Source organism: Podarcis cretensis (genome assembly GCF_951804945.1).
Source record: "Podarcis cretensis genome assembly, chromosome: 9".
Taxonomy (NCBI): Eukaryota; Metazoa; Chordata; class Lepidosauria; order Squamata; family Lacertidae; genus Podarcis; species Podarcis cretensis.
The window spans coordinates 68253058-68397236 of NC_137178.1; the positions used below are offsets into that span (position 1 = coordinate 68253058).

General features: G+C 43.0%; 1 protein-coding gene across 7 annotated transcripts; it reads right to left on the minus strand.

Moving 5' to 3' along the window:
• Positions 1 to 20554: 20554 nt before the first annotated feature.
• RBPJ (recombination signal binding protein for immunoglobulin kappa J region) lies at positions 20555 to 109495 on the minus strand. Of its 7 annotated transcripts, none has more exons than XM_079989785.1 (12): positions 109207 to 109318; positions 107600 to 107827; positions 40748 to 40786; positions 37560 to 37655; positions 35006 to 35171; positions 33710 to 33884; positions 31011 to 31148; positions 30792 to 30904; positions 29896 to 30036; positions 28234 to 28389; positions 27678 to 27781; positions 20555 to 26020 (listed from the first exon to the last, which is right to left on the minus strand). In XM_079989785.1, the coding sequence occupies exons 4-12, from the start codon at positions 37646 to 37648 to the stop codon at positions 25705 to 25707; spliced, it is 1398 nt and encodes a 465-aa protein (XP_079845911.1). In that variant the 5' UTR covers positions 37649 to 37655; positions 40748 to 40786; positions 107600 to 107827; positions 109207 to 109318; the 3' UTR covers positions 20555 to 25704. The 7 variants fall into 7 exon arrangements, with proteins under 7 accessions (XP_079845911.1, XP_079845908.1, XP_079845907.1 ...); XM_079989782.1 differs by lacking the exons at positions 107600 to 107827; positions 109207 to 109318 and adding exons at positions 55544 to 55586; positions 60031 to 60048; XM_079989781.1 differs by lacking the exons at positions 107600 to 107827; positions 109207 to 109318 and adding exons at positions 55544 to 55586; positions 56268 to 56543.
• Positions 109496 to 144179: the final 34684 nt, after the last annotated feature.

Consider the following 144179-nt stretch of genomic DNA (forward strand, 5'->3'; position numbering starts at 1 on the left):
GCCCTCTGCCTGGTTCCCTGTAACTTGGCTTCTCGCAGTGAGGGAACCGCCAGAAGGCCGTTGGCGCTGGACCTCAGCATCCGGGCAGAATGATGTGGGTGGGGATGCTCCTTCAGATATACTGGATTAAATTTGCAGGCAAAGTAGCAACTCCTGAGTGAATCAACCCTGTCAAATTACTAGGTCCAGGTTTTTTTTGTACTAGGCCCCTTCAATCTGAATTGGGGAGAGGACCAAAGGAGAGTTAAGGTTTTGTGGGGAATTGTTTCAATATGAAAATGGCATACACTGTAAAGTTACTCTGACCTGCATCATTTCAGAGTGTTGTAGCTAGGCTAATCCAACAATGAGCACTTTGATCCAGCCAAGTCTCTACTTGCCTCACACCTGATGTCAGGTGTGGCATCAGATGTGAGGCAGGTGCATGGATTGGGGTGAGTAATGGCCTGGTGGACCAAATAGATGGGCCAGAAGTTCACTACCCCAGGAGAGAAAGAGTTATGATGAATGGGGGGGGGGCTTCAGATTTCTGCCCAATTAGCACCAAAGGTCGCAAATTACATAAGCTAAGTGCAAAGCTCATTGGCACAGAGGGAGAAGGACTTAAATGTCCAGCATTTTTTTCCAAGCAATTACCACTAGCAGATCTAGCAAGGAGCAGAGGACAGCTAAGAACAAGGCATTATGTTCCTGCAACATTGCTTTCCGAAATATTGTGATTGGAGAACCCTGGTAAAAAAACCCCTGATTTTTAAGACCTTCCAAGGATACCCTGTTGGTCCTTCCACAACCAGAGGATTGTCACCAGAGGTGGGTGGAGGCCTTTTCGGCGATTGCAGCCATGCCATTCCTCAGGTGATTTGTGAGGCAGAGAGAGAAATAACCTTCAAACACCTCTTTAAATCATGTATATGCTTACCTTTCCTGGACTCCAATTCTTCATGTTTTTTGCTTTGTGCATTGCTCAGTTTTACTTGTGATGATACAGTTGTGTTTTGTTTTTATCTAATTTTAATCTAGTTTTTAGGGCAAAATGATTGAACGTTGTGTTTTCACTGTTCTTATGTAGACTGCTTAGAGATTTTTGTTATATTAAATGGTATACAAATGTTATAAATAAATAAAGTAAAATATAAAAATGGTACTAAGAACTAACTCACTGTTTAGATAGGTCATTTCCTGGTCACACTGATAATCTTTTTCTTCTTTTTTCTTTTAATGTCCCTGAGATGCAACTGTGGGCTGCCCATAAAAATCAGTAGAGAAATCCAAGGTATGGGAGCTGGAATTAGCCATCGATGATAATCCAATCCTTGCTTGATTCAAAAAAAATAGCAGCAGAGAGGACAGTTCCATGCTGTTTCCTACTTTGTTCTTAAACATCCTGCTAATTAAAGTTCCAAAGCAAAATTCAGTTCATTGCTCCTGAAATGAGCTGTGGCTGGAACAGCAGAGCTCTATGTGGTGCCTTCTTCTTCAGCGATAACTCATAGCCGAGTAAGATTGTCTACCATGAACATGGTCTTATCAGTGAGTCCATAAGTGATTGTGGAGGCCAATTCTGGATCCGCATGTCCTTCCACAGTGGGGACATGGTTTTCTGGGCGGGAGTTGATCACGGTGAGGGTTTGCCAAGCATGCCTTCCTCTTAGCACGTTTCTCCCTTTTGTCCTGAGTTCGAGTGTCTTCAAAGGCCATTACACCTTTGGTAAAGGCTGTTCTCAGATTGGAGCACTTGCAGGCCAGTGTTTCCCAGTTGTCGGTGTTTATATTACATTTTTTTAGATTTGCCTTGAGACAGTCTTTAAACCTCTTTTGTTGACCACCAGCATTACACTTTCCATTTTTAAGTTCGGAATAGAGCAGTTGCTTTGGAAGACGATCATCAGCATCTGCACAACATGAACAGTCCAACAAAGTTGATGTTGAAGAATCATTGCTTCAACACAGGTGATCTTTGCTTCTTTCAGTACACTGGCATTAGTTCTTTCCAAGTGTTTTTCCAAGTGATGTGGAAAAATTTTCAGAGATACTGTTGATGGAATCTTTCCAGGAGTTGGAGATGGCATTTATAAGTGGTCCATGTTTCACAAGCATACAGTAAGGTTGGTAGTACAATAGCTTTGTAAAGAAGCATTTTGGTTTCCCTGCGAATGTCCCAGTACTCAAACACTCTGCACTTCAATCAGGAGAAAGCTGCACTCACAGAGCTCAGGCGATGCTGGATTTTGGCATCAATGTCAGCCCTTTTGGAAAGATAACTGTCCAGGTAGGAGTGTGGTTCATTCTGTATACTGCCAGTTAGGCTCTGAGTGATTTATTCTTCTTGCAGGTAAGGCATTGGGCTGAAAGCGACAGAGTAGTTTATACTCAGGGCTTTTTTTCAGTCAGAACTCACCGGGACTCAGGTATCTTTGATGCTGACATTCATTTCTTCAACCCCCGCAAGCCATAGGATCAGGTCACACACACCCCAAGTATACATACCAATGCTTTGTAGTCTGAGGAATAAGAACTGTGCAAGCAAATGTATGCAAGTGTAGAGGTGATGTACATAATAGAATCGGAGAGTTGGAAGGGATCCAAGAGGCATCTAGTCCAACCCCTTGCAATGCAGAAATCTTTCACCCGATGTAGGGTTTGAACTCACAACCCTGGGATTAAGAGTCTCATGCTCTGCCGACTGAGCTGTCTAGCTTTTGATTTATGCTCAACAAGGAATTTAACAGCCAGTGTGGTGTCGTGGTTAAGAGCAGTGGACTCGTTATCTGGTGAACCGGGTTCGATTCCCCACTCCTCCACATGCAGCTGCTGGGTGACCTTGGGCCAGTCACACTTCTCTGAAGTCTCTCTGCCCCACTCACCTCACAGAGTGTTTGTTGTGGGGGAGGAAGGGAAAGGAGAATGTTAGCCGCTTTGAGACTCCTTAAAGGGAGTGAAAGGCAGGGTATCAAGTCCAAACTCTTCTTCTTCTTCTTCTTTATTATGCCCTCCCCCGACCCAACCAAGGTTAAATGGATTTTATTTAAAATTATTTTTGGATTGTGATGGAGCAATGCAGAGCAAGAAGAATGAACGGCTGCCGAATAGATCCGGTAAGAAGCCGAACTTAAGAAAAGATTTTGTTTTTAACTGTGTGCCAAGGAAGAACTCCAGAGCGGAATTTTAATGGCAGAGACTGGACATGGACTCTGTGAGTTATTTCTGGCTGCAGCCCATACGCTCGTTGGTAAACAGCGGAAGGAATGGAATGTGACCTTGTTCCATCCAGATAAACACTGCAAAGAACTGAACAATGGAAGACAGTAATTAATTCTCCCAGCACACCAGGTCTGAAACAACAATGCTTATGAAGGACTACACATGTGAAATGGATTTTATACTTAATAAGATGTAACAGAGGCTCTGTTTGTAATGAGGCGCTGTTTGTAAGAATGATGTAACAAAGATTGACGGATGACAACTGAACACTAAATGAGAAATGATGCAGCTATAGGAGGAAATGATCAACACATGTTTGCAGCAAGAGCAGGAAACCTGATTGGTTGGATTTGTAATAAGTTGGAAAATTAATAAAAATAATTGGAGAGAGTCTCATGCTCTAGTGACTAAGCTATCCAGCCTTGTGTCATGTCCAAGGACCAATTCCCTATTAAGAGTGGCTAACAGGGTTCTTAACACCGAGGTTAGGAAGGGCAATCATGCAAACTTGGGACAACAGGAAGGTAATTCTGCCAATCCCTTCCATAAAGGAAGTATTCAGGATAGAATAATTCCATCCAGGCATGCCAATCCTGTGTGCCTCTACATCCCACCAATTTCATTTGTGTGGTACTTGATTTCCTATAGATTTGTCCATTACTTTCAGGGTGATTTCTGTGCAGCATAACTTCCTGGATAACACATGTAGCCCGGGCTTCATTTAGATGCAAAGGTACATTTGAAATTGTTTCATGGTATGATTGCCATACGTCCTCTTTTTCCAGGACATGTCCTCTTTTTCATGGGTCGTCACAGCGATCCATAGTTCAAAGGAGATGTCAGCAAATGTGTCCTCTTTTTTGTTCTTCAAAATATGGCAACCCTAATTTATGGGCAATGTCTGCTGAGATCTTAGCGGTGGGGTGGAAGGTAGTAAGAAACTGGATGAATAAGAACTTTAAAGTAACTGAAGGGTTCTGGTGCCCTGTTGAGTTCCTTGCCTGCAGCCCGGGAGAAATCCGAGGTACAGCACTCAGAATGGAAGATCATGCAAAAATGCAATATGCCAGTGTCCTCAATTTATATATATAACCCCCAAAATTCAGCATTTTGGTACAAAGTTGACTACATTTAGAATTTATTTTTTAAAAAATAGTTTGGAGTACACAGAACTTCAACTACATGAAAAGGCAAAATGCAATAGAAGTCATAAGCCATTTCTACGAGAGGTTTGGAATGCCCTGAATATACATACAGGCTATAAAAATGTTTCCTCTTCTATTTTACTGCATAGATGATTGATGTTTGTATATCTATGTAAGTAATTTTACAGCCGAATCATGTAACTTCTCTCTGTGTTTTCCTAAGTGCTTATTTTAATCTGTCTTGATTATACTGTTTGGATGTGCTGGTTAGCTACAGGCCAAATTCTTCACTCTCCAGAACAAGAGACAAAAATGGGCATTACACAATTTATACTCAGTGTACATATTTTCTTTTGTGAAAGCTCGTTCTGAACATCCACATAGTAATTTTAACACGCTGACTTTCACGCTATCATGACTACAAATGCATCTGTTTAAAAAAGAAGTGTTGGTAAGAAGCTTAAGAATATTTCAATATGTCTGCAAAGCGTTGCCTAAATGCAGTTTAGGAGGTGTTTGGAGGATGGATGGCGACTAACGGATTGAGGCTGAATCCTGACAAGACAGAAGTACTGTTTCTGGGGGACAGAGAGTGGGCAAGTGAGGGAGACTCTCTAGTCCTGAATGGGGTAACTGTGCCCCTGAAGGACCAGGTGCACAGCCTGGGAATCATTCTGGACTCACAGCTGTCCATGGAGGCACAGGTCAATTCTGTATCCAGGGCAGCTGTCTACCAGCTCCATCTGGTACGCAGGCTGAGACACTACCTGCCCACAGACTGTCTTGCCAGAGTGGTGCATGCTCTGGTTATCTCCCGCTTGGACTACTGCAATGCACTCTATGTGGGACTACCTTTGAAGGTGACCTGGAAACTGCAACTAATCCAGAAAGCGGCAGCCAGACTGGTGACTGGGAGTGGCCACCAGGACCATATAACACCAGTCCTTAAACACCTACAGTAGCTCCCAGTATGTTTCCGAGCACAATTCAAAGTGTTGGTGCTGACCTTTAAAGCCCTAAATGGCCTCGGTCCAGTATATGTGAAGGAGCATCTCCACCCCCATCGTTCAGCCCGGACACTGAGGTCCAGCGCCGAGGGCCTTCTGGCGGTTCCCGCACTGCGAGAAGTGAGGTTACAGGGAACCAGGCAGAGGGCCTTCTTGGTAGTGGCGTCCACCCTGTGGAACGCCCTCCCATCAGGTGTCAAGGAAATAAATAACTACCTGACTTTTAGAAGACATCTGAAGGCAGCCCTGTTTAGGGAAGTTTTTAATGTCTGATGTTTTATCGTGTTTTTAATATTCTGTTGGAAGCTGCCCAGAAGTGGCTTGGGAAACCCAGCCAGATGGGTGGCATATAATCTTCTATTATTATTATTATTATTATTATTATTATTATTATTATTATACATTTGTACCTAAGCACCCCAAATGACAGGGTTCTCAAATGCCTAGAGTACACCTCCGCAAAGTACGTGTGTATAGTTCTTCCTGCTTAGCGTAGCAACGGAGGGAAAATTTGGAAACCTTTCATATTCACATGCCATGATTTGTTGCTACCTGACACACACTGCTGTTGAAGTTATCAACATTGCTTCAATGCTGAGAGAGCATTTCATTCCTTAATGTGCAAACACAGCAACGAACTCAAAGGAGGAGAATGTTTTAAAATATCCAGCTTTGCACCGCATTGTAAAAGGGTTATTTTGACTATTCAGCTCAGCATAATGGAGGGTTCCTTTCTGTCTTTTGCCCTGCAATAATGCAGGTGATCTCATAGTGCAGAGGGTGGTGAATTTATGTTTTTAACATAAGCAGAAATTTAACTAATGATGATTTATACAGCATCATTAGTGTATGTACAGAACACTTTATATAATAATATAAGTTAAAGATACTTTCTTGCCTGGAAGAGCTTCCAGTGTAAAGTTATGTTGTTAGGTTTTCTTTACATTCTGTAACAAATGAAACCCAGTCAAGTTTGCATGGAGGAGAGAATTGCTACATACACTTTCTTATTGCATATTAGTGAACTATTGACTGGTTTGGCACAGGCAAACATCAGGAAATAAGTTATGTGTGTGGATGAAGCAATGAAAATCTACTGGGTGTGTGCGTGTTATTCTTTCATTTGTTATTATGCTGTGTATTTTTGTGGTTTGATATTGTAAACCACCCTGGGATCTTTGGAGGAAAGGTGGTATAGAAGTTTTTTAAAAAAAATGAAAAAGTAATATTACCGCAGGCGGAATATTGGTATCACCTTAAAAACTAGGCTTTTTGATGAAAGCAGTTTGTTCATCACACTTGCCCTCAAGTAAACAGATTTTCCAGGTTTCTGTATTGTTTTAAAACCTGCAAAACCTGTTTGACCAAAGGTGGCAAGCAACAACATAGATGTGTGCACACACCAGACAGCATCATGATGGGAGCCTTTCCCAAGCACTTTGTTTTCCTAAAATCTGTTAACGTTCATAGATATTTTGAGACCTGCATAATTTTAGCAGCAAAATATATGGTAATTTGTGAAGACCTATGGAACATAAAGAAGGCTGATCGCCGAAGAATTGATGTTTTTGAATTATGGTGCTGGAGGAGACTCTTGAGAGTCCCATGGACTGCAAGAAGAACAAACCTATCCATTCTTAAGGAAATCAGCCCTAAGTGCTCACTGGAAGGACAGATCGCGAAGCTGAGGCTCCAATACTTTGGACACCTCATGAGAAGAGAAGACTCCCTGGAAAAGACCCTGATGTTGGGAAAGATGGAGGGCACAAGGAGAAGGGGACGACAGAGGACAAGATGGTTGGACAGTGTTCTCGAAGCTACAAACATGAGTTTGACCAAACTGCGGGAGGCAGTGGAAGACAGGAGTGCCTGCCGTGCTCTGGTCCATGGGGTTACGAAGAGTCGGACACAACTAAACGACTAAACAACAACATGGAACATAATAATCAGTATAGTCGCCTGTGCACTCATGTGGTTGATGTGATACTGTGTATTTGCCATGATATTTGTTGTAGTAGGGGCACATATGAAAAACACCAGATTCAATGCTAGACATACTAGGAAAAATATTGTTCTGCTAGTACACCTGGGGTCTGCAGCAGCAGAATGGAGGGAAGGAAAACAAAACAAGCTTCCATTTCGTAGACAAAAGAGAACTTCGTGTTCACCTTAAGCTGTATCAGCAACAAACATGCTTTTTAAATATTAAAAAAGGAGAAGAGGAAGTTACTGTGCAGAAGGATGAGAAAGGGAAGCAGCGGAGGGTTGAGCTGACAAACACCACGTAATTATCCTGAAAACTGAATCCACCTGCTCCTGCCAAGGATGATAATAATGAGGATAGATTTATTAAATTTATACACTGCATCCATCTCTGTCTTGGGGATAATCTGTCCCTTTAATGTGAGGTGCAGGGTACATAGTTGCGGCTATTCGCAAAATGCTCAGAGACTTGGAAGATAAAAACCTTTTGCCTCCAATAGGAGACTTTTTCCAAGCTCTGTCCCAGCTCCTGCCAACCTGGCAGTTCGAAAACACGCCAGCGCAAGTAGATAAATAGGTACCCCAGCAGCAGGAAGATAAGCAGCGTTTCTGTGCACTCTGGTCAGGGCCGGATTTAGGCTCCTGAAGGTAATGGGACCCTTTATATGTCTAGCTGTCCTTTGTCAACAACAAATTGTTGCTGTTTTTCTGCGTTGACTGGGAAAATCAGGAACCAGGATGAGGAAATCTTCAAAAAGGACTGGGGAAAATTTGTAACTTACTTGGGAGAACACTGTAAATAGATAAATAAACACATTGGCAGGAATACAATAACACTCGCAATGTGAAATGAACTATGGAGATAATTAGAGTTCTATGGACAAATAGAGAACGTTATGATATGCAGTGAAAAAGGGCTGTCGATGGAGGGAAGGAAGGAAGCCTGAGAATTCGAAGAATTCTTTATGCTTTGATTATATTTTTTGTATGGATTTAAAAGGAAATGGTAAAAAACCAATACATTTTTCATAAAAAAGAAAAGAAAACTGCCTGCTCCAGGAGACAGATAATCCTACATCCCAAATAAAAGAAACTCATTTGCTGATTCTAACCAAGAAAAATTGCAGCTCAGTATCGTTCTTTTAAAAGCTGAATGAAAAATGGTGTGAGCATCAGGCATGCCTTAGCAGGAGGATAGAATCCATGCAAGAGTTTGTATTCCCAAGACAGTGATTTGCTAATTCCATTCTTAGTTTGTGCAATCCCGCAAATGGCTATTGGCGGTTTGGAAAAAGGACAAAAACGCCTCTGATATGACGCTTGTTATGTTTCACATTTGATTGTTTGCTGCTGCACACTGGGCTTCCAGCAGAAAAACAGAAGAGGGTTTTTTTTCTGGTCTAGCAAAGATAACCGCTGAATGAGGCTGACTTGTCGGTAAAGCAAATTCCTGCTGGGATGAGCTCTTTTTCTCGATCTTTTGTCTCCAGAGTTCATTTACTTTGTGAACAATTTCCTTCTGCTTCCAAAACACATTGGGGGCAGAAAGCACAATTCAAAGACACCATCTTGCTATATTTTAAAGGATGTGGGTTCCATAAATAAGGTTTACCTGAAATAAACAAGTCCCTAACTGTGTAATTGAATGTGTTCCTGAACAGGGGGTCACTTTCCTCAAAGACACCCCACCAGTTTTTTGGGAGCAGCTAGAGTTTTAAAAGAAGCCCTGGAACATTCACTGAGCTAGCAGTTCCCAGGATAAAGTTGGGGGAAGTTGCAATAGCTGAACTGATATATATAGGTGATAACTTTATAACACTGATATACCCTGCAAGTTCAACAAGATAATTGAACAATAATTGACATTTACTACAGAGTTTCATTTCACCTGGTACTAACACCCTCCAGATCCTATCGATAATCATTTCACATGCATGCAGCTGTCAGGACTGTCTTGCAATCTCACCATTTCTCCTAACAAATACAGTTTTAGCCTAATGGTAGTGGCAAATTACCGTATTTTTCGCTCTATATGATGCACCCGACCATAGGACGCAGCTTGTTTTAGAGGGGGAGAACAAGAAAAAAAAAATCTCCCCCTCTCTGTGCAGCGCCCCTTCAGCAAAGTGGCAGGAGAAACGGAGCCCCTTCCATTTCTCCTCCCACTTAGCTGAAGGGGCACTGCGCCTTAGCTGAAGGGGCACCTACCCTTCAGCGAAAGGAACCCGAACCCTCCCGTTGCGCTCCTATCTTTGAAGCCTGGGGAGTGAGAGGGGTCAGTGTGCGCCGACCCCCCTGGTTCTCCAGGCTTCAGCAGAAGGCATCCCGAAGCCTCTGGTGCACGGAGGGAGCTCCCGCCGTGCTCCGGAGGCTTCAGGCAGCTATCTGGAGAGCTCTCCAGATAGCCTCAGGTTCCTTTCACTTGTGGGACTGGCAGCCTTCCTGCTGCTCCCCGAACTGTTGCCTTTGGAGCGCAGCGCAAGTTCCCACTGCGCTCCACATGCTTCAGATTCCTTTCCCTGAAGCCAGGAGAGCAAGACTCTGCGCTTCGGAGGCTTTGAGTTGCTATCGCTGAAGCCACGGAGCCTACATTCGCTCCATAGGACGCACACACATTTCCCCTTAATTTTTGGAGGGGAAAAAGTGTGTCCTATAGAGCGAAAAATACGGTAACTCTGCTCTTGGAATAGCACTGGGAAGCTCACCCAGCCGGGACACAGAAAGGATTGACAGATTGACAGCGCTTTCTCGATTCTGTGGGTGGCCGTTCTTAGCTGGTGGAGCGTTTTGGCTGGTTAATTCCAATAACGATCGAGACTCTGGCACGCTAACTACTCATGCGACCCCTGAGCGTTCCTCTTTAACCAGACCTTTGGTTGATTTGATTGACATCCTATGCCCTTTTAATATGTGGTTCTTTTTTGGGGGGGAGTTATTGGGTTTTTGTTTTTATTTTGATCATACAGTGGAACCTTGGTTCTCAAACGTAATCCATTCTGGAAGTCCATTCGACTTCCAAAATGTTTGAAAACCAAGGCGTGGCTTCCAATTGGTGCAGGTGCCCTGGAAACAATAGTCAACTGTATTGGATGTTCAGCTTCTGAGAAGCACAATTCGAAAACTGGAACACTTACTTTTTCGGCAATTGGGAGCCGAAATGTTTGAGTACCAAGGCGTTCGAGAACCAAGGTTCCACTGTATATATTGTAGATTTATATTTTGATTTTTTTCTGTGAACCGCCTAAGACCTTCGGGTATAGGACAGTATATAAATTCAATTAATAATACAGTGGTACCTTGGGTTAAGAACTTAATTCGTTCTGGAGGTCTGTTCCTAACCTGAAACTGTTCTTAACCTGAAGCACCACTTTAGCTAATGGGGCCTCCCGCTGCCGCTGCGCCATTTAGCTAATGGGGCCTCCCACTGCCCGCTGCTTCTTATCCTGAAGCAAAGTTCTTAACCTGAGGTAATATTTCTGGGTTAGCGGAGTCTGTAACCTGAAGTATATGTAACCCAAGCATATGTAACCCAAGGTACCACTGCAATAATAATAATAATAATAATAATAATAATAATAATAATAACCAGAACCCATACTCTGCATGCTTGCATTAGTTTTGTCTAAGCTCTTGCCATAAAGGAAAAGCGGTATTAATACACACCATGGATAAAATGTTGCATTTCCACAGCTTCTTTGGCCAAAGCCTTCTGTCGGCTTCCTTCCAGCATCTGATTTCGAGCCAAAAATCTGCCCTGTTTGCTTTTGGTCGACCTTGGCATCTGGCACAACGGCATATGCATTTTGGTACTTTTTCAAAGCCCCTCCAGTAGCTGTGAGATTCTCCACACCTGTGTGCACCTTTTATCTTTGATAGCGGCGAATACTTTGAAGGAGGTAGCAGGTTGGCCGAGACGATGCCTTTCTTCATCTTCTCTGTGGTAACACTTGTTTTCAAGTCACATGGTGAAACCCATTTCTATTCTTTCTCTCCAGGCGCTTTACCATGCCTTGCAAAAAGATCAAAGTTTCCGGATGTTTCCAACTTTACCCTGGATCACCCCCCATTAAGCTGTTTTAAAGCTGTATTTCAATCAATTGTTTTTATATTTGGTGTTAGCCGCCTTGAGCCCGGTCTTGGCTAGGGAAGGCGGGGTATAAATAAAAATTATTATTATTATTATTATTATTATTATTATTATAGGCTCAAACCCGTACATTATTATTTATTACATTTATAGAGCATGTTTAACTCAGAGGAGCTATCATCCCATCATTCACACTAATTATCATCTCCATCCTGTTCTTTTTTAAGTCACTGGTTAGGAATATAACCATTTACTTCATTCTAACATACCTTCCGGGACGCAGGTGGGGCTGTGGGTTAAAGCCTCAGCGCCTAGGGCTTGCCGATCGAAAGGTCGGCGGTTCGAATCCCTGCGGCGGGGTGCGCTCCCGCTGCTCGGTCCCAGCGCCTGCCAACCTAGCAGTTCGAAAGCACCTCCGGGTGCAAGTAGATAAATAGGGACCGCTTACCAGCGGGAAGGTAAACGGCGTTTCCGTGTGTGGCTCTGGCTCGCCAGATGCAGCTTTGTCACGCTGGCCACGTGACCCGGAAGTGTCTCCGGACAGCGCTGGCCCCTGGCCTCTTAAGTGAGATGGGCGCACAACCCCAGAGTCTGTCAAGACTGGCCCGTACGGGCAGGGGTACCTTTACCTTTACCTTTACCTTTAACATACCTTCCAACAGTGATTCCCTGTCAGGAAAAATAATAATCCAGGGTATAAAGAAATATATCACAACAACAACCAGTGCTGTTTTTGTAGAAAAAGAGGTGCCAGAACTCACCATGAACACATCTCTTGTTCAGTTAGAATGGCAATGGCGCCCACCTGAGGTTCCGGCAAGTTCCGGCTGAAAAAAAGCTCTGACAGCATCAACAACAGCACTGGTCCTGGACCAACTTAAAAGAAAAAATGGTACTATTTTGATTATATGACAAACTATATTAAAATACACACACACACACGATTTCATATACATTATTAATATTTCAAATTATTCACACCAGCTGCTGTATGAAAAATGGCAGGCTGGGTGCTCCACTGTGACTTGTATGCATTTATTTATTCATTTATTTATTCATTCATTCCATTTATTTATTATACTTTTCAAGTTTATACATTTTACTAATTTTAAACATTTCACTAATTTTATAATCATTTTGACATTCCAAAACTTGATTTCCTTCTCCCTCTTTCTGTGGTTCCTTAAATTTCTTTTTAATATCTTCTGCATGTTCAAATTATTTTGCTCCTTTATTCATCTTCTTTAAATATATACTCTTATAAAATTACAGGTTATTATAATAACTCTGCCAATGTTCTTATCTGTTTATAATTTATCTGTAAATATTCAACAAACCATTTGCATTCTTTAATATATATATATATATATATATATATATATATATATATATATATATATGTTATCTTGATTTCTTATTCTTCCGGTTTCGCCATTTCTGCATATTCCATAAGTTTTTGTATCCATTCTTCCTTTGCTGGGACTTCTGCTTCTTTCCATTTTGGGGCAAGTAGCTTTCTTGCCGCTGTGGTAGCATACAAGAATAAGTTTCTAAACAGTTTAGGTAGTTCTGTCCCTGCAGTTTCCAAAAGAAATGCTTCTGGGTTTTCTTTTTTACAGACATACTTTTCATTTCATTATATATCATTTCCCAGTAAGCTTTTACCTTACTACAAGACCACCCCATTGTGACTCATTTGGACAGCTAAACAAACACTAGAGGTTTTGGCACAATGAAGATGGTCTTTTCCAGAAACTGACAAGGAATGGATAGGTCCCCTTGTTGAGTTCATTCCAGAGTCTCAGAACAACTAAGAACATCATTGCTCTTCCAACGATGAGACCATCTTGAAGGTAGTGCCCATGGGACAGAGCAGTATAAGCACCCATTTCACCAACTAAGAGTGCATGCTTCTCTGTTTTGGAGGGACAGGGGGCGGGCGGGTGTGGAGGACTCCCTGGTCCTGAATGGGGCAACTGTGCCCCTGAAGGACCAGGTGCGCAGCCTGGGAAACAATTTGGACTCACAGCTGTCCATGGAGACGCAGGTCAATTCTGTGTCCAGGTTGGTTGTCTACCAGCTCCATCTGGTACGCAGGCTGAGACCCTACCTGCCTGTGGACTGTCTCGCCAGAGTGGTGCATGCTCTGGTTATCTCCTGCTTGGACTACTACAATGCACTCCATGTGGGGCTACCTTTGAAGGTGACCCAGAAACTGCAACTAATCCAGAATGTGGCAGCCAAACTGGTGACTGAGAGCAGCTGCCAAGACCATATAACACTGGTCCTGAAAGACCTACATTTACTCCCAGTACGTTGCTGAGCACAATTCAAAGTGTTGGTACTGACCTTTAAAGTCCTAAACAGCCTTGGCCCAGTATACCTGAAGGAGCGTCTCCACCCCCATCATTCTACCCAGACACTGAGGTCCAGCGCTAAGGGCCTTCTGGTGGTTCCCTCACTGCAAGAAGTGAGGTTACAGGGAACCAGGCAGAGGGCCTTCTCGGTAGTGGCTCCCGCCCTGTGGAACGCCCTCCCATCAGATGTCAAGGAAATAAACAACTACCTGATTTTTAGAAGACATCTGAAGGCAGCCCTGCTTAGGGAAGTTTTTAATGTTTGATGATGATGATAATAATAATAATAATAATAATAATAATAATAATAATAATATTCTGTTGGGAGCCGCCCAGAGTGGCTGGGGAAACCCAGCCAGATAGGCGGGGTATAAATAATAAATGTTGTTGTTGTTGTTGTTGTTGTTGTTGTTGTTACTACAGCTGGCTTTTGGTGCTATCCCATCATTGCAGTTTGACTGTAAGCGGAAAACAGGATTGCAACCAACTTTCTACCCCCAAATGTGTGGGTGTGAGTCTGGGTAGATGGATGTGTTTCCCCATTTTTTCCATGTGAAGAGGTGCAACGTAGTTGTGAGCCGTGAAACAAAAAGCACCTAAATCAAAACAGAGCCGAGCAGTTCTATCCTGTTTCCACTTGCTGTTTTTATTTAATCCACTCCACTTGATTTATTTAAACCAAGGACTTGTACACCGACCACCAATAATGAATCAAATGTTGTAGATATTATTGCAAATTTATGATGCTATTTTTGCGATATACAAATGACTTTAGAAGACTTGATTTTTATTTATTTATAATGTTTATTATTCCTACGATCTTTGTTTATAAAATCCAATAAAAAGTTACTTTAAAAAAAGCACCTAAAACTGTCATCAACGCCGACAGCAGGTTGTGTCACCGTTCCATTTTCTTCCAAAACAACTCTGATTCTGTGAACTCTCAAAAGGAATGTAGCACAAAGACCAGAGGACGATGACGAACAGCGACGATTCCAGTGAATTGAAAAAAATGTTGAAATATACATTTATCAAGAAAGCAGAGGCCTTTCTTCTTGAATTAACAGGATTAGAAATGCCCAAGAAAGATGTTAGATTATTTTTGTATGCCGCAACGGCTGCTCGAATTTTAATAGCCAAGAATTGGAAAACACAAGAAATACCAACAGTGGAAGATTGGCAGATGAAGATGATGGACTTTTCAGAGCTAGCTGACCTGACTGGAAAAATCCGTGACTAGAAAGAAGAGGAATACCAAGAAGATTGGAAGAAATTTAAGGACCTTTGAATAAATATTGTAATATAAATAATTAGAAATTACTTGAAAGTACCAAATTGGCTTAGGATCAAATTAGGATTTAATTTAATAAATGGGATTTACAACAGTAAGAAAAGTGAATAAGTTAGAGGACAATTGGAAATATTTTTGCTTAATAATGATATTGGAAAGCTGTTACATCCAGATACAAGGAAACTCAGAAGGAAGGGACTAGGGGAAGTCAATAATATGTTTATAAGGTTGGATCGTAAAAGAACTAAGTTTGTTTTTATTGTTTATTTGTGTATTGTTTTCTTCTTTGTTGTCTTTTGTTTCTGTTTTTGTTTGTTAGTTTGTTAGGTGATATTTGTTATAATTGTGGAAAACTCAATAAAAAAATTATTAAAAAAGAAGAGTGGCGATTCCAGACTAAACCCCTTGTGTGGAAGCAACCCGGTTTAAAACACGAACTTGCAACCGCGAAGCAGACAGGGTAGTTGCAGAAATAAAACAGGGGAAGCATATTCAAGGGACTACCACCAAAACCAAGATAAAGGTTGCCCATTTGGAGGTCTGGGGGAGAAGCAGGCAGCGTGCTTGTACAGCATGGTCTTGGGATGGAAAATATCCTTGCCAGAAAGCTAGAAGGTCTGCTACAGGCAGAGGAGACAATACAGTGGCACCTCTGGTTAAGAACTTAATTCGTTCTGGAGGTGTGTTCTTAACCTGAAACTGTTCTTTACCTGAAGCACCACTTTAGCTAATGGGGCCTCCTGCTGCTGCCACGCCGCCAGAGCACGATTTCTGTTCTCATCCTGAAGCAAAGTTCTTAACCCGAGGTAATATTTCTGGGTTAGCGGAGTCTGTAACCTGAAGCGTCTGTAACCTGAAGCATCTGTAACCCAAGGTACCACTGTACTAAGCTAGGCAGAGTTAAGAGAAGATCACTTTTTCCCTCCAAAATGAGTAGCTCCCCTGCCCCACGGCACTTTAGTATTGTGTTCACCAACAGCACTTTTCTTATTTTGCTTTTTCAGACAGATGTGGTCTAGCTTAAAAAAAGGTAAAGGACCCCCGGACAGTTAAGTCAAAGGCAACTATGGGGTTGCGGCACTCAACTCGCTTTCAGGCCAAGGGAGCAGGCGTTTGTCCACAGACAGCTTTCCAGGTCATGTGACCAGCATGACTAAACCACTTCTGGTGCAACGGGACACTGTGGGGAAAGCCAGGGCACACGGAAACGCCGTTTACCTTCCCACCACAGTGGTACCTATTTATCTGCTTGCACTGGCGTGCTTTCAAACTGCTAGGTTGGCAGGAGCTGGGGCAGAGCAACGGAAGGTCACTCTGTTGTGAGGATTCGAACTGCCAATCTTCCGATCGGCAAGCCCAAGAGAATCAGTGGTTTAGACCACAGCGCCACCTACGTCTAGCTTACATTGTACAGTGGTACCTCGGGTTAAGTACTTAATTCTTTCCGGAGGTCCGTTCTTAACCTAAAACTGTTCTTAACCTGAAGCACCACTTTAGCTAATGGGGCCTCCTGCTGCCACCGCGCTGCCAGAGCCCGATTTCTGTTCTTATCCTGAAGCAAAGTTCTTGACCTGAAGCACTATTTCTAGGTTAGCGGAGTGTGTAACCTGAAGCGTATGCAACCCGAAGCATATGTAACCCGAGGTACCACTGTATATAGACTATATGGGTCAGTCACTGTCTCAGCCTCACCTACTACACAGAAATGTTGTGAGTATAAAGTGATTTGGGAGAACCACATGTATAGCTACGAAATTCTTGGAGGTATGGACAAAAATAATGCAGTGAAGGCTTAGGATTTCTTTTTAAATAGCCACGTTTCAGGTGACATACTCTTTGACAGGGGTGGCTGGGTGAATGGAGAGGAAAGGGTGTTAAAAGCAACGGCAAAGCCATTGCTTGCAACACAAGGCATGTAATCATCTAGCTCTTCTCAGCTAATAAAGCCAGTAATATCGTGTGCTTACCTCGCAATAAGCCCATTATCACCATTTTATTCATTAACAATAATGGAAGCCTGCCATTCACGACCAAAATCGAGTTTCTCCCGCATAGCAGGGAAGGGAATAAATTATGAAATGAAAATAAAAGCAGTAACAATGACCCCAGAGTACTTTTGTGCACTTTGCACAAAACCTCGATTTTTGTTAAGCGCAACGGGGAAATAGTATGTTAAGATAGCTAATATTTGAGAAAGGCTACACTTCAGTTTCACAGAATTTTAAAAGGATAAAAGCCAGGATGATTTATGCAGCCGGACAGGATAAATTACGCCTCCCCGCCTCCATAAAATGTCAGGTGCATTATTGTTTAGCATGAAAATGGCTTACCGTATTAGAGCTGGTGTAGTAAAGGGAGCATTTCGGGCTAGGAATTCTTCCAGAGTTTGCTCCAGGCACGTAAGCGGCAAACAGGATGAAACAAGCCACACTTGAAATAATACCGGCCTATATTTAAAGGTTATTAGTAGGATTAGTAAAGGTAAAGGGACCCCTGACCATTAAGTCCAGTCATGGCCGACTCTGGGGTTGCGGCGTTCATTTCGCTTTATTGGCCGAGGGAGCCAGCTTCTGGGTCATGTGGCCAGCATGACTAAGCCACTTCTGGCAAACCAGAGCAGCACACGGAAACGCCATTTACCTTCCCGCTGGAGTGGTACCTATTTATCTACTTGCACTTTGATGTACTTTCAAACTGCTAGGTTGGCAGGAGCTGGGACCGAACAATGGGAGCTCACCCTGTTGCGGGGATTCGAACCACGACCTTCTGATCGGCAAGTCCTAAGCTCTGTGGTTTAACCCACAGCACCACCCGGTTCCTGCATTAATAGGATTACTAGGTGAAAAATACGTACGAAGTGCTTTGATCACTTTAAAGTACTCTATAAATGTGTGTTATTCTAACATCACAATCACTGACTTCTCTGACCCTCCTTAGGAATATGAACATAGTGCCTTAAGATGCTGTTTATAACATGTACATAACCAAGAAAACTTAAGTGTAACCGTAGTGTATCAAGAATCCAATCACAGGCTGCTTATGTACTTAGTTGGCAAGACTATTACGAATGTGGCTTTGAACACATGGAATACCCACACACTTTGAAATGTTTAAATCAGAAGAGAAACCCCACTGCCTGACTATTGATGGTTCTAGCAAGAAAAGACCAAAGTACAGTGGTACCTCGGGTTACGTATGCTTCAGGTTACATATGCTTCAGGTTACGAACTCCGCTAACCCAGAAATATTACCTCAGGTTAAGAACTTTGCTTCAGGATGAGAACAGAAATTGTGCTGTGGCAGCGCGGCGGCAGCAGCAGGCCCCATTAGCTAAACAGGTGCTTCAGGTTAAGAACAGTTTCAGGTTAAGAACGGACCTCCGGAACGAATTAAGTACTTAACCCGAGGTACCACTGTATTAGCAATGGCCAATGTTCCTCTGAGCAGCAGTAGCTAAGGTGCAAGATAGTTGTCATTTGCAGATGGAATTTGAATCATAAACTCTATTTAAACATTTAAAAAATGCTTAAAATAACTGTTTCTTTAAAAAAGCGCCCCAAAGCCTTTCTTTTAGGAATTTTAGGTGCCAATATCACAATGGGGCAGAAAAGACTATTTATGTATGTGACAACAGCTGCGCAGGTGTTATTGGCCCAGAGATGTAAAGAAGACAAAGTCCCGACCGGAGAAGAATGGCTAATTAAATTGATTATGCCGAAATGGCAAAAATGACTTAAAGAATTTTAATTCTTCTTATTAAATTCTAATAAGGAGTGGGGGGGGTTTATAATTTACCTTGAAAACCATTGTAAACAGTTCAAATCGTTATTAGGATGGGAATAACACTTGCAGTTTAATGGTGAATTTCGGATAGAATGGAGTTGTAAAAGATTTGGATTAGTATAAAAGATGCAGGAGGAAATGACTAACAATAGGACCCATAAAGGCAAGGCGAGGAGATTCTATGGAAGCTTGTTTTCATGTTGTATGTGTGATTGTAAAATTCTAATTTGAAACACCAAATAAATAAATAAATACTCTTTAAAACACGGGTAGGCAAACTAAGGCCCGGGGCCCGGATCCAGCCCTATCACCTTCTAAATCCGGCCCATGGACAGTCTGGGAATCAGCGTGTTTTTACATGAGTAGAATGTGTCCTTTCATTTAAAATGCACCTCTGGGTTATTTGTGGGGTATAGGAAATTGTTCATTATTTTTCTTTTCAAAATATAGTCGTCGTCCCCCAAGCCTGAGGGACAGTGTACTGGCCCCCTGCTGAAAAAGTTTGCTGACCCCTGCTTTAAACTCTATGAGCTAAAAGTGTGCATTTTACTCCTACTATGCAAGCATGCCTAGAAAAAAATGTGTGTGTGTCAGGTGCTGATGGCTCAATTCCACCTTCAAGCAATCAGTGACTGACTGACAGGGAGCAAAGTGGAATGCAGTATTAATTGCATGTAAAAAGGTCAGGACCGACAGATTTCTGTATTATGTACCCAAGTGATTCTGTATAAAACACTAGAGGTCCCACAGTTCCTTTTCTAATTCCAGATCTTCATGCTGCCTTAGTTACAAATATGGACCCCCTTAAAAAAATAAAAAAAATAAAAAGCCAACCTTTTGAGAATAGGTTTCTGGGGTTTTAAAATGCCGCAAAGTATGCAGAGACACAGCTGCTTGCATCCCAGCCACATGTTCAGAAAAGATTAGTTCCTTCAAGTTAATCATTGTACAGTGGTACCTCTAGTTATGAACTTAATTCGTTCCGGAGGTCCGTTCTTAACCTGAAACTGTTCTTAACTAGAGGCGTGCTTTCGCTAATGGGGCCTCTTGCTGCCGCTGCACCACCAGCACACAATTTCCTTTCTCACCCTGGGGCAAAGTTCTCAACTCCAGGTAACTCTTCCAGGTTAGCGGAGTTTGTAACCTGAAGCGTTTGTAACTCGAGGTACCACTGTATTCATTTTATAAATTACATTCCAAGGAGTTGATCAATTTCCCTTTCTGCATTATATCCGAACCAGAATTTCAAATGCAGTTGTGGTTTTTTTTAAAGTTACCATCTAAACCCAAACCAGAATTAAACCCAAGTTTTCTATGTTTCAACTATCTAAAGCCAACTTAATTAGCTATGAATTTAAATGAAATTAAACAGTTCATTTTTTCCTTATTTAATAAATAATATCAAAAAGTGAACTAGTTCATATTTACAGTATTTGAATAAAAAAACAGTCTTGTCTAACTTCTGCAATTTTTTACAAGCTGTATGAAAAGAGATTCCATATCCAGTTTGAGTGGAGTCCAGAGTGCAGTTCCTCACAGAGTTGACTTCTTGCATGGGTATGTTCCGCTCTTCTGGTTACACAGATGACTTCACTGTCAACCAATCCCTTGTCTGCAGAAGCGCACCCAAATTTTAACAAGTTTGCAATCATCTCAGTGTCATACATTTTTTTTTTTTGATTAATTAGTCACAGGAAGAGTAACAGAACATTAAATTTAATCTTGACACAGTTGAGTGAAACGTTTTAAAATCAAATATCGAACGAGCTAATTACACACTCTGTACATGTGACAACACACTTGATGTGGCATACATTTCACTTTTATTTATTCCTGGAAACTGCTGATTATTTGCAGGCTTTAAGTTTAACTGATGAATTATAAAATCTGAGCAGATTTGTTTTCCTACAAAAGGTATAGCAAAGACTTGATCAGCCTTCTATCTTATTGCTACCAAGTTTTACAGGTGCACTGTTTGCAAAATAAAACCCTTTTGAGGACTGAATGGACACATACATACACACATACAGATAAACATCACCACAAGAGGCCTGCAACCAATGTTCCGTCTCGTGAATTCCCCATTCCCTCAATCATATGCAATTTTACTCAGAAGTCTTATCAACAGGGGCTTTACTACCGATGTGTGCTTGAAGCCCAAACTGTTTACTTTAAGATTGCATTCCCCGTCTAGGGAAAACTGTGCCGTTCCTGTCTACTGATATGTCTGGTCCTCAGCCGTACAAAAACTCTTAACAGCAGCCAACATCAAGAGATTGCTGCCAGAACAAATGGCTTCTTAGCAGAGAGCCACAAACAAGCACCAGAGAAGTTCTGACATTCCACGCATAACGTTGAAAGAACATGAAGGGCATTGTGGGGAATGCACCAATGCCTTCAGCCAGAGGATGGAGGAGTTTGACACATGGAGTGTTTGGCTGCAGTGCATGTCAGTAGGAAGCTGGGAGAGGGTTATCTAAGGGGCTTTAACTGAGGAAGGGTGCACAAAATGCCAATTTCATTCACAGGGAGAAGAAACTCCCAACTCACTTTTAAATGCACACGTGTATAAACAGATTTCCAAGTAGACATGAGCTGTGAACAAATCTCTCTCCTTCCAGGATGCTGAATGTCCTGTTTGTGGTGATGCTCTAATTCCAAAAGCACAATACAACGTAAGAAGAGTATCATATATAAAGCTCCACAAAACAGAACAGAATATTGGGGGGGGGGGGCAACCACATATTCACGATGTTGGAGCAGCTGCTCAGTACTGCAGTTTCCACGGAGAGAGAAATACTTCATTCCCAAAAGCGTTTAGGGAAACCCAAATTTTGCTTCTAACGCTAAGCTGCCACCCAATCCCACATTTACAGTGTTTGAAAACAAGTTAAAACACCTGGCACAGGAAAAGTACAGACGCTCTACACTCACATAAACTGGTTTTCTAAAGAAAAAATAAATGCCATGATTCATAAGCTAAGTGTTTTGTTTCAGAATGGAAGCCGCTATGAAGCTATTTGGTCTGAAACGGGTTGCGCCAGTGTCAGAGTTGCAATCAAACACATTCTACTTAAGAGATGCATTGGGAGATTTGCAGACGACTTGTACAACCCCTCGAGACTGACCTGTAGAAAATATGTTCTGGAAGGTTTAACGGTGACCTAACATGTAACAGCAGCGCTCAGCACTGAGCTGCTTTTTCCATACAAAACAGAGCATACTGCTTGCTCTCTCACATTGTTCGGAAAGCAATTTAAAGCAATTTAAAAAGTGATCTGTATCAACTCAAAAATGTTACTTATCCTCCCCAAAGATGCAAGAATAGGGACCAGGTTAGAAAACCAAGTTATATTTCTGCGATGTTCCACTACAAGAGGGAAGGACTGCATGTCTGAATGCTGCCACAGAGGGTGGAGAACTCCTTGAATGCAGAAATTTAGTATGAGCATGGGAAAAGGCTGAACCCTTTCCCCTCCATAAGCTGGTTTTATAGGGACTTAAGGTATTTAAAAGCCAAAACAGTCCCTTCCACCTACAGTAGTGCAGTCTCAGAAAAATTATATTCTGATTGTATAACATGGCCCTTAACAGGGTTCAAAGACTATAGCATAACACTCTTATGCCAGCTATGATCATTTTGACTGGTTATTCTGAGGTAGCCCTGTTTAGGCCAGTAACCTTATTCCGAAAGCATTTTGTAGACTGCAGTTTCATTCCACCCCCCCCCCCAAGTACTGCACATTAGCAGGCAAATTTACTCACTACGTTATGGAAGTTGAACAGCCAAACCCATTTATGAAAAAATAAGGATCCATCCATCAGCTAAAGAGATTCAGAAAATAAAACGTACTCAGAGCAATGAAAGATTATTTCTAATTTTAGTCTGGAAGACTATTTCCAATATACCAATTTTCCTACCTGAAGATAACAGGACAGCTGGTCCAGAAAAAGAAAAGGTTACAAAAGCCAAGTGTCTAAGGTTACAAGGTACTGCTTAAAAGTAAATTTATCTCTCCCCCCCAAAACACTCTCTCACTATCCTGTAGTGTAGAGAGAAAGGCAAAAAGTAGATATAATTCCTTCAGTTCAATTCCTTAAGAGATACAAATATTGGATATATGCCATTTGGGCAACGCAGGGCAAAGAGTTTAAAAAGGATGAGATGCAGCTATATGCAAAAATGACGACACCTGGGGTACTGTGAAAGCTGATAAGCTTGTAACAGTTATCAACTGTGTATGCAATTATTAGTTTTGATTTTTCTGAAAACCTCAAACACTAACATGTGTTGATCCCGAACACATTCAGCGAAAAGCCTGAAGTCCGTGAGCGAACAGCACTGCGTAAGTCAATACTTCTTCAGCACACACCATGAAGCAATTTGCACTACGTTACAACCGGGAGAAAATTAAGAACAGACAACGTATACAGGCTTGCAAGTAAATGCCAGTAAACAGCCAGAGATAAGGCCACAGTGAATCCTGCCCTTGGTCACTAAAAAGAGAGAGAGAGAGATATGAGGAGAGGCAGTAACTGGCTAAGTATTAAGAACCAACGGCTTGCGACAATGTTGTTGGGGGCAAGTTACACAGTATGAAAAGACAACACAGCGCACTTCAAGACAGTGGCACCGATTTAACTGGATGGGTTTAGAAGTTACAGCCTTGATGTGGAAAAAAATCTACTCAAAATATAAGTAACAGTGCTGATTAAACTTGAGGACTATGTGGAAGTCACTAACATTACTTACTTGTGTAGCCAAACACTTCCCTTATGTTTATGGAAGAATGCAGTATGAGGGAGGATGAGAAATGCACGCCAGGACTACAGCCTAGGAAGTGTAACGGTACTTCTGTGCGTGCAACAAATCAAGAGAGAAATCGCTTCAACACAACCCATCAAAGTGTGGGTGGGGTAGAGAGATAAGACACGACAACTTCCAAATTTAAGTACCACCAATATCCAACTAGTGCAACTCAGGATCAACCACTTCTCCGCTCCCACTTGTGGGGCTTGGAAATCCAAGCCGTGGGCAGAAAGGCTTGTGACTGGGTCTACTATGTATTGGGCCTTCTTCGCCACCACAGTCCAACAAACCTTCATCTAATATACCTCAATCACAAGGATTCCCAGGCATATGATGGCCATATAAGCCTGGGGCTTCTCGTGCCTTCCTTCCTAAGCAAATTTTGGTCTTCTCAAAAGATGCTCCTACAGGTTAGGACAGGCTCTGATGTGGCATGTTTGATGCAGACGGCAAGGGATACCCGCTGTCTCCCTATGAGGGTGCAGAAATACTGCGCATGCACACTTTCCAGAGTGGTAGCCACGTTAGCCTATCTCAAAGACAAGGATCCGTGTGGGACTCCATCTCCTGTTGCTTTCAACACATGAACAGGCATTTAAGATCCTGGCCCCGGTCCCAAAAGTCCCTATGGAGCGTTCCACAAGAAGCTTTGGAAAAGGACTTTGGAGAGAAGCAGTAGTGTCAATTGGCCCTCCATTAATGTGCAATCGGGGAAAGATATGAACCTTGCAGTAGATTATTGGCAACAGAGAAAAGGAAGGAAGAAGTGTAGTCCATATCAGTGCTTTTGCAATTAGCCATTTCTAAGTACTATCATTTAACTGTACAATGACGTCACACTCAAAGAAAGTAATATCATACAAAAGAAGAAGCTCATTAGGTTGGCCTGACGTCTGAGGATATAGCCATGCTGGTTTGTGATGGCTCCCAACTCACAGGGACCAATCCTGTTTGTGGCTTATGCTTCAAGGGAGGGGGGGGGATGTTGCCATATGCCAACGAGACAGAAAAAGAGGCTGCCAAATGAAGTTATTGGGAACAGTTCACTTAAAAAAAAAAGAATCACGCACACATTTAACTTACACTTAATAGCAAATTATGTACAAGATTAGCAAAAAATAAAAAAGCCAACCTGAATGCATGTATTGACCGTGAAAGGAAGAACCCTCCGAAACACCAACAGATGCCAGTAGCATGAGCAGTTAAGAAAAACTGCACGAGGCCACATTTGTAATGTAAAAAACCTCATGAATCAACACTATAAATACATAACAAAGGAACACATAGAAAGAGCTGTCCACAATGGCGGAAAGAGGAGCTCTAAAGTTAACATACATTGCATGTATTGCAGGCAAGGCAGAGGCATTTTTTAAAGCTTTTGCACAAACTTCATATCATCTTAAAAAAAATATGCTGGCCTTTACAAGGTTCTACTTGGTGAAAATAAAAAAAAAATCAGTTCATAAAAAGTCACAAGACTTCAGTTTAAAAAAATGCAAGTTCCAGCCACAGACCAAAAATATATATATTTTTTAAAAACTGGAAGAGTATGGTGATTATACAAGAATGGTCAGGCTTGGAACCTGAGTATACTTCAGAGCAAACGCTCAGAGGAAAAAAAATAATATATAAACTATTTGGTAACAAAAGCATACTATATGTTGTGATACAAAAAGGTATGGTGAAAATGTACCTTTTATACTAAAGCGTTTCCTTGGTCCATAAAAACTATGTTATGTCCATGTTTTCGAGTTCAACTTGTATCCCAGCCACTTTTATTTTATTTTATTTTTAGTTTCGAGCCCATTTTTAAAAGAGACAACTAAAAATAGATTTTGAGTATGAATAGAAATGGGCCTTTCCTCCCCGCGATTTTTTAGTTGTGGCTTCTACTGAGATCAGCACTTGTAGGTGAAAGAAGTTCAAAGAGCAGTGAAGAGGTTTTTCCACCCCACCGGGAAACCACAAAAGTTGTTCAGTTTCATTGTTCGAAGCACTTAAGTTTGTTTTTTTTAGAAGTTCCACATAAAAGAGCAGTGGTTAGGAAACTACTGTTGCCGTGGATGATGTGACGTTGGTTGGATTTGTGCTGACGTTTGTGTAGCTTCCCTCGCTGTTTGTGTTTGTTTCGTTGGATGCCAGGAGACTGGAGTTGGCTCTGAGGATTGCTCCAGCGGCACTACAGTGGGGTCGGGGTCCTGGCTCTGGCGTGTAGGTAAATGTAAGGCTGGTAGAGTAGATTATGCCATCATTGCGCACCAATGTGACTGGGACTTGGACTGGCTGGCGGACCCACCTCCAGCCTTCCCGGAATGCGGAAATGTCAGGAACGACACACAGCATGCTCTCTGCACACCTGGGGAAGAGGGAAGAGACGTTAGCTGTCGGAATATGCAGAACTGGCAAATTCAGCTATGGAAATTAGGGATCGAGGAGAGGCAGCCTTTAAGGAGGATTGGAAACCTTTTGTAGAATACAGTGGTACCTCAGGTTACATACGCTTCAGGTTACAGACTCTGCTAACCCTGAAATAGTACCTCGGGTTAAGAACTTTGCTTCAGGATGAGAACAGAAATCGTGCTCCAGTGGCACAGCGGCAGCAGCAGGCCCCATTAGCTAAAGTGGTGCTTCAGGTAAAGAACAGTTTCAGGTTAAGAACGGACCTTCGGAACAAATTAAGTACTTAACCCAAGGTACCACTGTATTTAAAGAGTGATTGTATACTTGTGGAAATTGCAAGTGGGATTTGAATGAAAAACAGCAGGAACTACGCACCTGAAAATAAGCAGAAAGGATAGTGCATAGAAAAATCAAAATATGCAGCAGCATCAGAAATTATGGGGAAACCATTGAGGGCAAGTCAAATGGTAACTGAATATTAATAGGGAAGTGCGTATTTTGTATTAAATTTGTAATAATTATTGTTATTTTATTATTTATACCCTGCACATTTGGCTGGGTTTCCTCAGCCACTTTTAAAATTTATAAATAAATATTAAGAGAGAGAGAGTGAGAGAGAGCGCATTAGCTGACCAACACTTTTATTGCCAAGAAAGAATGTGCAAAGTTGTGGATACTCCATAAGAAGTAAAAAAAAAAAAAAAAAATTCTGAACCCAGGTAATCTAAATTCTCCAACAGGAAAAATTTGATTCTGCAATCACCATACATGCATACATTATACATAGCTAACAGATCTTTTTTTATTTTATTCTCTGTAAGAGAAATTGCAGGAAAAAGTTTCCCCCTTAATTTGTTCTGGCTTTGCTTGTAACTGTGGAGCAAGGAACCGGAGTCAAACACCCCCCCCCCCAAAAAAAAAAACCCCTTAAAATAAAAATTCCAGCAGTTGTTTCCAACACAGTTGCCAGTTGCTTCTCCAAACAAAAGTTATTCACCACTAACAAAGCCCTATGAGTCCAGAAAGTATCAGTTTGTTTAATTAATTAATTAATTCGGTTTGGGGAAGGTGTATTTGCTGGGAAAACTTTGGTGGGTTGGCATGGCTGTACAGATTACCAGTATGCATGGAAAAGGATGATCACTGAGGACCAATGGATTGTACCGTAAATTATCGGGAACACCACCATTCTTGCTATGAATATATGAAGCTAACTTGTCTTTTTTAAGGGCCTTGAAAGGACTTTGTCAGAAAAGGCGGTATAAAAGTATTTCAAACAGATAAACGATGCTTTGGGCAAAACTTTAAGTGGCATGATGAAAGATAAAAGCATTTTTGGTTCCCTGTTTGCTCGTGTAATGGGAAATGGAAAAGAATGTTGGAAAGATGGCCTCCTAAATTGTAATTTACTTCAAAAGCAGGCACCTTTATTGAAGTTTTGGTAATATGCAAGTTAATTTAAAATTGATATATTATTCAAGGCTAAGTGGTTAATTAACTCTCACACTTACCTAAACAGATGACAGACTTATCTTTAGAGTCCACACACAAAAAAAACACCACATTCTGAACTTGATGTGTGAAAAGAAATATTGTTAAGTGTGATACCGCACCTGTACATTGTTTCCGCTTCCACATCTCCAAACCAGACGCGTAAATTTGGAGTGAAGTTCTGTCCAGTAAGTTCCAACATTGCTACATCCCCTCCTCCATTCAACTAGGGGTTGGGGTGGGGAAATGAGATATAAACTTATCAGATACTTGTGAGAAGTGCACAAATCACTCGAGAAATGCACAAAATGCAGCTATGTGCATTTTGAGGCAACGTTTTTGAGACCAAGTTAGCTGAAGTACCAATTAGACTTGTTAGATTAATGCAATAAAGAAGCAAGAAGCAAAATGGTTACGTGTGATAGCCAGTGGTGGCAGCCAAACTGTGCTAACCACCTTTCTATTCTGCTAGCCCTGCTTTTAGTGTAGCACCACAGCCCAAGCCAAGGGGAGTCTTGCACTTGCAAAAGACACTGTGCAGCCCCTAGCACAACTACTGTTGTTACAATTTGCAAGCTACTCCCGTTTTACCACTCGCAGAAGGTCAACTCTTGAACTTAGCAAGCTAATGTCAGGTGTGAACTAAATCCGAAGATGAGTGCAGGGACATCAACTCACCTGGAGACTTTCTACAACAGGCACAGGTGTTACTGGAGCGTGGACAGGTCCCATTCCCTCATAAAAGGTGTACTCTGCTTTATCTGTGCTAATGATTGTCCATGAAGCTCCATCATTAATCATCTCTTTATTTGGTTCTTTTGGACATGGAGTGGCCTTCAAAAAAAACAGAGAAGTAATCAGGTGGCCAAGAATGCTTCATGTTAAAACAAAACAAAACAAAAAAAAGCGGAGAATGAATCAACACACCAAGCCACCTTTGTCTGGGGAGAGGGGCTTCCCTGTTGCAAAAGCATCATTCACAAACCAGTTGTGTTCACTTGCATAATTTGTAAGCTAGGATCCTCAGGGAAGCCTGTAGTTCCCAATTGTTTAAATTAGGCTGCTTAGCACTGCACTATACTGAAGCCTAAGTTCAGTATAATGAATTTATTTATACCCCACCCATCTGGCTGGGTTTCCCCAGCCACTCTGGACAGCTCCCAACAGAATATTAAAAAAACAATAAAACATCAAACATAAAAAATTTCCCTAAACAGAGTTGCTTTCAGATGTCTTCTAAAAGTCCTGAAGATAGTTGTTTATTTCCTTGATGGGAGGGCATTCCACAGGGCGGGTGCCACTACCGAGAAGGCCCTCTGCCTGTAACCTCACTTCTCGCAGGGAGGGAACTGCCAGAAGGCCCTCGGAGCTGGAACTTATTAGGCCAGATACACAGATGCTGCAGATAGCAAGTCTCTGGCCATCTAGATATTATTGGACTCCATCCACTGTAACCAGTATGGCCCAGTGGTCAGGGGTGGTGGCTGTTGTCGTCCAGCAACATTTGGAGGGCCACAGTTACCCCACCACAGAAATCCACCTTCTCTTTGGTCCTTGCTTCTTACTGCAAAGTTTTCCCCAGCCCTTTGCCTCTGCCTGCCCCCTTCAAGTGCCCAGCGCGAAGCCTCTTCAGGACAGTATTTTTTGCTCTATAAGACGCACTTTTCCCCTCTAAAAAAGTAAGGGGGAATGTGTGTGCATCTTATGGAGCGAATGCAGGCTGCGCAGCTGTCCCAGAAGCCAGAACAGCAAGAGGGATCGCTGTGCAGCGCTCCCTCTTGCTGTTCTAGCTTCTGACTTTGCTGTTCTAGCCTTCATCCCACTGCCCTGAAGGGGCTTCGCGTGGCTATCCCAGAAGCCAGAACTGCAAGAGGGATTGCTTGCTGTTCTGGCTTCTGGGATTCAGAACATTTCCCTCCTCCAAAAACTAGGTGCGTCTTATGGTCTGGTGTGTCTTATAGAGCGAAAAATAGGGTAGTTGCATCCATTTCAAGGCAGCTCTTCACCACACTCTGAGCTCCTAACATCTGCCACGCTATGCATCAATCTGCAACTCCACAGCTAGTTCTAAAATACTTTGCAGGATGAGGCAAACTTCTGAAACCTCAGCTAAACCTCAAAGGAAAGGTCTGATCTGCAACAAAGCTGTGCAGTGCTACGTACAATCTTTCCCGCTAGCAGCGAATCTGATCCAGGAATTGCTGAGCCCTGCCACCCCGCTCCTTTCAACAGCTCCAGACCAGGAGCTGGAACTTTGTGTACTCTGTTCCCTTGGATTGGCACTGGTGCAGTGTGAGATTATGTCGACGTGTAATATTACCCGTTTGTCAACTAACTCACTTGAAATTGGATGATTCGCTCCTGGGAAAGGCACAAGTACATTCGTTCGGTATCTTTAAGGTAGAACGCACACTTATGGAGCTGTGACACTGGATCGTCTGCATCTAGCAATGCCGTCTGTTTGTCCACTTTTCGAATTATCTGTAGATAAAAAAGTGCACATAAGACACACTTGGACTCAAAATGCAACTTGTTTCTGGGCACTGAAAAGCAGCAGCAGTGAACTTGTATGTGAATATATTTGGTATCAAAAGAGTGCTTGAGGGATTCTAACTGTGGGAGGGATTCATCAAGTATCAGGAGCCAGTTAAACACTTCATCTGTGTTCATATGAAGCTTCTATAGTTCATCAAACCTAGCAAACTACAGGAGGCACTTTAATTGAAGCACTAAGCATATTGTAGTAGATTGACAATATGGATTTGGACTTTGAAACAGTGCCTTATACTGTTCTACATTGGTATACCTTGCACAGAACCGAATGTATATCAAAACATAGAATAGTTTACAACCATTAACAGCTATGTATAACCAGCCTGGTAGATTTAAAGACTGATTATCCGTTAAAAACTGTATTCTCAGTTGTCTATTCTTTAAGAAGTATATATATATATATATATATATATATATATATATATATATATATAAGTTATCAAAGGAGTAGAGATCCAGTGTGGTGTAGTGGTTAGTGTGTTGGCTCAGGATCCAAGACCAGGATCCATATCCCTACACAACCATGAAGCTCCCTGGGTGACCAGCCACTGTCTTAGCCTAAACTACCTCTTGGGGCTTTGTTGAGAGGGTAAAATGGAGAGAGGGAGAACCGTGTACCTTTCTTTGGAAGTAAGGTGGGATATAAATATAATACTAGATCTAAAATTTAAAAACAAATATACCAGTCTTGGGAGTGCCATGCCAGTGACGGAACAAACAAGTTTAACCGTCTGCCCATAGTGAATATAGCCATCTCGAACTGTGAATTCTTCACCTTCCGATTCATCATCATCCACTGCAGAGGAAAAGAAAAGGTTTTAGTATGCAAGGAGATCAATAGATTCCAAAAGCAATCACACAGCACAGACAAGTATGGGTTTTCAATCGCAAGCTTTACTTACAGAGGTGAATGTAAAATGCTCCCCACTGTTGCGAGCTGGCATGGAAGTTTCCTCCCTCCACGTGCAAGTATCTCGTGCTAACTGTTTGCGACCGAAGTCTATTGAATAGTGCCACTTTTGTCCCCGATGCAATGCACACTGCAAAAACAAACCAACAAGCCAGATATTTAAATATGTCAGTCTTTAGACTGTTAAGGATAAAGATTTGCATGAAAAGACCATGCATGCAAAATTAATCTAGGCAGCAACTCTAATAATCTATTGCTACATATTCCTTCCAAAAGTACTTTAATGATTTCAGTTGCAAAGCTAAAATCCAGAGAATGTGTATATATAAGAAAGCACAATCCACTCACCGCAACCTACTTCAGAAATCTGAAATGTATGCTTTATTTTAAAAATATATAAAATTAAAATTCCTTAAATGTGGCCATAGTAACAGATTCACAAGCCAATTGCAACCGACTGTTTTTCTCCAAAGCAGCAAAAGCAAAGCATTTCCTTCTAATTCCAGTGTTTGAAATTAATATGCCAGGTATCCTTTTCAACCATCCTTTGTAGGCCTTATTCCAAATCTTGGCACTGTTTCCCTTCCTCCTCCAAATACTAAAATTGTAAAATCAAGTGGCTTCTTTGTGTGCAGCTTTGCCTAGCCATTTTCTCAGAGTGTCTGGAACCAACCAAAATAGAGGTTAACATGGCCAATATTCTGCACCACACCACCATTCTAACACATCTGAGCACTAGTTTAGAATTTACTAGAATTTAGTGGGAAGCAGAAGGGAAGTGACTGACACTTCTGCACTTCCCACTTGGGCTGCAATTTATGATGTAGGATAACAGATCTGATCATTTGCAAACGTTACGAGCTCCAGGTTTGCATTTTATAGGAGTAGCAGGGAAGGCAGCAATATTAGCTATGAGACAGCAACACCCTATCCATCTCCCTGGCTGAAATGAAGTGTCACACTTGGTACTTACACCTCTTAAGAGGGTTTCCTACAGGGACTAGTTCACCCGGTAATTATGTAACACTACAGGTAAAATTACATGCTGCCTTACAGGACATCTTCAGGAGAAGAAAAGGCTAAGGAGTAGATGCTACACAAATCCTGAATGGTGTCCCTAAGATAGTTGGGTGGCATTTTGTATGCCTTCTTCTGGCAACTCCTGCAGGCAAGCTGGTGCCAAAGAGGGGGGTATTGTCATCTGGGCAGCCCAGAATCTCCATACACACTGCCCAGGCTTGTGCCCCAGAGGTCACTTTGGTGCTGCTATTGAAGCAAAAGCAATTACAATTAACTGGCTTCTGCAGCTACAGTAGTAGCTGTGATTCTCCAACAGTTTGGCTTCATTCCCAGATGTGCACTCCATTGTCTGTCGAGAAAGATGGATGCCAACAGATGGACCCAGGCATCCACCAGTAGAATGGACACCACTGGTCCATCGGATTTCCCCTACCCCGCCCCCCCCCCGCCAGTCTGCCTGAGGCAAGGTGATCTGCTCAAAGGCTGGGCGTGTGGAAGGCTACCGGGGGTATGGGAATGACAGAAAAAGAAAACCTGTTACGCAAGCAGTCATTCACTCACACAGTACTGGCTATCACCCTTTGAAAGTCCTGAGTCTCTTAATTTGTTTTTGTTTTGTTTTTAAAGTTCATTCCATTTTAAAATTTCAAAGACTGTAAACCTTTTTTTTGGGAAAAAGATAAAGTACTTGGAGTATTTGGGGGGTGGGGTGGAGGTGGAAACAATCTTACCAACTTATCAATGTAATTTTGTATACATAGGGTGTATATTATGTGGGCCAACATTCTCACATTTGACCCTCCCTATAGTCTGAATTAGGGACGCGGGTGGCGCTGTGGGTAAAACCTCAGCGCCTAGGACTTGCCGATCGCATGGTCGGCGGTTCGAATCCCCGCGGCGGGGTGCACTCCCGTCGTTCGGTCCCAGTTCCTGCCAACCTAGCAGTTCAAAAGCACCTCCGGGTGCAAGTAGATAAATAGGGACCGCTTAACAGCGGGAAGGTAAACGGCGTTCCATGTGCTGCGCTGGCTCGCCAGATGCAGCTTGTCACGCTGACCACATGACCCGGAAGTGTCTGCGGACAGCGCTGGCTCCTGGCCTATAGAGTGAGATGAGCGCACAACCCTAGAGTCTGGCAAGACTGGCCCGTACGGGCAGGGGTACCTTTACCTTTACCTTTTTATAGTCTGAATTGGGTTCTGCACAGCAAACAATGCACTGCATGTTCCAGAATACTGTAGTGGCAAGTTGAAGAAATCACCTTTTCAAAAGTTAAAGGGTGTCATTGATGTGTATAGCTCAGTTGGGACACGAGTGTCACTGTGGTCTAAACCACTTTTTTTTACCTTATTTATAGCTCAGTTGGTTAGAGCATGGTACTGATAATGCCAAGGTTTCAAGTTTGATTCTCATATGGGACAGCTCCATATCCCTGCATTGCAGGGGGTCCTCAGGGTCTTTTCCAACTCTACAATTCTATTATTCTATGATTATTTGTTATAAAGGTTCATGCCCTTCTAAATTGCTAGATCAAGTTATCATATGGCAGCGCTGCTGTTCCTACATACACACCCAATGCATGATTAAGGGCATTTTCTTGTTTGAAAATTATGACATACAAATAAAGGTGGCATTGTGCTGTTCAAAGCAGCTTGCAAAATCAATACTTACAATCTGCATTCTTCAGTGACTGTTTCTTTTTAGAGGGTTTGGAAATTACTTTGATTCGTTTACTGAGGAACACACCAATATCATCGCTATTGCCATAGAACATTTTTACCGATAACATGAAGTGCTTTCGCTTGTCGGAGTCAGATATGTACAAGGTTTTAGCTGTGCAATAGTTCTGTGGATAAGAACAGGAATCAATTCATTAGAAGTTTTAACTAGCAACAGAAGGACAAATTATGACTTCAAAGCATTATGTGCTAAGGCAATTTGTTAGCTGATCTGTTCAGAGTTCTGACTGGGCTTTGTGCTCTTCTGAGTGGCTTGTAGAAAACTGGGAGGGCTGACTCCAAATGTCACGAGGTTTGTGGAGTGGAGGAAATGGTCAATCATGTTCTATGGGATTGTCTGAAGCATATGGGACATATAGGTGGCAGTAACAGGGCAGTAACAGTAAGAGAACTGGGGTGTGGTACCCATAATTAAAGGAAAGCATGGACGAGACTCATACTGGACTGAGGCATCTCCCTATAATGCAATCAATTAACAAACCCTAAGAAACAGGCAACTAGCTACCTATAGGCACAGAACTCTGTTCAACCTTTTCTTCTCTCTGGTAAGTCAGGGAGTGAAATGCTCCTTCATAGAGAAAAGCTAGGACTACGATACTACAAGAGACTTCAATTAATCCCCCTTGACATCTAGGGATGTAAGCAATTTCCCCAACATCCCAGGTTGCTGTAAATATACCAACGTTATTATGAACTATCTTCGTAAGGTCTACACATGCTTGCTTCCAAAAGCATATGAGGCTTTTCAAACACTTCAGGGAGCTGTATACTTCCTTAGCAAGCATCACAGATGTGTGGCTACTGAATTATGAGACGTCCAGTTTTTATGGACCCAAGTACAGCATGCTCGGCTGCATTTTTGTTTGCACTAATAGCATTAGAAACGCTCATATGTGGAATCTTAATTTTAAACAGATCAGGTCTGTAAATGTTCAAATTGTGAAATCCGCCCCCGATCCAAACAGGCTAGTGCCCCCTACTCCAGGCAATCCTTACAACAAGTTTACACATAGGATGAATTCTTGTACACAGTCAGTATCTACTCATTTTCCTGAGAACGAAAAGAGTGACCCAATCAATGACTTACTCCCAAGAAGGAGCGCCACATTCTATGTTTTATCTTCTTAAGCTGGTTTATTGCCATAAAACACATACTGAAAAATGACTCAGAAGGCCTTCAATACATCCGTGAGCTAGCATATAAAATACAGATTTGTACTCATCCTACCTTTCCTTCCAGATTTAACTGCTGCATTTCTTGGTCACTATTACCTATCCCAATAAAGGCGCATGGTTGAGACTCTTGTTCAGAGCAGCCATCCCGTTCCATCTGTTCTTTTTTTTTCTTCCACCCACTACCCATAAGATAGACACAGGGAGGGGGGCAAAAGAACCTGAAGATGAAAAACAGAGTGTTGGGTTCAAGCTCAATGCATTTGGTTAAAGCTGTGTGTATTCTGTACAAAATAAATACAATTCTGAACAAAATCTGAAGCAAGAGAAACTGGGTTCTGTGGTGCACTTGTAAAAGTGCAAGAGTATTGGAAAACGATCCATAATGAACTGAAAAAAAATGATTAAAAGTACCTTCCAAAAAACAACAACAACAGAGTCCTTTCTGCTGGGGATAATTCAGACTGAAACTCCCAGGTGTCAAAAAAGGTTATTTATGTATGTCACTACCGTGGCCCGTGTTTTGTTAGCCCAAAAATGGAAAACGAGCGAGGTCCCAACCAAAGAATGGCAACTTAAGCTGACAGAATATGCACAACTCACAGACTTAACATATAGAATAAGAGAACAAGAAGAACATACTTCTAGAGAAGATCGGAAAACGTTTATTGAATAATTGTGGACAGCTGAAAACGCTGGCAGCATTAAGATAAATTCAACAGTACAAATAAGTTTTGATGGGTGCAATAATGGAATACTGAATGGTATAGTTTTTTGTAAAATATGCAGGGATTTATGACATGTAAAATGAACCATGGAAAGAGAAAAAGGGAAGTCACTGATCTTAAGGATGCAAAATGAGTATTTTAAATTGTAAAACAGAAAATTTAATAAAAATTAGAGAGAGAGAGAGAGAGAGAGAGAGAGAGAGAAACTGGGTTCTGTGACCTACATAAATGATATGGCTTGCAGAGATTTACTAACTGTGCATAGTTTTATTTTGCTCCTGCTTAGCCATAAGGAGCTAACTATGCAGGACACTAAAACTCATTTCCTACTTTGCAAGGATTTACCAGGCATTTCTCACATTTTCCAATATACTGTGCCAGCTGATCGTTATAAGAATAACTATTCAAGAATCAATGTTCTGAGTCTGATCCCCCCCCCCCCCCGCCACTTTCTCCCTGTCCGTTTTCCCTTGTGTGTCTTTTTATTATTATTGTAAGCCTGAGGGAAGGGTTTTGGGGTTTTTTATTGACTGTATATAGTCTTATGTTAATTGACTGGAAATAAGCCACTCTGGGGACACTTTTGGCTGAAGAGCTCTAAATGCTTTAAATAATGGTGATAATACTTTTTTCAAAGAGCAATCACTACAGTGGAATTACAGAGCAGCACAGCCTTGGCTCCATAACAATATAAAAGGTATCTACACTACTGCTTATTGCATGCTTCTAAGCCTGACTGATTTCTATTAGAGACATCAAACATGTACTTAAATTTCCCATTGAAGAAAGAGAAATGTAAGACAGGAGTGGGGAGTCTTTGCCATCCCCAAAACTGCATTTTCTTGGAGAAAATCGGTCAGGGGCAGGAGGTCCATAGGGGACGGGGCCAATTTCAAAAGTGGACCACTCCTCCCTAACGTTCCCACTCCCACCAAAACCATATTACCTTGGAAGGTGGCAGACTCTCTTTCACTGGAGGGTTTTAAGCAGAGTCTGGATGACCACCTATCAGGATGTTGTGGTAGTGCTTTTCTAGCACTGGCAGGAAAAATAGGAGCTTTGATGTCCTTTCCAATTCTTATGATTCTATGATTCATTCATTCCATTCCAGTCTCTCTCTTCCCCTTTTCACTTTATCACCTTCTCTCTCTTTCTCTCATCTCCTTGTCTCCCTGTGCAGCAAATTTATGCTTTAAAAAAAAACCCAGCTTCCATTGGGGATAATGCAAGCTGTTTAATTGATGCCAGGATGGAGGGTGGAGAGATTGGGATCACAGCATAGAGCTGTAATACCTCCAATAATGATTTTAAAAAATCAACCCCAAAATCACAAAAAACACCTGCTTTTATTCTGTTTTGTTAGGCTGTTTTTGAGCCTAACTGCTGACTTTTATAGCTATAGGAACAAGGGGAAAACTGGAAAAAAATTTCCAGAGAAGTTAAGATTCTATCTAAAATATCAACTGATACTAAAAGTATCCCCAGAATAATCTCCACTCCAATTTTTCACTCCAGTATACTGAAAACATTTTTATTAAAAAAACTAATATAGGTTTCATTAGCATTCCTCATTTGGCCAGTTGAAGAACGTCTAAACACCAGGCCAGCCTTTATGTGTACACTAGGTGGAGCTCCACCCAAAGCAAATTTCAGGATTTCAAAGAACCAAGGGCCCAAACTTACACTGTACAACAATTTTAAACACCTGGAACCAAGCTTACACTGTATAATAGAGCTTTTGAAATGGCACTACCGAAATCTGGAGAAAAGATACTGTGGATGCCTGAAGTTCTTCTAGATCAGCCCAAGATTCTTTTGTGTGTGACATTTCCCATAATGTTTCAAAATGGCACAATAGGGAGCACACAGCACAACACTAACCTCTTTTCATTTCCATACGATTTCTGTGCAACCTTTGCATGAAGGATTAGGACTGTTTGATCACCACGCTCCTTTAAATAGTTTCTCATTGCTTCCCTGAGAATTAAAAAGGCACAGTAAAATTAATAGAAATACTCTTCATAAAAAAACAAACTGTATGGCAAAGGTAGTCTCCAGGCGTTGCAGCTGCCATTGTCCCTGACCAGTGGCTATGCTGGCCGGGGCTGATGGGAGGTGATAGTCCAAAAACTTAAGGAGGGCACCATGTTGGCTTCATGTTTTGATATTTAAAAATATTCCGGCAAAATAAGCAACCCAAGTGCGTGGAGTACAAGATATTTGCAAGCAGGTGGCGCTGTGGGTTAAAGCCTCAGCGCCTAGGACTTGCCGATCGAAAGGTCGGCGGTTCGAATACCTGCGGCAGGGTGCGCTCCCGCTGCTCGGTCCCAGCGCCTGCCAACCTAGCAGTTCGAAAGCACCTCCGGGTGCAAGTAGATAAATAGAGACCGCTTACCAGCGGGAAGGTAAACGGCGTTTCCGTGTGCGGCTCTGGCTCTGGCTCTGGCCAGAGCAGCGATGTCACGCTGGCCACGTGACCCGGAAGTGTCTCCGGACAGCGCTGGCCCCTGGCCTCTTGAGTGAGATGGGCGCACAACCCCAGAGTCTGTCAAGACTGGCCCGTACGGGCAGGGGTACCTTTACCTTTACCTTTACAACCTCAAGTGGCTTACAGAGTTGCCAAGGGGCGTGTAGGTGGCTTAACCTAGTTTCTAAGTCCCTCCTCCTGCAGAAAGCACCTCCCTGTCCTCAGGCAACAGTAGTGAAGTGAAAGTCCAAGAGTTATCCACCACAAGGTTTATAATTAGTGGAATACGTGATTTAAAGGAGGACTTGGGATCTGGCCCTTACTTTCTAGCAGAGCTGGAAAAGACATCAACCTGCCTTCGGACAGTGGTGGCTTTTGGGAGTAAACACTACTAAGATAGATGGAAGTTGAGGCACTTCCATTTGTTTTGTCTTCACAAGCAGTAGCCTATCTACAAAATCTAGCTCTACTCAGAAAGGATAAACAGCCTTTTCAAGAGTGTAATACAGTGATACTTCCAGTTGCGGACAGGATCCGTTCCAGAGGTCCGGCTGGATCCCGACGTTTTCGCAACCGGAGAGATCGCTTCTGCGCACACACGCACAGTGGTAGAGTGCTTCTGCGCATGTGGCAAAATCCCAGAAATATACTTCCGGGTTTACCGCTTACGTATCCCAAAGTTTACGTAACCGGAGGGATACGTAACTGCAGGTACGACTGTATTTTTAAATCTTTTTTTTAAAAAATGAGAAAAATGTTAAACTGTTAAATTGTTCAGCCTCAAAGTATACTCTGGTTGGAATTACATGCCTGTTAATGGATTAACTACAGAGCAAGCAGGAACTCATTCCAAAATACATTCCTGGAGGTATCCCTAATTCTATATTTGCTAGAAATTTTTCTAAATGCACATGAACCAAAAGCAGCTAAGACAAACGTGTTAGGATGCTGATATCTGCCTATACTTAGGGGATTTGCCGCTTAAGATTACCAGCACTTTCCCATTTCATTTTGAACAATATGCAGTTATCATAGGGCAGAACCTATGGAAATGATTACTTTTCAAAGGCTTCCCTAGTAGGCTACCAAAAGAGGGGAAGAAGCAATAACATGCATGTTCCACTGTCTTTCTGAAAATTATGACTAGCATTCCACACTGGTGCTCCAGGGAGTGGGAACAGCTTCTGTTCACAGAACAAAAGGCTGCTTTCCATTCACAATATTGAATGCCACCCCATTGTCACGAACTGTAAACTTTAGCTTTGTCCTTGGCTACTAGGAGAGAACCCGCATTGCAAATAATGCTAACATACAGATAAAATAGAACATTTGTCTGCAGGAGGACTGTTTGGAGAATACAAACTAAAGCAACAGGAAAAAAGGATTCAAAATCTAGTGTTTTGCCAAGGAACAGGGTATGATTTAACACTGGAAAGACCAGACACGAAATGTACTAATAAAATTGTGAAAGTTACAACTTTAAAAAAGGGGTAGCTGAATATTTCAACAACAGTAAAAGGCATCAAGAAAGTATATATTGTCCAATGGTAAGAAATTCTCATCCAGTTCAAGCTCTTTAGCCCTTTATCAGTGAGTGGTCTAACCTAAGTATAATGAGGGGTACCTAGGCCACTCTGGAAGCTGTTTTAGATGAGGAGAAGGTCTACATAAATAACTAAATGCCTGGATTGTTGTGTGTTTAGAATTTCCATTATTTAAAAAGGTCAAAAAGGCAATCCACGGTGTGTAGGTGCATGCGTTTGTGTAATCCAGTTGTAGTCAGGTGATCCAGCCCAGATTAACATGCCGTCACTGAATTCAGAACTCCCCCCAAAAAGGAGTGCTTTTACTGTGCTGGCCTACTGACTTTGGAAAAACCTGCATTTAAACAGAAGGGCTGCAAGACATTTTTGTTGTTGTTGCAAACATTTCATAATTTTAGTACTTTATGGGCTGTGAACTGCCTCGGGATCTTATGATGAAGGGTGGCATATAAATCTAATAAATAAATAAATAAATAGATAAATAAATAAATATAAAAAATTATATGACTGCATCTTATTGTGCTGTTTAATAGCACTCTCACTTTGAAGGCTGAAAAGATGTCTATAAATATTGAAAATTAATAAATGTGGTACCTTTAGGTTGAAAACCTAATAAAAATGTAGAGGTGAAGAATTATTCCATAGTTGGATTGACTTGACTTCACCATTCTTTTTACAATACATTGTCATAAAATTTGTATTTTCAAGATGGGACAAGAAAGGAATCCAGTGTGTATTTAGGTCTAGTTCATTCCAATGACAGATGCAATAGTAAAACTGTTCTTAGAGTGTATCACTTCAAATTACAGCTAGGAATAGAGTTACATGGTCAAATGTAATTTCTCCAGGGGGGGAAACATACTTGCACAAACAAATTTAGCATATTGGGAAAAGGCTAAGCTACAATCTGTTTTTATGACAACTAGATCTTCATACATAGTTCAAAAAACCCATGAATTAACAACAGTGAACCATGCAATTGCCTGCCCAAAGTCTGAAGGAACTAAGACACTAATTGCATAAACTAGGATCTAGCAACACAAATAATTATGTCTTACCTGGTGAGCCGTTTAGGTTGAGGTCGCTCACCAAATTTCCTGTAAGCAGAAAAACACACAAAACAGTCATTTGTAACATTTCTTACTCATATCTTCCTCCAAAGTATACATGTGCAGATTGCAGTTTCAATCTGTCCACCTAACAGAGTATATGAACTTTTAACTCGACCTGCAAGCCTAACAGAGCAGCACAATCCTGCTAAAGAAGTGTTTAAAATATGCAGTTCTTTACGCTTTCCTGAGTCTCTCCAAACTTTAAAGCACTATTAAAAATGGCAGATCTAACTTTTTCCGGTTAAGCCATTCATTATAGCATGGATGTGCTATGCAGCATAAGTTGTTTTTTTTAAGACATATGAAAATTCACATTGTTAATCATTTTTTTAAAATTGTGCTTTCTCGATGAATAAAAGAAATCAAAATTTTATGCCTGTTAACATCAGTTAGCAGTTCAAAAAATAGTAACTGCAGTAGAAGAAAACCCAGGACTCAGCTACATTAGTAAAAAAAAGTGATTTGAATGCATTATAAACATGCAACACCAGATGACACCAGAGAGCACAAACCTTTCTATAGTGTTTTTACATAGGGTTTTTCTTTTCTTTTCTTTTCTTTTCTTTTGTTATAACGATTTACTTTCTGACTTATTTATAGCGGGGGTTTCCCCCCTGTGTGTAGAACCACCTCCAGATGCATGACTATTATCACACTATGGCAACAGAACAAACAAACCCCAAGACCAAATTTATACGAAAAATTATTGGGAAAACCTGTTTTCAATACATGGAATAAATAAAATTTACAGAAATTCCTTTGCATTAACAAATCCATATCAGAAAAGTAAAGAGCACGAGAAATAAAAAGGAGAATATTTGCTTCACTCCGTAAGCAAGCAAGCAAATGTATGGAACTGTCACTTTGTTCCTTCCTTCACATGAGCAGGCAAGTACCGTATTTTTCGCCCTATAGGACGCACCGTCCCATAAGGCGCACCTAGTTTTTTTGGGGGGAAATAAAGGGGAAAAATTTATTCCCCCCCCCAGGCGCGGGGCTGGGGCGGGGGAGGCCCGAGCTTCCCCCGACCCCAGTCCCCAAACAGGCAGCTCTCTGCAAGCCATGGGAGCCCAGGGCTGGCTCCTGCTGCTTGCGGAGAGGTCCGCGAAGCCTGGACGCGCTGAGCTCAGCGCGCGCAGGCTTCGGCATGCAAGCAACTCTCCGCAAGCGGCGGGAGCGCTCCGCCGCTTGCGGAGAGGTCCGCGAAGCCTGGAGAGTGAGAGGGGTCGATGCGCACTGACCCCTCTCGCTCTCCAGGCTTCAGCGAAAGCCTGCATTCGCCCCATAGGACACACACACATTTCCCCTTCATTTTTTGAGGGGAAAAAGTGCGTCCTATAGGGCGAAAAATACGGTAACTCAGAAAGCCATGACCCATAGCTTTCCACTACGTCCAAAGCAGGAAAATGTGGTTAATGGCTGCCAGACATGGAGGCCCTGGCTCTTTTTATTTATAACCAGTGCTAGAAACTAAAGACATATAAGCTAGGTATAAAATTGCTCCTTAAAATAGGGTTACAGTCACCAAAACGGATTGTATATTTGCCATTTTTGGATGAGATGGCTCAAATATCAAATTTCTCAATACAAGGTTTGGGTTTCTGAAATTCATTCTGATTGTACAGATAAAACATAACAGGATTCTACAGGATGTGTTGCTAGTGTGTGAAAACAGTTAAGATTCAAGGATCCCCAGGCATGCACCTTCAAATGGTGGAGACTTCAGGCACCATCCTGGCACCCAGGCATCTTCACTTGGTCACAAGTGTCTGAAAGCCAGGTGCAAAATGCACCTGTCACCTTTTGAACACTGTTTATAACTATTAACCAAGTTGACCATGCTTTGGCTAACAGAGGTTCCTGGCTATTAACCAACTTGACCATGCTTTGGCTAACAGAGGTTCCTGGCTTATTTGCTAGCTTGAGTGAAGGACGATGGTAAACAGGTGTGTGGTGTTGCAACCTGTTTATATCTTGGCTTCAAATATAAGATTTGATTGTCTGAATGCAGCCAATTATAGCCTCTGTTAAATCTTCAACTTTCCCTGTCATTAGGGTGTTTATTCATCCTTATTCAGTGACTGCTGCTGCACCCTGGGCTCTGTCAGTCTTAATATCTGTGAACTAATTCCTGTATGTCAGCTATAATCCAATCTTTCTTAAGAAAAGCCTGTAACTTAACAAAAAGAAGATTATGGGGAATATTAAACACTAGTCCTACTCAGAGCAGACCCACTGAAGTTAATGGACATGACTTAGGTTCATTAATTTCAATCTGTCTATTCTGCATAAGACTTAATACAACCCTATGCCTCGAACATTTAATTCTCAATCTCACTGAATTTTCAGAGAGCGAGTGTTCAGAAAGAGTTCTGGTGTAGATCTGGATAGATATTTCTTACTCATAAAGGTTCACAGTTAAGGAAGCTTATGACTTATTATAGCTTAAATAATATATAATATATTATACCTTAATATAATATATTATATATTATGACTTATTATTGCTTAAACTGAATCCCAACATTTAAATATTAAGTGCATTCTACAACTATAGTCTGATCCAAATTTTAAATATCCTTTAAAAGGTGGTGTTCGTCTTATGGGATTCTTGTTAATTTTAAGATATATCCTGGATCAAAATGTATTTTCTCTTCCTTTCATTAATGCTTCTATAGTAACATAGTTTTCATTCTTCAATCAGCTTTCTCTCTCCTTTCACTCAAGCAGTCTACCTTTGAGGCTGAAGATTGTGTTCAGCTTTTAATAGTTTGTTTCCTAGTCTTAAATTTGCTCAGATGAAGTTTTATTTTCTAATTCTCTCCCTTTCATCCAATTTCATTTGCTGCCTCCTTTCTCTCACACATAACTATTCTTCCACACCTTTTCTCTCTCTTCAACATCTCCTAAGGGGCTCTGGCCTTGGAAGCTTTTAATTTAATAATAAAAAAATTGTACTCTGTTGAAAGTTTTCCCTTGATGATCCTATTAGACAGTTATTTCTACCTTTTGGGTCATATTTCAATCACCTATTTGTCTCTGAGCTTTATATAGACATCGTTAATTCTAATAAATCAGTTCATAATTCAGATTTTTGACAACCAAGACAAATAATGCAGTTCTAATCAACTACATAAATTAAAACTAGAACTCTCTTAAATTAGCAATTTTAATGACTCCTCCATTTTCATGCATAATGAACTGATCAATTTCCTGACATTTTCTTAACCAAGTAAAAATTGGGAAAATAAAGTGTAAATTCAATTATCTTTATATAAATAATATGTATCCTACCAATTAATCTGTTACTCGTATCATAGGATTCCTATGTACTTAAATACCACGAAACTCCAAAAATTATCTGTGGTGAAATAATCTATATATGCATACAATATGCAGACATACACCAGCTCAACATATTGACAGAACTTACTTCTACAACTTGCAGTCCAGTGTGCTAGAGACCACCTGTGTTAAAACGTACTTCTATAACGTTTGTATTTTTGATAATTTCTTGCAAACAGTTCTGACTGACTGAGTTAAAAATCAGTCCAAATATTTTGGCTACCTCACCTACTCATTGTGACAAACAGATGACCTAAATAAATAAATAAATTTCCAGTTCACCAAAGCTTTCCAACTTGGTCGCCTGAAGGTAATACACAAGTAATCTGGAAAGTATCTTTGTCATCTCTAAACAGTGTACAAAAAAGAAGCAACAACAGACAATTTAAACAAAACATTATAAGAATACAGTTACATATTTTAAGTTACATTAATAAAAAGTTGCCAATATATAAAAATCAGTATCAGTTCATTTTCCTTCTGATACAACCATCCCCCCAGTTTTACCAAGGGTCTAAACAAACTTTCAGCTCACCCACAAAAGTCTCACAATGAGAAGAGTTCCTGCAAACAGCAGACATTACCCTAGTCTCTTACTCTAGACTTGCTTTTTACAGGAAGGCCCAAGGTGGATGGCAGTTCCTTAGGCTGCCCACAACTGTGTCCTATTCAGCTGCACCCAGTTCTAGGTGCATAAAGTTTGCTGAGATTCCCAGGGGGTCCAAAGGATGGAGAAAGGGGCCCTCTCCACTCACAGCTCTTTCTTCACCCTCTGCCTTTGCCTCCTCCTTTATCTGCTTTGTGAAAAATAAATGAATGAAGAGTTGTATTTTGATGAACACCAGTGCCTTTGTTTTTTGGATATTAAAAGCCAACACCAGGAAATTACACCCTCTGAATGGAAAGCTGCAAAACCTAGACGGCAAAATAATGACTGCATTGGAAAGATTCTTAGTAAAAAGATTCCAGAAATTATTGATTGATATTGTTTGCATATTCCACCGCAAGTCACTTCAAACAGGGCACTGCAAAGATGCATACGACTGATTCACACAACCATACTTAAATGGTAACTGTATTATGCTCATTAACATGCCACGTTTCATATAGAGAGCATATGAAGTGTGGTAATGAGTTCAGATATCATGTAAATGCCTCCTACACATTTAACATCACATGTGACACAAGCATTTGCAAATATATACCAATGACAAAATATATTATTACAGGCGAGGTGCATATAACCAAAGTCTTGCGTCATGCTTGACATGCAGTAGGCAAGCAAGAACAACCTGGACCCCATTTTTCACAGTATTTTAAAAACTTAAAACAGACATAGTTTCTGCATCTCAGGGAAATTTCAGGAATATTTTCATTCCCCTGTTCAGTTCCAATTGGGAACTATCCCTTCTTTCCCAGCTTGAAGCTTCCCCAAAAATTGTTGACCTCTTGAGAGGTTTCATATCCCACCCATACATATATTTTATATTTTATCTACATAAATCAGACTTGAACAATACGGATAAGCCAACCTGATCTTCCACCACTGCTATTTCAGCCCCAGAAAACAACAGATTGCATACATAGACAGTTATGTTCAGTTTTGTGGGTCAAACATGTATATCTGAGACAAAATTTACAAGAATAATTCCAGGACTAGAAAAATATAACATCTACCCTGGTTATTAGGAAATCTTCTGGAAATTGTTGATACAATGCAACTAATCAGTTGAAATTAATTTCCATAAAGTTTTTTTAAAAAAGAAGAAAGCAAGCTTAAATAGAAAAGCTGGACAAATTTGAAGATTAGAAACAAAATAAATCAAGACAAAGTATTTCAGAAATCTTTCTCTAAGCTGCATCCTTATTTTCAATATTCCAGGATAGCTGACTTTATCATAAGATTACTCTTTTCTGTGTAACCACTGCAATATAGTGGACAATTTTTAATGTTTTTAATGTGGGAATATCTGAAATCAAATCTCTGTTCAGCCATGAAGTTCATTGGTGGCCTTGAGCAACTTATTCCTCAATACCTCATTGAAATTATGTAGGATAAAATGGGAAAGGGGATTGTGAACCTAATGCATTCTACTTAAACGCCTTGGGAAAACGATAGCAAGGCATATCTAATCAAATAACATTGTGTCCATCCACCTGCTTTACTCAACTGATACTTAAAATCAGTAAGGGGAAAAGTGGGTAGTTTGTATACTTTTGGTCCCCACTCTGCACTCAGCTCTCACCTGAAGGAGCGTCTCCACCCCCATTGTTCTGCCCGGACACTGAGGTCCAGTGCCAAGGGCCTTCTGGTGGTTCTCTCGCTGTGAGAAGCCAAGTTACAGGGAACCAGGCAGAGGGCCTTCTCGGTAGTGGCACCCATCCTGTGGAACGCCCTCCCACCAGATGTCAAAGAGAAAAACAACTACAGTATTCCAGACTTTTAGAAGACAGCTGAAGGCAGCCCTGTTTAGGGAAGCTTTTAATGTTTGACCAACTACTGTATTTTAATATTTTGTTGGAAGCCACCCAGAGTGGCTGGGGAAACCCAGCCAGATGGGCGGGGTATAATTTTTTAAAATTATCATCATCATCATCACCTGTGGCTCCTAGAAGCTCTCAGTATGCAAGAGTAACTATACCCCAGGAAACGGCTCCAACTGGCCAGCTAAACCAGGTGAGGGTAACCAATGGGTCTCAAACCCTCAGATAGGATCTTTCCCTGCATGTAAAGACAGACTCTGGTGAACTGAGCAGACAAGACCGAACAGTGGGTCCAATGGTCAAGAAGGCATTTTTTGAATGAGGGAAGTGAGGGGCAGGTGGGGCTTGCCAGACTGGGAAGGTAGCTCATCTAGGAGATGGAAAACTCTGATCCTAAACTTCCGCTGCCTTGCAGGATATCTTCCGAGGAAAGAAAAGGATAATAATAATAATAATAATAATAATAGTAGTAGTAGTAGTAGTAGTAGTAGTAGTAAACCCTACACTAATCTGGAGAAGAGTCTCCAAGATGGCTGGATGGCATCTTGTAGCCCTATTACTAGCAACAACAGGGCCAAGTTGGTGCCAAACATATTGATCTGCTTTCCTTTGGACCACATCAGCGAGGCCAGGACCTCCATACATACTGCCCAGGCTTGCACCCCGTGAAGGTCACTTCAGTGCTGCTAACGCAGCAATTTGACTTCACCCCTGGAGGCGCACTCCATTGCCTCTTGAGACAGAAGGATGCCAAGAACTTTTAAAAAAATCATTTTTGCATTTTAATTTTCCACCCCTTATTTCATTTTCCATGTGCAAATCAAATAACCATAGAATGAATATAGCAGTTTGAACATTGTTAATATGAGAAAACAAGAGTGATGATCAACAGTAAGGCCTTTATTTCAAAAGGCATTTTTGTGCATGACTTGTAAATATGTCTTTTCATCATTTCTTTGTGGTTTCAAGTGAGAGTCAAGAGTTCACTGTTGTGTGATATTAATCAAATACTACACATACTGAGAGAGAAAGCTCTCTGTCTCATTTAAACCACAAAATGTTTTTAAAAATTGGACTACATGCCCATGTCTATCATAAGATCCACTACCATTTCTATTAAACTGCACTAACCTTTCTATGACCATGTCACCTCAGTCATTTTAGAAGTTCATGGACAGGCAAAATGTCACATCACGGCACTATGTAAAGACAAAAGGACAACAACCGCCATGCCCCAGCAAACTTTTACTCTTACTACAAACAAGTTGAAAAGTCCAAGGCTCCATTTACGTAAATGGCTGCTGTTTTCCTGGAGAACATCAATGCAATAGTAGTGTGCTTTTCACCTTTATGTACGATGGTGTGTTTATTTTTTCTCCCATGGTCCAATTTATTTCTAATGCTACATATTCAAAGGCATTCACTCGTGCTTTAGAGAAGTCACTTATTCCTCTGCCTGGCATTTAGAAATTTGCCCAAGAGTTCACAACATGTGGTGGTAATGTCTAAAGTGCCCCAGTGGAATTGATCGTGATCTTCTACAAAACTTAAATATTCTGCAGCAGGCATGGCAACATGGGAAAAGATTAATCAAATGCATAATAGTTTTTAACTTACTGCAAAAGGGAATGGAAAGATTAGCAATTGTCTTTTTGTCTTAACAAATGGTAACTAAAAATTCAAAATAAAAAAGTCTTACACATGCTTGCTTCCCTGTCTCAAAAAGGTGTATTACTTAAGGTTTTAGTAATATGCAGTGTACGCTTGAGCCCAAATGCCCCCCAAATTTTGAAGTCCCATTCACTAGTGGTGAAATGGAGAAGCATTCCCCCAGGTTTTAAGAGATATACAGCAAAGTAACCGCCAATGAGAGAGGTGGGGTTTTTTTTAACCTTTAACAGCTGCAGCAACTTTGTTGTTGTTTACAATATTTTACCACTGGCAGAGGTGGCAGGAATAGCCTAGCTCCAATCTCACTGTCTTACCACAATTGTCTTTTGCCTACTATACCCTGGACCACATTCACATCTGTATGTCTTACAAAATCAAAAGTCACCCAATAAAACTGAACTAGTTGGCCTAGATAACTGAGTTGATTGATCTGCAATAATATTGGCATCAATGATGTGATGAATGTCCTCAAAGTGCCTAGCAAACATGATGCAGTGTGCCTCCAAGGGATGTCCAGGTTGCAAAGGGCCCCAAAACACTTGGAAGTGCTTCACTAGTGGTGGACAAAAACTGCTTCTTCACCTCCTTCATGACACAGAATAGGCAGATAGACAGATAATGTGCTCTTGTTTTTGTTTGATTGAACTTATTAGTCCTTCTCCATCTGCATTCTTGCTGTCTCCCAAACTGCTTCCCTGCCCTCAGCTCAGGTGTATACTAAGGAGCTTAATGGGCTTTACTCGTGGCAAAAGGGCACTTGGGAGCGATTATGCTAACTGCCCAAGTCCTCCATCTATATTCCAGAAAGTAATCAGGACTCTGACAAAAATACCAGCCACACTAGCTGAAAATCCCTCAGAATCCATTAGTCTCTGGGATTGACTATTCTAATAGGTTCCTCCAACCATGGAAGGGATAAAGCAACAAGCTAAACCTTCACAGAATGTGGTCCAGCCATAACAAGGGTGTCAATATAAAATCTACCTTCAGACCACCATCCTTCTGTCCAGGATGTGTTAGGCTGACAACATGTTATAACAGCCCCACAACTGTCACGGGACTCATGAATTTTTCAGCCACCACAGACAAGGCACTCAGCATGGGTGTTGAGGTCCCCCAGGGCAATCATCCCAGCAGTCCTCGACCCCAAATCGGAGACTATGACTCCCAGCTCTGCTAAAGAGACTGGTGAGCAGTGGAGTGGATGATACATTAGGATCCTAATGCTTCCTGAGTATGTAACATAATATACGAACACTCGAAACTGGCACTCAAAGCCAACAGGAAGACTGGAGAGGCAGAATTCTTGTAGAAGACAGCAACTGCTTCTCCCCAACCCTCTAATCTATGCTGATTCTGAAACAAGCACCCAGAAGACCAGAACTGAGAGAGAGCAACTCCATTCAGCTCACTCACCTATATCTTGGTAAAACAGCAACAAAATCCAGCAGATGAAAAAGGAATTTAATCCTAGACAAAGCACCCAGTGAATTACTCTAATAACTACTTCAATTTTTTTTTTAAAGTGGCAGTAGGAGTTCCAGTGAACTCCAAAAGCTTTGCCACCTCATTCATGCTACAATTCAGCCCAAGGCAGAGAGCGCACACTGCTCCAACCAGAAACAATTACATTTTTTCAAGACAAAGCACCCAAGTTAATCTAATAATTCATCTACACTCAAGTCATGACCGAAAAAAGTAAATGAATGTTTGAATGAAATAATTAAAATTGGTCTGAAGTGGTAGTACTTGTATAAGCAAACCAATATATCCGATAATAATTTCATGGATTTCTAATCCATGTTGTTCACCCAGATAAATATTTTTAAATTCCAGAAACGTTTAAAATGACAATACTTATTTATTTTCCCATATTCAACTTTTGCTGTAGGTAACAGCCTTCAGCACATAAAGGTAAATGGACCAATAATGACATGCCATGCTCAGTAATTCTAAATTCATTCAAAATATTGTGTTAAACAGTGGCAATATCAGAGCTCTTCTCTTTAGCTTCCCCCACCCCCACCTGTCAACACACTTCCCGCAACTTTCCTGAATGCAGTATCATTCTAGGAATTTCGGGGGTGGGGGGTGGGGACAAGCTTTCACAAATAAGCAAGTGGCTAATGCATCCAGGACTTTCTGAAGAAGGAAACTAGCAGCCACCACCTGCCAGCTACTGAGAGGAGCTCCACTTGTAGCAACTTGTAGCTGCAAAGTTTTTTTTAAGCTAAAGAAAAAGGATCCACAGCAGCTGAAATGTTTCCACAAAATTCACCATTTTCTATGGAGCACAGAAATGGGGCGGCACTTGTGCTTAACCCTACCCCTTCCCTCCCTGGGCGCAGTACACCATTCTGATCAGCTGTTAATCACCTGCTTCCTACACCTTGTTGCTGTACCCAGCTGACTGGAAACCCAGGAATTGCATAGCAACAAGCAGTCACTAAGTGCAGCTGGAACAAGACAGCACATGTCTCTATCTAAATGAGGGGTTAATGTCAACCCAGACAGAAAGGAAGGGGATTCCTGTCTAAAAACAAAACGCCAGCTGTCCAGGGATGTCTTAACACATGTTGCTGGCTGAAATTAATTGGAAATCAAAGAATCATACAATCATAGAGTTGGAAGGGATCCTCAGGACCATGTAGTCCAACCCCCTGTAGTGTAGTAACATACAGCTGTCCCATACAGGGATAAAACATGCAACCTTGGCATTACAGTATCAGTACCACTCTTTAACCAACTGAGCTATCCAGGCACAGGCCCCATCCTAGGACCAATACTTTAAACAAAAAATTCTAAACCAGACAGACAGACACTAATTCCTGACTTCATCTACCTGGGACCTCCCCAGTACCACCTGAAGCAGGTCATTTAACCTTGCTGCATGACTAATCCAGCATTGGAGCAGCTCATCCTCTCACCCGAATCCAAATATTTCACTAAGCTCTTAAAAGTGCTTGGAAACCTAACAGGTTTCCTGTGGTCGTGGTGGTGCAGTAATGTAATATTATAGAAAGGAATTTGCTACCAACCACTGTCAGATGCAGAAAGCCAAGAAAAGTGCAATGTGTTGCCAGATGGGGGAGCTTAGACACCAAAGGAAGACAGAATATCAGCAAAAGCAAGCTCCAATAAAAACCAAATTTTTTTTTAACCTAAGCCTGTTTAACTTATTCTTCAAGATCCCACTACAGAAATGATTATAAATATTTTCCTAGCACTTTCAGAATAGTATTTAAAAATAAATAAATTTATTGTTAGTCACTCCAAGGCCTCTTAAGACATGAAGACAGTAGCAATTTAAAAAAATTAAGTCCATTATGGCAAATAAAAGCCACCCAGAACAACTTGAGAGTGGGTCTAAGGAGTGATTGATTCTCTATGATGAAAAGGGTGCAGCCAATTGCTCTGGAGATGGTGAGGCTCCTTCTCAGGAGGTCCTACATGGATATAGTGATATTAGGTAACTACCACACAGTCAAAAATGTCCCTTATGGGAGCAAGATGATTGAGAAGGTAGTAATTAGTCAGTCCCAGGTGTGTCTGGATGAAGCAGATTATCTAGACCCATTTCATTCTGGCTTCAGGCCTAGGTTCAGAATGGAAATGGCCTCGGTCACCCCGCTTGGTGACCTTTTTATCAGGAGAGTGAGACCGTGCTAGTTCTCCTTGACTTCTCATCAGCCTTTGAAAGAACCAACCATAATATTGACTGGCATGAGTTCTGTGGATTAGGAGCTAGAGGCACCACAATACAGGGCTCTACTCTTTTTACCTGCAGGACCAGTACCAGACTGTAGCAGCTCAGCTCCCCAGCACTTGTGCTGTTGGATTCCATAGGGTACTATTTTGTCCCCAATGCTTTTTAAAGTTTGACATCCCGGGATCTGAAGTACTATGTCATCAGTAAAAACATAAAGGTAAAGGACCCCTGCATGGTTAAGTCCAGTCAAATGTGACTATGGGGTTGGGTCGCTCATCTCGCTTTCAGGCTGAGGGACCAGGCGTTTGTCCACAGACAGCTTTCCAGGTCATGTGGCCAGCAAGACTAAATTGCTTCTGGTGCAACAGAACACCATGATGGAAACCAGAGCACACAAAAATGCTGTTTACCTTCCCACCGCAGAGGTACCTATTTATCTACTTGCACTGGCATGCTTTTGAACTGCTGGGTTGGTGGGAGCTGGGACAGAGCAACGGGAGCACACGCTTGCGGGGATTCAAACCACCGACTTTCTGATCAGCAATCCCAAGAGGCTCAGTGGTTTAGACCACAGCACCACCTGCATCTGGAGTTGGGTAGAGTGCCCTTTCTGGACTGAGTTGTACTCACCGTGAAGGAGCAGGTAAATAGCTCTTGGCAAAACATTGCTATCACTTGAAGCCCAGATAGCGTCAAGGACTGCATATGTCCTTGAAGCCCAGATGGCAAGGACTGTATATGTCCAGCTCTGACTTGTTCCCCAGCTACAGTTGCTCCTGGACTTTGATAGCTCAGCTATGTTAATACATACTCTGGTAACCTCTCATTTAAACTACTGCAATGTGCTCTTTGTGAGACTTTCCTTGAAGTCTGTCCAGAAGCTGCAAGTGGTGCAGAAGAGGCTGCTGACTGCCTATTTGATACCTGAACTGTCTGCCTATTTGCTACTGAGTCAAATTTAAGGTACTAACATTTGTCTATAAAATTCTATACAGCTCCCCTAGTACCTACCAACCAATGGCTTAAGATCTGGAAGAGACCCTACCCAATAGTTCTATTTACAGCTATTTTCTGCAGTGTAGTTATGAAGAGCAGGGCTTATCTGTTGTGGCACAAAAGGTATGGAATTCCTTCTCCATGGGGATAAGATTGTTCCTTATGCTAGCTGATTTTAGGCATCATATTGTGATGCATTAGTATTCTTAGGCTTATCGAAATGATTACTCAAAGAGCTAGGCTGCTGCTGAATTATTATATTTTTAGTAACCTCCCAATATTCTGACCCTTGTTCTATTAATATTTTTGGTTTTATGATTTTCTTGTATTAAAGTGTTATTTTAATGGATTGGTGTGTACCATCCCAGGTACACACCTGGAACCCTCTAATTTCTACAGCTTGTATTTAAAAACAGAGCAATGTGATAATCAGTAATTGAGAGTTGACATCCAGGTTCTACCATCCAATTATGACCAAAATCCTAAGGTTTCTTAGCTCCTGGGCATATTTCCACTCTTGCAACATAAAGTAATATTAATGTTGTACATATAATGGAATGTTTCAGAAACCTAATTAGCTAACACACTTCTTCAAAGACACACAACAGGCACGTTTTAAAGTGATGGTTTTAAATTAAAAAGCTCTAAATAGCTTGTGCACTTTATACTTATAAGCATACTTCTTGCCCCAGTGTCTTAGAGTGATCACTACTTCAACATGGCACAAGGCAATACAGAAGAGTAATTTTTTTAAGGATTGCTTCACAATGGTGAATACATTTATTAGTACAAATTCTGAACAGTAAATTAGAGAGAGCATGTTTCCTGCCGGTTTTATGTGGTGTAACCTGCCTGAGCATTCCAGAAGCTATTTAAGTCAAACCCTGAAGAGCTTTCCATAGCAGGTTACAAAACCTAGTCTCTAGTCACCAACTAAGATTACCAATCCAAAGAACAAGACAAAAGAAATAATAGTTCATTATGACAACACCTGCCAATCTAAATCACCAATGACAACAATAACTAGAAGCAGCAGAACAGGCAAGGTGATGTTAATTGTGTTTATGAATTACCAATCCACTTTTAAGTGCCCGAGATGATGTGCAACAATACACAAGAACGTATAACACTTGAGTTCAAAAACTTTGTTCCAACAGCTGCCACCTTGCTCCTCAGATGCTAATGAAAAGCATACATAAACACTCTTGCCTGCTCCATTCATACCCCTCTCTTTAATCAGGTAATCTAACAGTCTGTTCTGTTCTCTATTCCCTCAGGAAAGCTTTCCTTATAACGCTTCCTAGTTTTTACAGCATTTAATAAATATAAAAGTTCATAGAGAGCTTTCTAAAATGAATATCATGATAACCAGCATTCTAGGCACATTTTGCGACAAGGAATTTCATTAGCGTGAGCAGTTTCTGAGCTTCGGGCGCAGTACTGTGCCTAAGATTTCAGATTAAAACTGCAGAGTGGAAGGAAAGGAGGATCTTTTTCTGCCTCTCCACTTCCACTCTCTGTAGACTATAGGAGAGACCCTCTTAAGAATATTAGGGAGGTGGACAGAGGAAGCATGGCTTTCTTTTTTTTGCAGTCTTCAGATGAGGACTAGAGCATGTTAAAAATGAATATTAAGATTTTAGCTGTTCATTCATTTTCAGCTTTGTATTCTTGTAAAAGAAGTGTGCCTAGACATTCCATTGTTGCGCCCATAACCTAGGTTTAAGGTGCCATTTAGCTGCTAGCTTTCATATCTCAGTTTCTAACACTGATGATAACCTATAAGATGCATATAAAAGTTACCCAGCTTCATTTGACAATAGTTCAATTGTTTTTTCTAAAGCCTCACTAGATCAGCCACAAACCCATTCCCCTGCTTTTGCTAATTCCTCCCCATTCTGTACTGTTTAATAGAAAGTGGGGAGGGAAGCCTATACCAAATTAACTGTCAAAGCAATGGCTCATGACTTATGCTACTGGGAAGAAGATTTAAGGTCAGAATTTCAAAGGATTATGTAAATATATTTTTGTTCACAAGGTTTTGTTCCAAATGCAGAAGCAAACAGGTAATACTATCATATTTTTCAATGATAAAAATTATCTACATTTGAAGACAGAAAAGGTAATAAGTTTGGTAGTGAGTTTATACTGTGGATCTCACAACTACTGCTGCTATCAAATCCACTCTCTTTAGCACATCATCTTATTTCATTCATTTGTTTTACTGTTATTATATTCAGGAATATATTCAATAGCTGTACAGTGCCTAACACAATAAGATACCAAGTAATCAACACTTGTAGTACTGTACAGCCAATTTCCTAACCATTCCCTTTGAATAAAAAACAGAGGTGCTTATTTGTTTATTCACATTTTTAGCATGACCAACTACAAATCTCAGTGGGTAGCCAAACTTAATTCACAGTCAATTCAACTTGTAATGGGGTTTTATAACAGAAAGAAAATACATGCAAATAAGCTCTGTGCTACCTAACCTCAACTATCAAATAGCAGACACAATAATGATGAAGACTTACTTAGTATTTCTGAAAAATCCTCAGTTTAGGCTCCAATAATTGTCTAGGAAGAAGAGATTCCTAGTTATGAGTCAAGCAATGAAACTCTTTATAAACACCCTGATTCCACGGCACAAAATTAATTCAGTCAGTAAAATACTCTTGATAAATCTTGGTGTGCAAGACAGAATATAAGAAAGGAGGACATTTCTTAGATACACTGAACACAAACCATTATATGCCCTGATAAAGGCTTGCAAACAACCCCACAAAAATTACAAGCCTACCTGCTTGTCTCCACATGGCAGTATAAGTAATCTGTGATGTATCAACAGCCTGAGAAAACACAGAACTACTGATCCAGATTATAGAAGCCTTCTTACCTCTTCACACAAAAGGAATTCATATTTGCCATGTAAGACTTTTTTACAAATGTGGGACAATACTTAAAAGGCTACAAAGCACTATCTACTCTACAAACTTGGCAGTCTCTAAAAAACTATGAGACATTTTTGTATGAGTTTCATATAGATGTGTAAAGGATCAAGTGGCCTATAAATTGGTTAAATAAATAAGAAGAAACCAATGTCTTTTTTTAAAAAAACCTGAACCAAGTCAAGATTTATTTGGGGGGAAGTAAACCAATTTAATACAGTATTCTGATCAGAGAGGCAACTTTTACAAGCAATACATCACAAGTTTACAGCTATAATTTTTTGTTCTAAGCAGTCTCTTACAAGCTTACCAGTATCAAACTTCCATCACTTGGGACATTTAGAAATCTGGTTACTCTTTCAGGTGTTAACTCTTCAAGCACAGTTGACAGAGTCCAGTGCCCTTCATCTCTGTGTGCTGTCACCCCCTCTACCTGTATATATGCACAAGTTGCACTTTTATTTGGGGCAGGTAGTCAACTTGCCTGATGACAGATAGAGGCAAGGAGAAGTAATACTTGCACTCTCATATTATTTCTTTGCTTCCAAATCCCCTTCCACTGAGGAAGCTGTTTCGTTGCTGATAAATGACTGGTGGGCCACTAGAAAAGGAATACAGAAGAGTCCATCCTCAAATACTTTAGAGCAGGAGTGGACAGACTTGAGGTTTGTTGGGTCTACTTTGTTCTCTGTTAGCACCACAAGATCTACTCAAGAGAGCTAGGTGCAAGAGAGACATAGGGTTGTTGTTTTTTTAAAAAATAGGGGGATGCTTCTGAGCACATTCGAAACCTAGGAATTGGTTTTCAGTCCAAAACAACACTGATATTTTAACCCTTTCCTGCAAAAATACATTCCCGGTTACTTTTATTTATTTCAGCAGTCTTAATTTAGCAACTAATTTTTGCTGGTACTCTTAAACAACTGAAAGTACAAAACCCTGACAATCAGTCGAAGATCTACCAGTAGATCTTGATCTACCTTCAGCCCACCCTTGCTTTATAGGATACAGTTGAACGGTTGCCTTAGGAATATTTTGCCGCAGGAACCTCACATTGCAAAGCAGTTTTCTAAGCTTCCAAATGTCCCTCTTCTCTCTGCAACCTGTCCAAGTCCTTCATTGTTGTTTCCACAAGTTTACAGAGGGTACAGTATTCAAACAAACACTGATTAGAAAAAGGTAAAGGGACCCCTGACCGCTAGGTCCAGTCGTGGACGACTCTGGGGTTGCGGTGCTCATCTTGCTTTACTGGCCGAGGGAGCTGGTGTACAGCTTCTGGGTCACGTAGCCAGCATAACTAAGCCACTTCTGGTGAACCAGAGCAGCGCAGAGAAACGCCATTTACCTTCCCACCGGAGCAGTACCTATTTATCTACTTGCACTTTGACGTGCTTTCGAACTGCTAGGTTAGCAGGAGCAGGGATCGAGCAACGGGAGCTCAGCCCGTTGCAGGGATTCGAACCAGCAACCTTCTGATCAGCAAGCCCTAGGCTCTGTGGTTTAGATCACAGTGCCACCCATGTCCCTATAAAAATGTGGTATCACCAAATTAAATCCTTGGATATGAATGCATGCTGTTCATCTTATAAAAGCATGGCAATGACCCCCCCCCCCATATTCCTGCTGGTGTCCATCATCCCTCTTAAATGTGTATCTGCCATGCATTATTTTTCACCGGATGGAATTTCTCCTTAGGTTTCAAAGTAAATTTCAAAGCCTCCCATCAATCAAATTTTCTCCAAATATGTTGCACTGCTGCTTAAGAAAATGATACCTATGTCTCTAATAATGGTCTCAGCATAGCATCTGCACAATAGAAGTGTTACATAAAATATTAAATTATGTATGACAAAGTGCCCAATAATATGTAAGTTATTTTTACAGTGATAAAGCAGCAACTAAGATCCAGCCAGAAGAGGCCCAAAGTGTGAAGACCAGGGTGGGAAAGAAGTCAAATTCTGTCTGCACAAAACAGTAGCTCTCAATTAGCAAGGTACTACTTTTTATGACTTTTCAATATACTGACAGAAGAACATATTCCACAAGATTTTTGATGTTAACTTTGTGTCAGAAATAGATCTAGGAATATTAACATCATAATAATTAACTGTTCAGTGCAATACTCGATACTTATTCAAGCAGAGAACTAGATCCTGAGGAACACATTTACCTTGCCTTCACTTACAAGCAATTTGAATTTGTAACAATCTAAAGGTAGAAGGAACTACTTTTCAGTTCAGAATGTTAGGAGCAATTTATACTCAACAGTTAAAAAGCGTACCCTGAATACATGACCAGAAGAAAAAGAATCTATAAACCACAGAATAGCTGAATCAAATAGTCCAAGCCTACTTTCATCTTGATACCCCGATTCTAAAACCTTAAATAATTTGAACTTTGTAAGAAACAATTCCTGCTTTCTTTGGAGGGGAAGGGAGCAACATATTAGTTGCATACTGTGATACTAAAGCGTATTAGAAAGTGACTTTATTGAAGGACTTTTCTGATATTTTCAATCAAGCTATAAGCACACTAATCTTAAAGACACTTTGTAGAAGTAAATTCCATAATTAATAGAGGTGGTATACTTTCACTTCGCAAATTATAGCGTAAGACTGCAGACACGTTCGGAGTTTGGAACAGGAGATTGTTTCTGTAATGTCTGAACACCAGAAATCTCTATACAACAAATTCCTACCCAATCACCAAAAAGCATCATTTGCTTTCAATGAAATCATGTGACCTAAATGACACCGGCTACCTTGAAGGCTAACTCTAAGCCCCAATGGACTGATGCTGTTGCCAGAAGACAACCCATAACTTAAGTCAAGCACACGTGTGATATGCAGCAGCAACCTTTAATGAAGACTGGAGGGCCTCATGAAGCAACACAAAAAGGCATCATCAGCTTCTGAGACAGAATCACAGAGTCCAACCCCCTGCAGAGCAGGAACCTTTGGCCCACTGTAGGGCTCAAAACCACAACCCTGAGAGTAAGAGTTAGGGCCCCTTCAAGGAAAACCGGAACATGCTCAGTATGTCACTAAGACCCAAAGCTCAACTCACCTAGGGGGACGTTCCCATTAACCGCACACCACAAAGCAAAGATACAGAAGCCTTTGCTTTCAATCCAACCAACTTCACGCAACAACCTGCACTGCACTGCAAGGAAGCTGGGGAAGTTAGTTATGCAATGCAACACAACACACAAGAGGGCAGCTTAACCATGCAGGGCATTGGTGGGGGCTTGAAGTGACAGCTCTCACTTGACGGGGGGGGGGGCTGCGCCTCATTCCAGGCACCACCAACACGAGCACCACGCAAGTGTCAAGGCAACACGATGGAATTCCTCCTTGCATAAGGCAGATGGTAAGATGCACCCCCAAAGTAAAAGCGGTCAAGAGCCGCGCAGGCGTGCCAAGTTCCTCAGAGCCCCTGAAGTGACTTTTACTCTAGAGCAGTGTTTCCCAACCTTGTGCCTCCAGCTGTTTTGGACTACAATTCCCATCATCCCTTGCCACTGGTCTTGCTAGTCAGGGATGATGGGAGTTGTAGTTCAAAAACAGCTGGAGGCACAAGGTTGGGAAACACTGCTCTAGAGCGCTTTCCCCCCCTCCTTTTTTTTGGGGGGGGGTGTTAACACCACTGAGCCGGAGAGACGCAGGACCAGGCAGTTTCCATGTGGGGGGTGTTTTGCCTCTTCTCCCCACAGAAGCCCCCCGCTTCTCCCCACAGCGACGAGCTCCGCGCGTCGAGAAGCGCTTCCCCCACAGCGACGAGGCTCGAGGCGGGACTTTCCCGCCGCCCGGAACCCCGGCCCTTCGAGGGCCCAGGCGACTCGGCCTCCCCACAACCACCAGCACCACCGACCGACCACCAGCACCACCGTTCCGGTTCCCCCGCAAGCGGAGAAGCGGCAGCGGTCGTGAGGAGAAAGGAGACCCCACCCGAATCCGGAGCTCGAGGAACGGGCGGCGGAGGGGCGAGAGCCGGGCAGGCCGGCTGAGGGACGGGAAGGAAACGGGCCCCTGAGGAACTATGTCGAGAGAGCCACCCCCCCCCCCCGCACTCACCCTGTCACAACAGGCGCCATCTTCCACAAACTCTCGCTAAAACTCCTACTCTCGCGAGAAGGGGGCCGAGGTAGCCGTCGCGCGCGCCTCCCCGCGGAAATCAGCAGCGCGCACGCGCGCGGGGGGGGGGGGAGAGGACAAGCTTATCGCAACAGCGAAGGATCGAAAGGGGGCAGGGCGTGCGGGAAACCCCGCCCACTCGCTCACGTCACTTACGCACACACACACACACTGACGGGGTCTGTGTCGCTCTCCCGTCTCAGAAGTCAGACACAACAGGCGTGGGAACTCGGCCCGAAGACTCGCGAGAGCTCTTCGAGGGAAGCGGAGAAAGGATATCGCGAGAAGGGGGGTCATAGGAAGAGGGAGGGGCAGGAGGGGGATTCCCTTTACGCCTGACCGAGCGAGCGCAGAGGCTTCGGCGTGGGAGAGAACGGACCGAACCATTCGCGTAGGGCCGCGGGCGAGACCATTTCATTCATTCATTAAAAAAATATATATACTTTTTAGGTTTATAGGATTTCACTGATTTTACAATCATTTTGACATTTCAAAACTTGACCTCCTTCCCCTTCTTTCTGCTGTTCCTTAAATTTATTTTTAATATCTTCTGCATATTCCAAATTAACTTAATTTGCTCATTTATTCATCTTCTTTAAATACATACTCTTATGAAACTGCATGCTATTACAACAATCCTGCAAATGTTCTTATCTGTTTACAATTTATCTGTAAATATTCCATAAACCATTTCCATTCCTTTATAAAAAATATATATATATCTTGATTTATTTTTCTTCTGGCATGTTTGCCATTTCTGCATATTCCATAAGTTTTTGTATCCATTCTTTGCTGGGACTTCTGCTTCTTTCCATTTTGCGGCAAGTAGCATTCTTGACGCTGTAGTCACATACATGAATAAGTTTTTATACAATTTTGGTAGTTCTGTCCCTATAATTTCCAAAAGAAAAGCTTCTGGGGTTGTTGTTGTTTTTTTACAAACATTATTTTAAACATCCTTTTCATTTCATTATATATCATTTCCCAGTAAGCTTTAATCTTACTAAAAGACCACCACATATGATAAAAAGAACCTTCTTTCCCTTTACATTTCCAACACTTGTTTGATTTAGATTTATACATTTTTGCCAATTTACTCATTGTTAGATACCATCAATGTATTGTTTTCATATAATTTTCTCTTAGACCATAACATGCTGTAAATTTTATATCTGCATGTTCCACATTCGTTCCCATGCTTCCATGTCTATATCGGATGGGACCATTTCAGACAGCATGAAGGGTGGCGAGAAGGAGTGGACTCTGAATTGCGGGCATGGAGGCAGCGGCGTGAGGTGTTTTAGGGAGAGAGAAGGAAGCCAACAACGAATGTGAAGGAGCTTAAATAAACAAAAGGCTCCTTTGTGTGTGTTTCTTAAATGTGCATTTTGCATCCCTCCCCTCAGGTTACCACAGACTACCCCGGTGCATTTTTTAAAAATTGGATTAACTGGTTTTTAATTACATTTGGGTAAGCCTGCATGCGTTGTGCATCATTTGGGTCACTGATGAATTGCCTCTAAGTCATCCTTGTTGGTTGCAATAGGGAGAGTGAGCTCAGTTGGGCGTGGGCAGCGATCCTCAATATCTTCATCTTTGGCAATCACTCCTAGCCGAGTAAGATTGTCTTCCATGAACACAATCTTAACAGCGAGTCCGTAAGTGACTGTGGAGGCCAATTCTGGATCCACACGTCCTTCCACAGTGGGGAAATAGGTTTCTGGCTTGGTGTTGATCTTGGTGAGGGTTTGCTAAACGTACCTTCCTCCTATCAAGTTTCTCCCTTTCATCCTGAGTTCAAGCATCTTCAAAGTCCATGACACCTAGGTAAAGGCTGTTCTCCAATTGGAGCACTAACAGCCAGTGTTTCCCAATTGTCAGTGTTTATACTACATTTTTTTAGATTTGCCTTGAGTCTTTAAACCTCTTTTGTTGACCACCAGCATTACGCTTTCCATTTTTAAGTTCGGAATAGAGTACAGTGGTACCTCGCAAGACGAATGCCTCGTAAGACGAAAAACTCGCAAGACGAAAGAGTTTTTCGTTTTTTGAGTTGCTTTGCAAGACGGATTTCCCTATGGGCTTGCTTCACAAGACGAAAACGTCTTGCAAGTTTGTTTCCTTTGTCTTGCAAGTTTGTTTCCTTTTTCTTGAAACCGTGCATTCAGGGGGTGCAGTTGCGACTTGACTTCGAGGAGCAACTCATAGCACGCGGTGTGGTAGCCTTTTTTGAGGTTTTTGAAGACTTTGGTGATTTTTGAAGCTTTTCCAAAATCTGTGCTTCACAAGACGAAAAAAATCACAAGACGAAAAAACTCGCAGAACGAATTAATTTCGTCTTGCGAGGTACCACTGTAGTTGCTTTGGAAGACGATGCTCAGGCATCCACACAACATGACCAGTCCCACAAAGTAGATGTAGAAGAACCATTGCTTCTTCCAAAAACCCACCCCAAACTCAACTCGCTGGATCATCACCTTGTTGTGAGTGGGCTTGCACGTTCCTATGACCCTTGTGAGCGAAGCCCTTGGGAGTCTCCCAGTAGGGTCACCCAAGGCGGTAAGGTCAAAGGGGAGGAGCTAGACAAAGAATGATCCAAGAAGTCCTCAATTGCAAGATAGGTGGAAGAAAACAAGTGGTATATTACAATGGCTGGTAAGGCAGATGAAGGCTGCAGCAGATAAGAATTTACTAGTTGTCATGATATTCATTCCATTGGACCCTCAATATAATTACCATTTCCACTTAGGCGGAAGGACTTGACTTTCACTTTATTTTGCTATTACTATTATTTTTAGATTTGTTTGCCACCCGTCATTTGAAAACCCTGGGGCTGTTCACAACAGAAAAATACAAAATGAGAACACAGGACACATCGTAAAACAAAAACAAACCAGTAAGCTCCACAAACACATTAAAAAAGCCATAAATGTTCATCAGGCGAACGTCTGGTCGAAGGGAAACCTTTTAGCCTGGCACCTACAGATATATAATGAAGGTACCAGGTGAGCCTCTGGGGAGAAATTTCCCCAAGCTTAAGAGGAGCAGAAAATAACTTTTAATAGTATTAATCAAGGAGAAAGTGAAAGGTGTGTGGGTTTGTGTTTAAATACATTTTTTAAAAATGGGGTTTGCATTCAAGTCTACTATCAATACACTTGTGTTTAAAAAAAAGACACGTTAATTTGTGTAATGTCTGTGGAAAAACTTGTATTTTTCCTATATATGTGAACTGTGCTAAATCCAATCCTATTTATGGCATTGAGTCAAGCTAACCAACCTTGATTTCCCCTCTATTTTAATTTAAGGGTGAGGTTTAAATATATAAAATGAATAAAATGAAGTTTTTCTCGCTCTGTCGAATCTGCATTACTGAAGTTGGTTCCATTCAAGGAACATTTCCTGCATTCAATGGACTTTTGCAAATCCTCTATTTAAAGTTCATGAAACAATCCATAATCCTTTTAAGTTCTCTTTTTGAAAATACGTATCCCTCCCTCTGGGCTCATGCTGCTTCAGTTCAGCTATGAATGGCTTCTGGATTTTTGCCATAAACTGTCTCTAGGTGATAATTTTAAGGGGCCTTTAATTTATGTGTCTTAAATCCAACTGGGAGGAAAACAGGATGGAAAAAAAATAGGTCAGCCTTTAATACATTTCAAACATTCCCCCTCCAACACACACACACACACACACACACACACAAAACTGCTAGCATTTATTCATTTGAACGTTTGCTTGTTATTGAAAAAAGCATTTGCCCTGGAAGAATTTCTCAAACTGCAGGACACACAAAATAAATCTGATGCAAGCCCCAAGTCTTTGTCTGCCATGGAAAGTTCTTGCTGCATTTATGCAGGATTCATTGCTCTTAACTCTTTGAATCAGCCTCAATGGGAAAAGCAGGTAGTAATTCTGCCGTATTGTTATGCTGGGTGTGAGTGGATCATTCAGTCACCCTCAGAGCAGGTGTGCAACCTGGTTACTTGCTTGAAGGTAAGGAACGCAGGTAGCGCTGTGGTCTAAACCACTGAGCCTCTTGCGTTTGCTGATCGGAAGGTCGGCGATTCGAATCCCCGCGACGGGGTGAGCTCCCGTTGCTCTGCCCCAGCTCCTGCCAACCTAGCAGTTCAAAAGCATGCCAAAAAGTGCAAGTAGATAAATAGGTACCACTGCAGCGGGAAGGTAAACGTCTTTTCTGGGCGCTCTGGTTTCTGTTGCGGTGTTTCCGTTGTGACAGACACGGTTTAGTCATTCTGGCTACATGACCCGGAAAGCTTTCTGTGGACAAACGCCGGCTCCCTTGACCTGAAAGCAAGATGAGTACCGCACTCCATAGTTGCCTTTGACTGGACTGAACAGTCCAGGGGTCCTTTTAAAATACTCATTTTACATCCTTAAGATATCAGTGACTTCCCTTCTTCTCTTTCCATGGTTCATTTTACATATCATAAATCCCTGCATATTTTACAAAAAACTATACCATTCAGTATTCCATTATTACATCCATCAAAACTTATTTACACTGTTGAATTTATCTTAATGCTGACTAACGTTTCCCAATCTTCTTTAAACATATGTTCTTCTTGTTCTCTTATTCTATATGTTAAGTATGCAAGTTGAGCATATTCTGTCAACTTGAGTTGCCATTCTTCTTTGGTTAGGACCTCACTCGTTCTCCATATTTGGGCTAACAAAACACAGACCGCAGGAGTAGCATACATAAATAAACTTTTTGGACACCTGGGTATTTCAGCATGAATTCTCCCCAAAAAGAAGTACTCTGAGTTTTTTGGGAAGGTAAAGGTAAAGGGACCCCTGACCATTAGGTGCAGTTGTGGCCAACTGGTTGCGGCGCACACCTCGCTTTTTTGGCTGAGGGAGCCGGTGTACAGCTTCCGGGTCATGTGGCCAGCATGACTAAGCCGCTTCTGATGAACCAGAGCAGCGCACGGAAATGCCGTTTACCTTCCCGCCGTGCTTTCAAACTGCTAGGTTGGCAGCAGCAGGGACCGAGCAACAGGAGCTCACCCCGTCACAGGGATTCGAACCGCCGACCTTCTGATCGGCAAGTCCTAGGCTCTGTGGTTTAACCCACAGCACCACCCGCGTCCCTTTTTGAGAAGGTACTTTTAAACTATTTTTTTCAATTCATTATGGATCATTTCCAAATACTCTTTTACCCCTTTACAAGTCCCCCACATATGAATGAATGTTTCCGATGGGTCTCAAACTTTTAGTGAATTGGGGACTTCCCCTGCATGAGACATGAGTGGACAAGACCAAGAGTTTGTCCAATGGTCAAGAAGGTGGTTTCTGCATGTGCCGTAGAGGGAGGTGAGGGGCAGGTGGAACTCATCAACCTGGAAAGCTCACTCATCTAGGAGAAGGAAAATTCTGCTCCTAAACCTCTGCTACTGTGTGGAGAAGAAAATGTTAAGGAGTAAACGCTACACAAATCCAGAATGGAGACCCTAAGACAGTTGGATGGTGCCTTATACTCCTCCTTCCAGCAACTCCTGCAGCCAAGCTGGCGCCAAACATCTTGCTCTGCTTTCCTTTGGACCCCATCAGCGAGGCCAATAAGGGGTTCTTGTATTCTGTGTAGTCCATGACCTCCATACAAACTGCCCAGGCTTGCACCTTGGTGAGGTCACTTCGGTGCTTTCCACTGCCTCCCGCAGTTTGCTCAAACTCATGTTCGTAGCTTCGAGAACACTGTCCAACCATCTCGTCCTCTGTCATCCCCTTCTCCTTGTGCCCTCCATCTTTCCCAACATCAGGGTCTTTTCCAGGGAGTCTTCTCATGAGGTGGCCCAAGTATTGGAGCCTCAGCTTCAGGATCTGTCCTTCCAGTGAGCACTCAGGGCTGATTTCCTTCAGAATGGAGAGGTTTGATCTTCTTGCAGTCCATGGGACTCTCAAGAGTCTCCTCCAGCACCATAATTCAAAAGCATCAATTCTTCGGCGATCAGCCTTCTTTATGGTCCAGCTCTCACTTCCATACATCACTACTGGGAAAACCATAGCTTTCAGAAGTGCCTGGCATGCTCCGGTCCATGGGGTCACGAAGAGTCAGACACGACTAAACGACTAAACAACAACAACAACAACAACACAGCAGTTTGATTTCACTCCATTGTCTCTTGAGAACTATGGCAACCACTGCAGTTGGAGAATCTCACTAGTGCATCACTGCTCAAAGTGGTGGTCTGCAGAATGGTTCCTCCAGTCCTCGGTGACCCCACCACCACAGCCCAGGTTGGGCGGGAGGCTTCAGGGACCAAATGTGGTAACTGTCCCCTGCACATTGCAGGAGGGAAGATGGCTTCGTTAGCCAGATAGTCCGAGAAACACTGTGTTGAGGGGGGGAAGTTTAAGAAAGATTACTAGTTACCTCATTATGGTGCTGAATAAATTTTCCTGTAGCCAAGGGTGTTGTCAAATCTGTCACACTCTGCGCACCCATTTGCAGTAATTATGGAGCCTTTGCTGCTGCCAACACACTTCCCATTCAAATGCCCTTCTCTTGTGGTCCCCAAATCCTTCTGTCAAACACAAAACACACCAGCTGTCTAGAAAGAATCTGGAATTCACAGAGGTGCAGGTTTTTAACCTGGCATTTTATGGAATTTAATAATTGTAATTATTACATGTTATAGCGCTACAAAACAACAGATCATTATTCGTGATGAGAATCTTGCGGAAATTTAAGGCAAATCTAAGGCCAAGGCAGAGGACAGAGTTAGAGGAGATAGTCTGGAATGCTAATCTCAGCACTGGTTAGCAGATCTACTATATAAATTTAAAGCATATTCAAAACACATTTAAAGCACATGACTTCCCCCCGCCCCCCAAAAAATAAAAAATATGGAAAGTTTCTACCACATAGAGCTACCATTTCCAGCATTCTCAACAAATTACAGTCCTTTCAATGTGCTTTAAATGTGAGTCAACTATTCCTTAAAGCCTACTGAGGGTTATGTGTATATATTTTAATTCCACTGATGTTTAATCGTTTTTTTGATTATTGCTTTTTAAATATATGTTTCTAGTTGTTTCTATTTTAGTTGCAAGGCGCCTTGTCCTGCTGGGAAGTAAGGTGGGGGAAACAACAACAACAGAAGTGAGATATGTATTGCTTTTCAAGAGAATCCTTCGTTTTGCTTTTTGGCAGGACAGTAATGGATTCAGTGCCCTCAGGCTTTTCAAATAACTTCCCAAAGAGAAAGGGCACGGCTAATGCTGAAACGGTTTATTGTGGTCTTCTAAAGCTGTGAAGAAATATTATGCAGGAAAGGGGAATGCGTGTGGTGGTTTTCATTTCTTTCTCCTTTTAACACCCGTCGGTTTGGACCTGAATTGGGAAGCAATCCCCAGCCTCCTACCCCCTGTCCCAGCTCACGGTGTGAAGAACCGCAAGCATCCGCATCAAATTTGCTCAGACGAGATTTTGACTGTCCAGGAGTTATTCTTAACGGCAGCGAAGACACCCCTGAAGTGACAGTTAGCATTTTGCCAGCTTTTGCCATGTATACAGCTGTTGTCACAGAAAGGAGGGCAACTCACAGCCCGGCTTCTTTTCAGAAACAAAAAGAGAAACAGTGCAGGCTATTAGTTCCAGCTCGATGGAGACCCTGTACCACCATCTGCTGGGGGTCTGAGCAGTTGTCCAGGTCAGCATCAGTCAGGCACAAACTTGATGGCTTCCGCTGAGCTGCACCCAGCAGTACAGATCTGCAAGAACAATAAAGCAAACCTGCTCCTGGGACACAAGCCGCACGTCTCCAACAAAGGAAACATAACCCCAAGTTAATATGCATCACAAAGGAGGTGCTTGAAGCAGGGGAGGTAATTGTGGCCTGAACATTTCAGGCTCTAATGGGATGGAGAGAGGAACAAAGTGTCAAGGTAGGGACAGAGAAGGGGGGGAATGGTCCTCAGCTAGAAATTGGTGGTCGCAGCCATATATACCGTATTTTTTGCACCATAACACTCATTTTTTTCCTCCTAGAAAGTAAGGGGAAATGTCTGTGCGTGTTATGGAGAGAATGCCTACGGATGGCGGGGGGATCTGCTGCAGTCGTGAGCAGAGGATCCATGGTTCCCCTTCCTTCCCTCCTCCGTGGCTCGCTTTGAAACAGCAAAGCGGGAGAAGAGCCGCTGAGTGGGGAGGAGAGAGGGACAGAGAGCCTGCTTGCTTTAAAGGAGCAAAGCAGGAGAGGAGAGGAGCTGCTTACACGAGTGTAAGCGGCTCCTATCCGGTTGGCTCCTTTAAAGCAAGCAGGCTCTCTGTCCCTCTCTCCTCCCCACTCAGCTGGCTAAATAGCAGCAAAGTTTTTCAAGCGAGCCAGGGAGGAGGGAGAGAAGCAGAGCCTCTTCTGCATTATTAGCAGCATCCTTCTCCACCCACCCCACACGTGCTCCTTGTTCCTTGAGTGCTTTTCCTTCCCTCCCCACTTAAAACGTGGTTACAAAACACAGATCCACATGGATCCTCAGGATTTTTGCACTGGGTCATCCCAAATTCAGCATCAGATCACACAGCATGTCCATGGCTACAGCTTGCACCAAAAAAATCACGCACCCACTCTTGCCTGGGGCCACAGTGGTGCAAAAACGTGGTTACAAAGCATGGATCCACATGGATCCTCAGGATTTTTGCATTGGGCTACCCCAAACTCACCGTCAGATCACATGTCTGTGGCCACAGCATGAACCACAAAAATCATACATCCACTGTTTTGTTTAGAATAGTTTTTTTTCTTGTTTTCCTCCTCTAAAAACTATGTGCGTGTTATGGTCAGGTGCGTGTTATAGAGCGAAAAATACGGTGTGTATATATATATATATATATATATATATATGGCTGTCGTGAGAGATGTCTTACCCTAATGATAAGGCTGGCTCTGCAAAAAGGAAAGAAAAAAGGCTGGTTCTGCTGACACCCAGATTACAGTAGATGCCACTGGTAATGCAACCCCCAATTTCAGCATATGAAGTTAACCCAGACAGACATAACTGAAACTGCAAATATTCGAATGGCTGTGCAAAATATGGTCTGAAGCTCAACATCAAAAAAACGAAGATCATGGCCACTGGTCCCATCACCTCCTGGCAAATAGAAGGGGAAGAAATGGAGGCAGTGAGATATTTCACTTTCTTGGGCTCCATGATCACTGCAGATGGTGAGAGCAGGCACGAAATTAAAAGACGCCTACTTCTTGGGAGAAAAGCAATGACAAACCTAGACAGCATCTTAAAAAGCAGAGACATCACCTTACCAACAAAGGTCTGTATAGTTAAAGCTATGGCTTTCCCAGTAGTGATGTATGGAAGTGAGAGCTGGACCATAAAGAAGGCTGGTCGCCAAAGAATTGATGCTTTTGAATTATGGTGCTGGAGGAGACTCTTGAGAGTCCCATAGACTGCAAGAAGATCAAACCTATCCATTCTGAAGGAAATCAGCCCTGAGTGCTCACTGGAAGTACAGATCCTGAAGCTGAGACTCCAATACTTGGGCCACCTCATGAGAAGAGAAGACTCCCTGGAAAAGACCCTGATGTTGGGAAAGATGGAGGGCACAAGGAGAAGGGGATGACAGAGGACAAGATGGTTGGGCAGTGTTCTTGAAGCTACCAACATGAGTTTGACCAAACTGTGGGAGGCAGTGGAAGACAAGAGTGCCTGGCATGCTCTGGTCCATGGGGTCGCAAAGAGTCGGACATGACTAAATGACTAAATGACAACAACAACAGAATCTCCGGACTTCTCACCATCACCTCCATGGGTCCTTTTGTTAACCTTTTCAACTGCATATTATTTCATAATCCATGTTTTATATTTCTCCATATTGTCCATGATAATTGCTACGTTACAAGTTACAAACATTACTGCTCATGTTTTCATCTGCTTACAGTGGTCTCCTTAATAAATTATAATTCCCCCTCCCCGTTCTTTCTTGAAGTTTTGGTCTTCTTGGTTCCTGAGTTGTAGATTCCACTTCTTCCTTTGTTAGATCCCAAAAGGACACAAATTCCTGGACCAAACACTCTTTCAAATCATAAAAAGTCTTTTCTACTCCTTTGGGATAACGGTGCCTACAATTCCTAATTAAAAAAGCTTCTGGTTTATTTTTATAAATGTTATTTTAAACATTTTTAAAATTCATTATATATCATTTCCCAAAATGCTTTTATTGCCTTACATGTCCACCACATGTGGTAAAAGGTCCTTCTCTCATTTTTAAAAATTAATTTTTATTAAGTACAAATTAGAAAACATACATATTTACAACAAAAGAAAATACAAAATACATTTCCAGCAGGTATTTGTACCCCTAATACTGTGTTTCCTTGTATCTACCCAGTATGTGTTGCCTTAGTAAAGAGCATATGCCCAGTTTTCAAGTTCATTTGTTGCTCTTGCTGAGGCTGCTGCGAATTGCATAAATTATATTACCGATTGACTGTAATGATTTTCTCTGTCACGACCACCTGGCCACTTGGAAGGATTCTGAAAGAACAATGAGTCCTACCTCAGAGGCTGCTGAACAGAAATAAGATGGTAATGACTTTCAGCCGCTGTGCATTCTGGCCACATTAAGATCAGTGACCTAGAGGTGAAAGGCCCTTTATCCTATTACCAGTCCCCAGGGAGATTCCGTCTGCAAGGCTACCCCTCTTCCCTGCTCCTGTTCAAAAGGAACTATCCAATTTCTTAATTTCCATTCAGAGCATCAGGCTATGCAGGGTAAAAAGCTATGAGCACTTAATTTTTTTAAAAAAATGATTTTACAAGTATAAAATTATAACAATACAACCATAAACATCCGAATCTCTGGACTTCCCACTTTCCCCTCTGTGGGTCCTATTATTAAACCTTTTCTACTGCATCTTTTTCAGTTTTATATAACTCCATTATCCCCATGGTACTTGCTACATTATGAGTGTTATTGCAGTCCTGCTAATGTTTTCATCTGCTTACGGTGGTCTCCAAGGTAAATTATAAAATTTCCCCATTCTTTGTTAAAGTTTTGGTCTTCTTGGTCCCTGAGCTTTCCGGTCAGTTTTGCCATCTCGGCATAGTCCAACAGTTTAATTTGCTCCCTTGGAATATCAGCAGCTAGAATAGAAAAGCCTCTGGTGTGTTTTAAATAAAAATTGAGCATCTTTTTCAGCTCATTATATATAATTTCCCAGAATGCTTTTATTACCTTACAAGACCACCACATATGATAAAAGGTGCCTTCTTTTTCTTTACATTTCCAGCAGATATTTGTACCTGTCTTACACATTTTTGCTAACTTACTGAGAGTCAAGTACCATTGGTACATCATTTTCATATAGTTTTCTTTCAATGTACAGCACGCCGAGAATTTCAAATTAGTTTTCCATAACCTTTCCCAATCTGAAAGTTGGATATTATGCCCCAAATCCCTCGCCCAGTGTATCATTACAGATTTAACCTGTTCATCCTTTGTATGTGGTTCCAAAAGCATTCTATACATTTTCGACCAAAAATCTACAGGCACTTTGCTATCACCTCAAGCCTTTCTGTTCAAAACGAGCTCTGGGTGTTTTGGATTATTCTAATCTATTCTACATCCAAATAAAAAAAAAAAGGCAACTAAACAAACATTTCCCTCCTTTGCAGACATCTTAACCCTAGGAAAAGTCTCTCCAAAGGTTTGGAAGATCCTTCTGAACCAGGGGTCAGCAAACTTTTTGAGCAGGGGGCCGGTCCACTGTCCCTCAGACCTTGTGGGCGGCCAGACTATATTTTGAAAAAATATATAAAATGATCAAATTCCTCTGCCCCACAAATAACCCAGAGATGCATTTTAAATAAAAGCACACATTCTACTCATGTAAAAACACACTGATTCCTGGACTGTCCACAGGCCAGATTTAGAAGGCGTTTGGGCCGGATCTGGCCCCCAGGCCTTAGTTTGCCTACTCATGTTCTGAACCATGTGGGATAGGGTGAAGAGGAAGGGAAGAATGGCTCAAGCTGGGTAATCCTACTTAATTTGGGACAATTCAGCCCCAACTCTTACCCCACTGCTCAGAAGAGCCCCTAAACTCCAAAAAGGTTTCTTGGAGGTGCAAGGGGGGAGGGGAAACTTTCCTCTGTGAATTTCCTGGAGTTGACATCTTTCACATAAATTGACTTTTAAAACCCATTTCCACCTCTAAGTAAGGAAATGAATATTTACCACGCAGCTGTAGTAACTAACTGTAGAAACTATTGCATGCTTTAAAAAGGCACGCCAAGAAAATCCCAGGATATCTGGGCATCCATATAGTGCACAGTTCCATCTGAATGGTGCTCAGTTCCACTCCACCCGCTCGGTTATCAAAGAGAAACTTGCCTTCTGTTATAATGCAACTTATACAGGGTAACTAAAAATACAGGCAGAATAAGGCCCATGTCTGAGGCATTACATCATTTCCTTGTATCTTCCCTAAGGGCAAAAGACTGGAGAATATGAGTCAAACTACAGAAAAATAAAAATATTGAGCTGAAAACAGCAAAATGCACTTTTCTCGGCTCAGATAAAGTCAGGAAAGTCAGCTGAATCTTTATCCCAGAGAGCACAGACGTTACAAAATAATGTATTTTTGAAAATTACCACCCTCGGTTTCTATTATTATTTATTGCTGTTGTTATATGTAATTTTTTAAAAAATGTAATAAACCACTGATGCAAAAAAGTGAATAAATAGGTGTCACTGGGGTGCATGGGATGTTAAAGGAGGGACAGCACTTCTAGCGGGAGTCACAAAGTGCTCCCTCTGAGGTAGATTGTTCAGGTTTGGTACCCATCCTGCACTCAGCAGCTCTCACCTGTGTCTCCTAGAAGCTGTCAGCATGCAGCGGGTCTTAACTTGTAGGTCAGAGGCATGCGGTGAATTTTTTTGCAGGAAAACAGGGTCAGAGGTGCCAGCTTGAGAGGGCGATGGGGGTTGGGGTGTGACATCGCCTGCATGATGTCTTGCCAAAGAAGAGAAGAAGAAGATACGATATGAGCATAGTACCTCCTTCTGTCAGCTGGGCAGAAGCTTCCCGGGCTTTAGGAATGACTACTCCCCACATTGGATGCGAGTGGCTCTGTGGGTTAAACCACAGAGCCTAGGACTTGCCGACCAGAAGGTCGGCGGTTCGAATCCCCGTGATGGGGTGAGCTCCCGTTGCTCGGTCCCTGCTCCTGCCAACCTAGCAGTTCAAAAGCACATCAAAGTGCAAGTAGATAAATAGGTACCGCTCCGGCGGGAAGGTAAACGGCGTTTCCGTGCGCTGCTCTGGTTCGCCAGAAGCGGCTTAGTCATGCTGGCCACATGACCCAGAAGCTGTACACTGACTCCCTCGGCCAATAAAGCGAGATGAGCGCCACAACCCAAGTCAGTCACGACTGGACCCAATGATCAGGGGTCCCTTTACCTTTACTCCCCACATTAAATGGGGGGTGCCCTTTGTGTGGTCGCGTGCAGCCCCTTGGACCCTATGCGGCACCATTAGCACAGGCTTCGCTTCGCCTTCCCCAGGTGGGATACCTGGAGGTCTCCGCCTACCTCAGCCAGTTGCCCAATCCTGCCTGGGGAGGCGTTGCCAAGGTGATCAGGCCAGGTAGGGGAAGGGACTACCTGCCCACACAATAGGGGGAGGATCTTACCTGGGAATTGTCAGTTGGCTCCAGAGCTTCTCCCATCCTACCCACCCTCAGTTAAGGCTTCTTTTGCAGGTTAACCCTTTCTTCACAGGTACGCGGGCGCTGCTATGTCAAGGTCGCTGTTGAAGGGCCGGAAAGGAATTCTCCTGCATTGGCAGGTTTGCCTTTTCTGTAGCAGAATGTCACAACTTTGGCGGTATCAGGCCTTGGGCAGAATCCTTTAGTCTGTGTTCCCTAAATGGGGGGGGGGGACCTGCAGCAGTGACCCATGCCCCCCTCCATTGCGGCAGCAATACCAGGGTTCCCCATTAAAGGCGTTGTTTGAGGGGAGGCTTTGGCCAAACGCCTAGAGGTTGTCATTGCTCTCCCCTGCGACTCTGCTTGAACATGTGTTCTCCAGAGCCAGCCCATCCTCCACACACACCGGATAACCCTGGTGTTCCCCAGATCCCCGGCGGGGGACTAGGAAGGATAAGCACCCAATGCCTGAGCCAAGGTCTACCCACATCTGAAACATAATAAAGTTGTAGCCAATTTTAACCCCATAGCACATTGTCTTGAGTCATTATTCCACACGGGGGCCGCCCAGGGTTTGGGGGACTCTGCCTGTCCATGCAAGCAAGAGCCAGAGGAACGTTTAGAGGACTAGCTTAGTCCCTCCAGTCCACTGACCGCGTGCCACTGGTTTCCACCTCTAAAGTCCTAAATGGCCCAGATTAACCAAAGTGTTATGTACTGAAGTTCTCACCCTGAGCTAGCAGGGGGATACTGTAGATAGTTATGCAAATAAGGGATCAAAAGTGGCGTTCAGTGATTGGATAGTTTTAGAAAGTTGTTACAGTAACGTTGTACTGGAGCTCTATATAAGCATGCTGACTGAACCCTTCAGTTCAGTTCTGTCCTGGCCTGTGAATAAACAAGAGCGGTTTGAAGAATCGCTGTGTCGTCTGATATGTTCACCCACAACTTAACTCAAAGAACTGGCTTTTCCTTTATCACCTGCACTGGAAGCAGGGGGAATGACGTCAAACAGAACTCTCTCTCCACCGATTGCATTCTTATGGTCTATATCCGCCTATCTAAAAATTTATAGCTCTATGGTCGTTAGCCCCTAGATTTACTAAGCAAACTAAATATGACATAATAGGCATCACTGAAACCTGGTGGGATAAGTCCCACGACTGGAATGTAATAATGGAGGGTTACAATCTATTTCAGAGAAACAGACCAGACAAGAAAGGAGGAGGAGTGGCGTTATATGTCAGGGATGTGTATACCTGTGAAGAGATCCAAGATTTAGAACTTCAAAGCCAAAGTGAGAGCATTTGGGTCAAAATTAAGGGAGAGATGAATAACAGGGACCTCATTGTGGGAGTTTACTATAGATCCCCAAGCCAAACGGAGGACATAGATGATGCCTTCCTGGAACAGATGGCCAAGCATGCAAAAGGAAGGGAGATAGTAGTAATGGGGGACTTCAATTACCCGGATATTTGCTGGATGTCAAACTCAGCCAAGAGCATAAGGTCAAACAGATTCCTCACTGGCCTTGCAGACAACTTCGTTGTCCAGAAAGTGGGAGAAGCAACAAGAGGAACAGCCATTTTAGATCTGGTCCTAACCAATGTTGATGACCTGGTTAGTGGGGTAGAAGTGGAAGGATCATTAGGCGCGAGTGATCATGCTCTTCTGAAGTTTACTATACAGCGGAAAGGAGCAGCCAAGCACACTAGGACTCAATTTCTTGACTTTAAGAAAGCCGACTTCATAAAACTTAGGGAAGTGCTGGGTGAGATCCCATGGACAGTAATACTAAAAGGAAAGGGAGTTCATGATGGCTGGGAGTTTGTTAAGAGGGAGATAGTAAAAGCACAACTTCAGACAATACCAATGAGACGGAAACATGGAAGGTGCCTAAAGAAGCCAGGGTGGCTATCTAATGAACTTTTAACTGAGTTAAGATTAAAAAAGGATGTGTACAAAAAATGGAAAAGGGGGGAAACCACCAAAGACGAATTCAAACAAATAGCCAGCACGTGTAGACACAAAGTCAGAAAAGCTAAAGCACAGAATGAACTCAGGCTTGCTAGAGAGGTTAAAAGCAACAAAAAAGGCTTTTATGGGTATGTTCGTAGCAAAAGGAAGAAGAAAGAAACAGTGGGGTCACTCAGAGGAGAAGATGGTGAAATGCAAACAGGGGACACAGAAAGGGCTGAACTCCTCAATGCCTTCTTTGCCTCAGTCTTCTCCGATAAAGAAAACAATGCCCGACCTGAAGAATTTGGAGCAAATGATTCAGCCGAGGAAACACAGCCCAGAATAACTAAGGAGATAGTACAAGAATACTTGGCTAGTTTAGATGTATTCAAGTCTCCAGGGCCAGATGAACTGCATCCAAGAGTATTAAAAGAACTGGCAGATGTGATCTCAGAACCACTGGCAGTCATCTTTGAGAATTCCTGGAGAACAGGTGAAGTCCCGGCAGACTGGAGGAGGGCAAATGTTGTCCCTATTTTCAAAAAGGGGAAAAGAGAGGACCCAAATAATTACTGCCCAGTCAGTCTGACATCAATACCAGGGAAGATTCTGGAGCAGATCATTAAGCAAACAGTTTGTGAGCACCTAGAAAGGAATACTGTGATCACCAATAGTCAGCATGGATTTCTGAAAAATAAGTCGTGTCAGACTAACCTGATCTCGTTTTTTTGACAGAATTACAAGCCTGGTAGATGAAGGGAACACAGTGGATGTAGCCTACCTTGATTTCAGCAAGGCATTTGACAAGGTGCCCCATGATATTCTTGTAAAGAAGCTGGTAAAATGCGGTCTTGACTATGCTACCACTCAGTGGATTTGTAACTGGATGACTGACCGAACCCAAAGGGTGCTCCTCAATGGTTCCTCTTCATCCTGGAGAAGAGTGACTAGTGGGGTGCCACAGGGTTCTGTCTTGGGCCCGGTCTTATTCAACATCTTTATCAACGACTTGGATGATGGACTCAAGGGCATCCTGATCAAATTTGCAGATGACACCAAACTGGGAGGGGTGGCTAACACCCCAGAGGACAGGATCACACTTCAAAACGACCTTGACAGATTAGAGAACTGGGCCAAAACAAACAAGATGAATTTTAATAGGGAGAAATGTAAAGTATTGCACTTGGGCAAAAAAAATGAGAGGCACAAATACAAGATGGGTGACACCTGGCTTGAGAGCAGTACATGTGAAAAGGATCTAGGAGTCTTGGTTGACCACAAACTTGACATGAGCCAACAGTGTGACGCAGCAGCTAAAAAAGCCAATGCAATTCTGGGCTGCATCAATAGGAGCATTGCATCTAGATCAAGGGAAGTAATAGTGCCACTGTATTCTGCTCTGGTCAGACCTCACCTGGAGTACTGTGTCCAGTTCTGGGCACCACAGTTCAAGAAGGACACTGACAAACTGGAACGTGTCGAGAGGAGGGCAACCAAAATGGTCAAAGGCCTGGAAACGATGCCTTATGAAGAACGGCTAAGGGAGCTGGGCATATTTAGCCTGGAGAAGAGGAGGTTAAGGGGTGATATGATAGCCATGTTCAAATATATAAAAGGATGTCACATAGAGGAGGGAGAAAGGTTGTTTTCTGCTGCTCCAGAGCAATGGTTCCAAACTACAAGAAAAAAGATTCCACCTAAACATTAGGAAGAACTTCCTGACAGTAAGAGCTGTTTGACAGTGGAATTTGCTGCCAAGGAGTGTGGTGGAGTCTCCTTCTTTGGAGGTCTTTAAGCAGAGGCTTGACAACCATATGTCAGGAGTGCTCTGATGGTGTTTCCTGCTTGGCAGGGGGTTGGACTCGATGGCCCTTGTGGTCTCTTCCAACTCTATGATTCTATGATTTTATGATTCTACTAATTGACAAGAATATGCATTGTTAGATTTGACTGTAGATATCCCACTTCCATGTGTATCATGGAACTTCTTCTTCCTTTCCTGATCCCTCCAGCACCATCAAAATCAGCTTTGGAGGGTTGAGGGCCCCTCCAGAGCAGACTGAGGACATGTGGTGGAGGAAGAGGAAATGTAAGTCCCGCTGGGAAAACAGAACTCCACTCACGCAGCTTTGGATACAACCCAGCGTATTTATTACTTCCAAGTTGAACCAAGCCTTGCCAAAGCAGCTTTGAATAGCTCTCATTGTTTTTACAAGCATGGGACACAAAAATAGATTTTACAAATGCCGGAGCAAAAAAGCTAATGGCAATAGTCAAGGCTAGTGTGGGATCCTCATGCTAGATTAGGTGGAACGTCGGCCTGATTCAACTGGATTCTTCTCATGTTCATCTGCTAGTTTCTTCCTGATTAAATAATCTCCAGTGGCTAATAGGAGGTCTCTCATTGGGTTTTAATTTTTTTGCTAGTTAGTGAGATTCCCACAGACGGTGAGAATGGTCATGGAAATGTGACTTGTGGATGGATGAGATCTTGTACAATTATCAAAATGTATGCCCTGCCCCATCCTGCTGCTTCCCAGGTATTATTATTATTATTATTATTATTATTATTATTATTATTATTACAGTGGTACCTCGGGTTACATATACAGTGGTGCCCCGCAAGACGAATGCCTCGCAAGACGAAAGACCCGCTAGACGAAAGGGTTTTCCGTTTTTCGAGGTGCTTCGCAAGACGAATTTCCCTATGGGCTTGCTTTGCAAGATGAAAACGTCTTGCGAGTCTTGCAATTTTTTTCGCTCCCCCCCTTTTTTCTAAGCTGCTAAGCCGCTAATAGCCGCTAAGCCGCTAATAGCGCTAAGCCGCTAATAGGGTTGCTTCGCAAGACGAAAAAACCGCAAGACGAAGAGGCTCGCGGAACGGATTCTTTTCGTCTTGCGAGGCACCACTGTACTTCAGACTCCGCTAACCCAGAAATAGTACCTTGGGTTAAGAACTTTGCTTCAGGATGAGAACAGAAATCGGGCTCTGGCGGCGTGGCAGCAGTGGGAGGCCCCATTAGCTAACCTGGTACCTCAGGTTAAGAACAGTTTCAGGTTAAGAACGGACCTCTGGAACAAATTAAGTTCTTAACCCGAGGTACCACTGTATTCTTCTTCCATGCCACTGCCTCATTACTTCCCCTCTTCCCCCCTCTACAGTAGTGGACAGTTCTTAGGGCGGTTCACAACAAGACCGCAACATATAAAAGCAAACCAAAAGCAGTAACCCAATAACGCCCCCCCCCCAAGCCACATTCTAAAAGGGTGTTGGATGTCAGTACAGTGGTACCTCGGGTTAAGTACTTAATTCGTTCCAGAGGTCCGTTCTTAACCTGAAACTGTTCTTAACCTGAAGCACCACTTTAGCTAGTGGGGCCTCCCACTGCTGCTGCATCGCCGGAGCACGATTTGTGTTCTCATCCTGGAGCAAACTTCTTAACCCAAGGTACTATTTCTGGGTTAGCGGAGTCTGTAATCTGTAGCGTATGTAACCCGAGGTACCACTGTAAGATCAACCATTCGGTTGCGTCCACGTGATAGCTGTGCTGATGGTTACAATGCATGGATTTATCGGTGGTCATTCATGGGGAGATGGTGGCACAGGGCAAATGGCTCTCTTAGGGCTACAAAACTGGCTGCAGTTCATGTGAGCATCTAAGTTTGAGGTGAGGGCTGATCAGTCGCTAGGCAACTTGATGTGAGTTAGCAGCATGGAATGCGCAGCAGCTACCTGTCAAAGATCAAATAGGTGCGAAAAGAAGGAAAAGGCTGTCATGATGTCACCCTGGAGCGATTTTCTGCTCAGTTGCTCCAAGTGGGAAGAAGAGGCTTTGAGGAGAACCTGTCATCGATCGAAAGTCGCAGGCAAACCAAACCCAGCTTATAAACCCCAACGCGGAACTTAGCTGCCTAAGTCAGCAAACAGGTCAGGAGGAGAAGGTGGACAAACAAATTTACGAAAGTCGAATATCATATGGGAAGAAAGAGCCCCACCCACCTTGACTGGCTCAAGCTGAAAAAACGGCTCAGGATGCAATCCTTCATCTAGCCAGACTATAATTATACAAAGCAGTACACACCCGGATTATCTGTATCCCAGCGGGACTAATATCATTCTGGAGATTATGTATTTGTACCTCTCTCACAAGCTTATATAAGACAACAAATACAGTGGTACCTCAGGTTACATACGCTTCAGGTTACAGACTCCGCTAACCCAGAAATAGTGCTTCCGGTTAAGAACTTTGCTTCAGGATGAGAACAGAAATCGTGCTCCAGTGGCGTGGCGGCAGCAGGAGGCCCCATTAGCTAAAGTGGTGCTTCAGGTTAAGAACAGTTTCAGGTTAAGTACGGACCTCCGGAACGAATTAAGTACTTAACCTGAGGTACCACTGTATAGAGCCTAAGTAAGATAGCAATCCTATACCATAGGAGCCAACTCCTAGGGGCCAAGGTCCCTTTGCCCCCCTTATAAAATATTTGAGGGAGCTGCTCTCCAAGTTGAAGGGCACTGCCATTCAATTAGCGTGCATGTGTCTCATTTTGTCAGCGATTATGGGGAGCGAGGCTTACCTGCCGCCACCCCAGTATCGTATTCAAGTTGGCACCCCATATGAATTAGAACGAATGAATTTGAAGAAACTTAACTCAGTCAAGGAACAAACTAGAAGCTTCTCTGAAGTACTCAACACAACAGCTAGATCCATCTCAGGATAGGGAACCATGATGTGAAGTACTCCCCTCTTTTATTTCTTGCTTTCTGAAAGAACTGTATACAACATGTTCCAGCCTTGACGACCCATTCTTACTTTCGAGTTTTGTTCTGTCTGTTCAGCTGCTCTATGCAAGAGAGACTTAAGAATCAATGTCTTCTCTTGCCTCCCAGTCGAACCAAGTGTCAAATGTTTTTGTTTGACTCCATTAGCTAGAATGGCTAATGCTCAGGGGTGATGGGATTTATAGTCCAAAACCATCTGGAGAGCCACAGGTTTCTCATCCTTGCTTTGGAACAGAGTTTTGTAAAAACGTACATATACATATTGGGATGCGGGTGGCGCTGTGGGTAAAACCTCAGTGCCTAGGACTTGCTGATCGTAAGGTTGGCGGTTCAAATCCCCGCGGCGGGGTGAGCTCCCGTCGTTCGGTCCCAGCTCCTGCCCACCTAGCAGTTCGAAAGCACCCTTAAAGTGCAAGTAGATAAATAGGTACCGCTTTATAGCAGGAAGGTAAACGGCGTTTCCGTGTGCTGCGCAGGTGCTGGCTCGCCAGCTGCAGCTTCGTCACGCTGGCCACGTGACCCGGAAGTGTCTTCGGACGGCGCCGGCTCACGGCCTCTTGAGCGAGATGAGCGTGCAACCCTAGAGTCGGACACGACTGGCCCGTACGGGCAGGGGTACCTTTACCTTTACCTTACAAGTACATATACTCTTACTCTTTTAGGAACTCTCTATACCAGAAACTGCAGGCAGCGGGAGATCTGGGTCTCCCACTGAACTCAGTGAAAATGATGACAACTGGTGAAATTTTGTGATAAAAATTAATATCATTCTAACAAATTTAAAGCTAAGCAAATTCAGGTTATAGTATCGCAGAAGGCTTGTCTATAAAATTTATAAACTTTGTGATTGTTGATTGTTAAAAAAAAAAAACCTCAAAAAGAAAAACCCTCAAAGCTATTTACAAAAAGAAAGACAACTATTTACAACATTAAACAAATTAAAATCAGTGATTAAAAAAACAGATTAAGACTTCAACATTCTACATAATAGGTGGGAAACAGAAAAAAAAGACATTTTGCTGATGCATCAAACATCTGTTTCAGAAAATTAAGAACATTTAAACTAAGGGGCTTCCAAATGCTTATTTATTGTGATTTGTTGCTGCTCAGACACGCAAGTTTCCCCCCAGCATCCACACACCATCATGGGCATCAAAATGCCAGCCAGTATTTCCCACCGCCATTTAATCCAGATTAACCCATCTCTGCAGAAAACCCAGTGATTTTTTTTTAAAGAAAACTTCCTGCCAACTACTAGCTTCCAGTATTCAAATAACCCATTTGCAATATTAAGTCTCCATCAGGAGGCACACAAATTGTTTAACTAAAGGTGTAATCCTGATTTTTAAAAATGAGATTGTCTAACTGATGTAGCATTTCAGGCAGACTGTAAAACACGAGAAGACCTTGGCTACGGATTAAATCAAGATGGGACAGGCAATGATGTCCAATGCAGTCAGGCAATCCATAGAATATTATATGCAATAGCATATAGTCTCATTGACTTCTATGAATACAAAGTACAACACACTTAGGCTAGATCCAACCTATTGTCCACCATTACTGATCTTCCTGATATACAGTAATGCTGGTCTCACTCAGTTTGCATGTAGAGATAGGTAGCCGCCAGAGTTGTAACCCACTAAAAGGGCGTGTGAACCCTGGAAGGCATTCCAGTGCTGTCTGCAATGGGCATGTGTTTCATATAACAAATTGCTATTAGGATTAAGACCAGGGATCTAAATTACATTGTTGCACTGGTCCATAGGGGTTTGTCCAACCTCCCCCCCACCCCCCGCAAAAAACCCCTCTTTCTCGGGTTATATTGTGCTAAGAATGCTGACACATCTAAAAACTAGATAAGAAATGGGAAAATTAATGCCAGCAACCATTAGGTTGATTTACCGGAAAAGAATTTTGCCTAGAATGTTTGGGAATTGAAGAATGCAAGAACAAGCACAAAAGTAACGCTTTGGCCAAGAATGTCTGAGCAGCGTGGAAGAATCAGCCAAATGTCAGCATAGCGCATATTGTTTAAATGTCAGCTACGATATTAAAAAAATAAATAAATGCAGCCCTCGGCAAGAATGGACACTAAGTTTGTTAGTTTCCATGTCACCTACAGCTAGTTCTGAAAAATACGTCTGTAGGGAACAGAGCGAAATAGATCAACAACAGATGGGTACGGCTGAGCATTGTCTGAAGAAGTTTCCCAAAGGAGAAGGACTGATAGTCAGGGAGGGGGCCATTGTTCAGTGGTAAAGCACCAAATTTGCATGTTGAAGGTCACAGGTTCATTCCCTACCTGCGCCTCTAGCATAGCTGTCAACCGTCCCTTATTTGGCAGGAAACTCCCTTATCCCAGCGCCGTGTCCCGCTGCTGTCCCTTATTGATGATGTCCCTTCAATTTCCCGGGTTTCAAAGGAAGCAGCTCCTCTCCCTCCCTCCCTGCCGGCCAGGGAGGCTCCAACTGTGTTGCTTGGCTGCGTTGCTCACCCAATAAGGAGTCTAAGAACGACTGGGGAGTGGAGCTTGCATGCCTTGTGCCGATCAAATCGGCCGCGTTGCCTGGGGACTCGCCTTTGCTCAGCACTTCCCAGCGGAGAGGTGACAGTGGTTTTCCTTGCTGCATCCCCTTTGCCGGGTTGCTGCGCTGTGGGAACCACCGCTTGAGGCTTCGTTTGGCTGCTGGCTGGGCTTTCTGCCTTTGGCTCGGAGGGGCTCAGAAGTTGAACATACCTGTTTCCAGAACATCCCTTATTTGGGCTGCTGATCCCTTATTTTCGAGGCTGCTGGTCCCTTATTTTCAAATCTGTAAGTTGACAGCTATGGTCTCTAGAGTTAAAAGCGTTGCATAAACCAGGGGTGGAGAAAGATCCTCTGCCCAAGATCTTGGAGAGCCACTGCTAGTAAAAGGTAAAAAAAGGTAAGCGATCCCTGGTTGGTTAAGTCCAGTCAAAGGCGACTATGGGTTTGCGGTGCTCATTTCGCTTTCAGGCCAAGGGAGACAGCGTTTGTCCACAGACAGCTTTCCGGGTCGTGTGGCCGGCAGGACTAAACCGCTCCTGGCGCAATGGAAAACCATGACGGAAAACAAAGTGCATGTGAAATATTCTCAGAAACAGTGATTTCATGCTCTTTATTGCAGCTCACAAAACAGTGAATTAATTTCCCCTGAAACCTCAGGCTATATATACATTATTTACACAATTGGTCCCATCTGATTGCCTGATTCTGCTTCCCTTCCGCAGCCTGATTGGGTTGCTCCTGCAGGCCAATCAGGTTGTTGCATTCCAGGATCCTACTTGCCTATTGTTCTAGGATCCAAGCTCAGTACGTAACAGCATAGAAACGCCGCTTACCTTCCCGCTGCAGTGGTACCTATTTATCTACTTGCACTGGCGTGCTTTCAAACTGCTAGGTTGGCAGGAGCTGGGACTGAGCAATGGGAGCTCACCCTGTTGCGGGGATTCAAACTGCCGACCTTCTGATCGGCAAGCCCAAGAGGCTCAGTGGTTTAGACCACAGCACCACCCGCGTCCCTAAACCTTTGCCACTTTACCTTTGCCACTGCTAGTCTCTCACAATAGACACCCCTGGGACAGATCAACCATTCACAAGCTGAGTTTTGGAGCACATTAGTGTGACACATAGGAGAACTGCTAGTATGCTGTGTGGGCAAAAAAAAAACTCCCTACAAATAACCCCACAGTCAATTATTTTCACACTTATGCAAGTTGGCTGTGTATGCACACTCATATATTTTGTATCCAGTGCACTTCCACTGGTTGTTTGGGAAGAATTGTGCTTATGCCATTAGCCACAATCCATAGCTTTCCTGCATCTCTCCTGTTTTTTCTTGAGAAATGCTGTGCTTTGATACCTTTCCCCCCAGCCCACGAAAGCCTTTGACTTCCCCCCCGTTTGCTCACTGCTTCAACTGCCCAAAGGCTTTCATGGTTAAGAAAGGGCAGCGAAAAGGTGGAAGCAAACATACAGCACAAACACAGGTTTCGCTTGCAACGTAAATGTGACGTGGGGGCTCCGAGACGACTGGCTCTCCCCACAAATGCCTCCTACTCCCTTCAGCAAACATGAGTTTAGGTCTGGGATCACGTGTTCATTGAAGCAATGTAGTTCTACCTTAGTAGAAGCTTGTGGGGATTATATTTTTTAATGGAGTAATGGGAGTAACTTTAACCAAAGCTGTACTACCATTCTGGCTCTAGCAGTACATTGACAGCTTGATAAACTACTGTAACAAAGGAGATAGCCGTGCTATCTTGTTTGCTACTACTACTACTACTACTACTACTATTATTATTAACAGAGATGGACACTTTAGTAATAAACCTAGATATCTTGACACTTATTTATTGGAGAGCTGAAAGAAGTTTGAAAAAGCCACCGATTCCTACAGCCGACAATTTCCTTTGTCTTATTCTTACTTATAGTTAAGCAGGGGGGTTTTTTGGAAGGGGGAATACAGTAAGCTGCAAATCCTTTTTAGGTGAAAGGAGGGGCTGTCTTTCAAGCTGCCTTTAGTTCTTATGGGGGATCTGTCTTCACGTATGCTGCTTTCAACCTGCTGCAACCGTATTTCTTTATGCTCTTTATCGTTTTTGTTTGCTAATAAAATAAAATGTATTTCAAAAATTGGTAAATAAATAGATGACCTGGTTTCACTTCAGGAATAGCTTCCTACCATTTAGCTACTTCCAGATGCCAGAGACAGACAGACAGACAGACAGACAGACACACACAGAGAGAATTTGTGACTAACCAAATCAAAACGGAGGATTGCTCTTGAAAAATTAGTTCTGCCAGGGTTGTTGTTTGGTGGAAGAGGGAGGCAATTTCCATCCTATATGCCAGGGGTCAGCAAACTTTTTCAGCAGGGGGCCGGTCCACTGTCCCTCAGACCTTGTGGGGGGCTGGACTATATTTTGGGGGGGAACAAACGAATTCCTCTGCCCCACAAATAACCCAGAGATGCATTTTAAATAAAAGCACACATTCTACTCATGTAAAAACACACTGATTCCTGGACCGTCTGCGGGCCGGATTTAGAAGGCGATTGGGCCGGATCTGGCCCCCGGGCCTTAGTTTGCCTACCCATGATATATGCTTATAGCTGGTTCATTCTCCAAATGTGCGTCCTTATGCCACCAAAACAGCACCATCAGTATGGAAGAGGGAGGAGGCACTGGTGGGTCTTGGGCAATCCCATTGTTTGCAGCTGTAAAACAAATATTCAGAGGGGAGAAATGCTAATGGGGACTGCTATGTACCGAGATTGGGTCTTAGAGCAGTAGGATCCTAGAAGGCAGCAATTTGATTGGCTTGCAGGAGCCACCCAATCAGGCCACAATAGAAAGTGAATCAGCCTATCACTAGAACAATAGGCAGGTAGGGTATGTACTAGAATGCTGCATCCAGTTGGCCTGCAGGAGCAGCCCAATCAGGCTCCAGGAGAGGAGCAGAATCAACCAATCATGCAGGACCCATTGTGCGGGACCCAGAGGTTGGGGGGGATTAAATCACTGTTCCTATGAGCTGAAATAGGTAAAGGTAAAGGGACCCCTGACCGCTAGGTCCAGTCACAGACGACTCTGGGGTTGCATGCTCATCTCGCTCTATAGGCTGAGGGAGTTGGCATTTGTCCGCAGACAGCTTCCAGGTCATGTGGCCAGTGTTAAGTTGTGGGTGAACATATCAGACGACACAGCGATTCTTCAAACAGCTCTTGTTTATTCACAGCCAGAACAGAACTGAACTGAAGGGTTCAGCCAGCCTGCTTATATAGAGCTCCACTACAACGCAACAGTAACCACTTTCTGTAACTATCCAATCACTGAATGTCACTTTCAATCCTGTATTTGCATATGTGGACCTGAGTGAAAACAGTATCCCCCTGCTGGCCCAGGGTGAGAACTTCAGTCCATAACACCCAGCATGACTAAGCCACTTCTGGGGAACCAGAGCAGTGCACGGAAACTACGTATACCTTCCCGCTGGAGCGGTACCTATTTATCTACTTGCACTTTGACGTGCTTTTGAACTGCTAGGTTGGCAGGAGCAGCGACCGAGCAACAGGAGCTCACCCCGTCACGGGGATTCGAACCGCCGACCTTCTGAATGGCAAGCCCGAGGCTCTGTGGTTTAGACCACAGCGCCACCTGCGTCCCATGATGAGCTGAAACAGAAAGCAACTCTGAGTATATTTCAGGGACCCAGCAGCTACCACTACAAAAACCAGCCCAAGAGATGCTCTGTGACCACAGAATGTTGGTTGTTTGTTGGATAAACAGGGTAATGACAGCAGAAACCTGGAGTGGAGAAATGGAATGGTGTATCCTGGAATAGGGGATGTCTGTCTGGCTAGAACTCTGAAACTGAGCACTCCACCCTGCTGCAAGCACCACTTATAGATGACAGCTAATTCAGTAACCGGGAGAGGGTGTGCCCATTGCCTCTCAGCTGCATTTGCTGCCGTGGCCTTGTCTGTTTCCAATTATCTCTGCATCGCGGGATAATTGGATCACGCAGCAGAATTACCTGCTCTCAGAGGAGGAGGCTGCGTGTGGCATCACTGCATGAGTCACCGCTATGAGCTTGCTGCCTTCTAAATCAGGACAGATACATGCTCAGAACAGAGACTTCGGCAGAGAATGAGGCAGTAGCCTTCTCCAAAGTCACACCTGAAAGCTAAATCGTCACTGGGTGCCAGAGTAACAGGCAGACCTAATTTTCATTCGGATAGAATGGCTCAGCTATCAGATGTGCGGAGAGAAAAGTACTTCTGATTTATCATGAAAACCACCATTCAAAATATCAGCTGAACGCTATGATGAAGGAAAGGATTGCCTTCCATTCAGGGATGGAAAAATCTGGCTATTTCTGTTTCTCTCAGTTCCTGTCCCCGTTCCCCCATCTTCAATTCAGAAACATTTCACAGTTCACTATTATTGTTGTTGCTGTTGTTTGTTGTTGTTTAGTCGTGTCCGACTTTTCGTGACGCTGTGGACCCAGCACACCAAGCACTCCTGTCTTCCACTGCCTCCCGCAGTTTGGTCAAACTCATGCTGGTAGCTTCGAGAACACTGTCCAACAATCTCGTCCTCTGTCATCCCCTTCTCCTTGTGCCCTCCATCTTTCCCAACATCAGGGTCTTTTCCAGGGAGTCTTCTCTTCTCATGAGGTGACCAAAGTATTGGAGCCTCAGCTTCAGGATCTGCCCTTCCAGTGAACACTCAGAGCTGATTTCCTTCAGAATGGATAGGTTTGATCTTCTTGCAATCCATGGGACTCTCAAGAGTCTCCTCCAGCACCATAATTCAAAAGCATCAATTCTTCGAAGGTCTTTATGGTCCAGCTCTCACTTCCATAAATCACTACTGGGAAAACAGTTCACTATATTACATTAAAAAAAAACCTCTTACAAAACATTTCTGAGCATTTTAGTTTTGTACTGGATTCACATTTCAATGCAATTTTGCTTAATGTATGTTATATTTACTAATATATTTACTAATCAATGCAGTTTTAGGTACACTTTCTACCCATCTTTGACTGGAGAACTTCACTGCAAAAGAGAAGTGTGAGTTTCAAAACACAAATGTGCTTCCGTTCATATTATTTGGAAAAGTGCAAGAATCAAACAGATTTTCTCCTTTGATCCTGCACTGAATTGCAGATGCAGGAAATGTGAAAAGCAATGCAAACATAATGGGGTTGCATTCTGCTCAGTCCTGCTCAAAGTAGACCCATTGAAATAAATGAACATAAATTACTCGTATCTATTAACTTCAGTGGGTCTATTCTGATTACGACTACCATCCCGTGTGAAGAAGCATACTAGTTTCAGGACAGCATCAGCTACACAGCAGTGCCTTAATTCTGACCCATATAATTTCAGGACTTGATACAACTGTGAAGGAAAATGAATGTATAGAACTGAAAAGGTTATCTGAATGTTTACTTGCAGTGACCTAGTGTTCCCGTTGCAACCAAAAGCGAGGCATGGTTTTTTCTGGAAAGCTAAATCCTCTCATTATTATAGTTTTGAAAATCCTTGGAGCTTTGCTTTGAACTTCAACCAAGAAAAACCCAGTCTTATAAATAATAGCGTTTGTTGATTGGATGAAGGACTGGGTCAATATTGGTTTTGGCAAGTGGTTCTGGCTGCATTTGCTTGGAGAAATATGTTGGTCACAGTGCTAAAAAGTTATGTCAGTATGTGCCTCTTTTCCTTGGAGCTCTGCTGCAAAGGGGGGGCGGGGCGGGGGAATAGTTTCCGAAGTAACTTCCAGAATTTAACCTAGTGCTTGGACACTCACACATATATATGAATGAGATGCCTTGGACAAAAGTAAGTTTTACAGGGATGAGAGAGGAGAATTCAATGCAGGATAGTCAGTTTTCAGAAGCAGTCCCATATTTATTTATTTATCCATGCTTGCTCTCCCTATTTTGCCTTTTGGAGAGACTTTGGGGTTGCCAGGCTAAGGAGCTTAAAAAAACCCAACGACCTAAGTTATGCATCCTGGCAGGGAGGAAAGGACAGTGGTATAGCCCTCATCGAGGCTGGAGTCACAGGGAGGCAAGCTGTGCCCAGGCTGGGCCTTCAGTACTCGGGTGACAGCGGTGCCTCCTTCTCATGGCTGGCCAGAGGACATCTGTGTGTGCCCCAACCCTGGGCCAGCTGAGAGGGAGGTAAATAGCTCCCATATTTAATAATTGGTGGAAGGAGGGAATGAAATTATTATTATTATTATTATTATTATTATTATTATTCATTATTTATACCCCGCCCATCTGGCTGGGTTTCCCCAGCCACCCTGGGCAGCTTCCAACCAAATATTAAAATACAGTAATACATCAAACATTAAAAGCTTCCCTAAACAGGGCTGCTTTCAGATGTCTTCTAAAAGTTTGGTAGTTGTTGTTCTCTTTGACATCTGGTGGGAGGGCGTTCCACAGGGCGGGTGCCACTTCCGAAAAGGCCCTCTGCCTGGTTTCCTGTAACTTGGCTTCTCGCAGTGAGGGAACCGCCAGAAGGCCCTCAGCGCTGGACCTCAGTGTCCGGGCTGAACGATGTGGGTGGAGACGCTCCTTCAGATATACTGGGCCGAGACCTTTTAGGGCTTTAAAGGTCAGCACCAACACTTTGAATTGTGCTGGGAAACGTACTGGGAGCCAATGTAGGTCTTTCAAGACCAGTGTTATGTGGTCTTGGCAGCCACTCCCAGGCACCAGTCTAGCTGCTGCATTCTGGATTAGTTGTAGTTTCTGGGTCACCTTCAAAGGAATGGAAGGGATGTGACTACAATCATACCTCAGGTTACAGACACTTCAGATTGTGCATTTTTGGGTTGTGCACCACGCCGAAGCCAGAAGTACCGGAACAGGTTACTTCCGGGTTTCGGTGCTCGAGCATGCACAGAAGCGCTAAATCATGACCCGCGCAGGCGCAGCGCTGCAGGTTGCGAATGCTGCGGGTTGTGAACGTGCCTCCTGCACGGATCACGTTCGCAACCCGAGCATCCACTGTACAGGCACAAACCCTTTCTCATTCTAAGTGCATCCCACCTTTGGTGTGGTTAGGAAAAAGCACAATCGCCCTCCTAAAAACAGCAACCAGTGGTGTGGATAATCCTATTCACTCCCAAAACATTACAATGGCCCCCTAGACTCCTTTTAGCACAGTCCTAGGCTAAAGGGGGCCATGCATGTTGCTTTCCCCCCTCCATGTTTAGTAAGAATTCAGGTATGAGATCAATGGAGGATCCAGTTGCAACTTTGGTAGGGCAACTGAAAGGATGTTCTCCAGGGAGTAAGAAGAGAATTGACTGGTAATTTATGGCTAGGGTGACTTTTGAGAAACAAGAACTGTGCCTGGAATGCAAGTTTGGCTAACATCTGGGAAAGCTCAATTATGCTAAACATTTCCAGTTATATAAGACTGAGTCAAAACTCACTGAGGGGAAGGAGAATTAGAAGCAAAATGGAAACCTTCCAGAGCTTCTTAAGTTTATGGCAGCGAAGTGTAGGAAATGAGTTTAATATGTTCAAATTTAACGCTACTTTTAAATTTCTTAAGGTGAATAAGATGGGATCCAAGAAGCTACTTTGTGTTGCTTACATCCTCCACAAATGTTCAGGGCACCATTTATAGGTTTTGTCCTCAAAACAACCCAGATTTGGATGATAGATAGCAAATAGCCCAAGGTCACCCTCTGTGCTTCATGGTTTAGTAAAGCCTGAACCCAGATCTCCTTTCAGTACTGTACTATTTTCCTCCTGCTTCACTTCCAGTCAGGGCATATCCCATAACATTCTACTGAAATTCCATAATTTTTCAATACCACAAATATTCTAATTTATTTTGGTCCTGCTTTTGTTGTGCTGGGCATCAATAATGTGGTAGCTTTGGGAAGCATTTCGCGATGAACTAAAGCAGAATTAATCCACCACTCGTCCACCATTGCTGTCTCAAGAATTTACTTGTTGATCTGATAAAGTTAATACTGCAGGTACAAACAGTATTGAAAGTGGGGTTGTGTGTGACAAACCTGAAAAACATCAAGAAATAAGGCATTCAGGGGAAATGAACTGAAAAGCATTTTGGTACACAGAAGAATCCGAAACATAACATTTTAGGGAAAGTATAGTTGTTGTGTTGGTCGCGGAGTGTTTATTTTCTTTGATCTGTGATGTTAACCTCTGGAGTGCTTTGAGGCCTGGCACAGGCTGAGAGAAAGGATATTTTTGAAAGCAATTGGCTTCCCGTGTGGAACGCTGCGCTTGGCTTCGACTCTTTACGCCATAGTGAAGCACAGTACGCTATGGTAACTAATTAGCATAGAAATCCAAATATTGTGACCATTCCTTAGGGCAAAACTACATGTCAACAGAAAACCATAGATTTCCTGGAGCTAAGTTATCCTCATAAGTCGAATGCTGTGGTGGGAATGCTTGTAGGGAAAATCACTAGGTAGGAACATGCAGGCCAATTCTGAGTCAGGCTCCCTTTGGCTATGCACACGCTAGCAGCTTAAAATGGAGCAAAGTTGTTGTCGTCGTGACCCCCCCTGCATTTCAAGTCATATTGTTGCATTGCTGTGCACACCAGGGAGAGGCTGAGGATGGCTTCACCCGATGTGCGTTACATGCTCAGTAAGAAATATTCACTGTTAAACATAAAACAGAATGCGCTTCCATGTAAAATGAGGAGCAAGGTGGCTGAACGAGGGTGTGCCAATGATGATGTTAGTGTTACAGACCCTCCAAGTGTCCCTATTTACCAGGAACAGTCCTGGATTTACAGAAGCCATCCCAGTTTCTGATTTGATCCTGGAATGCCCCACTTTTCCTTAGGCTGTCCCTATTTTCATCAGAGAAATGTTGGACGGAATGGAGTTATGTGACCCCTGAGCCAAGGAGATGAGTATATAGTTTTTAAAGGCAAAGGTAAAGGGACCCCTGACCATTAGGTCCAGTAGTGGCCGACTCTGGGGTTGCGATGCTCATCTCGCTTTATTGGCCGAGGGAGCTGGCGTACAGCTTCCAGGTCATGTGGCCAGCATGACTAAGCCACTTCTGGCGAACCAGAGCAGCGCATGGAAATGCCGTTTACCTTCCCGCAGGAGCGGTACCTATTTATCTACTTGCACTTTGTCGTGCTTTCGAACAGCTAGGTTGGCAGGAGCAGGGACTGAACAACAGGAGCTCACCCTGTCTTGGGGATTCGAACCGCGACCTTCTGATCAGCAAGCCCTAGGCTCTGTGGTTTAACCCACAGCACCACCCGCGTCCCCTATCTTTTAGAAGACATCTAAAGGCGCCCCCTAGCTTTCAGAAGATATCTAAAGGCAGCCCTGTATAAGGAAGTTGTTTAATGTTTAATGTTTTATTATGTTTTTAAATATGTTGGAAGCTACCCAGAATGGCTGGGGCAACCCCATCAGATGGGCAGGCTATTATTATTACTATTATTGAATAGGACGTCCCTGTTTTCTTTCATAGAATTCTACTCAGTATTGATCCAGAGTAGATTCCCAAGTATAGTTAGCAAAGTAAAAACTTAAACACGTTGCAGGATTCCCAAAAAACAGACCAGTGGCAATTGCATTTCATCCAGCACAGCTTTATTGCTACTGAAGGCAAATGAGCATCATGGTCACAAATCCAATACATTCAGGAATGGCACTGTCCATAAGAAAACCAGTTGCAGCAGACTTAACTTAAACTTACAATAACTTACAATAAGTCTAAACCTTAACACTCAGCATATTATGTACAGCATGGCCTTGACAGAAAGAGATAAGAGAGTCAGTTTAAGTCAGCTGTACTCTGCTTCTCTAAAGGTATAACCCAAACATCATGAACCTTCTGCTTGTTTCTTTCACACAGAGAAGCTTCCTGAACCCTCTTGAATTAATTAGAATAGGAAAGATCACATCGGATCAATACTTTCTGTAATAAGAAATGCAACTGGCATTTTCATCAGAGAAATGCTGGAGGGTATGGTTTGGTTTTTAAAGTACTTTGCGGGTTTTGTTTCGCTTTGTTTACAACCAAGTCATATGCAAGTGATTTCGTATGCCCATACCTGCACCCAAACTCTCACTGTCGTCAATACATGAGTTGTCATTTGCATATGCACAATGGCTGTCTGGAATGTGCACACCTCAGCTGGAATACAAACTGAACTTAGCTCAAATCGGATGGAAGCCAGTTTTAGGGGAAATACATTGAACGGCACCATTTCTCAAGAAAGTACAGGCTAGATAGGGATTGTGGACTGTGCCTATATGACTTCAGACGCCAGCAGTGGCAGTGCACTGGAGCCAGAATAAATTGATAATGTGCACACAGCCTTGGCGTTCGCACAAGGTAATTAGGAGGATCCATGATGTTAGATTTCTGAAATTTTAGGCATCTTTTGCTAGACTGGAGACTTCAGTTACAAATATATTTTTAATGCCTTCGAAGTGTTTTTTTTTTAAAAAAAAGCTTGTGGGCTTTGTGGAATTAGAGTACCTTAATAATAATGAGATGAAAGGATCTGTGAATTTGCACCCCTGAGCTGAATAATCAATTTTTATCTAGCAGAGAATTCTCTGCAGAGAATTCTGTAGAGAACATCAGGCAGCAGAATGAAAGTTTTTAAAGCAATTTTCAAAAAAATATATTTGTTTATTTGAGCTGTGGATGTTCTCCAGGTAATTAGTTACACATGTTTTGGTTGTGCCCCAGGGTTAGTAAGTTCTTGGATGAGGTAATAAATAGATGGTGTGGCTTTGGAAACTGACAACCGCAATACCCCAAACATCCAGTAAGTAAGAACATTTGAATCTTTAAGAACTTTGAAATCCAAAGAAACCACAGAGGGGAAAAGGAAAATCCAGCCATCGCATTACATAGCTGTTCTGTGAAGGAGAAAAATACTATAAAAAATGGAAATCAGAACCAAACATGCTTTCACCATCCTGAAGAGCGGAAAACAAGGAGGAGACTGTTTGCCAGGGGCAATTTACCCCAGCATTTCTGTATAAAACATTGTGTGCAGCGATGACAGTTTGGTTCCTGGCTGGATTTTTGAGGGGTAGGGACTCAAAGGGTTCTTCAAGACTTGGCTAAGCTAGGCTGCCTAGGTCTCTCCTGACGCATCTTTCCCAGGACAAATACCTTGGGGTGATCCAAGTCAGGGAGCTTCCCAATGGCAGCGAATCCATGATCATTAGAAAAGTACCCAGTTTCTACTCGCTGCCCGGGAGATGAGCATAGCTGTCAAGTTACAGATTTGAAAATAAGGGACCAGCAGCCTCGAAAACAAGGGATCAGCAGGCAAAATAAGGGATTTTGCTTAACTTATACATAAATCCGGTACTGATGGAGCCATGCTGCTTTTGCTGTGGCAGTGTTTTGCAGGGGGTTGGACTAGATGATCCTAAGGGTCTACAACTCCCACCAAAGAAGAGTGGCAGACAAAACCGATGAACGACACTGAGATGGCAAAGCTTACAGGCAGAATTAGAAACCAGGAAGAGGACCTCTTTAATAAAGAATGGGGGAAGTTTATAATTTATTTGAAAAGCTATTATAAAGAGTTACATACATTGGTAGGATTAACAGAAAACTTGTAGTAAAAATTTGAACTATGGATGGACAAATGATTTATAAAAATAGAGTTATGAAAGCGATGCAGAGGGGGAAATCACTACATTAAGATGCTGCACTGGTTGGAGGGTATGCTAAGCAGCACGTCGGCCCTTCCCCGCCTGAGAGAGAGGGAGGGTGGAAGAGAGACTCTCACCCATGCGCCTGTGAGCCCGGCATGAGGCGGTTGCGGTGCTGCCACAGCCACTGAAGCACTGCCCTTCTGCGTCCCCCCATCCCCTCCTCTTCCTCCTCCCTCAGGCCTGCCTCCGGCTTCCCCTGGCAGCGCGGTGGAAGTCTCGCAAGAGAGGGGGTGCCTGCCCACCCGCCGCCACCCTCACGACGCGCCCCTGAGGGGGAAAAGGGAGAGACGGAGATGCGGCAGCTCATGTGTGCGCAGAGGACCTCTCGCGGCAGAGGACCCTGAGCCGCTGCATCCCTCCCGAGCCGGGTGAGCATGAAACCCGGGAAATTTAAGGGACATCATCAATAAGGGACAGCAGCGGGACATGGCGCTGGGATAAGGGACTGTCCCGCCAAATAAGGGATGCTTGACAGCTATGGAGATGAGCTATACACTTGGTCCCACTCTGCACCTCCGCATGAATTCTTAGCCATGGCATTGAGCAGAGGGCAAAGATTGGCTCCTAATTCTTTCTCCCGCTTTGAGCCGGGCTGTGAGCGTCAGTTTGCATTTCTTAGTACAGAAAGTATTGATCTGATGTGTAGAGATCTTTCCTATTCTAATTAATTCAAAAGGGTTCAGGAAGCTTCTCTGTGTGAAAGAAACAAGCAGAAGGTTCATGATGTTTGGGTTATTCCTTCAGAGAAGCTGAGGGCAGCTGGCTCAAACTGACTCTGTTATCTCTTTCTGTCAAGGTCATGCTGACTATAATAAGAGGCCAGAAGGAACCTGGGTTTCACTTTTCTCTTTCTATCTCTTTTCCTTCTGGTGTGGTGTTCTGTACAAAGTATGCTTAGTGTTAAAGTTTAGAATTATAAGTTATTGTAAGTTTAAGTTAAGTGTGCTGCAACTGGTTTTCTTATGGACAGCGCTAATCCTGAATGTATTGGATTTTTGGCCATGATGCTCATTTGCCTTCAGTAGCAGTAAAGCTCTCCTGGATGAAATATTAATGGCCTCTGGTCTTATTTTTTGGGAATCCTGCAACGTGTCTACGTTTTTACTCTGCTAACTATACATTGGAATATGCTCTGGATCAATATTGAGTAGAATTCCATGACAGTGAGTTCACAGCATACTAAGCGAGGGCTGGGGGAAACTAATTTGCTTCTCAGAATCTCCTCCACTGAACACTCAACCTTAAAGACATCCCCATTTCACTGGGTGTAAAGCAAATTATTGTTTTAACGGGGATGGGGTTTTCAGCTTGGGTGGGTGCTGTTTTATTTGGAGGGTGGGGCTGTTTTAAATTGTTAAATGTTACAGGTTAATTTTTGTACTTGTGTGCTGGAGTATTGCTTAGGGGCTTTTGTTGTGGTTCAAGGACCCGACCCCCGCAATGTGGAATGAATACACAAGGACACGTGATATAAGGTTAATGGGCAAGAAAAGGCCACAACTTTATTGATTACAGCAGTGATAAGGTATTGGCTTAGGCATTGGATGTCTAAAACAAGGGGGTTTATTCACCAGTAGGTGGAGCCTGTTGATGCTCATCCAACTATAAGCTCTCCCCTGATGTCACCGAGGGTCGTGCCATGGCCTCCCGCCACGCAGGAATCGGACAGAGTACACGACCGCCAGATTCCTTTAACGGAATACCCAAAAATTGAAGGCATAGGCGATGGCCACACCTAGCTCTTCGACACACCACAACACATTATTCCAATGCCTAACCTACCCACCAATACCACGAAAGTTGTGACGATTGCTACAAGGTAGGCGAAAAAAACAAAAAGCCTAATGCCAAATGGAAAAATTCCTACCAGGCCCCCTGGACAACCAGGGCGACCAACCTAAGGTCCATAGCAAGGCCAAGGAACTAAGACCCTGAGCTTGAAGGGAGTGGAGGGTGGGTGACTCGCGACGAAACGATGGAGAGGAGAATGAGGCCGAGGAGGGGCTGGCGCCGCAGCACATAGGCTGCTGAACACGCCCCCTCGGAGGCACCTGGTTGGGTGCCTGTCGATGGGCGTGGGCGTGGGCGCCAGCCAGGTGAGTGGGGGAGGCAGGGGGCTACTGCCCCCTGCTAGGGCCGGAGCTCGGGCTCCCGCCCACAACCACTCCCCTCTCTTCCAGGGAGGAGAGTCTTTACGCATGCATTGTAGATTAGCATGTATACATTAGTATGATTGTTTTGATTGTTTTGATTATTTTTCTTAACTTGTGTAGAAGACTTGCAATGTATCAGCATGCAGTTAGGGTTTGTTATCCTACATAACTTTGACTAGCATGGATCTTTTGAAGTAAAATAACAGAACATAATTCTCAGGGGAAGAAACAAGACCTTTTAACTGCTATGATCACACCCATTTTATCGTGTCCTAACAGATCTTGCACAGAAAAGCGCCAAAAAATTAGTCACATTTAATAAACAAAGTGCAAAGATGGAAGGGTGTGTGTGTGAAATATCATTCTTTTCCCCTGGCTATATGCATTTTCTTGCATAACTTGTACTGTACTGCTAAATGCATAAATATTTGGGGGGGAGGGGATTACCTCACACTAGATGTCAAAGCAGCATTTCCCCAGCGAAATTTCCCATAACTCGCTGCTGTTCCTTCCCTCACTTTTGCTGGAGTAATTTGCAGCTACTTCTATTTCCACATGGGGCGCGGGTGGCGCTGTGGGCTAAACCACACAGCCTAGGACTTGCCGATCAGAAGGCCGGTGGTTCGAATCCCTGTGACGGGGTGAGCTCCCGTTGCTTGGTCCCTGCTCCTGCCAACCTAGCAGTTCGAAAGCACGTCAAAATGCAAGTAGATAAATAGGTACCGCTCCAGTGGGAAGGTAAACGGCGTTTCCGTGCGCTGCTCTGGTTCACCAGAAGCAGCTTAGTCATGCTGGCCACATGACCCAGAAGCTGTAGACCAGCTCCCTCGGCCAGTAAAGTGAGATGAGCGCCGCAACCCTAGAGTCCCTTTACCTTTTACTATTTCCACATATGTGATGTGCTCCAATGTCTCTGCTAACCAAAGCCACTGATTCCCAGCATTCTAGGACACTTATTTGGTTATTCAGTTTCATACAATTTATATACTGCTTGGTTGCAAAATAAAAAAACCCATCAAGGCGTGAAGCAGAGTTATGACAGGACAGCCATCCTTCTTGTCCCCGTGCTTTCATTGCACTTCTCCAACTTTCCCTCCACTCAGGAATAACGACAGAGAGAAAAACTATGTCCCTTAAGTTTACTTTTCCAGAGACCGGGCAACCAATGTTGGTGACCTTGGGCCAGACATGGCGCCAGAAGCTGAATGGAGACTGTCAAGAGGAGAGACTATAATCTTATACCCCTACCCCATTACATTGCATAATATCCACTTCAAAGCCTACTGGTGCCCAGTGTTTCCTCTGTGAGTTGGCCAGGAATTTCATAGAGTTATATGGAAGAAGGGATAGAAGTTCAGTAAGGTGCCAAAATCCCAAGGGGGCAGAAAGACCACTTATGTATGTGACCACAGATGTTATTAGCCCAGAGATGGAAAGAAGATAAAGTCCCTACCAGAGAAGAATGGCAGATCAAGTTGATGGATTATGCCAAAATGGCTCAAATGACTGGAAGAATCAGAAATCAGGAAGACCAAAATTTTAATAAGGAATGAGGAACATTTATAACCTATCTTAAAAACCACTGCATTTTTTAAAAAATAATATTTATTAGCAGTTTAAAGATTACAAAAGAAAAGAAAAAGAATTAAACAAGACAATACAATACAATACAAGAAATACAGAATACAGAAAAAATAAAAACAGTCAAAAATAAATCCCTCTTTCTATGTCTTACAATTCATTTACTTGTTTCCATGACTTCCTCACACCTCCCTTTTTTGTTTTCCTGTTCGAATAGTTAATTCAGCAAATCCTTTCCCCCTTTGTTTTATCTTAGCTCTTTATCTTAACATATTATAACATTATATTTTCATCTATTATCAATCCATTTTTACATATTCCTTTTTAACCTTATTACTAAAACAGCTTCGTTTCATTCCGATATCATATTAACATTCATTAATTTTACAATCTTTCTGTAAATAGTCTTTAAATTTCTTCCAATCTTCTTCCACCAACTCTTCTCCCTGGTCTCGGATTCTGCCAGTCATTTCCGCCAGTTCCATATAGTCCATTACTTTCATCTGCCATTCTTCCAGGGTGGGTAGATCTTGTGTCTTCCAATACTTTGCAATTAGTATTCTTGCTGCTGTTGTGGCGTTTATGAAGAAAGTTCTATCCTTCTTTAACACCAATTGGCCGACCATGCCCAGGAGAAAGGCCTCTGGTTTCTTCAGAAAGGTATATTTAAGTACCTTTTTCATTTCATTATATATCATCTCCCAGAAAGCCTTAATCCTTGGGCACTTAAAAACCATTGTAAACAGTTAAAATCGTTAGTAGGATTGGGATATCCCTTGTAGTGAATTCTGGACCCAAGGGAGATGTAAAAGATGTGGATGATCATACAAGATGCAGGAGAAAAGGACTAACCATAGGACCCACAAAGGGGGGGGAGGGAAGTCCTAGAGATTCTTTGGAATCTTGTTTCTATGTTGAATGATAATAATAATAATAATAATAATAATAATAATAATATTTATATCCCGCGCTCCCCAGCTGAAGCCGGGCTCAGAGCTGCTAACAACAGTAAAATGATACAACATTCTAAAATCATTTCATTATAAAATCAGTTCAAATCAGATTAGTGGCAACCATTGGGCTAGAGTTCTGTGAAGATTGCCAAAGGAGGGAGTCAGGCTATGCCCTGGCCAAAGGCCTGGTGGAACAGCTCTGTCTTGCAGGCCCTGCGGAAAGATATCAAGGCCCGCAGGGCCCTAGTCTCTTGTGACAGAGCGTTCCACCACATTGGAGCCACAGCTGAAAAAGCTCTGGCTCTGGTTGAGGCCAGCCTAACCTCTCTGTGGCCCAGGACCTCCAAGATGCTTTTGTTTGAAGACCGTAAGGTCCTCCGTGGGACATACCAGGAGAGGCGGTCCCATACGTACGAGGGTCCTAGGCCGTATAGGGCTTTAAAGGATAAAACCAGCACCTTAAACCTGATCCTGTACTCCAATGGGAGCCACTGCAGCTGGTATAGCACTGGGTGAATGTGATCCCGCAGCGAGGACCCCGGAAGGAGTCTCGCCGCGGCATTCTGCACCTGTTAAGTTGTGGGTGAACATAGCAGACGATACAGCGATTTCTCCAAAGCAGCTCTTTATTTGTAAGCTGGAACAGAACTGAACAGCAAACAGCTCAGCTGGCCTGCTTTTATAAGCAGCCGGCTGTCAACATTGTAGCAACAACAACCCAGGGTTTCCCGCCTAAAATAACTGACGTGGACCTGAGTGAAAACTATATACACAATACTCCTGGTGGCCAGGGTGAGAACTTCAATACATAACACCCCTCCCCACCGAGATAAGGCATTAGTTACAATCGTAATGGTTTCCTTATATACAGCACTACACGTAATGGTTCAATTAGGCACAAAGCATATCTGTTACATTTCACATACTTCCATTAGACCAACAGTGTTACATGTCCAACAACATAGTCCTTTAAATACGGTCTACTGGCCTTGTGGATTTCCTGGGCGGAGAGTTCAGCAGCTTCCGAGGCCACAGCCTCCTCCATGGCTTTCTGCAGCGTGAGGTCTGGCTTTGTGAGGAGATGCCGTTGCAGACGGATGTCCCGGACCCCGCAGACGATTTGATCCATCAGGGCATCATCTAAGTCTTGGGACTCGCAGTGCATTGCAGCCTGTTGGAGGGCGGTGGTGTAGTTGATTGATTCCCCCTCTGCCTGCTTCCGGTGGTAGAACGCATGGCGGGCAGCAATCTTGGACGGCTTTGGCGCGTAGTCGTTGCGGAGCTTCTCTTGAATCATGTCCCAAGGTGCTGCCTGGACTGCTAGAGGCGCAACCAATGCTTGGGCCGTCGCGAACACTTCGGGGCCACAAAGGCTGAGGAGAGGCCCCGCTTCTGCTCTACAGACCCTCTTGTCAGCTCATTTGCTTGGAGGTAGCAGTCAAACCGAGCAAGGTAGGAGTCCCATGATTCAGAGGCTGGGGCAAACGGCAGTAGAGGCACGAGTGAAGCCATGGTTCCGATGCCGACGTGGAGGCGATGGATGGAACACCGTGCTCTAGCCAGAACGGTCAGCTCTGAATTGGTTCTGCTCCGTGATTCAGCTCATCTCAGAGGGTGGCCACGTCTGGCTGTGCTCTGATGTCCATCGATCCCACCTTCGTCGCCAGTGTTGAGTTGTGGGTGAACATAGCAGACGACACAGCGATTTCTCCAAAGCAGCTCTTTATTTGTAAGCTGGAACAGAACTGAACAGCAAACAGCTCAGCCTGCCTGCTTTTATAGGCAGCCGGCTGTCAACATTGTAGCAACAACAACCCAGGGTTTCCTGCCTAAAATAACTGATGTGGACCTGAGTGAAAACTACATACACAATACTCCTGGTGGCCAGGGTGAGAACTTCAATACATAACAGCACCCACTGGAGTTTCTGGGTCAGTCTCAAGGGCAGCCCCACGTAGAGCGAGTTACAATCCAGTCTGGAGGTGACTGTTGCATGGATCACAGTGGCTAGGTCAGGGCGAGAGAGGTAAGGAGCCAACTGCTTAGCTTGGTGGAGATGAAAAAATGCCGCCTTTGTTATAGCTGAAATCTGCGCCTCCATGGAAAGAGAGGTGTCAAATATTACACCCAAACTCTTAACGGACGGTGCTGGCATTAATTACGCCCCCGCAAGAGATGGGAGTTGTCCCCCCAATCCCATATTGTCCCAACCCAGCCAAAGGACCTCTGTCTTCGAAGGATTTAACTTCAACCGGCTCCCATCTAACCATCCAGCCACAGCTTCCAAACATCTGATCAGTGTGTCTGGGGCCGAGTCAGTATGTTCATTATGTGACTATAAGGTTTTAATCTGAAAAACCAAATAAATAAACATTGGGGGGGGGGTTAGAAGTTCAATGAAGAAGGTAACTCCAACAATGGAGAACAGGTGGGTTCACTTAACAGGGAGAAGCAGCAGCAGCACTTCAGAGACCTAACTACAACTGGAACAAGATCACCACTAAACACATCTGGACCAATGTCGTACCCCATAAATTGCTGCTATTTGAGGATTGAACTGCATTGTGTTGTGTTGAGAAGCAGATAATTAGGTGTCGCAAAAGCCTCCTTTGTGGTTGAGGTCCGTCAGGATCTGGCCTTCCCAAGGCAGGTGAATATAACCCAGACAGAGAAGCAGGGAATTGGGTCTTTCAAGATCCATACCTAGATAGTCTCCAGTTGTCTGGCTGCCTAGCAAAATAAACTTTCCCTCCCTGGGTGGGTCTTGAACAGGATGACTTTGTGAGCTTTCTCCAGGCATCCTGCCCACTGAGTTACGCAGGGTGCAGTGCTGTATTGGCTCTCTTGCTCTCCTGTACTGGGATTTGAACTCCTGGATGTAGGGATGCCTTGGCACTGTCAGCAGTGGGGTCACTACTATTTTCCTTGTCACGTCCTTTTATCTTTCTAGTTTCCTTTTATAAATGTTTCTATGCAAAGCCAGATCTTTGGTTTAATGTCACCCTAGAACATGGGTTGTGAACACGGGACGTGGGTGGCGCTGTGGGTTAAACCACAGAGCCTAGGACTTGCCGATCAAAAGGTCGCGGTTCGAATCCCCGTGACGGGGTGAGCTCCTGTTGCTCGGTCCCAGCTCCTGCCAACCTAGAAGTTTGAAAGCATGTCTAAAGTGCAAGTAGATAAATAGGTACCGCTCCGGCGGGAAGGTAAACGGTGTTTCCGTGCGCCACTCTGGTTCGTCAGAAGCGGCTTAGTCATGCTGGCCACATGACCCGGAAGCTGTATGCCGGCTCCCTCGGCCAGTAAAGCGAGATGAGCGCCGCAACCCCAGAGTCAGCCACGACTGGACCTAATGGTCAGGGGTCCCTATACCTTTACCTTAGAACATGGGTAGGCAAACTAAGGCCCGAGGGCCGGATCCAGCCCAATCGCCTTCTAAATCATAAGTAGAACATGTCCTTTTATTTAAAATGCATCTCTGGGTTATTTATGGGGCATAGGAATTCGTTCATTCCCCCCCCCAAAAAAAAAATAGTCTGGCCCCCCACAATGTCTGAGGGACAGTGGACTGGCCCCCTGCTGAAAAAGTTTGCTGACCCCTGCCCTAGAACATTAAATTTTTTCTTTCTTTTTTCCGGTTTAAAAATAATTGTTGGGACCACACTGATTCTCAGGCAAAGCAATAACATTGGGGTGCAGCGGGACAACTTATTTTCAGGTGGACATAACTGGGTGTGGCCTAGTAGAGTTGTACCTCGGTTGTTGAATGCAGTCCGTTCCAGAAGACCTTTCGACTTCCAAAACGTTCAAAAACCAAGCCACAAAGGGCGATCTGCAAATTCAATGGAGAAAATGGAGGGAGGGGGACTCAGCGAAAGCCGTTCAACTTCCCAGGCATGTTCGAAAACGGAAGCATTTACTTCAGGGTTTTTGGTTTTCAAAAACCAAAACTTGCGGCTTGCGAGATGTTCAACAACCGAGGTACCACTGCAATCCCAATTACACACACCTGATGCTATATAGAAACATGTTTAGGGGATTGTGGCATGAAAATCTTTAAAGACTGAGAGTGTTACGATGACAAACCACAGTTGTCTTCTTTTGTTGACTGGCATTAGCAGTGATTCTAACTAATATGCAATCACTCAACGAATGGTGAAAAACCTTTGTTGAAATAAATGCAGCCAAATATTTCATCACAATGCACTTGCAAGCCACAGTTATGCAAGCATAGGCCACATGTGATATATTTTACAGAGCGTTACAGTGGAAGAATTCCTTGTTATGAATGTCAGTCAGTTGATTTTATTTTTTATTTTTGAAAAGGATTCCCGGCAGTTCGTTCTGGCTTCAGACTTACTCTGTTTCAAAAATAAAATGTTTCCCAACCGATTCTATTGCTCAGGACCACAATACCTCAAAGATTGCCTCTCTCCATATGAATCTACCCAGACCCTGAGTTCATCAACTGAGGCCCTTATTTGTTTGCCTAAATGTAAACGGAAAAACTACCCTGGTAATTGCCCAACTGTGGCTCGTTCCATGACAAACCTTTGCAGTTTTATCCAAAGGGAACATAGCAGTGTCATGTTAGCCATGTCATTCTCGTGTGAATACTGAAGAAGACATTTGACCCAGGTGCTCTGCAATGTCATCTCCTCGTTGCTTGGCAGATCTTGCTTCCAGTAACATCGCCTATTCTGCCATTCAGCATGCTAAGGTCTCTGGAAACGGACTTTTCTAACTGCCTTATTCGGTAGTTCTTCTAGTTCATTTCTTCTAGGCTTTCATGTCAACATTTGAAGTTAAGTGCTGGCATCATAGGGTTGTCAAGTCTGAGTTTTCAGGTTCTCCCAGTCCTCTAGGATATAGGTAAAGGTAAAGGACCCCTGGACGGTTAAGTCCAGTCAAAGGCGACTATGGGGTTGCGGCGCTCATCTCACTTTCAGGCCAAGGGAGCCACTGTTTGTCCACAGACACCTTTCTGGGTCATATGGCAGGCATGACTAAACTGCTTCTGGCACAATGGGACACTGGGATGGAAACCAGAGTGCACGGAAACGCCGTTTACCTTCCCGCCGCAGTGGTACCTATTTATCTACTTGCACTGGCGTGCTTTCGAACTGCAAGGTTGGGAGACGCTGGGACAGAGCAACAGAAGCTCACTCTGACACGGGGATTCGAACCACCAACCTTCTGATTGGCAAGCCCAAGAGGCTCAGTGGTTTAGACCACAGCGCCACAGGATAGACAAGATAAACAAGGATATACAAGACCTACCGGTACTTTGCCTCTCTCACGTCTTTCTGCATTTGAGAGCTGCTCCAGTGAATGCATGCAAAAGAGGCTGCAAAGGAATTGCTTAGCCCTTCCACTTCCTCAGTCTTCATCCTGTATCATATACAAAGTGGCAAAGGGGGTTTTGTGTGTCTGTGTTAAAAAGAAGACACCCAGGTTCAGGACTGTGTCTGCTTTTTAATGCTGACTCCTCTTAACAAATTTTCTCACTCTCACACACCAGACTAGCCCAACCCACAGACTTATCTTCCCTCTCTCGTCTAACTCCAGACTGTCTTCTCAACCACTCTAACTCTAACTCTTCTTAACAAATTCTCCCTGTGCTTAAACCTTATACACAGTTAACTCTGCCCCTTGGGTTCCCATTGGTTAGTCATTTTACAATTAGTTAACCCTTTCCCTATGAATCCAGTATGATGTCACACACATAGGAGGGCAAACGCCACAGAGAGAGATACATGATTTTTTATTAAATTTTCTGTTTTACAATTTAAAATACTCATTTTACATCCTTATCTGAAGAAGTGTGCATGCAGACAAAAGCTCATATCAATAACAAACTTAGTTGGTCTCTAAGGTGCTACTGGAAGGAATTTTTTTATTTTACATCCTTAAGATATCAATGACTTCCCTTCTCTTTCCATGGTTCATTTTACATATGATAAATCCCTGCATATGTTACAAAAACTATAGCATTCAGTATTCCATTATTACATCCATCAAAACTTGTTTACACTGGTGAATTTATCTTAATGCTGGCAGCATTTTCAGCTGTACACAGATATTTCCCATATATTCAATAAACGTTTTCCAATCTTCTCTAAACGTACGTTCTTCTTGTTCTCTTATTCTATATGTTAAGCCGGCAAGTTGTGCATATTCTAAGTTGCCGTTCTTCTTTGGTTGGGACCTCGCTTGTTTTCCATTTTACCCTTTTACAAGTCCACCACATATGAAAAAACGTTCCCTCCACCTCTTTGCATCTCCAGTACTTATCCGATTATGTCTTATACATCTTTCAATTTTTGCATTTTGAATACTGGCAGAAGAAATAAACAGTCTGGCTTGGGAGGCTATGGGGGAAATAATGCTAGTGCCAAGAGATTTCTGGCTATCAAAAGCAACTTCTGGGATGCTGGGAAACTTGAGCTGATGCAGCCTGAGACCTGGTACTGATGGCATGAGTACTTGTTTTCCATTTGTTCAAATTGTGTATTTGCAAATGAGCTGCTTATCTGAAAAAGAACCACACATCTCCAGTGCTCTCTCCTAGCAAGGAGGCTAGCTCTGCAATTTCCCACCTTTGGGGGCAGATAGATGTGAAAAACGCTAATATTATTATTACCTTTATTACTATTTATTAAATTTGCATACTGCACAGCATAAAAATACAAGATAAAAACACAAAATACATAATAAAAACAAGAAAAAACAAAACAATAATGTCCCCTTCCACAAACACATTTAAAAGGATATAGGATGCTAATAAACTTTGATTCTCTTAATTTGAATTCCCTTTTAAAGAAAACAACATGTCTGATGCACTAAATGCGGGCATAATATGTCAGACACATGACTCACGTAAAAGCTGAGAGGGAATTCCAAGAAAAATGACTGTGAAATTGAATGACATCCAGAATGCTGCAGCTTGTTTACGCTTGCAAGAAAACAGAAGTGAGGGAATAAAATCACACTGCTGGCCACAAGAGTCCATTGACTAGTTTTATTTGTCCAAGACACTTGGTGAAGACTTTTGCCTTGAAAATCAAGATATAACTCCTTGAATAAGTAATTTTAAAAATGCAGAGAGAGATGCAGAAGCCAAGAGTGCATTTGAATATTTATTGTCTGCATGAGCCTTTGCACTGGCTCTTAAACAGGTGTCTGCACCTAAGAAGGAGAACATAGCATTGCTTTGCCACATTTACTAGGCTTGGAAATATGAGAGAGTTATGCTGAGCTACCTCTCCCCTCGCATTGCCCACCGAGGGGAGCTGATGTGACCCTTCTCAGCACCCCTCAGTGAGGGAAGCCACCTTTGCCTTCACTGCACTTTATATGTGAAGATGCTTAATTTACTTTTGGTTGCTATTCTGTTAATGTTGTTAATATCGTTTGTTGATTATATATTCTGTAAAGGTAAAGGGACCCCTGGCCATTAGGTCCAGTCGTGGCTGACTCTGGGGTTGCGGCGCTCATCTCGCTTTACTGGCCGAGGGAGCCGGCGTACAGCTTCCGGGTCATGTGGCCAGCATGTCTAAGCCGCTTCTGGCGAACCAAAGCGGTGCACGGAAACGCCGTTTACCTTCCCGCTGGAGCGGTACCTATTTATCTACTTGCACTTTAGACGTGCTTTCAAACTTCTAGGTTGGCAGGAGCTGGGACCGAGCAACAGGAGCTCACCCCATCACGGGGATTCGAACCGCGACCTTCTGATCGGCAAGTCCTAGGCTCTGTGGTTTATTCTGTATTGATTTGTTAATCATGTAATATGACTTTTGCATCAGTTGTGATGTTTGGCTTATTTTTTAGTTGTTGCTCTGTTAACACTGTTTTACAGATTGCAATTGTTTTGCTGAGTGAAAAATGAGATCCCAGAATTTCCTATGTGAGTGGTGAAATAGGGGGCGGGGGGGGGGGCAATTTACTGATTTTTCTGAGGTGGGGGAAGATGGTAATTCTCCTGACATTTGGATGGAGACAAATGAAATAATCAGAAAATTAGCTGGAACACTCCCTAGGAGCATGGGATTTATGAAGGCCAAATAACCAAGGAGCATCTTTAAAAACTGCCCAAGGGGTGGAGGGAAGAACAAGGCTTCAGAATGTCTCCCCTCTTCCCCTCTTACCTTATCTTCTGTGGCAGCAGGGGAGGCAGAAGACCACTATCTGGGCTTTCAACTGAGCCAAAGCTAGTTGTCCGAAGAAGACAGATGTTTCTGACGTCAACTGATCCAAAAAAAAAAGATAGTAGTCTGAAGGAGACAAATGTCTGCAGTGTCAACTGATCTGAAGGGAGACAGCTGAAGGAGCTTTTAACTGATCTCAGGATCCTTTCAAACAACTCACCTGGTTTCCTGGGAAACAAAACATTCTGCAGCCCATTGTGAAGTCAGCTCTTGGCCAAGGCCTCACCCAATGGACTGTGGGCTCTCTCTCCATCTCATGCCCATGTCAACACTTGGTATCTTCATCCAGCTTCCAACCCTGCCTGCCCCCTTTATTTACCCCTCACTAGGAGGGCCAGGGCATCTGGATCTGGGCTTCCCTTATAGTTTCCCAACCCCTGCCTCACATCCCTATGGGAATAGAAGGAAATAAGGTGGAGCGTGACTGTGAAAACTCACCTGCCTGCCCAGGGTGTTGGGTGTTTCTCATTTAGTCATTGTGTATTATCAGTTCCAGTGGTTTGAAAGTTCTTGGCTTTTCATTTTAGTGTGTGGGCTACACCTTCTCTCTGCCTGGCTACTCGCTACCTCTAGGCAGCTTTCAAAAAACACATTTGTACTCTCAGGGAGTTTTAAAAGGTAAACGGACCCCTGACCATTAGGTCCAGTCATGACCAACTCTGGGGTTGCGGCGCTCGTCTTGCTTTATTGGCCGAGAGAGCTGGCGTACAGCTTCCAGGTCATGTGGCCAGCATGACTAAGCCGCTTCTGGCAAACCAGAGCAGCACACGGAAACGCCGTTTACCTTCCCACTGGAGCGGTACCTATTTATCTACTTGCACTTTGACGTGCTTTCGAACTGGTAGGTTGGCAGGAGCTGGGACCGAGCAGCAGGAGCTCACCCCATCGCGGGGATTTGAACTGCGGACCTTCTGATCGGCAAGTCCTAGGCTCTGTGGTTTAACCCAAAGCGCCACCCGCATCCCTCAGGGAGTTTACTTGGTGCTTTATTTTCACTTGAAAACCCCACCTTTCCTCCAAGGAACTCAAGGTGGTATACATGGTGTTCTTTCCCTGTCCATATTATCCTCACAATAACCCTCAGAGGTAAGCTAGGCTGCCTCCAATACTACTAGTAGTATGAGGCTATTAAAAACACAATAAAACATCAAACATTAAAAACTTCCCTAAACTATACAAAAGGAAGAAAATCAGAAACAGAAGTTACCTCACACCCAGATAAACTACAACACAAACTTATGATGCTGAATGCCCCTTGAAAAGGAAATATTGCCCCTTGTTTAACAAACGTTAAACTGAAACGTTTAAAAAAATGAATCTGGAAAAAAGTGACCTAAAACAAACAAACAAACAAACAAACAAAAAACAGATACAAGCATAAAAGGAACTTAAGAGTCTCAATCTCTCTAGCACAGTGGTGTCCAAACTTTTTTCAAAGAGGGCCATATTTGATGAAGTGAAGCGCTGCGAGAACCAACCAAGGGGCCAACCAAAGTTGTTAACCTTTTACTTAGGATTGAAGTTGTTGAGCTTTTTTATGATTCTACCTTATCTTCTGTGGCAGCAGGGGAGGCAGAAGACCATTCTCTGGGCTTTCAACTGAGCCAAAGATAGTTGTCTGAAGGAGACAAATGTCTGCAGTGTCAACCAATCTGAAGGGAGACAGCTGAAGGAGCTTTTAACTGATCACAGGATCCTTTCAAACAACTCACCTGGTTTCCTGGGAAACAAAACATTCTGCAGCCCATTGTGAAGTCAGATATTGGCCAAGGCCTCACCCAATGGACTGTGGGCTGTCTCTCTCCATCTCAGGCCCATGTCAACACTTGGTATCTTCATCCAGCTTCCAAACCTGCCCGCTCCTTGATTTACCCCTCACTAGGAGGTCCAGAGCAGCTGCATCTGGGCTTCCCTTATAGTTTCCCATCCCCTGCCTCGCATCCCTATGGGAATTGAAGGAAATAAGATGGACCGTGACTGTGAAGACTGACATGAAAACTCACCTGCCTGCCCAGGGTGTTGGGTGGCCGGCTGTTCTTCATTTAGTCATTGTGTATTATCAGTTCCAGTGGTTTGAAACTTCTTGCTTTTTCATTTTAGTGTGTGGGCTACACCTTCTCTCTCCGCCTGGCTACTCACCACCTCTAGGCAGCTTTCAAAAAACACATTTGTACTCTTAGGGGTTTTTACTTGGTGCATTATTTTCACTGGAAAAAGTGACGTGAAAAAAAAAATTGGATAAAAGCATAAAGGGAATTTAAGATTCTCAATCTCTCTAGCACAGTGATGTGCAAACTTTTTTCAAAGAGGGCAAGATTGGATGAAGTAGCAGTAGCAGCCCAATCAGGCTCCAGGAAGGAAGTAGAATCAGCCAATCAGATGAGACCCATTGTGTAAATAACATATATAAAGCCTGAGGTTCAGGGGGAACATCATCCACTGTTTACGAGCTGCAATAAAGAGCATGAAATCACTACGCGATTCCAAGTATATTTCAACTGCCCTCCTGTTTTCGGGAGGGTTCAGGAGGAGGGGGAAGCCCCCCACCATTCTTCCTCAGTCCAGTCCCTGACAGTAGGCCAGCACACACATAGGGCTGCTTTGCATGCAGCTGGTGGGTTGTGTGTGTGTTATCTGTCGCAGAGGCATACAAACCCACTCCATCAATGCATGAGGGATGTGCACATAAATTCTCCCATTGCATTCAAAGTAAGGGGGAATGTAGCTGAAAAGTAAACGCTTTGTTGTTGTTGTTTAGTTTTTTAGTCGTGTCCGACTCTTTGTGACCCCATGGACCAGAGCACGCCAGGCACTCCTGTCTTCCACTGCCTCCTGCAGTTTGGTCAAACTCATGCTGGTAGCTTTGAGAACACTGTCCAACCATCCCATCCTCTGTCGTTCCCTTCTCCTTGTGCCCTCAATCTTTCCCAACATCAGGGTCTATTCCAGGGAGTCTTCTCTTCTCATGAGGTGGCCAAAGTATTGGAGCCTCAGCTTCAGGATCTGTCCTTCCAGTGAGCATTCAGGGCTGATTTCCTTCAGAATGGATAGGTTTGATCTTCTTGCAGTCCATGGGACTCTCAAGAGTCTCCTCCAGCACCATAATTCAAAAGCATCAATTCTTTGGCGATCAGCCTTCTTTATGGTCCAGCTCTCAATTCCAAACATCAGTAAACACTTAGCTATCTAAATAAGCTTGTGTGGTATAGTGAATGCTGAGTTAGACTGGATCCAGGATGATGTGAGTCTACCTGTAATACCTGGTTAGAAAGTTCATTATCTCTCAGCTTAATGTACCTCAATAGGTTGATGGGAAGATACAACTAGGAACACTCCCGTGCTATGCTGTCCTGAACTCCCTGAAGGAAGGGTGGGTTGTAAGAAATCCTTACGGGGCTGCCATGAACTCTTCTTTTAAAACGACAGACTTCCAAGCTGTGTATCTGTTTTATATGGGATTTTCCCTCTGGTTTTCCAAGTAAGCAGCCTCCCTATTAGTCATGATGTATGAATACGAGCCAAGCTGGAAGGAAGACTAAAATCAACTCATAAAAATAGGCTATTCCTTCCTGTCATTTATAATACTTTTAGTCATCAGAGGAAGAAATAGAAATGCAAATTATTTCCAAATGGGTAAATTCTCCAGTGAGCACTGCATAGGCCCCTTTAAATGTGCAATTGGATGTAAAGGCTATTAATCTATTAGTTGTTATTCCAAAAATAATAATGCATCACTCTAAACAAATTTATTCCACCAATTAATTCTGTTGCGCATGACTTGGAATCTGTTTGTCTAAATTCTTATTTACTGAGCTTCCTAAAGAGGGGTGGCGTGGTTTGGCCCCCTGGAAATAGGAAATATTTTAGGCTGTTGATACTAATGGGAGAGGATTTGATCCTTGAAACCCAGTTTGGATTTCGGTTGGAACTGAGCCTTCTCCAAACTGCAGTAGGGTGGAATTCCAATAAAGGCAGAAAAAAATGTGAACTGTCATTGGATAAAAGGGTGGGTTCAGATTTTCCACAGCTGGTAAGGATATTTGGATCATGTGCTATAGTTCTGGTATTTCCATTTGGAACATAACTTTGAAATGAAAAATGCTACCCGTTGACTTTATCATGCTCGCAATACTGCTTATTCCTAGACTTAAATGCAATGCCAATCGGTACAGAATAGTTAGGAGGCGGGACAATCACAGAACTGTCAGGGGACCCCTGAGCCAAGTCCTGTGATCTATTTTAGTGAAAAGTACAAAATCATTCTATGAGTTGTGATAGTACTCCATCATCTGGAAACTAATAAAACAGTTGCTCCCTAACAAGGGTTTTGATGTAAACTCTGTAACCCTTGTTACTGAAAATGGCTTTCCAAGGAAAACTGGGAACAATTTTACAGATGGTATTTATCACCACAAATCTCGCAGTGTTCATCCCCTTTTGCCAAGGTAACGCTCCAGTAAAAAATGGACTTTGTTCAGGACTTAACTGGTTGTTCTTAGATCTTAATTTGAAAATGATGTCTCTGTGTGGTGTAGTGGTTAAGAGCAGTGGACTTGTAATCTGGCGAACCAGGTTCGCGTCCCCTCTCCTCCACATGCAGCTGCTGGGTGACCTTGGGCCAGTCACACTTCTTTGAAGTCTCTCAGCCTCACCCAACTCACTGGAGATAGTTAGCCGCTTTGAGACTCCTTAGGGTAGTGATAAAGTAGGATATCAGATCCAACTCCTCCTCCTCTTCTTCTTCTTCTAAGTACTCCCTTGGAATGCAGGTGGCGCTGTGGGTTAAACCACAGAGCCTAGGACTTGCTGATCAGAAGGTCGGCGGTTTGAATCCCCGCGACGGAGTGAGCTCCCGTTGATCGGTCCCTGCTCCTGCCAACCTAGCAGTTCGAAAGCACGTCAAAGTACAAGTAGATAAATGGGTACCGCTCCGGCAGGAAGGCAAACAGTGTTTCCGTGCACTGCTCTGGTTTGCCAGAAGCGGCTTAGTCATGCTGGCCACATGACCCGGTAGCTGTACGCTGGCTCCCTTGGCCAGTAAAGCGAGATGAGCACCGCAACCCCAGAGTCGGTCACGACTGGACCTAATGGTCAGGGGTCCCTTTACCTTTACCTTTACCTTTTTAATTCCTTAAGTTTGATCAGGGCCTGCAAACCAGTTCCACACGTTAATGTTACTTTTGTCTGTATGAAACAACACACATTTATATGCCATGCGATGGGTCCCTGAGGCATGTTTGGAAATCTAAGGAGCTGTTGTGGGTACCACAAAACACCCATTTCACAGAAGATAACTGGAGACACTCAGAAAACACACCCCAGAAGAGGCACAATGCCTGGGCACAATTGAAAGCAGACAAAAACAAGAACCAGGGAACCACCCCTCAAAAAGCTGTCAGTGTAAAACATACGCACACGCAAGCACACTTACAACATACAAACAAGCTAGCCACAAATGGGAGATGCTGGGGAGATGCTGCTGGTGCCCACACCATGTTGGCAGGGGGCAGAGTAATGCCATGGCTGAGCTCCCACGCTCCACTACCGCTCCAAATTACTGAAGTGACATTACAGATAATGCCAAATGATTCATTGTGAAGCTGAAAGCTCGCAGTCCCAACCCACTGTCTGGAGAACGAAGACTTCTTCCTCCACACACTCTGGTCCTCTAAGACTACAGCACAGAAAAGAACTTTCCAAACTATTCATGTTGGTGACACACTTTTTTTTAGATGTGCATCATTTTGCGACACAGTAATTCAGTTTTACCAGCAAACCAGAGGTTAAACTAACCCCTTTCCACACACACACACACACACACACACACACACACACGCTTTTCAGGTTTATACATTTCACTAATTTTACAATCATTTTAACATTTCAGAACTTGACTTCCTTCCCTTCTTTCTGCAATTCCTTTTTAAAAAATAGATTCTGCATATCCTAATTAACTTAATTTGCTTATTTATTCATCTACTTCAAATATATACTTTTATAAAACTGCAGGTTATTACAGTAATCCTGCCAATGTTCTTATCTGTTTGCAATTTATCTGTAAATATTCAATAAACCATTTCCATTATTTTATATAATTTTTTTTTAATCTTGATTTCTTAATCTTCCAGTAAGTTTCGCCATTTCTGCATATCTCATCAGTTTTTGTATCCATTCTTCCTTTGCTGGGACTTCTGCTTCTTTCCATTTTGGGGTGAGAAATGTTCTTGCCGCTGTGGTAGCATACACGAATAATCTTCTATACAGTTTAGCAAGTTCTGTCCCTATAATTCCCAAAAGAAAAGCTTCTGGGTTTGTTTGTTTTTACAAACATTATTTTAAACACCCTTTTCAATTCATTATATATCATTTCCCAGAAATGATAAACTAACCGCTTTCCAGCCCCGGGAAAATTCATGCGACCAGTGGGAGCATTCATGCGATCAGTGGCGTAGCGTGGGGGGTGCAGGGGGGGCCAGCCACACCGGGCGCAACATTGGGGGGGGGCGCTCGCACTCGCAGCTCTCTGCCCCTACCTGGCTCACTCACTCTCTCTCACTGCAGTGCTGGCTGTGTGAATCCGATCCGAGCTGCCGGGTCGCCCCCCACTGTGGAGGGGGAGGGTGCCAGGCATGCGTTGCGTTGCGGAGCAGAGAGAGAGTGAGGGAGGGACTATCGGGGGGGGGGGACAGTGCAGCGGCTGCCCAGCACAGCGCTGAGCACGGGAGAGAACCACACCCGTCCAGCCCAGGCAGCAGCAAGAAGAAGCTGGCAGCGGCGGCAGGTTAGGGGTTAGGGGCGCAAATTACTTGCCTTGCCCCGGGTTAGGGGGCGCAAATTACTTGCCTTGCCCCGGGTGCTGACAACCCACGCTACACCACTGCATGCGACACACCACTGCAGCCGACACTAACGTGTCACAACACAGGTTGGAAAGATGTGGTATAGAAGTTCACTAACCTCCCATTTTCTGCTTACACACCAGCTAAGGTCAAATCTGCAAACTAGTCAACAAGAGTCCATGAGTCTCTATTGGATGCTGATGGTGTCTCTCAGAATCGCCATGCTACTGCCTACAGTGCTTGTCTGCACTGTTGAATTAATTCTCCTCTGAAATTCATGAGACCAGCTCTACTGCAATCTCTAGGAGGTCTGGGCATTTTTTATTCAGCACTGCTTCCTGATAACCTCTCATTTTACTGTGGAACGAGCTACTGTTTGTGTTTTTTGTCTTCAAGTTTTCATGATTTTATTGTACGGCAACTTGCTTTGAGGGCCTGTGAGACAAGAAAAGGCTTTAAATGCTAATCATGGGAGAAAGTAAATACACCTTAGAACATGTAGCAAGCTATTAATTGAATTAATTAACGTACAGTGGTACCTCGAGTTACATACGCTTCAGGTTACAGACTCTGCTAACCCAGAAATAGTGCTTCAGGTTAAGAACTTTGCTTCAGGATAAGAACAGAAATCGTGCTCCGGCTGCATGGCGGCAGCAGGAGGCCCCATTAGCTAAAGTGGTTTCTCAGGTTAAGAACAGTTTCAGGTTAAGTACGGATCTCCGGAACTTAATCTGAGGTACCACTGTATAGCCATTATGACTGGTAGCCATTGACTTCCTGGTGCACAACACAAGCCATGTCACATAGAGGAGGGAGAAAGGTTGTTTTCTGCTGCTCCAGAGAAGCGGACACGGAGCAATGGATCCAAACTACAAGAAAAAAGATTCCACCTAAACATTAGGAAGAACTTCCTGACAGTAAGAGCTGTTCAACAGTGGAATTTGCTGCCAAGGAGTGTGGTGGAGTCTCCTTCTTTGGAGGTCTTTAAGCAGAGGCTTGACAACCATATGTCAGGAGTGCTCTGATGGTGTTTCCTGCTTGGCAGGGGGTTGGACTCGATGGCCCTTGTGGTCTCTTCCAACTTTATGATTCTATGATTCTATGATTCTATATGCATGGCTGCTACTGAACTTGGTGAGACTTACTCCGAAGTATCAGACTGCAGTCTTATACACATTTACCTAGAATCAGGCTCCACTAACCACATTTAAGGTTACCTCTAAAAAAACATGAGTAGGATGAATCTGTTTAGTCTACGCTTATCTGGGAGTAAGTCTCACTGAACTCATTAGGTCTTACTTTCAAGGAGTCGTGCATAGGACTGCACGATTGGTCACCAGCACTTATTCCAGGGAGACCTGGCAATTTACACACACACAACAATGCAAGCAACTGCACATGCATTTGCCATTTAAATTCAGACGTTTTCATATCTGTGTTTCACATCTAAAGTGTGACTCATTTCTTACTGAAAAGTGGAATGAATAATCTGAAAGTTAGTAGCATCACAGGAAATGCCAACATATCATGCCACCTTGCAAGTAAACTTGTGAGTCCCTTTGTCTCTAGGGGAAAAAAGCAAGAATGTATTTTATTTTATTTTATTTATTTTATTTTATAAAAGGATGTCTGCTCTTTCTAAACCCCAAATGTAAGGATCACAACCTAGGAAGAGTGGGAAGCAAAATCTCCCTCTGTCAAAGGCAGAGATGGTTTCTAGTTGCCAGAGCAATTCAGTTAAATCATAATTAACTATAATTACCCTTAAATGAGGGGCGCCGGTGGCACTGTGGTCTAAACCTGTGCTGATAGAAAGGTTGGCGGTTCAAATCCCCGCAATGGGGTGAGCTCTCGTTGCTCGGTTCCAGCTCCTGCCAACCTAGTAGTTCGAAAGCACGTCAAGTGCAAGTATATAAATAGGTGGGAAAAGTAAACAGAGTTTCCATGCGCTGCTCTGGTTTTGCCAGAAACGGCTTAGTCATGCTGGCCACATGACCCAGAAAAACTGTCTGTGGACAAATGTCAGCTCCCTCAGCCAGTAAAGCGAGATGAGCACTGCAACCCCAGAGTCGTTCGCGACTGGACTTAACTGTCAGGGGTCCTTTACCTTTACCCTTAAATGATCCGTCAATATTTTACCAGGAACTGACTGGTTCAGAAAGTCCATTGAATCATTTACACTCATGTAAATACCAACAAATGCAGTCTCAGCCAACATGGATAGCTACCTCTTTGCAGGTGTGAGGCAGGCATCCCGGGGCTTTTGTCTGACTTCAAGTGCATTTCCCAGTGCATTTACTATCTGCACATGGCAGATAGTAAACTCTTTATTGTCAAAGGGACGCGGGTGGCACTGTAGTCTAAACCACTGAGCCTCTTGGGCTTGCTGATCGGAAGGTCAGCGGTTCGAATCCCTGCAACGGGGTGAGCTCCCGTTGCTCTGTCCCAGCTCCTGCCAACCTAGCAGTTCAAAACCACGCCAGTGCAAGTAGATAAATAGGTACCTCTGTGGCGGGAAGGCAAAAGGCATTTCCATGCGCTCTGGTTTCTGTCACGGTGTTTCATTGCGCCAGAAGCAGTTTAGTCATGCTGGCCACATGACCCGGAAAGCTGTCTGTGGACAAACACCGGCTCCCTCAGCCTGAAGGCAAGATGAGTGACGCAACCCCATAGTCACCTTTGACTGGACTTAACCATCCAGGGGTCCTTTACCATTTACCTTATACAGTGGTGCCTCACAAGACGAAATTAATCCATTCCGTGAGGCTCTTCGTATAGCGGTTTTTTCGTCTTACGAAGCAAGCCCATTGACAGCTTAGCAGATTAGCGCTATTAGCGGTTTAGCGGCTTTTAGTGATCAGCTGTTAAGCGGCTTATCAGCGGATCAGCTGATAAACGGCTTAGCGGCTTAGGAAAAGGGGGGGAGGGGAAAAAACCCGCAGGAACTCGCAAGACATTTTCGTCTTGTAAAGCAAGCCCATAGGGAAATTCGTTTTGCAAAGCGCCTCCAAAACGGAAAACCCTTTCGTCTAGCGGGTTTTCCGTCTTGCGAGGCGTTCGTCTTGCGGGGCACCACTGTACCTTTATTGTCAAAGATAACACAGTCACAGGTGTGGATGCCTATGCACACTGATCTAGCATCCAGGTGGCTATTCCCAGGTCCACGCTCTACAGCAGTGTTTCCCAACCTTGGGCCTCCAGCTGTTTTTGGACTACAACTCCCATCATCCCTAGCTAGCAAGACCATAATAGTAATCCAAAACTCAGTGTCCCTTTCATCTCTTCCTCCATGCCTTAATTGGAAGAAGGACCACAAGGGTCCTTTCTCAGAGTGAGACATTCCCTGCATGATAGCCAGGATAGGGCTTGCACTTCTGCCTGTGGCCCTTCCTCAGAACTAGGCACTGAGGCAGAGAGAGGCGAAAGCTGAGAAACTGTCCACTACTGTAGAGGGGGGAAGAGGGGAAGTAATGAGAAGTGGCATGGAAGAAGAATACAGTGGTACCTCGGGTTAAGAACTTAATTTGTTCCAGAGGTCCGTTCTTAACCTGAAACTGTTCTTAACCTGAAGCACCACTTTAGCTAATGGGGCCTCCTGCTGCTGCCACGCCGCCAGAGCACAATTTCTGTTCTCATCCTGAAGCAAAGTTCTTAACCCAAGGTACTATTTCTGGGTTTGCAGAGTCTGTAACCTGAAGCGCATGTAACCTGAAGCATATGTAACCCGAGGTACCACTGTAGTACCAACCCAGTGAAGAGGACGCTGGGAGGCGGCAGGAATAAGAGTGGGGTGAATGCAAAGCCATCGTCTGCCGCAGACACTGTGCAATCCCTCACACCAACCCTGCTGCCTGCTCCCCCGGTGCAAAGTTAGCCAATTCACAAATAGCAATTTTGAAACCACAATCATTTTCCAGTCCTCCCTCCTCACGGAGGAACTGACCCCGTAAATAGCTGCCCCTGAAACTTCCTACCCATGGAGGAAGTGGGGAAAAGCGAAATAATATTTTCCACAGGAGGGTGAATGAGAAGAGCAGTCGGAGAAAGACAAAAAAGGGCAGGTCTGTTTTGTGCGAGTGCAAAGTTAACCTTGACATTTTTCATTCTTTAACAAACATTCCAACTTCATCCATAGCAGTCTAGAAATGTTCTGAAGTTGTCCATGCCTTAATAAGGCCAGAATTACAAGAGAGATAGATGACTTCAACATTTCCTACTGGACCTTTACCTCTCACTTATCTTGAAAAGGAAGAAAACAGAGTTTATTATTGTTTCCTCACCCACCCGTGGTAAAATGAACATTAGAATGACTGGACTATTAGAAATGCATTAGAAGTATGGCTAAAGTGCTGCACATTCAGTGAAAACTATCACTTCTAATGAATAAGACTCAACAAAAATTCTGACTATTTGGCTTAATCTAGTGGTTTTAATATGGGACGCAGGTGGCGCTGTGGGTTAAAGCCTCAGCGCCTAGGGCTTGCCGATCGAAAGGTCGGCGGTTCGAATCCCTGCGGCGGGGTGCGCTCCCGCTGCTCAGTCCCAGCGCCTGCCAACCTAGCAGTTCGAAAGCACCTCCGGGTGCAAGTAGATAAATAGGGACCGCTTACCAGCGGGAAGGTAAACGGCGTTTCCGTGTGCGGCTCTGGCTCTGGCTCTGGTTCTGGCCAGAGCAGCGATGTCACGCTGGCCACGTGACCCGGAAGTGTCTGCGGACAGCGCTGGCCCCTGGCCTCTTAAGTGAGATGGGCGCACAACCCCAGAGTCTGTCAAGACTGGCCCGTACGGGCAGGGGTACCTTTACCTTTACCTTTAGTGGTTTTAATTAGGGTTGCTACCTGTCCCTAGAAAAATGGGATTAGCCCTTTGTGGACAAAAGTGTCCCCTGTCCTGTTCAAATGGGAGGCCTCCCCCCCCCATTCAAGTTTGGCTGGCCCAAAATGGTGACCATTATTCTGCCCTTAATTTTGCCCGACACATCACGTATTTTGTACAACCAAAGGTGGCAACCCTAGTTCTGATCCAACTAAAGTTAGTTACAATGTGCAGCACTCTCCAAGGAATGTGCATTCAGAAGTGTCATTGAATTCAGTGGTACGTATCATGGCCACTGGGCCCATCACCTCCTGGCAAAGAGAAGGGGAAGAAATGGAGGCAGTGAGAGATTTTACTTTCTTGGGCTCCATGACGACTGCAGATGGTGACAGCAGTCACGAAATTAAAAGACGTCTGCTTCTTGGGAGAAAAGTGATGACAAACCTAGACAGCATCTTAAAAAGCAGAGACATCACCTTGCCAACAAAGGTCCGTATAGTTAAAGCTATGGTTTTCCCAGTAGTGATGTATGGAAGTGAGAGCACAATTTCCGCAAAAATCTGATGTTCTCCAATTCACTCAAAAATGGCGCCAAACGGCTGCAAATGCTCCCCTGAAAGGGTTGGCGGTGGAAACAGAAGGCTTTTTATCACAGGAAAAGAAATCAGCCCTCCCTCCACAACTTAACCTGCGGGAAAAGATTTTTTTGAAAAAATCCCTAAGCCCCGGGGTCACAATTTCAGCAAAAATCTCAAGTTCTTGCAATCGAAACAGAAGGCTTTTTCCGCAGGTCAAGTTTGGCTTAGGGATTTTTTCAAAAAAATATTTTCTGCCGCTTAAGTTGTCGAGGGCTGATTTCTTGTCCTGTGATAAAAAGCCTTCTATTTTGACTGCCAAAACTTTCAGGGGAGCATTTGCAAGCGTTTTGCACCTTTTTATCACAGGGCAAGAAATCAGCCATCAACAACTTAACCAGCAGAAAAATATTTTTTTGAAAAAAACCCTAAGCCCCGGGGTCAAAATTTCAGCAAAAATCTGACTTTTGGCAATTCACTCAAAAATGGTGTCAATCGGTTGCAAATGCTCCCCCGAAAGGTTTGGTGGTGGAAACAGAAGCGTTTTTATGACATATCAAGAAATCAGCCCTCCACAACTTGACCCGTGGGAAAAGATTTTTTTGAAAAAATCCCTAAGCCCCGGGATCACAATTTCAGGAAAAATCTCAATTTCTACAATTCACTCTAAAATGGTGCCAAACGGTTGCAAATGCTCCCATGAAAGGTTGGGCGGTCGAAAGAGAAGCCTTTTTATCACAGGACAAGAAATCAGCCCTCCACAACTTCACCTGCAGGCAAAGATTTTTTTCAAAAACTCCCAAAGCCCGGGGTCACAATTTCCGCAAAAATATCAATTTCTCCAATTCACTCTAAAATGGTGCCAATCGGTTGCAAATGCTCCACTGAAAGGTGTGGTGGTGGAAACAGAAGCCTTTTTATGACATAACAAGAAATCAGCCCTCCACAACTTGACCTGTGGGAAAAGATTTTTTTGAAAAAATTCCTGAGCCCCGGGGTCACAATTTCAGCAAAATTCTGACTTTTGCCAATTCACTCAAAAATGGTGCCAAACGCTTGCAGATGCTGCCCTGAAAGTTTTGGCAGTCGAAACAGAAGGCTTTTTATCACAGGACAAGAAATCAGCCCTCAACAATTTAAGCGGTGGAAAAAGATTTTTTTGAAAAAATCCCTAAGCCCCGGGGTCACAATTTCAGCAAAAATATTCCTTTCGGGAATTCAGTCAAATATGGTGCCGAACGGTTGCAAATGCTCCCCTGAAAGTTTTGGCAGTCGAAACAGAAGCCTTATTATCACAGGAGAAAAAATCAGCCCTCAACAAGTTAACTGGCGGAAAAAGATTTTTTTGAAAAAATCCCTAATTCCCGGGGTCACAATTTCAGCAAAAACCTCAATTTCTCCAATTTACTCTAAAGTGGTGCCAAACGGTTGGAAATGCTCCCCTGAAAGGTTATGCGGTCGAAACTGACGGTTTTCAATCACAGAACAAGAAATCAGCCCTCCACAACTTGCCCTGCGGTGAAAGATTATTTTTTAAAAAATCCCTATAGCTTTCCGCAAAAATCTGACGTTCTCCTATTCACTCTAAAATGGTGCCAAATGGTTGCAAATGCTCCCCCGAAAGGTTTGGCGGTCGAAACAGAAAGCAGTTTAACACAGGACAAGAAATACGCCCGCCACAACCTCACCTGCGGAGAAAGATTTTTTTGAAAAAATCCCTATAGCTTTCAGCAAAAATCTGACGTTCTCCTATTCACTCTAAAATGGTGCCAAATGGTTGCAAATGCTCCCCCGAAAGGTTTGGCGGTCGAAACAGTAGGCTTTTTATCACAGCACAAGAAATCAGCCCTCCACAACTTGACCTGAGGAAAAAGATTTTCTTGAAAAAATCCCAAAGCTTTCGGTCACAATTTCCGCAAAAATCTCAATTTCTCCAATTCACTCTAAAATGGTGCCAAACGGTTGCAAATGATCCCCTGAAAGGTTTAGTGGTGGAAACAGAAGGCTTTTTATCACAGCAAAAGAAATCAGCCCTCCACAACTTGACCTGGGAAAAAAAATTTTCTTCAAAAAATCCCTAAGACCTGGGGTCACAATTTCCACAAAAATCTCAATTTCTCCATTTCAATCTAAAATGCTGCCAATCGGTTGGATGTTGAAACAGAAGCCTTACTATCACTGGAGAAGAAATCGGCCCTCCACATCATCAGCTGCCGAAACAGATCTTTTGAAAAATCTGACGTTCACGAATCCACTCAAAAATGGTGCCTCAAGGTTCCAAATGCTCCCTGAAAGGTTTGGTTGTCAAAACAGAAGGCTTTTTATCACAGGACAAGAAATCAGCCCTCCACAACTTGACCTGAGGAAAAACACTTTTTTGAAAAAATCCCTAAGCCCCGAGGTCACAATTTCAACAAAAATCTGACTTGCCGATTCACTCAAAAATGCTGCCAAACGCTTGCTAATGCTCCCCTGAAAGGTTTGGCAGTCGAAACAGAAGGATTTTTATCACAGGAGAAGAAATCAGCCCTAAATAAGTTAACAGGCGGAAAAAGATTTTCTTGAAAAAATCCCTAAGACCCGGGGTAACAATTTAAGCAAAAATCTGACTTTTGCCAATTCAATCAAAAATGGTGCCAAACGCTTGCAAATGCTCCCCTGAAAGTTTTGGCAGTCGAAACAGAAGGCTTTTTATCACAGGACAAGAAATCAGCCCTCAACAACTAAACCGGAGGAAAAAGATTTTTTTTGAAAAAATCCCTAAGCCCCGGGCTCACAATTTCAGAAAAAATCTGATTTTCGGGAATTCAGTCGAATATGGTGCCGAACGGTTGGAAAGGTTTGGCAGTCGAAACAGAAGGCTTTTTATGGCAGGACTAGAAATAAGCCGTCCACAACTTAACCGGCGGAAAAAGATTTTTTTGAAAAAATCCCTAAGCCCCGGGGTCACAATTTCAGCAAAACTCTGACTTTCGGGAGTTCAGTCAAATATGGTGCCGAACGGTTGCAAATGCTACCCTGAAAATTTTGGCAGTTGAAATAGAAGGCTTTTATCACAGGAAAAGAAATCAGCTGTCCACAACTTAACGGGCGGAAAAAGATTTTTTTGAAAAAATCCCTAAGGCCCGGGGTCACAATTTCAGCAAAAATCTGACTTTTGCTGATTCACTCAAAAATGTTGCGAAACACTTGCAAATGCTCCCCTGAAAGTTTTGGCAGTCGAAACAGAAGCCTTATTATCACAGGAGAAGAAATCAGCCCTCAACAACTTAACCGGCGGAAAAAGATTCTTTTGAAAAAATCCCTAAGCCCCGGGGTCACAATTTCAGCAAAAATTTGACTTTCGGGAAATCAGTCAAATATGGTGCCGAACTTTTGAAAATGCTCCCCTGAAAGGTTTCGCAGTCGAAACAGAAGGCTTTTTATCACAGGAGAAGAAATCAGCCCTCAACAACATAACCGGCGGAAAAAAGATTTTTTTAAAAAAATCCCTAAGTCCCGGGGTCACAATTTCAGCAAAAATCTGACTTTTGCCGATTCACTCAAAAATGCTGCCGAACGCTTGCAAATGCTCCCCTGAAAATTTTGGCAGTCGAAACACAAGGCTTTTTATCACAGGACAAGAAATCAGCCCTCAGCAACTTAAGCGGCGGAGAAAGATTTTCTTGAAAAAATCACTAAGCCCCGGGGTCACAATTTCATCAATACTCTGGTTTCGGGAATTCAGTCAAATATGGTGCGAAACGGTTGCAAATTCTCCCCTGAAAGTTTCGGCAGTTGAAACACAAGGCTTTTTATCACAGGACAAGAAATCAGCCCTCAACAACTTAACAGGCAGAAAAAGATTTTTTTGAAAATATCCCTAAACCTCGCGGTCACAATTTCAGCAAAACTCTGACTTTCGGGAATTCAGTCAAATATGGTGCCGAACGCTTTCAGATGCTCCCCTGAAAGGTTTGGCAGTCGAAACAGAAAGCTTTTTATCAAAGGACAAGAAATCAGCCCTCAACAACTTAACCGGCGGAAATTTTTTTTTTTGAAAAAATCCCTAAGCCCCGGGGTCACAATTTCAGCAAAACTCTGACTTTCGGGAGTTCAGTCAAATATGGTGCCAAACGCTTGCAAATGCTCCCCTGAAACTTTTGGCAGTCGAAACAGAAGCCTTATTATCACTGGGGTAGAAATCAGCCCTCAACAACTTAACCGGCGGAAAAAGATTTTTTTAAAAAAATCCCTAAGCCCCGGGGTCACAATTTCAGCAAAAATCTGACTTTCGGGAATTCACTCCAATATGGGGTCGAACGGTTGCAAATGCTCCCCTGAAAGGTTTGGCAGTCGAAACAGAAGGCTTTTTATCACAGGACAAGAAACCAGCCCTCAACAACTTAACCGGCGGAAAAAGATTTTTTTGAAAAAATCCCTACGCCCCGGGGTCACAATTTCAGCAAAAATCTGACTTTCGGGAATTCAGTCGAATATGGTGTCGAACGGTTGCAGATGCTCCCCTGAAAGGTTTGGCAGTCGAAACAGAAGGCTTTTTATCCCAGGACAAGAAATCAGCCCTCAACAACTTAACCGGCGAAAAAAGATTTTTTTGAAAAAATCCCTACGCCCCGGGGTCACAATTTCAGCAAAAATATGACTTTCGGGAATTCAGTCAAATATGGTGTCGAACGGTTGCAGATTCTACCCTGAAAGGTTTGGCAGTCGAAAGAGAAGGCTCTTTAACGCAGGACAAGAAATAAGCCGTCCACAACTTAACCGGCGCAAAAAGATTTTTTTGAAAATATCCCTAAGCCCCGAGGTCACAATTTGAGCAAAAATCTGACTTTTGCCAATTCACTCAAAAATGGTGCCGAACGCTTGCAGATTCTCTCCTGAAAGATTTGGCAGTCGAAACAGAAGGCTTTTTATCGCAGGACAAGAAATAAGCCGTCCACAACTTAACCGGCGCAAAAAGATTTTTTTGAAAATATCCCTAAACCCCGAGGTCACAATTTGAGCAAAAATCTGACTTTTGCCAATTCACTCAAAAATGGTGCCAAACGCTTGCTAATGCTCCCCTGAAAGGTTTGGCAGTCGAAACAGAAGGCTCTTTATCACAGGACAAGAAATCAGCCCTCAACAACTTAACCGGTGCATAAAGATTTTTTTGAAACAATTCCTAAGCAAGGGGTCACAATTTCAGCAAAAATCTGACTTTTGCCAATTCAATCAAAAATGGTGCCAAACGCTTGCAAATGCTCCCCTGAAAGGTTTGGCAGTCGAAACAGAAAGCTTTTTATCACAGGACAAGAAACCATCCCTCAACATCTTAACCGGCGGAAAAAGATTTTTTTGAAAAAATCCCTAAGCAAGGGGTCACAATTTCAGCAAAAATCTGACTTCTGCAAATTCACTCAAAAATAGTGCTGAACGGTTGCAAATGCTCCCCTGAAAGGTTTGGCAGTCGAAACAGAAGCCTTATTATCACTGGAGAAGAAATCAGCCCTCAACAACTTAACTGGCAGAAAAAGATTTTTTTGAAAAAATCCCTAAGCTCCGGGGTCACAATTTCAGCAAAAATCTGACTTTTTGTTTTGGCAATTGAAACAGAAGGCTTTTTATCACAGGACAAGAAATCAGCCCTCAACAACTTAACTGGTGGAAAAAGATTTTTTTGAAAAAATCCCTAAGGCCCAGGGTCACAATTTCAGCAAAAATCTGACTTTTGCCAATTCAATCAAAAATGGTGCCGAACGCTTGCAGATGCTCCCCTGAAAGTTTTGGCAGTCGAAACAGAAGGCTTTTTATCACAGGACAAGAAATCAGCCCTCAACAACTTAACCGGCGGAAAAAGATTTTTTTGAAAAAATCCCTAAGGCCCGGGGTCACAATTTCAGCAAAAATCTGACTTTTGCCAATTCATTCAAAAATGGTGCCAAACGCTTGCAGATACTCCCCTGAAAGGATTGGAGGTCGAATCAGAAGGCTTTTGATTACAGGACAAGAAATCAGCCCTCAACAACTTAACCGGCGGAAAAAGATTTTTTTGAAAAATCCCTAAGTCCCGGGGTCACAATTTCAGCAAAAATCTGACTTTCGGGAATTCAGTCCAATATGGTGTCGAACGGTTGCAAATGCTCCCCTGAAAGGTTTGGCAGTCGAAACAGAAGGCTTTTTATCACAGGACAAGAAATCAGCCCTGCAAAGCTGAATCGGCAGAAAAAGATTTTTTTGAAAAAATACCTAAGCCCCGGGGTCACAATTTCAGCAAAAATCTGACTTTCGGGAATTCAGTCCAATATGGTGTCGAACGGTTGCAAATGCTCCCCTGAAAGGTTTGGCAGTCGAAACAGAAAGCTTTTTATCACAGGACAAGAAATCTGCCATCAACAACTTAACCGGCAGAAAAAGATTTTTTTGAGAAAATCCCTAAGCCCCGGGGTCACAATTTCAGCAAAAATCTGACTTTTGCCAATTCACTCAAAAATGGTGCCAAACGCTTGCAAATGCTCCCCAGAAAGGTTTGGCAGTCGAAACATAAGGCTTTTTATCACAGGACAAGAAATCAGCCCTCAACAACTTAACCGGCGGAAAAAGATTTTTTTGAAAAAATACCTAAGCCGGGCCCGGGGTCACAATTTCAGCAAAAATCTGACTTTTGCCAATATATTCAAAAATAGTGCCAAACGCTTGCAGATACTCCCCTGAAAGTTTTGGCAGTCGAAATAGAAGGCTTTTTATCACAGGACAAGAAATCAGCCCTCAACAATTTAACCGGCGGAAAAAGATTTTTTTGAAAAATCCCTAAGCCCCGGGGTCACAATTTCAGCAAAAATCTGACTTTTGCCAATTCACTCAAAAATGATGCCAAACGCTTGCTAATGCTCCCCTTAAAGTTTTGGCAGCCGAAACAGAACCCTAATTATCACTGGAGGAAAAATCAGCCCTGAAAAACTTAACCGGCGGAAAAAGATTTTTTTGAAAAAAATCCCTAAGCCCCGGGGTCACAATTTCAGCAAAAATCTGACTTTCGGGAATTCAGTCCAATATGGTGTCGAACGGTTGCAAATGCTCCCCTGAAATGTTTGGCAGTTGAAACAGAAGGCTTTTTATCACAGGACAAGAAATCAGCCCTCAACAACTTAACCGGCGGAAAAAATTTTTTTGAAAAAATCCCTAAGGCCCGGGGTCACAATTTCAGCAAAAATCTGACTTTTGCCAATTCATTCAAAAATGGTGCCAAACGCTTGCAGATACTCCCCTGAAAGGTTTGGAGGTCGAATCAGAAGGCTTTTGATTACAGGACAAGAAATCAGCCCCCAACAATTTAACCGGCGGAAAAAGATTTTTTTGAAAAATCCCTAAGCCCCGGGGTCACAATTTCAGCAAAAATCTGAGTTTTGGGAATACAGTCAAATATAGTGCCAAACGCTTGCAAATGCTCCCCTGAAAGTTTTGGCAGTCGAAACAGAAGGCTTTTTATCACAGAACAAGAAATCAGCCCTCAACAATTTAACTGGCGGAAAAAGATTTTTTTGAAAAATCCCTAAGCCCAGGGGTCACAATTTCAGCAAAAATCTGACTTTCGGGAATTCACTCAAAAATGGTGCCAAACGCTTGCTAATGCTCCCCTGAAAGTTTTGGCAGCCGAAACAGAACCCTAATTATCACTGGAGAAGAAATCAGCCCTGAAAAACTTAACCGGCGGAAAAAGATTTTTTTGAAAAAATCCCTAAGGCCCGGGGTCACAATTTCAGCAAAAATCTGACTTTTGCCAATTCATTCAAAAATAGTGCCAAACGCTGGCAGATGTTCCCCTGAAAGTTTTGGCAGTCGAAACAGAAGGCTTTTTATCACAGGACAAGAAATCAGCCCTCAACAATGTAACCGGCGGAAAAAGATTTTTTTGAAAAATCCCTAAGCCCCGGGGTCACAATTTCAGCAAAAATCTGACTTTTGCCAATTCATTCAAAAATAGTGCCAAACGCTGGCAGATGTTCCCCTGAAAGCTTTGGCAGTCGAAACAGAAGGCTTTTTATCACAGGACAAGAAATCAGCTCTCAACAACTTGACTGGCGGAAAAAGATTTTTTTGAAAAATCCCTAAGCCCCGGGGTCACAATTTCAGCAAAAATCTGACTTTTGCCAATTCACTCAAAAATGGTGCCAAACGCTTGCTAATGCTCCCCTGAAAGTTTTGGCAGCCGAAACAGAAGGCTTTTTATCACAGGACAAGAAATCAGCCCTCAACAACTTAACCGGCGGAAAAAGAGTTTTTTGAAAAATCCCTAAGCCCCGCGGTCACAATTTCAGCAAAAATCTGACTTTCGGGAATTCAGTCCAATATGGTGTCGAACGGTTGCAAATGCTACCCTGAAAGTTTTGGCAGTCGAAACAGAAGGCTTTTTATCACAGGACAAGAAATCAGCCCTCAACAACTTAACCGGCAGAAAAAGATTTTTTTGAGAAAATCCCTAAGCCCCGGGGTCACAATTTCAGCAAAAATCTGACTTTTGCCAATTCACTCAAAAATGGTGCCAAACGCTTGCAAATGCTCCCCAGAAAGGTTTGGCAGTCGAAACATAAGGCTTTTTATCACAGGACAAGAAATCAGCCCTCAACAACTTAACCGGCGGAAAAAGATTTTTTTGAAAAAATACCTAAGCCGGGCCCGGGGTCACAATTTCAGCAAAAATCTGACTTTTGCCAATATATTCAAAAATAGTGCCAAACGCTTGCAGATACTCCCCTGAAAGTTTTGGCAGTCGAAATAGAAGGCTTTTTATCACAGGACAAGAAATCAGCCCTCAACAATTTAACCGGCGGAAAAAGATTTTTTTGAAAAATCCCTAAGCCCCGGGGTCACAATTTCAGCAAAAATCTGACTTTTGCCAATTCACTCAAAAATGATGCCAAACGCTTGCTAATGCTCCCCTTAAAGTTTTGGCAGCCGAAACAGAACCCTAATTATCACTGGAGAAAAAATCAGCCCTGAAAAACTTAACCGGCGGAAAAAGATTTTTTTGAAAAAAATCCCTAAGCCCCGGGGTCACAATTTCAGCAAAAATCTGACTTTCGGGAATTCAGTCCATTATGGTGTCGAACGGTTGCAAATGCTCCCCTGAAAGGTTTGGCAGTCGAAACAGAAGGCTTTTTATCACAGGACAAGAAATCAGCCCTCAACAACTTAACCGGCGGAAAAAGATTTTTTTGAAAAAATCCCTAAGGCCCGGGGTCACAATTTCAGCAAAAATCTGACTTTTGCCAATTCATTCAAAAATGGTGCCAAACGCTTGCAGATACTCCCCTGAAAGGTTTGGAGGTCGAATCAGAAGGCTTTTGATTACAGGACAAGAAATCAGCCCCCAACAATTTAACCGGCGGAAAAAGATTTTTTTGAAAAATCCCTAAGCCCCGGGGTCACAATTTCAGCAAAAATCTGAGTTTTGGGAATACAGTCAAATATAGTGCCAAACGCTTGCAAATGCTCCCCTGAAAGTTTTGGCAGTCGAAACAGAAGGCTTTTTATCACAGAACAAGAAATCAGCCCTCAACAATTTAACTGGCGGAAAAAGATTTTTTTGAAAAATCCCTAAGCCCAGGGGTCACAATTTCAGCAAAAATCTGACTTTCGGGAATTCACTCAAAAATGGTGCCAAACGCTTGCTAATGCTCCCCTGAAAGTTTTGGCAGCCGAAACAGAACCCTAATTATCACTGGAGAAGAAATCAGCCCTGAAAAACTTAACCGGCGGAAAAAGATTTTTTTGAAAAAATCCCTAAGGCCCGGGGTCACAATTTCAGCAAAAATCTGACTTTTGCCAATTCATTCAAAAATAGTGCCAAACGCTGGCAGATGTTCCCCTGAAAGTTTTGGCAGTCGAAACAGAACCCTAATTATCACTGGAGAAAAAATCAGCCCTGAAAAACTTAACCGGCGGAAAAAGATTTTTTTGAAAAAAATCCCTAAGCCCCGGGGTCACAATTTCAGCAAAAATCTGACTTTCGGGAATTCAGTCCATTATGGTGTCGAACGGTTGCAAATGCTCCCCTGAAAGGTTTGGCAGTCGAAACAGAAGGCTTTTTATCACAGGACAAGAAATCAGCCCTCAACAACTTAACCGGCGGAAAAAGATTTTTTTGAAAAAATCCCTAAGGCCCGGGGTCACAATTTCAGCAAAAATCTGACTTTTGCCAATTCATTCAAAAATGGTGCCAAACGCTTGCAGATACTCCCCTGAAAGGTTTGGAGGTCGAATCAGAAGGCTTTTGATTACAGGACAAGAAATCAGCCCCCAACAATTTAACCGGCGGAAAAAGATTTTTTTGAAAAATCCCTAAGCCCCGGGGTCACAATTTCAGCAAAAATCTGAGTTTTGCCAATTCATTCAAAAATGGTGCCAAACGCTTGCAGATACTCCCCTGAAAGGTTTGGAGGTCGAATCAGAAGGCTTTTGATTACAGGACAAGAAATCAGCCCCCAACAATTTAACCGGCGGAAAAAGATTTTTTTGAAAAATCCCTAAGCCCCGGGGTCACAATTTCAGCAAAAATCTGAGTTTTGGGAATACAGTCAAATATAGTGCCAAACGCTTGCAAATGCTCCCCTGAAAGTTTTGGCAGTCGAAACAGAAGGCTTTTTATCACAGAACAAGAAATCAGCCCTCAACAATTTAACTGGCGGAAAAAGATTTTTTTGAAAAATCCCTAAGCCCAGGGGTCACAATTTCAGCAAAAATCTGACTTTCGGGAATTCACTCAAAAATGGTGCCAAACGCTTGCTAATGCTCCCCTGAAAGTTTTGGCAGCCGAAACAGAACCCTAATTATCACTGGAGAAGAAATCAGCCCTGAAAAACTTAACCGGCGGAAAAAGATTTTTTTGAAAAAATCCCTAAGGCCCGGGGTCACAATTTCAGCAAAAATCTGACTTTTGCCAATTCATTCAAAAATAGTGCCAAACGCTGGCAGATGTTCCCCTGAAAGTTTTGGCAGTCGAAACAGAAGGCTTTTTATCACAGGACAAGAAATCAGCCCTCAACAATGTAACCGGCGGAAAAAGATTTTTTTGAAAAATCCCTAAGCCCCGGGGTCACAATTTCAGCAAAAATCTGACTTTTGCCAATTCATTCAAAAATAGTGCCAAACGCTGGCAGATGTTCCCCTGAAAGCTTTGGCAGTCGAAACAGAAGGCTTTTTATCACAGGACAAGAAATCAGCTCTCAACAACTTGACTGGCGGAAAAAGATTTTTTTGAAAAATCCCTAAGCCCCGGGGTCACAATTTCAGCAAAAATCTGACTTTTGCCAATTCACTCAAAAATGGTGCCAAACGCTTGCTAATGCTCCCCTGAAAGTTTTGGCAGCCGAAACAGAAGGCTTTTTATCACAGGACAAGAAATCAGCCCTCAACAACTTAACCGGCGGAAAAAGAGTTTTTTGAAAAATCCCTAAGCCCCGCGGTCACAATTTCAGCAAAAATCTGACTTTCGGGAATTCAGTCCAATATGGTGTCGAACGGTTGCAAATGCTACCCTGAAAGTTTTGGCAGTCGAAACAGAAGGCTTTTTATCACAGGACAAGAAATCAGCCCTCAACAACTTAACCGGCAGAAAAAGATTTTTTTGAGAAAATCCCTAAGCCCCGGGGTCACAATTTCAGCAAAAATCTGACTTTTGCCAATTCACTCAAAAATGGTGCCAAACGCTTGCAAATGCTCCCCAGAAAGGTTTGGCAGTCGAAACATAAGGCTTTTTATCACAGGACAAGAAATCAGCCCTCAACAACTTAACCGGCGGAAAAAGATTTTTTTGAAAAAATACCTAAGCCGGGCCCGGGGTCACAATTTCAGCAAAAATCTGACTTTTGCCAATATATTCAAAAATAGTGCCAAACGCTTGCAGATACTCCCCTGAAAGTTTTGGCAGTCGAAATAGAAGGCTTTTTATCACAGGACAAGAAATCAGCCCTCAACAATTTAACCGGCGGAAAAAGATTTTTTTGAAAAATCCCTAAGCCCCGGGGTCACAATTTCAGCAAAAATCTGACTTTTGCCAATTCACTCAAAAATGATGCCAAACGCTTGCTAATGCTCCCCTTAAAGTTTTGGCAGCCGAAACAGAACCCTAATTATCACTGGAGAAAAAATCAGCCCTGAAAAACTTAACCGGCGGAAAAAGATTTTTTTGAAAAAAATCCCTAAGCCCCGGGGTCACAATTTCAGCAAAAATCTGACTTTCGGGAATTCAGTCCATTATGGTGTCGAACGGTTGCAAATGCTCCCCTGAAAGGTTTGGCAGTCGAAACAGAAGGCTTTTTATCACAGGACAAGAAATCAGCCCTCAACAACTTAACCGGCGGAAAAAGATTTTTTTGAAAAAATCCCTAAGGCCCGGGGTCACAATTTCAGCAAAAATCTGACTTTTGCCAATTCATTCAAAAATGGTGCCAAACGCTTGCAGATACTCCCCTGAAAGGTTTGGAGGTCGAATCAGAAGGCTTTTGATTACAGGACAAGAAATCAGCCCCCAACAATTTAACCGGCGGAAAAAGATTTTTTTGAAAAATCCCTAAGCCCCGGGGTCACAATTTCAGCAAAAATCTGAGTTTTGGGAATACAGTCAAATATAGTGCCAAACGCTTGCAAATGCTCCCCTGAAAGTTTTGGCAGTCGAAACAGAAGGCTTTTTATCACAGAACAAGAAATCAGCCCTCAACAATTTAACTGGCGGAAAAAGATTTTTTTGAAAAATCCCTAAGCCCAGGGGTCACAATTTCAGCAAAAATCTGACTTTCGGGAATTCACTCAAAAATGGTGCCAAACGCTTGCTAATGCTCCCCTGAAAGTTTTGGCAGCCGAAACAGAACCCTAATTATCACTGGAGAAGAAATCAGCCCTGAAAAACTTAACCGGCGGAAAAAGATTTTTTTGAAAAAATCCCTAAGGCCCGGGGTCACAATTTCAGCAAAAATCTGACTTTTGCCAATTCATTCAAAAATAGTGCCAAACGCTGGCAGATGTTCCCCTGAAAGTTTTGGCAGTCGAAACAGAACCCTAATTATCACTGGAGAAAAAATCAGCCCTGAAAAACTTAACCGGCGGAAAAAGATTTTTTTGAAAAAAATCCCTAAGCCCCGGGGTCACAATTTCAGCAAAAATCTGACTTTCGGGAATTCAGTCCATTATGGTGTCGAACGGTTGCAAATGCTCCCCTGAAAGGTTTGGCAGTCGAAACAGAAGGCTTTTTATCACAGGACAAGAAATCAGCCCTCAACAACTTAACCGGCGGAAAAAGATTTTTTTGAAAAAATCCCTAAGGCCCGGGGTCACAATTTCAGCAAAAATCTGACTTTTGCCAATTCATTCAAAAATGGTGCCAAACGCTTGCAGATACTCCCCTGAAAGGTTTGGAGGTCGAATCAGAAGGCTTTTGATTACAGGACAAGAAATCAGCCCCCAACAATTTAACCGGCGGAAAAAGATTTTTTTGAAAAATCCCTAAGCCCCGGGGTCACAATTTCAGCAAAAATCTGAGTTTTGGGAATACAGTCAAATATAGTGCCAAACGCTTGCAAATGCTCCCCTGAAAGTTTTGGCAGTCGAAACAGAAGGCTTTTTATCACAGAACAAGAAATCAGCCCTCAACAATTTAACTGGCGGAAAAAGATTTTTTTGAAAAATCCCTAAGCCCAGGGGTCACAATTTCAGCAAAAATCTGACTTTCGGGAATTCACTCAAAAATGGTGCCAAACGCTTGCTAATGCTCCCCTGAAAGTTTTGGCAGCCGAAACAGAACCCTAATTATCACTGGAGAAGAAATCAGCCCTGAAAAACTTAACCGGCGGAAAAAGATTTTTTTGAAAAAATCCCTAAGGCCCGGGGTCACAATTTCAGCAAAAATCTGACTTTTGCCAATTCATTCAAAAATAGTGCCAAACGCTGGCAGATGTTCCCCTGAAAGTTTTGGCAGTCGAAACAGAAGGCTTTTTATCACAGGACAAGAAATCAGCCCTCAACAATGTAACCGGCGGAAAAAGATTTTTTTGAAAAATCCCTAAGCCCCGGGGTCACAATTTCAGCAAAAATCTGACTTTTGCCAATTCATTCAAAAATAGTGCCAAACGCTGGCAGATGTTCCCCTGAAAGCTTTGGCAGTCGAAACAGAAGGCTTTTTATCACAGGACAAGAAATCAGCTCTCAACAACTTGACTGGCGGAAAAAGATTTTTTTGAAAAATCCCTAAGCCCCGGGGTCACAATTTCAGCAAAAATCTGACTTTTGCCAATTCACTCAAAAATGGTGCCAAACGCTTGCTAATGCTCCCCTGAAAGTTTTGGCAGCCGAAACAGAAGGCTTTTTATCACAGGACAAGAAATCAGCCCTCAACAACTTAACCGGCGGAAAAAGAGTTTTTTGAAAAATCCCTAAGCCCCGCGGTCACAATTTCAGCAAAAATCTGACTTTCGGGAATTCAGTCCAATATGGTGTCGAACGGTTGCAAATGCTACCCTGAAAGTTTTGGCAGTCGAAACAGAAGGCTTTTTATCACAGGACAAGAAATCAGCCCTCAACAACTTAACCGGCGGAAAAAGATTTTTTTGAAAAAATCCCTAAGCAAGGGGTCACAATTTCAGCAAAAATCTGACTTTTGCCAATATATTCAAAAATAGTGCCAAAGGCTTGCAGATGCTCCCCTGAAAGTTTTGGCAGTCGAAACAGAAGGCTTTTTATCACAGGACAAGAAATCAGCACTCAACAATTTAACCGGCGGAAAAAGATTTTTTTGATAAATCCCTAAGCCCCGGGGTCACAATTTCAGCAAAAATCTGACTTTCGGGAATTCATTCAAATATCGTGCCGAACGGTTGCAAATGCTCCCCTGAAAGGTTTGGCAGTCGAAACAGAAGGCTTTTTATCACAGGACAAGAAATCAGCCCTCAACAACTTGACCGGCGGAAAAAGATTTTTTTGAAAAATCCCTAAGCCCCGGGGTCACAATTTCAGCAAAAATAGTGCCAAACGCTTGCAGATGCTCCCCTGAAAGTTTTGGCAGTCGAAACAGAAGGCTTTTTATCACAGGACAAGAAATCAGCCCTCAACAATGTAACCGGCTGAAAAAGATTTTTTTGAAAAAATCCCTAAGCCCCGGGGTCACAATTTCAGCAAAAATCTGACTTTTGCCAATTCACTCAAAAATGGTGCCGAACGGTTGCAAATGCTCCCCTGAAAAGTTTGGCAGTCGAAACAGAAGGCTTTTTATCACAGGACAAGAAATCAGCCCTCCACAACCTTACCGGCGGAAAAAGATTTTTTTGAAAAATCCCTAAGCCCCGGGGTCACAATTTCAGCAAAAATCTGACTTTCGGGAATTCAGTCCAATATGGTGTCGAACGGTTGCAAATGCTCCCCTGAATGGTTTGGCAGTCGAAACAGAAGGCTTTTTATCACAGGACAAGAAATCAGCCCTCAACAACTTAACCGGCGGAAAAAGATTTTTTTGAAAAAATCCCTATGCCCCGGGGTCACAATTTCAGCAAAAATCTGACTTTTGCCAATTCATTCAAAAATAGTGCCAAACGCTGGCAGATGTTCCCCTGAAAGTTTTGGCAGTCGAAACAGAAGGCTTTTTATCACAGGACAAGAAATCAGCCCTCAACAACTTAACCGGCGGAAAAAGAGTTTTTTGAAAAATCCCTAAGCCCCGCGGTCACAATTTCAGCAAAAATCTGACTTTTGCCAATTCACTCAAAAATGGTGCCAAACGCTTGCTAATGCTCCCCTGAAAGTTTTGGCAGCCGAAACAGAACCCTAATTATCACTGGAGAAAAAAACAGCCCTGAAAAACTTAACCGGCCGAAAAAGATTTTTTTGAAAAAAATCCCTAAGCCCCGGGGTCACAATTTCAGCAAAAATCTGACTTTTGCCAATATATTCAAAAATAGTGCCAAAGGCTTGCAGATGCTCCCCTGAAAGTTTTGGCAGTCGAAACAGAAGGCTTTTTATCACAGGACAAGAAATCAGCCCTCAACAACTTGACCGGCGGAAATAGATTTTTTTGAAAAAATACCTAAGCCCCGGGGTCACAATTTCAGCAAAAATCTGACTTTCGGGAATTCAGTCCAATATGGTGTCAAACGGTTGCAAATGCTCCCCTGAATGGTTTGGCAGTCGAAACAGAAGGCTTTTTATCACAGGACAAGAAATCAGCCCTCAACAACTTAACCGGCAGAAAAAGATTTTTTTGAAAAAATCCCTAAGCCCCGGGGTCACAATTTCAGCAAAAATCTGACTTTTGCCAATTCACTCAAAAATGGTGCCAAACGCTTGGAAATGTTCCTCTGAAAGGTTTGGCAGTCGAAACAGAAGGCTTTTTATCACAGGACAAGAAATCAGCCCTCAACAACTTGACCGGCGGAAATAGATTTTTTTGAAAAAATACCTAAGCCCCGGGGTCACAATTTCAGCAAAAATCTGACTTTCGGGAATTCAGTCCAATATGGTGTCAAACGGTTGCAAATGCTCCCCTGAAAGTTTTGGCAGTCGAAACAGAAGGCTTTTTATCACAGGACAAGAAATCAGCCCTCAACAACTTAACCGGCAGAAAAAGATTTTTTTGAAAAAATCCCTAAGCCCCGGGGTCACAATTTCAGCAAAAATCTGACTTTTGCCAATTCACACAAAAATGGTGCCAAACGCTTGCAAATGTTCCTCTGAAAGGTTTGGCAGTCGAAACAGAAGGCTTTTTATCACAGGACAAGAAATCAGCCCTCAACAACTTAACCGGCGGAAAAAGATTTTTTTGAAAAAATCCCTAAGCCCCGGGGTCACAATTTCAGCAAAAATCTGACTTTTGCCAATTCATTCAAAAATGGTGCCAAACGCTTGCAGATACTCCCCTGAAAGGTTTGGAGGTCGAATCAGAAGGCTTTTGATTACAGGACAAGAAATCAGCCCTCAACAATTTAACCGGCGGAAAAAGATTTTTTTGAAAAATCCCTAAGCCCCGGGGTCACAAATTCAGCAAAAATCTGACTTTCGGGAATACAGTCAAATATGGTGCCAAACGCTTGCAAATGCTCCCCTGAAAGTTTTGGCAGTCGAAACAGAAGGCTTCTTATCACAGGACAAGAAATCAGCCCTCAACAATTTATCCGGCGGAAAAAGATTTTTTTGAAAAAATCCCTAAGCCCCGGGGTCACAATTTCAGCAAAAATCTGACTTTCGGGAATTCGTTCAAATATCGTGCCGAACGGTTGCAAATGCTCCCCTGAAAGGTTTGGCAATCGAAACAGAAGGCTTTTTATCACAGGACAAGAAATCAGCCCTCAACAACTTAACCGGCGGAAAAAGATTTTTTTGAAAAAATCCCTAAGCCCCGGGGTCACAATTTCAGCAAAAATCTGACTTTTCCCAATTCATTCAAATATCGTGCCAAACGCTTGCAAATACTACCCTGAAAGTTTTGGCAGTCGAAACAGAAGGCTTTTTATCACAGGACAAGAAATCAGCCCTCAACAACTTAACCGGCGGAAAAAGATTTTTTTGAAAAAATACCTAAGCCCCGGGGTCACAATTTCAGCAAAAATCTGACTTTTGCCAATATATTCAAAAATAGTGCCAAACGCTTGCAGATGCTCCCCTGAAAGTTTTGGCAGTCGAAACAGAAGGCTTTTTATCACAGGACAAGAAATCAGCCCTCAACAATTTAACCGGCGGAAAAAGATTTTTTTGAAAAATCCCTAAGGTCACAATTTCAGCAAAAATCTGACTTTTGCCAATTCACTCAAAAATGGTGCCAAACTCTTGCTAATGCTCCCCTGAAAGTTTTGGCAGTCGAAACAGAAGGCTTTTTATCACAGGACAAGAAATCAGCCCTCAACAATGTAACCGGCGGAAAAAGATTTTTTTGAAAAAATCCCTAAGCCCCGGGGTCACAATTTCAGCAAAAATCTGACTTTTGCCAATTCACTCAAAAATGGTGCCGAACGGTTGCAAATGCTCCCCTGAAAGGTTTGGCAGTCGAAACAGAAGGCTTTTTATCACAGGATAAGAAATCAGCCCTCAACAACTTGACCGGCGGAAAAAGATTTTTTTGAAAAATCCCTAAGCCCCGGGGTCACAATTTCAGCAAAAATCTGACTTTCGGGAATTCATTCAAATATCGTGCCGAACGGTTGCAAATGCTCCCCTGAAAGGTTTGGCAGTCGAAACAGAAGGCTTTTTATCACAGGACAAGAAATCAGCCCTCAACAACTTAACCGGCGGAAAAAGATTTTTTTGAAAAAATTCCTAAGGCCCGGGGTCACAAATTCAGCAAAAATCTGACTTTTGCCAATTCATTCAAAAATAGTGCCAAACGCTGGCAGATGTTCCCCTGAAAGTTTTGGCAGTCGAAACAGAAGGCTTTTTATCACAGGACAAGAAATCAGCCCTCAACAATGTAACCGGCGGAAAAAGATTTTTTTGAAAAAAACCCCTAAGCCCCGGGGTCACAATTTCAGCAAAAATCTGACTTTTCCCAATTCATTCAAATATCGTGCCAAACGCTTGCAAATGCTACCCTGAAAGTTTTGGCAGTCGAAACAGAAGGCTTTTTATCACAGGACAAGAAATCAGCCCTCAACAACTTAACCGGCGGAAAAAGATTTTTTTGAAAAAATACCGAAGCCCCGGGGTCACAATTTCAGCAAAAATCTGACTTTCGGGAATTCAGTCCAATATGGTGTCGAACGGTTGCAAATGCTCCCCTGAATGGTTTGGCAGTCGAAACAGAAGGCTTTTTATCACAGGACAAGAAATCAGCCCTCAACAATTTATTCGGCGGAAAAAGATTTTTTTGAAAAAATCCCTAAGCCCCGGGGTCACAATTTCAGCAAAAATCTGACTTTCGGGAATACGTTCAAATATCGTGCCGAACGGTTGCAAATGCTCCCCTGAAAGGTTTGGCAATCGAAACAGAAGGCTTTTTATCACAGGACAAGAAATCAGCCCTCAACAACTTAACCGGCGGAAAAAGATTTTTTTGAAAAAATCCCTAAGCCCCGGGGTCACAATTTCAGCAAAAATCTGACTTTTCCCAATTCATTCAAATATCGTGCCAAACGCTTGCAAATGCTACCCTGAAAGTTTTGGCAGTCGAAACAGAAGGCTTTTTATCACAGGACAAGAAATCAGCCCTCAACAACATAACCGGCGGAAAAAGATTTTTTTGAAAAAATACCTAAGCCCCGGGGTCACAATTTCAGCAAAAATCTGACTTTTGCCAATATATTCAAAAATAGTGCCAAACGCTTGCAGATGCTCCCCTGAAAGTTTTGGCAGTCGAAACAGAAGGCTTTTTATCACAGGACAAGAAATCAGCCCTCAACAACTTAACCGGCGGAAAAAGATTTTTTTGAAAAAATTCCTAAGGCCCGGGGTCACAATTTCAGCAAAAATCTGACTTTTGCCAATTCATTCAAAAATAGTGCCAAACGCTGGCAGATGTTCCCCTGAAAGTTTTGGCAGTCGAAACAGAAGGCTTTTTATCACAGGACAAGAAATCAGCCCTCAACAATGTAACCGGCGGAAAAAGATTTTTTTGAAAAAAACCCCTAAGCCCCGGGGTCACAATTTCAGCAAAAATCTGACTTTTCCCAATTCATTCAAATATCGTGCCAAACGCTTGCAAATGCTACCCTGAAAGTTTTGGCAGTCGAAACAGAAGGCTTTTTATCACAGGACAAGAAATCAGACCTCAACAACTTAACCGGCGGAAAAAGATTTTTTTGAAAAAATACCTAAGCCCCGGGGTCACAATTTCAGCAAAAATCTGACTTTTGCCAATATATTCAAAAATAGTGCCGAACGCTTGCAGATGCTCCCCTGAAAGTTTTGGCAGTCGAAACAGAAGGCTTTTTATCACAGGACAAGAAATCAGCCCTCAACAATTTAACCGGCGGAAAAAGATTTTTTTGAAAAATCCCTAAGGTCACAATTTCAGCAAAAATCTGACTTTTGCCAATTCACTCAAAAATGGTGCCAAACTCTTGATAATGCTCCCCTGAAAGTTTTGGCAGTCGAAACAGAAGGCTTTTTATCACAGGACAAGAAATCAGCCCTCAACAACTTAACCGGCGGAAAAAGATTTTTTTGAAAAAATCCCTAAGCCCCGGGGTCAGAATTTCAGCAAAAATCTGACTTTTGCCAATTCATTCAAAAATAGTGCCAAACGCTTGCAGATGCTCCCCTGAAAGGTTTGGAGGTCGAATCAGAAGGCTTTTGATTACAGGACAAGACATCAGCCCTCAACAATTTAACCGGCGGAAAAAGATTTTTTTGAAAAATCCCTAAGCCCCGGGGGTCACAATTTCAGCAAAAATCTGACTTTCGGGAATACAGTCAAATATGGTGCCAAACGCTTGGAAATGCTCCCCTGAAAGTTTTGGCAGTCGAAACAGAAGGCTTCTTATCACAGGACAAGAAATCAGCCCTCAACAATTTATCCGGCGGAAAAAGATTTTTTTGAAAAATCCCTAAGCCCCGGGGTCACAATTTCAGCAAAAATCTGACTTTCGGGAATACAGTCAAATATGGTGCCAAACGCTTGCAAATGCTCCCCTGAAAGTTTTGGCAGTCGAAACAGAAGGCTTCTTATCACAGGACAAGAAATCAGCCCTCAACAATTTATCCGGCGGAAAAAGATTTTTTTGAAAAATCCCTAAGCCCCGGGGTCACAATTTCAGCAAAAATCTGACTTTTGCCAATTCACTCAAAAATGGTGCCAAACGCTTGCTAATGCTCCCCTTAAAGTTTTGGCAGCCAGAACAGAACCCTAATTATCACTGGAGAAAAAAACAGCCCTGAAAAACTTAACCGGCGGAAAAAGATTTTTTTTGAAAAAATCCCTAAGCCCCGGGGTCACAATTTCAGCAAAAATCTGACTTTCGGGAATACGTTCAAATATCGTGCCGAACGGTTGCAAATGCTCCCCTGAAAGGTTTGGCAATCGAAACAGAAGGCTTTTTATCACAGGACAAGAAATCAGCCCTCAACAACATAACCGGCGGAAAAATTTTTTTTTGAAAAAATCCCTAAGCCCCGGGGTCACAATTTCAGCAAAAATCTGACTTTTCCCAATTCATTCAAATATCGTGCCAAACGCTTGCAAATGCTACCCTGAAAGTTTTGGCAGTCGAAACAGAAGGCTTTTTATCACAGGACAAGAAATCAGCCCTCAACAACTTAACCGGCGGAAAAAGATTTTTTTGAAAAAATACCTAAGCCCCGGGGTCACAATTTCAGCAAAAATCTGACTTTTGCCAATATATTCAAAAATAGTGCCAAACGCTTGCAAATGCTCCCCTGAAAGTTTTGGCAGTCGAAACAGAAGGCTTCTTATCACAGGACAAGAAATCAGCCCTCAACAATTTAACCGGCGGAAAAAGATTTTTTTGAACAATCCCTAAGCAATTTCAGCAAAAATCTGACTTTTGCCAATTCACTCAAAAATGGTGCCAAACGCTTGCTAATGCTCCCCTTAAAGTTTTGGCAGCCAGAACAGAACCCTAATTATCACTGGAGAAAAAAACAGCCCTGAAAAACTTAACCGGCGGAAAAAGATTTTTTTTGAAAAAATCCCTAAGCCCCGGGGTCACAATTTCAGCAAAAATCTGACTTTCGGGAATACGTTCAAATATCGTGCCGAACGGTTGCAAATGCTCCCCTGAAAGGTTTGGCAATCGAAACAGAAGGCTTCTTATCACAGGACAAGAAATCAGCCCTCAACAACTTATCCGGCGGAAAAAGATTTTTTTGAAAAAATCCCTAAGCCCCGGGGTCACAATTTCAGCAAAAATCTGACTTTTCCCAATTCATTCAAATATCGTGCCAAACGCTTGCAAATGCTACCCTGAAAGTTTTGGCAGTCGAAACAGAAGGCTTTTTATCACAGGACAAGAAATCAGCCCTCAACAACTTAACCGGCGGAAAAAGATTTTTTTGAAAAAATACCTAAGCCCCGGGGTCACAATTTCAGCAAAAATCTGACTTTTGCCAATATATTCAAAAATAGTGCCAAACGCTTGCAGATGCTCCCCTGAAAGTTTTGGCAGTCGAAACAGAAGGCTTTTTATCACAGGACAAGAAATCAGCCCTCAACAATTTAACCGGCGGAAAAAGATTTTTTTGAAAAATCCCTAAGGTCACAATTTCAGCAAAAATCTGACTTTTGCCAATTCACTCAAAAATGGTGCCAAACTCTTGCTAATGCTCCCCTGAAAGTTTTGGCAGTCGAAACAGAAGGCTTTTTATCACAGGACAAGAAATCAGCCCTCAACAATTTAACCGGCGGAAAAAGATTTTTTTGAAAAATCCCTAAGCCCCGGGGTCACAATTTCAGCAAAAATCTGACTTTTGCCAATTCACTCAAAAATGGTGCCAAACGCTTGCTAATGCTCCCCTGAAAGGTTTGGCAGTCGACACAGAAGGCTTTTTATCACAGGACAAGAAATCAGCCCTCAACAACTTAACCGGCGGAAAAAGATTTTTTTGAAAAAATACCTAAGCCCCGGGGTCACAATTTCAGCAAAAATAGTGCCAAACGCTTGCAGATGCTCCCCTGAAAGTTTTGGCAGTCGAAACAGAAGGCTTTTTATCACAGGACAAGAAATCAGCCCTCAACAATGTAACCGGCGGAAAAAGATTTTTTTGAAAAAATCCCTAAGCCCCGGGGTCACAATTTCAGCAAAAATCTGACTTTTGCCAATTCACTCAAAAATGGTGCCGAACGGTTGCAAATGCTCCCCTGAAAGGTTTGGCAGTCGAAACAGAAGGCTTTTTATCACAGGATAAGAAATCAGCCCTCAACAACTTGACCGGCGGAAAAAGATTTTTTTGAAAAATCCCTAAGCCCCGGGGTCACAATTTCAGCAAAAATCTGACTTTCGGGAATTCATTCAAATATCATGCCGAACGGTTGCAAATGCTCCCCTGAAAGGTTTGGCTGCCGAAACAGAACCCTAATTATCACTGGAGAAAAAATCAGCCCTGAAAAACTTAACCGGCCGAAAAAGATTTTTTTGAAAAAATCCCTAAGCCCCGGGGTCACAATTTCAGCAAAAATCTGACTTTCGGGAATACGTTCAAATATCGTGCCGAACGGTTGCAAATGCTCCCCTGAAAGGTTTGGCAATCGAAACAGAAGGCTTTTTATCACAGGACAAGAAATCAGCCCTCAACAACTTAACCGGCGGAAAAAGATTTTTTTGAAAAAATCCCTAAGCCCCGGGGTCACAATTTCAGCAAAAATCTGACTTTTGCCAATTCATTCAAAAATAGTGCCAAACGCTTGCAGATGCTCCCCTGAAAGGTTTGGAGGTCGAATCAGAAGGCTTTTTATCACAGGACAAGAAATCAGCCCTCAACAATGTAACCGGCGGAAAAAGATTTTTTTGAAAAATCCCTAACCCGGGGTCACAATTTCAGCAAAAATCTGACTTTCGGGAATTCATTCAAATATCGTGCCAAACGCTTGCAATTGCTACCCTGAAAGTTTTGGCAGTCGAAACAGAAGTCTTTTTATCACAGGACAAGAAATCAGCCCTCAACAATGTAACCGGCGGAAAAAGATTTTTTTGAAAAAAATACCTAAGCCCCGGGGTCACAATTTCAGCAAAAATCTGACTTTTGCCAATATATTCAAAAATAGTGCCAAACGCTTGCAGATGCTCCCCTGAAAGTTTTGGCAGTCGAAACAGAAGGCTTTTTATCACAGGACAAGAAATCAGCCCTCAAAAATGTAACCAGCGGAAAAAGATTTTTTTGAAAAAATCCCTAAGCCCCGGGGTCACAATTTCAGCAAAAATCTGACTTTTGCCAATTTTCAAATATCGTGCCAAACGCTTGCTAATGCTGCCCTGAAAGTTTTGGCAGCCGAAACAGAACCCTAATTATCACTGGAGAAAAAAACAGCCCTGAAAAACTTAACCGGCCGAAAAAGATTTTTTTGAAAAAATCCCTAAGCCCCGGGGTCACAATTTCAGCAAAAATCTGACTTTTGCCAATTCACTCAAAAATGGTGTCGAACGGTTGCAAATGCTACCCTGAAAGTTTTGACAGTCGAAACAGAAGGCTTTTTATCACAGGACAAGAAATCAGCACTCAACAACTTAACCGGCGGAAAAAGATTTTTTTGAAAAAATCCCTAAGCCCCGGGGTCACAATTTCAGCAAAAATCTGACTTTTGCCAATATATTCAAAAATAGTGCCAAAGGCTTGCAGATGCTCCCCTGAAAGTTTTGGCAGTCGAAACAGAAGGCTTTTTATCACAGG

Excerpts from the sequence above, each read along its gene's own strand:
- RBPJ (XM_079989779.1), bottom strand. The coding sequence starts at position 60,050 with ATGGCGCCTGTTGTGACAGG. Across the intron at positions 30,905-31,010 it reads AGCATTTTACATTCACCTCT|TGGATGATGATGAATCGGAA; the intron begins GTAAGTAAAGCT and ends TTTCCTCTGCAG. Across the intron at positions 26,021-27,677 it reads GAAGCGGAAACAATGTACAG|GTGTGCAGAGAGCATGCTGT; the intron begins GTGCGGTATCAC and ends CCTCTTCCCCAG.